General features: G+C 43.2%; 1 protein-coding gene across 1 annotated transcript; it reads right to left on the reverse strand.

The window, feature by feature from the left end:
* Window positions 1–28,562: 28,562 nt before the first annotated feature.
* LOC147465141 (ATP-dependent Clp protease adapter protein CLPS2, chloroplastic-like) lies at window positions 28,563–99,696 on the reverse strand. The gene is made up of 4 exons (XM_086518416.1): window positions 99,395–99,696; window positions 95,470–95,568; window positions 29,055–29,164; window positions 28,563–28,971 (listed from the first exon to the last, which is right to left on the reverse strand). The coding sequence occupies exons 1-4, from the start codon at window positions 99,654–99,656 to the stop codon at window positions 28,891–28,893; spliced, it is 552 nt and encodes a 183-aa protein (XP_086374542.1). The 5' UTR covers window positions 99,657–99,696; the 3' UTR covers window positions 28,563–28,890.
* Between the last annotated feature and the right edge of the window lie 44,483 nt (window positions 99,697–144,179).

A 144,179-nucleotide genomic window follows, 5' to 3' on the forward strand; every position in this document is an offset into this window, starting at 1 on the left:
GAAACACCTATCTCTCAACGAGGGTCTTATGTCCTTGTAATCAATGCAAGCATGCTGTGCGACGGACAAGACGTGTTTCTTTGCAGCACGTTCGCGAATTTGGCGAGTTCGATCCATCTATTATAGATCGAGTTGTTGCCAATTATAACTCGTCGGACTCTGACGCTGGCCAACAAGCAGCAATCTTGCAACCCAATAGACGTGTTCGCAGGCGCTTTGGTCAAGCAGCATATGTGAGGCCACAAGATGTAGCCTCTGACAGCTCGGGGGATGATCATGCAGAGCACATTCCCAACGAGGCAATGTTTGAGCCCGAGATTGATGAAATGATCGAGACGATCATGGATTCAGAAAGGCTTATCTATGATGATATGAAAAGTGAAGCCGATACGCCATTGTATAATGGAGCACGTATGTCTAGATTGAAAGCACTCCTGGTTCTTCTCAACATGCAGGCAAAGTTTGGATGGAGTGACACTAGCGTCACAACGCTTTTCAGGTGATCTATTACAATTAGTTTACTTTAATAAAACTCTAAATGTATAATGATCTGATAGATTTTTACACGATTGTATCATATTTTTATGTTGTGTAGATTGCTGAAAGAGCACATACTACCAGCTGACAATGTGATGCCAGATTCCCGAGATGAAGCAAGAAAGATTTTGCGAAACTTGGGGATGGATTACAATTCTATCCACGCTTGTCCTAATGACTGCATTCTTTTCAGAGGGGAATACATAGACATGGAGAAGTGTCCGAAATGTGATTCCGAAAGATATCGAGTAGATCTCCACGGGACAAAAATTCCACAAAAGGTTTTGCGACATTTCCCTCTGCTTCCTCGCATCAAGCATTTCTTCGAATGTAAGTCCATGGCCGCCCTAGCGTCATGGCATGAGGAGAATAAATCTTCGGATGGTGTGCTACGAATTCCTGCAGATTGCGTAGCGTGGAAACATATAGATGGAACATGGTCGGATTTTGCCAGGGAAGCTCGAAATTTGCGCTTAGGCCTGGCTATGGATGGCGTAAATCCATTTGGTCAAAGATCAACATCTTACAGTGTATGGCCCGTTGTCATCGTCAACTACAACATTCCCCCGTGGTTGACTACGAAGAAGGGGCACCTATGGCTAAGCTTGATTGTGCCAGGGCGATATAAAGTGGGGAATATGGATGTGTATCTTCGTCCACTATTGGAAGAGCTACAACAATTGTGGATTGGCATAGAGGTGGTGGATATGAGCCGACACACAGGACGACGGAATGCTTTGATCAGAGGCATTCTAATGTGGACCATGCATGACTATCCAGGGCTAACAGAATGCTCAGGTGATCTATTGACACTCCTCACTCAGACACTGTAAATCTTGTTTTTTCCCATAGTTGATCTATTATCATGTGTATACATGCAGGGCTTCAAACAAGCGGATACAGAGCATGTGTCACATGTGGACCTAGACTGAATGCACGTAGGGCACCCTCACTGAAGAAGCAAATCTACGAAGGTCATCAAGCGTATCTTCCAGAGAATCATGTGTTACGCGACGGCTTTTTGGGAAGAGAGCCACCAAGGATGTCTGCACAAGCATGGTTAGAGCAGAAGGAGATGTGCGATGACGGATTGCCTCCAGGGATGAAGAGACTATCTCTATGGTACGAGTTACCATACTGGCCCCGACTCATGATCAATCACTTGCTCGATCCAATGCACATATTCAAGAATGTGGGTAATCTACTATGGGACCATTTGACCGGCAAGAAAGATACTTTGGGAGCCAGAGTTGACCTTAGAAATGTGGATCGTATGGAGCAATATTGGCCGCAAACAGCGTCTGATGGATCGATAAAACTCCCTAAAGCACCATGGATTTTTAGAGGAGCCCAAGAACGCAAAGTAAAAGAGACCATTCGATCTTTGCGGACCCCCACTGGCGTAATGCACTCGCTCCGAACGTGTTTTACTAAAGAAGGAAAGCTTACCGGTTTGAAGTCACACGATTGGCATAAAATGTGTCAGGTACGTTCATAGTGGACTTTAATATCATTGCATAAAATGTGGACTTTACTATCATTGCTGCACATACTTTACAGTTTATTTTACTGGTTGCCATTGAGGGATGTTTGTCTCTCGACATCCGTAACACAATCTACAAACTTGCAAAGCTGGTGCAATGGATCTCACAAAAGGAGATCAACGTAGACTCCATACCATTCGCCAAACTAAATGCTGCCGAGCTTGTGTGCATGTTTGAGAAACATTTTCCTACTACAATGCTAACCATTCAGGTGCATCTTCTTGTTCACATAGTTGATGAGGTGGAAATAGCTGGCACAGTTCATTCCAGATGGATGTTCTTCTTAGAACGTTTCATGAAAACGCTTAAGGGATATGTGCGTCAAAAGGCACGTCCGGAGGGTAGCATGGCAGAAGGTTGGTTGGTATCAGAGTCCCTAGTGTACATTGGAGAGTGGCTAGACGGATTTGATAAATCCCGGGACACGCTATGGCGAACCATAGATGATGAGCGCATATCTGGGATTGTCATGTGCAATCTCGGTGTTGAGAAGAATATGACGGAAGATCTAGAGGCTAAAATCAACCGATTTTGCATGCTTCACAATCCAGTGATGCAAAAGTGGATTTCACAATATGAGGATGCAAAGTAAGAGCGACAAAGGGCACGAATCGAGTGGAGACGGGGAAGACGACCACCGATGCACTATCTAGCGGTTCTGGAGAGCCTACCAACCTTCATGAGCTTAAGATGGTTGCACAACCAATTGAAAAGCGCACAACAATGCGGTGACGAAGTGACTGAAGAAGAGTGGGAGTACTCTCGGGGTTGCGCGACCAAGGTAAGTTTGCAATGTACGACTAGCAAGTGACTTTATTTATAAACGTTTGAACGGCCACTCATAATCTTTGTTCGTTGTAGTATAAGTCATACACAGCAGCATGGTGTACAGGTCGACATTTTAGGGTGGAACGAATCGACAAAAAGCGTTTTACTCAAGATTGTGGAATCATGGCAAAATTTGAATAGTCTAGTCGACGACGTTCCTCTGATGCAGATCCTGTGGTGGCGGAACTCACTTACTTCGGCACGCTGCAAGAGATTTTGAGGATCGATTACAGAGGATTTTTTGTCGACTTGTTCGACGTGCAATGGTTCAAGATAATCATGGAGGGTCGCAACGCTACTGTGCGTAGAGGAGAGTCTGGTTTTCTTGAGGTGGATTCTACTAAGAAATGGACTGACCTAAGAGACACTTTCGTACTACCCGAGCATTGTGAACAAGTAAGTATGTAAATAGTTAACATCCCCCTTTTACAAGCTATGTGCTTGAAAGCTCTCATGTAAGTTATGTGGCTCTGGCAGGTAATATTTCATCCTACAAAGTCTACATCAAACTGGTGGTACGTCATAGAGGTAGCCCCTCGTAGTGCAAGGACGTATGAAGGCTACCATGTGCCAATCACAACGGCATAAATGGAGGAGATCAGAGAAGATGCTCAATCAGAAGTCGCTGCGGTGGTGCCAGACGAGCATCAAGATGCTACTACTCTATATGGGGTGCATGCAGAGGAGCTACAAGATGAAACAGAGGATATGTGTTTAAACGGAGAGCTCTATATAGATATAGGAAGTTATGTTGAGTTATGCGAGGATGAGAGAGAGATCTCTTAAAGCCACAAATATTGTATTTGAACAATTTTGCTCCGTGTTGTAAAAGCTCTGGCTCTCTAAGTACCTTCCATGGTGTATAACGCTCTTTTCTACTCGCGCTCACATCTTTTGATTGAAAATTCTGAGTTTTCGACTTGCCTCTTCTATCACTCAATTCATTGCGTCATTGTATTTATATGCGTCATTACGTCATTGTATTTAATTGTCTTTGCGTCATTGTCTACTCTATTCATTCAATATTAAGTTTAAATATTCGTGTGTTTAATGCAGGTATGGATGATGAGGAGTTTCTTTCTTCTTTGTCACCGCAGCAGAGACAGTGGTACGTGGAGCGTCATCGCTCTGGCGCATCATCGCGCGTTCCTACTCCATCCGCATCTCCCTCTCTTTCGGAGCATTCGGCGCGCTCCGAAGCTTCGGCGTCGACGAGACGAGCTTCACACTCGTCTAGACACCGGCGCTCTAGTGGTGGCGGTCGCGGTTGTTGTGGGGATTCCGTCACCGATGCCTCCACACCGCCTCGTGTTCGACGAGGCTCTTTACCCTCCCCTTCTTTGCCCGCCCCCACACCAGCCACAGCATTGCCATCTACGCCAGGTTTTGCACGGCTGACTGTTCCTAGAAGCTACACACCTCTACCTACTCCGCCAGGAGCCACCCCACTCGACACTCCTCGCTTCGGGGCCCAGACGCCGGTGGAGACACCTGACGTCCGTACCCCCATCGACACGCCGCTAGAGACCCCTGCCGGGACACCCAGGTTCACGCGTCACCGGCCAGAGGGCTTGTCTTACTCCATCGACTTCAGCGGCGGCATCATCATGGATGATGACGGCAAGAAGGTGATCTCGCGCATGCGTGGTCTTTGCTCTCAGCTGTTTAGACACTACATACTAAACAAATGGAGTGAAGTACCAAGTGATTTAAAAAACAGAGTCATCAGCATACTTCATGATGAGTTTCCCGTTCCAACACGGGATCAGCGCTTCAATGAAGACCTGATGAAGATTCGAATGCGCGAATACTGCAAACACAAGCGTTCCGAAGTGCAAAAAACAATCAAGAATGGGTGGAACAGGCCAGATTGGCTGGCCAAAGAAGATTGGAAGAATGCGAAGAAAGCAGCGCGCGAGAATCCCGACAAGTGGAAGCAACAAAAGGATGCAGCCAGAGCGCGAGTAGAGGCAAGGAGCTCGCACCACTTGGGGAGCGGTGGATGGGCATCATTTGAGGCCGATTTTGTAAGTGTTTTCACATTGCTCTTTATGTTCGATAGTTTAGGGTTTATGAGTTTTTTAATTCTAACATAATGAAATCTTTGTATGTTTTGACAGTGGTCGATGACAGGACGTGATCCCACACCGTACGAGCGCGAGTACGCAGGCAGGAAGGGCTTAAACGCCCTGATGGACATTCTCAGTTCTCGCGGCGGCATGGTTAGTATTAGGGTTTACTCTTTTTTATTTTTTGTATTGTTTTATAAATGTCGTTATATGTTTATACTTACTGAAAGCTGTCTTATTGTCTTTTTCTGCAGAATTCGACAGATACGCCGCTTGGACGCGATGAGACGTCTGACTAAACGACGTCAGTTTAGCCGTAGCTAGATAGCATTAGTTTAGGGTTTCTCATAGCTTATGTATCATGAGATGGATTTTATACGTCTTTTTGAACCATGTATATTATTACATTTGTCACCGCAGTTCCTTTTGCCAATCAATTCTTTATGCCTATGATGTTGTACAATTGTCATTATTACATTTGCCAATCAATTCATTTTGCCTATGATGTGTACAATTGTCAATTTTGCAAACAATGCGTCTTGTGGGTGACTATTTTGGGTCTATTATCTACCCTTGCACTTTTTTTAAAAAGTGAATCAAGTACAATATGGTTGATGGGTGGCAGGGCATTCAATGCCTTGCCACCAAAAAAAAAATCTCTCGGGCGTCGATATAAGCGTCGCTATTTATGGCTCTGTAGCGTCGCTATGAGCGTCGCTATAGTCTTCTGTGTAAACGTCGCTATAACCGTCGCTATGACCGTCGCTATATAGCGACGCACATAGCGACGCCTATAGCGACGCATATAGCGACGCTCTCGTAGCGACGGTTTTAGCGACGCTGGGGGTTATAAAAACCCAGTGTATTTCCGTCGCTAACAGCGTCACAAGAGCACACAACCTCTTGTAGTGCTCCATGACCTCTTAATCTCCAATCTTAGGGAATGTATATATAAAGCCTTATACTCACAAAAAATAAAAATAATAAAGAGCAAAGCAATTAGCAAACGAGTATGCACAATAAAAGTCAAAACATTGACCCAGACCTACACATTCACATCCGGTACACTGAAACAGAAACCTATGTCATAAAACACCTTTGATCCTCATCACTCGAGTGATGGAGGGTAGGTGAGATTAGTACGATAGGAGTGTTTCTGTTTTAGAGTTGAGTGATTAGAAAAGTTCTTTCTTTCCACTGATGTGCCTCCTAGAGGTATTCTTTTTGTTTCCTTGTGTGTACAGGAACGTGTTGCTGTGGTTAGGATTTGGACCTTCATAGAATCTCTCTCATCCACTTTTCAAATCAAGAGCGACCATCAACACAAACAGGTGTTTCTTGTCCATTAGCATTGCCCCTTATCTTTTTTGCATCCATGTTTGTCTGCTTTGATTGTGATTCGTAGCATAATATTCAATGCATTTTCTTAGTATCAAACATTTAATTCAATGTAATCTTTTGTCATAATCACTTGTCTAGGTTTAAAAATCAAGCAGTCTGACTAAGCTAGTTTGACCAAGTTAGGTGTTACAGATCTTCTCTTAATACCATGGGGAATGCCTTCCTAATAATCAATGGTTACTTAAGTTCTTAATTCGATTTGTGAAATGTACTAGGGCTTTCTAGTGGGCTTAGTCCCTATTGACCTTTAGCTTAAGTATTATAAAGGGAGTTTACTAGTGTGATGAGCCTGGGGAGGGTAACAGTGTTATATGACCCCCCAAAGTTACAAAATTAAAATGTTGAAAACAAACAAACAAAAAATCAAAGTGCCACAATGTAAAATCTTAAGCTGGAAGAGAAATCTCAACTTGATTTGGTACTTCACTCACATGTATCGCCTATGGTACTAGAGCCCTAGAGGTTCCCATTGTGAACGCTTTTCCTTGAAAAGCAAAAAACCCAAGGCATACAAAATAAGCAGACACATTAAACTTGAATCACTGTGAAAAGAGTTTGGGGGGTCAAAGAAAAGAAAATAAATCAGGCGATGATTTCATGAGCAATTCTTTTTATCGTAGCTTAACTACAAGGTCTTCTAGGTATAGCCTCTAGTCAGCCCTCGAACATGAAATATTTGGCTCTCGCGATTAAACAACTTAATTGACCAGAGAAAATTAAAGAAGCTTACCTATGGTATTAATAGTCGATCTCTAGTGCCTTTCCACCGTTAAATTAGCGACCCCAGACTTGTTTAATTTTTACCTTTACATCTGTTTATGCATTTGATTATATTGCAATTTAATCTTTATTGCTGACAAATGGTTAAAATTCTGTTACCATTCACATTGTTTGCCTACAACTGCATATGCTTTTTAATTGCTTATGAGAATGCAATTACTGTGCCAATGTTGTTTGATTTTGCAGTGACTGAAGAAGGCTAAGGACATTCATCTCAAATGCTCTTCCACCTCGACAAACGAGCTTCAACTCACTAGCTTCCGAGGACGGAATCTACATCAGGAATGACTCACGGACACCATATCACCTACGATGGACGTTGTATTATTTACTTGGTAGAGTCAGGTACCGGGCTTGTCGGTCCAATAGGAAAAGGGTAAGAGTGATCGCCGATGAGAGGTGCACTCTAATTGGAACATTCAAGGGATTAGTTGGCTAAGCATGGGCACCCAAGTGTGAATGGGGTGAGCTCATATAAAAGTCAACTAAACCTAAAACTCACTGATTCTCTCATTTGTGCAATTGAAGAGTGCTCTTGCTCCATCTCCTTCTTCTTCTTCTTCATCTCTTTGTGTGTGTGAGAGAGAGAGAGAGAGTGAGAGAGGGAGAGAAAGGGAGTGTGTGGGCGATCGAGCATTACAAAGGCATGACGGCGATGAAGTGGTTGAGCGTGGCATAGTGGCGTCTCCATCTTCTTCGCGGTGACGAATCCTCCACGAAACAAGCGTAGAGCGGTGAGTGACACACCATCATCATATTTGAGCGTACTAGTTTAGGCTTGTTGTGTGCTTGGAGCCATTTGTGGCTCGTACGCGGTGTATCGGCAGGTTCCTTGCATGGACACGTGCGACATACGCACACACCTCTCCTCTCAGTGTAATCTAAAATCTCATCCACATAAATACCAAATAAAGTAGGAGAGAGTGGACAACCCTGTTTCACCCCAATAGTGAAGTGAAAAAGCTTAGACACCCCTTTGACAGTGCAGACCTGACCCATAACTGTCCTGTACAGGGCCATGATCCCCCAAATCAGCTTTGTTGGTACAGCCATGCACCTGTGCATCAGTCAAGCTCTAAGTACTGTGTCAAATGCTTTGCGCAAGTCCACAAAAGTACAGTAAATCCTCCTACCATGTGATTTGACCTCCTCAATAATGGCTCTGAGTGTCAATATGTGATCAAGAGTAGAAAAACCTCTCCTGAAACTTGCATCACCTGATGCTCGTATGCCTGCTCTCTCTGCCCATATACTCAATTGCTGCTCAAGAATAGATGCATATAACATGGCCAGTGTGTGCCTAATCATATCTAGCTGAGAAAGATAATCCCTCTTCTTCCGTCGCACAAGCCGTCGAAAGGAAATCCGTGACTGTCTATGAGTAATGACTCCCAAAAACACCTCTGTTTGAAGTGTGGCTCTCGTCTCTCTACACTCCTCATCATACCAGCTCTTTTGGGGCATGCTTCTAGAACGGTGTCTGTGCTCAAGTTGGTTGTGTGGGTATGCCTGTGCTGCTGCATCATGTAATGTCCTTGTCAGTATCAAGGTAAGCTCCTCTAATGGACATCTCGGCTCCTCAGTAGTTAAGAGTATGTATATGCCATCTATGTAGATAGAATCAGTCTCTGATGTGAAACTGTATCGGGTATGTGTGGATGTTTGTGTCAATCGAGTTCTGCTGAACTAAAAAGAGATAGTAAACATGAGAGGGCATGATCTACTACTACACCGATAGGCCTAGGCCCGACCATAAAATCCTGAATATAGGGTATAAAATTGGGCGGAGCCAAAAAATAATCAATTGTACTAGCCCCATGTCTGTGAGGAAAATAAGTGAACCCACTAGATGTTGGAAATATATGTAGACCATTCAAAATGGTCAGTCCATGTGCAGTCCCCATGTCTATAAAATATCCCCCATAACCTGTGTGCTCCTCATCCTGCAAACACCTGGCCAAACCCATCTCACTGACATCCAATTCTCTCAACATCTCCTCTGAGGTATCATAGAAGACTGTCAGAGAGTGGCCCATCGTGGCATTGAAGTCCCCCAGAAGGATAATATCCCCATCTCTAGAGAACTCCCATATGTCCTCATCCAAAATCATATAAGGTGACTATCCCTTGGGGGATGCATAGCGAGATGTGCTTGGTGGAAGATAGCATATTGCAATGTAGAGTGGCCTCCCAGTCTCCACTCTCACCTTGACCCACATATACCTAGCATGCTCATCTCTATGAAAAATATGAATGAGGGACTGCAAATCCTCCCTGAATAAGACTGCCGCACCTCCTGATCCACGTCCTCTATACTTTGATCTAACCTATCATCCACAAGTAGTCTCCCAATGATACCCCAACACTCTAGGTAATGTGCCACACCGGGAGTCTGGTGCATCTCTGAGTAGAAAATAATGTCTCTTCCTTTGAAGCGATCCTCAAAGGCGCCCACATCTAGCTTTAATGATCCATTACAATTCCATGCTGCTAGTTTTAGGCTTGTTCCATAGGTCTCGCACTGCCATGCGGTGCTTTTCTCCAGAATCACTACTCTCCCTCCTCTGCAAAAAGCAAATTTTCCTTTCTCTTTGGCTGCCTTGATCTTTGGCATCTTCTCTTGCATGTGTGCTATTTGTGGTAGGGTGAGATCATTCCCCAAGAAAATCCCACTCTTCTTGAGTGTTGGTATTTCTTCAAAAATTCCTTCCTAGCCTCCCAATTAGGAAAGGGCATAATGAGCATTCTTTCTTTGGAGCTACCTATCCCATCCTTCCCTTTCTTCCCCACTCTCCAAGCCTCTGTGTGAGTAGGCTCGGGAATGTTCATTCGTTTTAGAAGTTCCTTAACTTCTTCTTTCACATTGTTGGTGTCTTTGAGACCAGTGACACATACATGAAGAGCTCTCATCTTCCTCTTTTTCTCCTCCTCCAAGGTCAAGTTAATGATGGTGGATGGGGGTGTGGTAGTAGAAATTCCACCTTTTCCTTTCTTTGTAGTCTCAATCCACTTCTTCGCTTGTCTGCCTTCTTCTGTGTTTGGAAGAGCTTATCTACCCACGAGGAAGCTTCCCGTGTTTTTTGTTGCTCCTCCTCCTTTGAGTTTTTACTTGCTCTTTGATATTGTTCAATTCCTCGATTATTTTGGGCTGGTCATCTTTATCTTTTTCTGATTTACTTTTTTACTTTGTAAACTCTCTTTTGAGTTCTTCAATCATGGCATCCTTTTCATTCAAACGCTTCTCCATCTCTGATTTCCAAATCTCAAAGGTGGTGATTGTTGCATCCAATTCCTTTCTCCAAAGGACCTATGCTACCTCTATTTTTGCCCTCATCCTTTTTTGCACTTTTGTTGTCAGTTCGTTATAACACTGGACTTTTCATGCCTCCTTGGCTTTGACAAGTGCTTTTTTCATGTCTGCTCACATTGAGTTCAACCTGAATCATCATCTGTCCCCTTTCATACATGGTTTCATCCTTGATCTTGTTGAGCTTTCCTACTCTCATAGAGTTAGGTGACATCACACTGTCTCGTATCTTCCGCCAGAAGGTGGCCGTCTCCTTGGGCGAAATCGGATAGTCATCACCCTCCTTATTCATAAGTAGGTCCATATGAGAGAGAGGTTTTTGTCCCCATGGCACGTGTCGATGCATTTACAAGCCTTTGTTTGCCTTGCGCGCGTCATAGAGCATAGTAGAGGGAGAGAGAGTTGTCTTCCACTTTTTTGTCTCACGGTGCGCAAGGATGCATTTACCACCCTTTGGTTTTCCTACACGCGTTGTAGAGCATACTAGAGAGAGAGGGCTCTATCTTTCCCCCCTCTCTTTTGTCATCTTCCCTCCTGGCTTGGTCCTCCTCTCTTGCACTTGTGAGTGCGCGTGTGCGCGGATGCGTGCATGCATAGTGCGGTGCATGCAGGGAAGGGGAAGAGCACAAGACGGAGTGGGTGGAGCAACCTCTGGAAATAGTGAGTGAGGTGCTCTTTATTCATATATGTATACCTTATTCATATATGTATAGTGAATAAGGACATGTACACATGGTGGGCGGGCAGTCGACGAACACCACACGTCTGGCCCTAGGCAAAGGCGTAGAGCCTTTACTCCAACAATCTCCCACTTAAAAGGTGATGCATCGATAAGTAAGGCCTACTAGCTAAACTACTAGTATGTACAAAAAACTAGGTGAGAGACTCTATCAATCTATGCCCATTGGCTCACTCTATTGATCTACACGCAGTCATATCGGCTCTGGTGGTAGGCGAGTGTGAGTACCCATGCTAGAGCCTGCATGTAAATCTCGCAGACTACTCTGTACGTTCTACAAAACTCCACTATGCATCATGCTAGTGTCAGCCATCACACGACTGACAACCCCTGCTGCAAATGCTCCTACTGCAGCTACTAGATCGAGCCTCGACACTAGTAAGTCGAACATGAGATGCCCGAATGTTGACAAAATCTGTGCAAACTTGGTTGTACTCCCCTCCCCTACACAATCTGCAATCACTACATCATCAGGACTACCCAACGTGTATGGATCTGTCAACACAACCACTGGGATAGCTACGTTCCTCTCAGCCCATAGGCGGAACTGTGTGTCCTGGTACCAACTCATCAGCCTCTAACATAAGCATATCAAAGAGCTCCATGACTGTTCACAGCTCTATCTGTGTCTCTAGAGAGCAAACCTGCTCTACCTCTGCGTGCACGATGTCTGACAACACCTGTTGTGTCTCACTAGAGCACTGTCGCTCTACCTCTATGTCTACAAATTCTACTTGCACCTGCTGCACAACTAAATGCACTGTCTCGTGAGCATGGTGGAGCTCACCCGCAAAGGAGACACGTCTTGTCTCTCGCTCAAAGCATGCCAATAACAAAATTGAGATTACGCCGTCTCGAACCTCAGATACATGCATAGGATATACCAAGCAGCTGCGGGCTTCTCTGGAAATCACTAATAAACCGCAATGCATCTGGAAAGACGGCTCTCTAAGCAGTATCTGACAACCAAAGTCTGCTAACTTTTCACTGAGATCAAGCTCTATCTAAGCTGAGGAACGTAGCAAACATGCTGTAGCGTGTATGATGCACCACTGGGCAAAGACAAACAAACATCTTGTGCACCCTCTATGTCAAACGCCGAACCATTGGCCAAGTGTAGACAATCAAAACTCCTACTAGACAAGGTGCTAAACGAGTCACGATGCGGTGTGACATGGAGATATGCATCCTCATCTAGCAACCAACGTGGAGAAGTGTCATTACTCAAAGACATAATCAAGAGGAATGCTAAAGGCAAATGTGAAATCACCGTCATTGGCATATAAAGCCACTGCTCTAGCATGTGTCTAAACCTCATGTGCACCATGATACATCTCCGTTGTTGTCTCATACGTCTGAAACAATGGTGCCTAATGTGCCCCGTGTGACCAGAATGCCAACAACACAAGTATTGGCAAGAACGAGATTGTCGTCTCTCAATGTCACACATATCTACTGCCATAAGTGAATGCCAAAATGGCAACAAAGTGGGAGGTAACTCGACCACTACACAATCATGAAAACCATGACCAAACTCATCAAAATCGTTGCTCACATATGCATAAAACAACTCCACAATCTGCTATCTGTAAGCATAAACTGGGACAAACTTCTCAACCGAGCGTAAAGCGCATAACCATATACGCAAGTAGAGAGCAAACTAGCTCAAAACGCATCCCACAAGAGAAACTGCGTGCAAAAGTCTGCAAAAAAAACTGTGAAACTTGTGACTAGCAAAGTCTGTAGCCACACTAGCATACGCAGTCCTCACTCCTGCGAGAGTGGGTACAAGAACACCAAATCGTGTCCAAGCTGACAAAACTTGTCAAAGTGAGAGATAACACTTGATCACTGTCAAAGTGGGAATATATCGACCACTCTAGAAGATGGCATAACACTACAAACTTTTATGGCGAGAAGACGAGGAAAAACAAACATAATTTCTTTGCAAAATGAGTCAAAACTCAATGCAAACCGCAGGCCGAAAAACTATAGATAACTGCCAGAGTGGGAGTCAACTCAACCACTAAACCATCAGAGAGTAAACCGCGAATACGCATAAATCATGGCAAGAATCTAGAAAAAATACAGCGGAGTTTCCCCTGAAAATTGAGCAAAAACTCAAAAAACTCACCAAATACGCATGAAAATAGACATTCAGTGTCTCTGTAGCAAAATCGAACAAATGGCATACATAGCACTGTCAAAGCCCTGGCAAAACAGCTCACTCCTGACCGAGTGGCTCTATGCACGTATACATGTCCAAAAACACTCCAACATGAGGATGCTATCCTAGGGGCACCATGGTTCAACCGCATGGCTGCCAACATGAAGTTCCTTGAAAGGAGAATCTACTTTACCTACAGGGAAAAGAGGATGTGGATAGATGCTAATGAGTCTGGTCATACCACTTGTAAATTTACTAGCTTTTGATAAGTCAATGAAAAGTTCGATCTCTGTGTAAATGATTTTTGTCAAAGACACTAATGATGCTAATGATTTATCAAATGAAAATGGTAGGAATCAAGAAGAGTTAGACTTGTCTACTTTCTAAATGGATTCCAAGATGTTTTCATCGATGATATCCCTATGGACTTACCTCCAAAACGAGGGGATGATGATCATCAAATTGAGCTCCTACTAAGAAGCTCACCACCTAACAAGCCTCCTTATCGAGTTTCCCAAGCTCAACAAGATAAGATCATGAGGCAAGTACAAGAATTGGTAGACAAAGCGATGGTGAGGCCTAGCTCCTCTCCCTTTTGTTCTCCAGTCCTTTTAGTGAAAAAGAAAGATGGTACATACTGTATGTGTGTGGACTATCGAGCACTAAATCATATCACTATAAAGAACAGATTTCCCATGCCTCGGGTAGAAGATTTGTTTGATAAACTACAAGGCTCTACCTACTTTAGTAGGATTGACCTTAAAAGTGGCTATCATCAAATAAGGATAGTGGATGAAGATAACCTAAAGATCGTGTTTCGTACAATGTTTGGTCTTTATGAATATCTAGTCATGCCTTTTGGCATGACCAATGCACCAGCCACGTTCAATCGTTTGATGGAGAAAATATTTAGACCCTACCGCAAGTTCATTGGAGTGTTCTTTGATGATATCATCATCTACTCCAAGTCCTTGGAGGAACACAAGTAACATCTCCAAGTGATTTTCCAAGCATTAAGGGAGAACAAGCTTTTTCTCAACCAAAAGAAAAGAGAAATTTTCCTTCAAGAGATTAAATACTTAGGTCATATATTATCTCTTAAGATGGTATCCGTATAGATCCATTGAAGTTAGAGGTAATAAAAGAATGGCCTAATCCAAGGAATCTACATGAGCTAAGAAGCTTAATTGGTATGTGTGCATACTATAGACGCTTCATAGCAAAATAAGGACCATTACATGACTTAACAAAGAAGAACGTTAAGTATTCATGGACTACTAAGGAGCAAAATGCTTTTGACAAGCTCAAAGAGAAGCTTACCTCTCAACCAGTCCTCATGCTTCCGGATCTTCCAAAGCCATTTGAGGTCCAATGTGATGCTTGTGGTTATTGCCTTGCAGCAGTCTTGCTTCAAGAAGGACATGCCATAGCATATGAGAGCCGAAGGCTCAATACGGATGAACATGTCTTGGGCATTTATGAGAAAGAGCTTTTAGCTGTTCTACATGTCCTAGACACATGGAAGCACTATTTATTGGGAACTCCATTCATTTTACAAACAGACCACCAAAGTCTCAAGTGAGGTGGGTAAATTTTCTTTTGCAATTTATTTTCATATTTCTTACATGGCTGGTAAGCACAATCAAGTGGCCAATGCACTTTCACGAAGACCAAAAGTTAATGCGATTTCTATAGCAACTCACAATGATCTATCTTCTATGATAGATGAGTATGCTACTGACCCTGACTTTAAGGATGTAATGTCAACCCTTGCTTTGGGGAAGAAAGAGGAACCATTCACCTTGCAGGATGGTTATCTTGTCCATGGCAATAGGCTATGTGTTACCCACTCCCTTCGTGAGAAAGTCATGTATGAATCCCATGCCCCTCTCTATGCGGGGCATAAAGGCATTCAACCTACTCTTCAAGGAGTAGAGACGAACTTCTATTGGCCTACCATGAAAGTGGACATACAAGAGTATGTTTCAAAATGTGTGGTATGCCAAAAGACTAAGTATGATAGAGGGAAGAAACCTGGATTACTCCAGCAATTGCCAATCCCTAATTCACCATGGCGGAATATATCCATGGATTTTATCTTTGGATTATCCAAGAATACGGGAATACGGGTTTAGTAAGCAAGGACAATTTATTCCTGTCAAAAAGACTATTAAGGCACACCAAATAACAACCCTCTTCGTATCTCAGATTTTCAAACACCATGGATTACCAACATCCATCGTGTCAAATAGAGATCCTAGAATGACCAGTAATTTCTGGAAAGGTCTCTTTGAAAATTTAGGACTAACATTGAAGAGATAGCCAATCTTACGATACTCGATCTACTAAAAACTTATGTTACAGAAGTAGATCAACGCTCACAATGGTAAAAGTATTTACCTCTTGTATAGTATGCCTACAATAATATTGTACATACTTCTACGAAAAAAGCACCTTCCTTTTGAGATCATTGAGGGAAATCCTAAAAATCCCTTGCTACTTAAAGTACATGGGAAGATCTTCATTACTAATGAGTATAGCCATGACCTACAAGAATCTTTGCAAAAAGTTAAGGAAGCTATATCCATCTCTCAACAAAGGCAAAAAGCTGCCGATGAAAAGCACAAAAGGGCCTTAATGTTCAAATAAAATGATTGGGTCTTAGTTAAGTTTCCCAAGGCTCGATTGAGGCAAACGAGGGGCAAAAATCCTACGGGCCATCAAAAGTTTTATGTTAAATTAGCAAAAAGATACTATGGTCCTTTTCAAATCTTGAAGACAATCAATGACATGGCTTATCAACTTAAGTTGCCCAACCATTGGCTCATACACAATGCTTTTCATGTGAGCCTACTTAAGCCCTACAAAGCAGAGCCATCAAGAGAACCAATTATTGGAGACCCTCCAAAAATCGAAGACCAAGAAGAGGTGCTACAACCCAAAGCTATCCTTCGGCATGAAGACAAGGTACTACAGCATGGTAAGATTATCCGATGGTATCTTATTAAGTTTAAAAATTATCCTTTTGAAGATGCTAGATGGATGCAAAGAATACAACTTAAGGATAGCATGAACCTTGTCAATGCTTACGATGTTGCACTAGAGTAAGCAAATATAAATGCTTTCTAAATGAACAATGTTTTTGTATTATAAGACTAATCCTCTTTCGTGCACAAATTTAAATAGTATGCATGCTTAGAATAATGTTTGTGATCACGACAACACTCAAACACCAAGTAGAATTTGTCACTCTACTTTGGGAGTATGATATGGACTAAAGAGCAGACATGCTTGTGGCAGCTATGTCTCCCAAGCATCAAATGGACTAGTCATCCATTCTAGAACGATGTCGTAGGGTGAAAAGGGATCCTCTACCCACTAAGAAACGTAGACTAATAATTAAGACTTTATCTCTTCTAACTCATAGTTGAGGACGACTATGATTTTAAGAGAGAGGTAATGTCATAAAATCTAATATCTAACCAACCCAAATGATTTTCTCATATTAAATTGATCATTTAATGTGGTAGAATAAACAGGAACAAGGGTTAGAATATAGACATGTGCATATGGATCTGTCTCAACATGGGGCCAAGGTTAAAGGGATCCAAACGAGAGATGGTATGTTAAACAACAATGCTATCTAATGGAGCTTAGAGACCTTAGGGTTAGCTTCATTTAAGACCTCCAAAGTTACTGTTAAAAAATCATTTGACCTTAGACAAGCTAGGGCTAACTTTGAGGTGGGAATCCTACCCAAGCATGAGGTGCTTATTGTGCTTGCTAACTAAAGTGCTTAAAGTGTTTGTGGGAACCTTTCCCAAGCTTGAGATGCTTTTCATGCTTAAATGACTAAGGTTTTTGAAGTGTTCAATTCAAACATAAACTCTGAAGAGGCATAAACGATTTCCATGCTTAAATGACTAGGTGCTTGAAGTGTTCAATTCAAACATGATATCTTAAGAAACACAAAAGACACATGTCAAGATCCTCCACATGTGGCCCTCATGATGTGCTTGAATCCTATTGGATATGCTTTAAGGGGGTCAAATGAGAATTTAGATGCATAAAAATAAATAATTAAGTTCTTTCTCGCTCTCAAAGAGAAAAAAGAGGACACATGTCTAAATGATATAATCAAATAATATATGAGAGAGAGAGAGAGAGAGAGAGAGAGAGAGAGAGAGAGAGAGAGGTGGACCAAGCATGAGAGGGGGTATACTTTCCCCCGTACACACACACACACACACACTCTCTCTCATTATGTGGAGTGCAAAGTGCAAGAGCCTCATCTCCTTCTCCAGCTTGTAGAGAAGTGGAGAGTCCACACCAACACTCTTGGCTATAGAATGCAAATCCAACCAAGAGCCATGCTTCAATGCTTAAACTTGCCATCTTCTTCATCTTCATTACTATGCTATTATGCTATGCTAAGCCAGAAGAGTGATGATAAGTGAGGAACTATTTCTTTCTCCTATGGATGATTCTTCTTCCTCTTCCCTACCCTCATTCCCCACTAACTCTCTCCACCTTCAAAGGTGTTTGAAGCCTTAGGACTAAGGCTTGGGATAGTTAATGCTTTTTGCAAAGTTCATGTTATGCTCGTGATGCATGAATATTTCCATCTTCATAGCATCACCTAGGTCACAAGGAACACAAAGATTGTATTGTATCAAGTGACTCTTGATGGGAGAATCTATTATACAAATGACTTTCGGAGGGGGAACTGGCTCCAAGTAAATTCGATCCTCAACTATTGTCATGTTCTCTAATACTCTCTCTCTTGCAAAAGTATTGTTCATGCCAAGTTAATTAAGTACTATGTTTATGTTGCTACCATCAGTTAAGTTCACCCTTTATGTTCTCAAAGTAATCTCACAAAAATACTCACTCTAATTCTCTTTATTATGCTATTCTCAAAGTTCATAGGCCATTTTCATTACAGTGCACCCCTTCTGAACTGATACTAAGCACTGAATAATCTCTATAGTACTTGGGTGCTTCAAGTTCACTTACTATCGGTTGAAAGTTAAGATCACAAAATATGTATGCATCAAGTGGTGAATCTAGCCCGTCATTCATATGCACCTGTATATGATTGTAATTATGCACTTGTATGTGTCCCTCTGTAGATTCACCCAACTCATCTAGCAGTAGATCTAGATTGCCCCATTTATACTCCGCTTGTGGAGCTTCATTTGATACAAATAAGCCATGCAAATCTTCAACTTTATCAGATATCTCCTCTTGCACAACCAAACCATGTACATCTGCAGCTTCGATAGATATCTGCTCTAACACATCCGAGCCATTAGAATCCACATATATGTGTAGATCCTATATATTTTCATTCTTATCCAATGGTATAACTGGATTTGTAGAATATGGAATCCCAAGATTTACATAAATCATCTTTGCACTTCCTTGATCATCTGGAATCTGCAATAACTTGTCATTTTCAAGCAGACACTCGTCTACAACAACTTCAAGCTTAGCTCGGATTTCTTTACAAACATTTACATAGGTAGGCACGTCAACATTATCTCTATCTTCATCTAATTCCGTGTAAGAATCAATGATGGAAGTATCTTCTAGGCGAGTAGGCTTTGAAAAACTTTCACCAATGGTTTTAAGATGGAATTCATTATTTACCCATGTTAGGTTACCTGAAGCATAATCCTCCGGGGCTAAATCTGATACTGGTAAAGTTGCATCTACTTTAGCTTTACTTCTTGCATGAACCTCCTGTCAAACTTCATCATAGCTGATTGTCTGCAATTGATCTCTATCACCTTTACTGAAAGTAACTTGCTTCTGTTGAGTCATCTGCTCTATTTCCAAGGCTATATGTCGATCACCCACTTGTACAACTGCTTCTTCAAATTTTACCTAGTTATCTGCATATATACCAATAAGCTCTTGTATTTGATCACGTAATTCTGGAGCTACTATTCGGTCAAACTTCTCGATCATATGCTTAGTTGGAATACCCATAAGCTCCATCTCCGACCTGTAGCATGCAAGATAACCATCACCATCATAACCATCAAACGTACCTCTTTTAGTATAGACTTTATCCAATGCTTCTTCCACTCCTTCATCCAATTTTTCTTGCTTCATCTCGACTTCATCCGATCGATCAAATCCTCGCAATAAATTTGGTTGTACATGTCCATCAAAATCAAAATGCTCATAAGTAACTTGTTGATCTGTTGTTGCATGAAAGCATCAAATAACTGCAGCATTTGATGCATCATTTCTACTTGAGAGGTCGTCGTCATCCTCTCTACCAAAATTTCCAACCCTGGCTCGCTTCGCGTCGGGTTCATCAAAGATGTCGAAAAATTTGAGTACTAGCGGTGAGCCAGGACAGCATCGGACTGCTGGCTGTGGGAAATTGGAGTGAGAAAGATGCACCACACAAGAGAATATGGTACAAAAGACACCTTGGAAACCTTAAATTGATATACTTAATGAAATCAAAATCTAAATACAAAAGACTTGACCCTGTGTGCTCTTTTAATTTGTCGAGATCCAGATCGGAAGCACCGACACCAAAGCCTTACTCGCTTCTGTTATCTTCCCTTGCTCTTCCCGACCACTTTCACAAGCACTAACTTCGCCTTCACTTGCTTCAGTTTCCTTTAAAATCAAATGAACCTATGAAAATCACTAAAAATCTGCTTCTCCATTGACATAGCTCTCAAATCTGCCTGCCTCTTTACAATCGACTCGTAGCAGCTCATCAAAATTCATTACCCTTAGTCCACTGCTTCTTTAGTCTGTTTGTCAAGCCGTGTCTCAGCATAAGAAGCGACTCTTTTTCATTCAAAGTTCATAGTTTTCCAAAAAAAACTTCAAGAAAAAAAACTATGCTTATATCTTGAGTCTGACTTCAAAAGTCTCTTGTTTCTGTTATAGACCAAGTGCCATCGGTTCCTCCTCTACCGAAGCAACTCAGTGGCTCAACTCCTTTGCTTCAACCACCGTACGTGCTTCAGGTCCCCTGCAAATATTGCCTCTCCCAGCAAAGGGGTGTCATATCGACTCCTTTGCAAGCACCTGTAGCTTGTCTTGGCTGGGTGCTCCTCTCGGCCGCCAACTTCCCTTGCTTCAGCTCCTCTTCTCGTCAAAGAGCTGATGACTCGTCTGCAGAAACCACCATTAGCTCCAAAGTAATCTCGCTCCAATCAAAGTTGGTGCCTCCAATAGCCCAAATTAACTGCCTTTGCAGGCCATAGAACTACGCTCCCTCCCTGGAGTCCAACCAATGCTCCTTGCTTTTACTGCCGACCCTCCAACTCTGCTGCGCTTTGCTTTTCGGCACCCTGGAAACTGCTCGCAGCCTTCCTTTTGGTTAAGCTCGCCAGCCTTTTCAAATCCTCACTGCACAGCTTGGCTGCCTCCTGCACCTGTTACTCGTATCTCTCCACACACTCTGTTGCCTGCTAAGCCTTCAACTCCTACTGCTCCTGCTCGTCCTGCTGCAACTCGACCGTCCCCTCCACCACGAATCTGACGGCCCTTTGACGGCTCTGCTCTACGATCGACGCTGTGCCCTAATCTCCTCTCAGAGCCTCTTTAGCTCGTCTTTGCCTTCTGCCGCCCTTAGTGGCTTCTCGCTATCTGCTTGTCGATGGTGTCCTGCAGCTCGGTCCTTGATGACGACGATCCACCTGCCGCCGTCGACGCTGCCCGTTGCTTTATTCTCCCTACCACTTTATAATTTTAGCTGCTCATCACGAGTCATCAGCTTTGTAATAGTGTTGCTCGTCTTGAAAATATTATGCCACTTGGCTCATATGCCGTCCAAGGCATAACTATGATCAACCTTCAAAGCACAAACTTAATTAATTGCATTGGTAATATAACTGTCATTGTCATCCGAAGAGAATGCCCTTGGAAAATTTTTAATGTTTTTCGTAAGAGCATCACTTTTAGCATAACATCCGTCAAAACTTTGTCGAGAACACATCATTGCCATTGCCATTAAGATAATAATTTGCCAATCCATGTATTTCAAGAGATTGCAATCCAAACGAGAAGCTACGCAAGATCTTACTAAGCTCTCTTAAATTTATCACTTTTAGGGTACGTTGCGACCAAATCTTTCCCAATCACTTACTATGCCTTCTGAATCGCATGGCAGGAAACATACATATCGGCCATGGCTTCACTGAGCACAATCTTGCAATCACTGGTAGTTCAAAACACCGCACAAAACTGATATTCTTTTGCCAAAAAACTAAAAGAAATCCCATTCTTTTTTGTGTTTTTCTCCCAATAAACGCAAAGCATCATGACAACGGATCCACTATATATGAAATTGTTGTACTGGTTTATGATGGCTTTAGGAAAAAGGCTTTTAGAGCCACAGACTCACAAAGAGTCATCTCGCTTATTACTCTAAGTTTGTTCTTCATCTATCTAGAAGCATTATAGCAACATGAAAGGTTTTAATAAACATATGCACTCGGTGCAATCTCCCCTGAGCATTTTTCTTTTGCACATATTTATTTATAGATTCTTCAATGCTAAAAATTAGTAAAAAACTGAGGGCTGACTATATCTTTCATTTGATAGGAAAGAGTGTTTGTGATTGAGTGAATTTAAAGCATTTCAATTGCCAAATTTCTCATTGCTTTCAGAGTGTTGTCCCATTTCACCATTGTTAGTCGTAACTTCAAGTTTTGTTCATTTTATTGCAATCTTTTGTTTCAATTTATAGAAGTAGGTTAAGTAGGCCAAAATACCAACCAACAAAGCTGCAACGGTCTGTGAAAAATTGGATCAAAACCATAATTAGGCAAAAAACCATAAAGTTTAAAATTTTGAAGAAGTGATAAAAAACGAGGCAAACTAAATCCAAATCACAAACGATCAAGGGCATATCTTCCATATACCCTGTAGAGAATATTTGATAAGGTTGACTACAATTTGGTAAAAATGATGGATCATGTTCCATGTATCCCATTAAAAAATTTAAGATTTTGTAGACTTTGGACCCTTAACACTTGCACCAATTGTCACAATTTGGATGCAAAATAGTTTTGAAACCATACAAAAACCAAACTTTTTGGGAAAAATCCTTAAGTCAAGCTCACTAGACCAAAATACAAAGGACTCGATCCGGAGATTTTGAACTCCAAATAAGAAAAGATTTTGGGAAATAGCGATAATTGAACTCATCTACACGCGGGATAAATCTTGATGCCAATGAAGGATCACAATCCATCACCCTTGAAGGGATTTTTGGCCTCATTACACAAGGACAATATAGAGAAATATACTTAGGGAATTTGATCATAAAAAAGGGCTAGAAATCGTGATTTTTTTTTCCAAAGTTGGGCTGGTGTGCAAAAAGCGTCAAACAGACCATAGAGCTGGGGTTTGACCCATCATAAGAAGTTTAAATTGGAAAAGATTATTAACACAATATCTGAACATAGTGTGTAAGCAGTTTCTAAGAGATCAAGTCCATATGATGCTAATAATGGACCGCAATCCATCATTTTTAGCATCTTGAAACAAGAATTATACTTGAAGTGTTTAGATATAGTGTGCAGTCACATGCCAGAACCTCAAGTCCATCTCTTACTAATGATGGATCGCGATATATCATTTTTAGCATTTTGAAACAAGCTTTATATTAGTGATAGTCCTAGTTTTTAGGATCCTATTGGTGCTTTCCAATTTGAATTTGAGCCAATATAAGAGTGTCATCTAGGCTGAGAAGTATCTCACAATCTAGAATACTGGAAATCTTTGAAAAGCAAAAGAGATCCAAATTGAACAAAGAGTTGCCAAGGGATATCACTTATCGTTGTGAAAAATTTTGTGTAATCGGACTTTGCATAACTAAAAAATGATGGATTGTGATCCATGGCTTCCTTCATAGTGGGCGTATGTGATTTAATAAGCCCATGGAGATACTTGAGTACATTCTTTGTTTCAAGTTTGGGCCAATAATACCCTTTGGAGACCAAGTTACAAGCAAAATAAGCTCATGTTGCTTTGTCCTAAAACTGTTTTGCGTGATGCTTCAAGTGCAGTTCACTAATATTGCTCTAAACTTTTCTCTAGCTAGGGAAAAAGATTGTGAGGAATAGAACATACCAACAACTATTTTTGGTTTTAAAGACATTTTCAAACAGGATTCTCAATCCCAAAATTTGGGGGTGTTCAAAATAGGTATCCAAAATTGCAGACTCTAAGGACTAAGGACCACCACAGAAAAAGGGGAGACCACTAAAAGCTAGCTAGATGATAGAGTGGTAGCTAACACTACAAAATAATTCAAAGTCACATTTATGGCATCTATCTGAAAAACAAAGGAGCCATGACCGAATGAGTTATGGGAAGCAATTAGGGATGCTAAAGACGGAAGCACAACATAAAAATCTACTTCCATTACAAAGATAAGCATAGGGCATGAGTACCAAAACCTTCAGCTCCAATATGGAAACATTGGATCGATGGTTTCCATAGAGAGCAAACCGCATGCATTGAAAAACTCTGACATCATATATGGTAGAGTACAAAGCTAAAACAGAATTGGGAGTTGTACCTTCCCATAGTAAAATAATACCACAGATGATCGACACAAGAAGTTTACAAGAGTTATCGTTCACTCACAATCCAATGTACAATAACCTTAGCAGGATTGCTAAAAATAAAGCCATACGTGTGGACTGAAGTGGGCAAAAACTTGAAAAAGTGGGTATTAAATTTTCATTCTAGAACATGGAGTCAGAGACAAAGAAGGCAAAAAACCTTGGCAAAACACATAGCCAATGACAAATTAGGTGATTATTGTGAGCGTGAAGAAGGAAACACAACCTTGTTTATAAAATACAAAAGCTCGAAAAGCTTAGCTATTCTTCACAGTGGAACGGCTGTAGCCGTTGCTACAAAGAAAACTTGAGAAAAATGAAAAAGAATCAACTATGTGTAAAACACGCATGAAACTGCAGTTAGATGATGGTTACATGAGACAACCTATGGGAATGGTAGAACAAATAGTAGTCACATCCTATGGGATTGAGTACAAATACACATTTGCAATAGTAGACTTTGGTAAAGAAAATAATTTTGATGTTATTTTAAAAAGGATCATATCTACTCATGTCATAAGGAAACTCTTACGACAGTAAGTTTGAAGGATAGCTATGGAAATGTTAATCAAACACCTGTCAAGGAGTTTGATTCTGCTATGATGAATGGACAAAAAAATCCTGCATAGCTATAGTCCAAAGCTCATATTTGGATGTGTGGAGCTTCAAACTATGATAGTTTTCTCAAAGAAAACTATGCGATTATTGGAAGATGATGCTTACATGTCAGAACCTTTTTGAAGAATCACTTTAAACCTCTAGAATGGATTCAAATAGTAGCCACCATGGATGTGTGTGTGAATGAGGTCACCCCAATAAAAATTTGTGATAAAGAGGGTTATCATATTATCCCCTTTCAAATGATTGGAATAATTTGCGAGACAGACAATAACAAAGCAACGAAGAGCGAAAAAGATGAGGTATGAGAAACTTTGCAAGAGGATCACTACCGAGATGAGGAAAAATCTTTGAAGAATCACTTTAAACCTCTAGAATGGATTCAAATAGTAGCCACCATGGATGTGTGTGTGAATGAGGTCACCCCAATAAAAATTTGTGATAAAGAGGGTTATCATATTATCCCCTTTCAAATGATTGGAATAATTTGTGAGACAGACAATAACAAAGCAACGAAGAGCGAAAAAGATGAGGTATGAGGAACTTTGCAACAGGATCACTACCGAGATGAGGAAAAATCTGTCTATCAACACGTAAAGAAACAAGATAAAAAACATCATAAGTTTATAAATGGTTGAAAAAATTCTTGAGTTGAAAATCACAATAGAGTGCCCTCTAGGAAGGGGTCCTCTCTTCCAAACTACACTTCCCAAAGTACCCTCTGGGAAGGGGGGTCTCTTCCAAACTACACTTCCCAGAGTACCTCTGGGAAGGGGGACACTTCCAAACTACACTAGAGGAATCACTCAATTATATTGACCTATAGAATCCTCTAAGAAGAGGGAGCTATACCCATAACCAATCAACAACCCCCTTCGAGACATTTTTTCAACTTATAAAGAATGTCAAAAAGTAATGCAATTGCAAACGATGTTGAATTTTTTTAGAGATTTCAGGACTTTGGACAAAAATATCTTATTAATTTAATAGTAATTTGGCCAAGCACAAAAGACTCAAGCAACAAAATGAAACCACAATCACTCTAACCACATCAAGTGCCATAGCTTCTTATAATCAACATAAGGCAAAGACAACTATAATAGGCAGAGATCGATTTAAGAAGATTGTGGTTATACAGATCAATCATTCTCACATGCCAAAAGACATCTATCAAGGACAAGACAACAATAAGATAATTTTTACTTTGCAAGAGCAGCTTGCTAGAGAGGTACAACTCGCTTTTGACACAGATTTGGAAAGTGGAGAGGATGCAATTGTTGATAAACAAAGACACAATAGATCTTTTCACCAAGGAAAGAAGTTGAACTGACACCTTCACTTGTAGTTTCAACACTACAAGAGATCCCTTTGGAGACGAGGACATTGTGTGAAGCTTTTATACACATTTTTACAACCAAAGCTATCACAATGGAAACAAATCGCTCTCTTATGATATCTATCTTCATTCCACAAGTGCCAACAAAAAGCGTGTCTATCAACCAAAGTATCCAGCTATCAAAGGATCGTAAAAGAAGAAGAAGAACCAAGTGTTGGTTCCCTTGGATGATATTAATGTTTAATATTCATTTTGGGTACCAACAAGTCAACCTCATCATGAAGATTGACCAAAAGTATGGATAATGTCAAAATAGTCATTGCAATCACAAGGATACTTCCAAGAAATACAAATAGCAAGCTCTCTTTAAAGCAATGACTAAATGCAACTTATCAGATGATCAAACACCTCAAGGACCTTACATGAAAGCAACAACTACAAAAAGGTATCCAAAAGAAAATGTGAAGTCCACAGAAGGTTAACCAAATTTAGGTTTCAGTCTGAAGCGGTAAAAATAAAGATGAAAGTGGATCTTTCTAGTTAGGGGTGGCATAAGTGGGTGTAGTGTTACTTAAGGACAATCAATGGATAATTCCAATGAAGCTACTTCAAGCACAAAGGAGAAACTACACGACAAGGGAGAGATCATAAGCAAACATGGAAGTAGGGGGAGGCTACTTGTCTCGCAACAATTGCGCAATTCACACATGAGAGAGAGAGAGAGAGAGAGAGAGAGAGAGAGAGAGAGCACCATTTTTTTAAACAAAAGGGATGGGAAAGCTTTTCCTTCAATAGACAAACACATAAGAGGATGAGAAAGACTATAGTTGGCCCACTACTTAATGCTTCCCTTAATAGAAATAGGAAAACAAGGTGAAAATCACATTGTCTTACATATGAGAGGATAAGAAAGAGTGTGGGTGACACATCGTCAATGTCATTCTTTATAGAATCTAGGAAACAAATGCCAACAGTATCTCAAATCAATCACATGGCTTACACATATATAAAACTATGCTTAACCAATGCCTCTCTTACAATCAATAGGAAGAAAAAAGGTTGGCCATTGTCAACTTGCCATGTGGCACTAATCAACAATCTTTATCCAAAGGTCAAAAATTGCTCACAGGAATTCCATGGTTTACTAAGCCTTATATAGGCCAAAAAAGTGATAGAAGAATTAACTAGGGAATTCATACCAAAAAAGGTTTAAAGTGACAATGGCCTTCATAAATGCTTAAGAGGATGAGGAAGAGTGTGTAGAAATAGAAACAAATGTATAACAATGTCCAGGGGCCTACATACACACGAGAGAGAGAGAGAGAGAGAGAGAGAGAGAGAGAGAGAGAGAGAGAGAGAGGTCCATGAGGCCATCTCTCTTACAACACAACCATAATTGGAGAGCGCTCGACCTTTCGACAATAAGCACGAAATTTTCACAAATTACCTTTCATAATTCAAACCTTGAACTCTCAATAGCTCAAGATGTTCTTTGACAAACATAAATAGGGTCACCTACTGTTAATATGATATAATGTGCTATGGGTGTGACAATGACAGATACATTGAGAGCGTATGTCTCATAAGGGACAACAAAGTGTGATCTAGTGTGGTATAAGGATGTGCCTTAGCTTCGTAAGAGACACAATCAGTTCTTGGATATAATGCAGTAGGGTACATCTGATTTAGGGACACTAAATTGTACCGGCAAATTTAAGAACATTCAAATCTTCTCAATTTAATTTCCTATGATATTTTATGATTTGGAATCAAAATCATGTCAAAAGATACCTGATGTGAAACTATTTAAAGTACAAAACCTCATCAAGTATGCAAACAATGAAAAAGATAGAATGGATTTATTCAAACCTTGTCCTAGTTTTGGAACCCATCCTATTATTGGCTCCTCTACCCTATATGCTCAAGCATGCCCGAATGGTTGAAAATCAGAATTTTCCAGCCTTCATATCGCAGGATAAACGAAGTAAACAACCCAAAATTACACAAAAAAAGTAAAATTGTAAACTCTTCCAACAACTTCCCTGAATTCATAAGTTCCCTCATTTTGACCCAGAAAATTGACGCCCAAATGAAATTATTATCAAGATTATTTGTAATCAACCAAGAACTTTAGACAAGAAGCCAATTTATGAGCACCGGCATGCACTCACTAGATAGGGCTCTCTAGTAAGCAAGGTTGTTAAGACCTCTTGAATCATAGGTATTGAGTTCAAGACTCGGTGGATACATCTTTGGGGTCTCTTGGGATAGTTCTTACGACGTTAAGACTTCCCTTCTTCTTCTGCTGCTGCTTCTCCTCATACATCAAGTTCCTAGAGCCCAATGAGAGACTTGTGGAAGTCAGCCTAACCCAATCTTTTCGCGCTAAATCCTTGGTAATTCACTAACTTTAGCAACCTGTGCTTTCCCTAAGCACCACCCCTTCACATTGCACGTTATCACAATTCATGAATATCTGCGTCATATGCACGTGCACACACATGCTCTCATGCTACATGCACATTCACCTATACGCATTGTTTTTCATGGATGCCAAAATTTTCAGTATGCTAAACATCGAGTTATCCAAATCGATTCCTAGCTAACATGCCTGGTCCCTAGGTCGCTATAATTGTTGCTTTGCCCTTTAAAAAGCTTCAAGTTTTGTAAAGAATGGCTTGTACACAAGCAGACAGACTTTTTCTGATACTGTCAGCCTTGTTCTTGCTCGGCACTCGTTAAATATGATTATATACACATAACAATGATTCCTAATGGTAAAGAACTCAGTAATAGGCTAGCTTGTAGTGGCCCAGACTCTATCATTGCTAGGTCGACGTACAGCTCCAAAGCTTTACCTCTTTTACTAACTTGAGGCCAACATCAGAAGGCATCCTGTATCATCGTCAGTACCTGCAAGGCGCTCAAATTTACAAGTGATAAAACTCCATTTACATCGTGTCGCTGTCTGGCTCAATTCCTGATCGCAGACCACTTCGAGCCATCATTTGTGCATAGAACTCTGCGTGTTCCTGTTACCAACATAACAAGAAGGTTTGAGACTTGAAGGCATACACTCCCTAAACTTTGTTACATTCACAATTTCAACACATACCTTCACCGTTACCGTCACGATCCCCACACCCATCTCTCGAGAAGCCCTGAAACACTTCCTAGCTTCTTCGACTGTTATTGTGGGAACCACCTTTGGAAGTACAGAAGTAACTACAAGTTTATCCAAGAGCAAGATTAAAATTAGCTTCAGTAATTAGGCAATAAATAGACTTAAAAACCGGTTACAGTACAACGAAGGCAATTGAGAGAAAAAACGAGAGAGAGAGAGAGAGAGAGAGAGAGAGAGAGAGAGAGAGAGAGAATGAAATGAAATGTTGTATTAACGTCTTCAAAAGGCCAGAGTGACCTATGAGACCAAACTGATACAAAAGTGGTGAATCTGTTACAATGTCTGAAAAGTGTGAAAGTGTGAAAATAAATGCAAAAAACTAAATACATATAAACTTCTTAGGAGCATTCTGGGTGTCTGGCTAGAATGCTTCTAATCCTTTGTTGTAGTCTCCTCCGGTGAAGTGTGCTTCTGCATCTCGGTCGTGGTCGTCTCGATTTCCTAAGCTCGATCGCCCTGTCAATGAGGGTGCCTTTGGTATGAATGTGGGTACTCCTTTGTGCTCGCTGCTGGCCTCTTGCTTCTCCTTCCATTCCTGCTTCTCTCGATCCGAAGAAATCTGTGATCAGCCTCTGAGGCTGTAGTGCTCTTTGTCTTCTCATTAGATTATCCCTTTGCCGATGTAGTTCCAGTAGGTACAGACCTAAGCACCTTTGATCTTGGTATTGCATGACTCTATCTAGAGGTCCAAAGCCTTCTTTAAATAGGCAATGGAAACGCCCACGTATCTCATAGTATACGGTGCAATGACATATGTAGTGTAATTCTGTCTCTGGCTCCATTCCGCATAACTTGCAAATTCTGCTCTCAGGTGGGATTCCCCTAAATTTGCCAAATTCAATTTCCAACTGGTGTGAGGATGTACGAATCTGACCAATAGCACATCTCAAACCATGAGACAGGTGGGTATCCATGTAGCTCGGGCGAATCACAAAACCATCTTCAGATAGCTGTAGGAAGTTTTCTTTGTAGTCGGCCATCTTCGTGCCCAATTCTTGTGTAGGGTCTACCCATGTCCTCTTGGTGTCCAACTGTATAAGATCCTGGCGGATGATTTTATTAATCTCCGTTCGTGTGATTGCCAGTGATGGAGCCTCAAGAGAGTATTGGAAGGGGGGTAATCTTTCCATACCGAACCCGTGTCTCTGAAACCACGAGGACAGTTGCGCATACCAGCATGATGTATCTCCTTTCATTGCTAATTGTCGAGAGGATTCGAGGGCCAATCTAGTATATCAGCAATTATTTGTATCCCACAAACCATGTATAAAGGACACTGATCTGGTAAGAGCTTCAACTTCTATCGGAGGGGCAGTTAGTTCCGCTCGAGTAATCGCGTGTGGTACGGAGGCCTTGGCTCTAATCATTCGGGAAATCATAGATACCAAAGGTCTCTCCATTGACTTCCAATTATCCTGATCCGCAGATGGTCCCCAAATCTGGACCCCATAAAGCATAGCCGAAGCCACCACAGTATCAAAGAGCCAAAGTTTTGTTCATGGTTCCTGAAACTGCACTTGTGAACACATCCTCTCCAACCCTCCCAAGGCCGCAGAGGCTCTGGACAATCTAGCATCCGCTGCTTTCTTAAGAGTAAACTTCGGTCCTGTAAATACCACACCAAGGTATGTGTATGCATCTGTGTACTCTACTGTATCCTGGCCATATGCAAATGTAGGTGCCGATCTCCTAACCCACTGCGGTGTGGTGTTAAACACCATAACTTTGGTTTTACCCAAGTTTACCGACAGTCCGTTGTCTTTCGCGAATTTATGTAATGCATCTAACTGCCTCTGCATTCCATTTGGTGATTCTGCTATCAATACAATATCATCTGCATACAACAACAAAGGGATCCATGACCCTGCAAGTTGAGCACCTCTGTCACCCTCTCTATCGATGTAATCTGATACCTCATCTATATACATACCAAATAAAGTAGGGGACAGTGGGCATCCCTGCTTTACTCCAACAGTGGAATGAACAATGTCGGAATCCCCTTCTGGAGTACGTACATAACCCGTTACTGACCCGTATAAGACCATGATCCCCCAAATAATCTCTTTGGGGACCCCTAACTCTTGCATTCTGCGCATCAATCTGGCCCTTGGTACTGTATCAAAAGCTTTCCGAAAATCCAAAAAAGCAACAATACATCCTTCTCCCGCTTGCTCTTCCTTCCTCAATAATGGCTCTGAGTGTAAGAATATGATCCAAAGTGGAATAACCCCTCCTGAATCCAGCTTGTCCTGTTGCCCTTATGCCCTCATTCTCTGCCCATCTACTCAATTTTTGTTCCAGAATGGATGCGTACAGTCGGGTCAATGTGTGACCCACCATAATGGTACGGTAGTTCCCGGGTATCATAGGATCCCCTGACTTAAAATAGGTACGATAGTAGATAATTTCCAAGATTCAGGTAATCCTTCACACATGACCCGATTAAACAGACGAGCAAGGACTTCGGAAAGTAGATCCCTTGCATGGATAGATGTTCTGCTACTAAACCCTCATGATCATATGCTCTTCTTGTCTTCATCTTATCAATGGCTTTTTCCACCATTTCCGTAGTAAAGAAAGTACTAGTAGCAGGGCATGGCTCTAGTGGATCTGGTAATGGAGGCTGTCCAGATACCGTATATAATGATGTTACATATTGACCCCAAATCTCAGGAGAAGTAATTGTCAGAGAGAGAGAGAGAGAGAGAGAGAGAGAGAGAGAGAGAGATGTCAAAGGTGCAGCAGATGAGTGAGTCAAATGATAAATTGAACAGCAACCGGTGCACGGAGAGCCCTCTCCGGGTGTGGACAGAGTACACTCTTGAACAATTTTGCAATGAAAGCTCCTCTGCATCTGTCCCAATCAGTGAGCAGCCTGGAGAAGAAGATCTCGCTCTACGATCTAGCATAGTTACCCAGAACATGAGATCGGAACGGGGAACACGAAACGGAAACGAGCATAACATGTCATTCCTTGTTATGGATACTCACATCTGAAACACGGAACGGGAAGTTGGAATGCCATTCCCTGTAACTATGCTACCCAGGGATGCATGGGCTGCCCAAGGAGATCACCTGTGTGTAGCAGCAGCCTCTCCTCTCCGCTACCTGTAAAAGGCAAAAACGCTAGAGAGAAAGTGGAGGGCGATGAGAGAGATGAGATCACTGAGGGTGAGAGAGAAAGAGAGAGAGAAATGAAATGACGTCAACAGAAGGCCAAAATGACCTATGAGACCAACAAGTTCCAAACTCGTGAATCTAATACAAAGTCTTTGTGCTGAAAGACTAACATCCTAAACAAAATGTTGTAGTGAAAGTGAAAGTGGGGAAAAGACTAGAGACTCTCTAGTCAATCCAAAGGTACAAAATAATGAGGGATGCAAGAAACTTAAGCTACTAAGAAGGGGATAATCCTCCAGCTCAAAAGAAAATCCGACATCGATCGGTGTCGGATCTCCTCGATGTCCTCCATGGTCAAAAACCTGACTGGGTATTGTGTGTGGCACGCCAAAATAATCCGAATCCTCCTCGTGGACGCATGGATCTCCCTAGGTCCATCGCACGGTCAATGAGTGTGCCTCTAGTGGAGGTGGGACCAAACTCTGCTGCAGAACCTGTCTATCTAGCTGTCTAGTGGTAATGGCTGGCCTGAAATAGCCTGTAACCTGCCGCTAAGTCTCTCTCTCTGGTCGCCTCACAAGCAATCTCTGTCTCCTCAACTCAAGCAAAAACAGACCCAAGCATCTCTGATCCTGGTATCCCATAACTCTGGAAAGTGGTCTAAACCCGTCCCTGAATAAGCAATGAAATCGCCCGCGAATCTCATAGTATGCGGGGCAATGACATATGTAATGCAGCTCTTTTTTCTGGTTCCCTATGACATACCATGGCCTCAGCCGGAACTCCTCTATATCTGCCAGTCTCAATCTCAAGCTGGTGTGAGGATGTGCGTATCTGGCAAATAGCACACTGCACCCCATATAATAAATGTGTATCCACATAGCTGGGCCCGACTACAAAGCCATCTGCCATGAGTTGGAGAAAATGTTCTTTGTAAAAAGCCATCTTCATAAAACAACTCCACAATCTGCTATCTTCGTGCCCCACTCCTGAGTAGGCTCTATCCAAGTCCTCCTGGTGTCCATCTGAAACAAGTCCTGGCGGATAAGTCTAGTAATCTCTGTCCATGTCAGAATGAGAGGGGGGGAGGCAGTCTGTCCATGCTAAACCCATGCATCTAGAACCAAGAAGTCATCTGTCCATACTAGCAGGCCGTGTCTCCCTATAAGGCCAACTGCCGGGAAGACTCAAGAGCAAGCCCGGCATATCCGTTTCCGAGAAGGTCCCACAAGCTAGGTATGAAAGAGACTGACCTAGTAAGTGCCTCAATCACCACTGGAGCGGCAGCTAGCTCTGCACTAATAATCTCATGAGGTACTGAGGCCTTGGCTCTAATCATCCCGGAAATCATGATACCGAGGGCCTCTCCATCCATTAGTGCTGCCAGCTCTGCCGTGACAACCAATTGAGGGGCCCCAAATCTGCACCCCATACATCATAGTTGAGGTCACCGAAGTATCAAAAAGCCAAAGTTTGGTTCGAGGTTCCTGAAATTGAACCTGCGAACACATCCTCTCAAGTTTGCCTAAGGCTGCATAGGCTTTGGTCAATCTAGTCTTTATGCTCTTCTCAACTAGCCTCCGCAAACACATGTAAGGCATTCAAACGGCATTGCATTCCCTCTGGGGAGTCAAAAATCAGCACAATATTATCAGCATATAACAAAAGTGGGATCCATGTCCCTCCTAGCTGTGCTCCTTTGTCCCCTAGTCTCGTAATGTAATCAGAGGCCTCATCTACATACATACCAAACAAAGTAGGAGATAGCGGGCATCCGTGATTCACTCCAATAACGGAGTGAACCAGGGTAGAAATCCCCTCAAGAGTGCGTACCTGCGCCATAATCCCCAAAATAAGCTCTGTGGGTACCCCCATGACCTGCAGTGGCCGCATCAGTCTAGCTCTGGGCACTGTATCAAAAGCTTTGCAGAAGTCCACAAAGCTACAATATATCCATTTCCCATGTGACCTACCCTCCTCAATAATGGCTCGTCGAGTTATAGTCCCAAAACGGCGTCTCTCCTCATGTTGTGTATGGATAAGCCTCCCTAGCCGCATCTCGTAAAGACTCTGTCAGAATATGGGTGAGCTCCTCAAAAGGTCGCCCTGGATCCTCTGTGCAAAGGCCTCTATGAACCCCATCCATGTAAAAAGCCATCTTCGTGCCCCACTCCTGAGTAGGCTCTATCCAAGTCCTCCTGGTGTCCATCTGAAACAAGTCCTGGCGCATAAGTCTAGTAATCTCTGTCCATGTCAGAATGAGAGAGGGGAAGGCAATCTGTCCATGCTAAAACCATGCATCTAGAACCAAGAAGTCATTTGTCCATACTAGAAGGCCATGTCTCCTTGTAAGGCCAACTGCCGGAAAGACTCAAGAGCAAGCCCGGCATATCTGTTTCCGAGAAGGTCCCACAAGCTAGGTATGAAAGAGACTGACCTAGCCTCAATCACCGCCGGAGCGGCAGCTAGCTCTGCTCTAATAATCTCATGAGGTACGGAGGCCTTGGCTCTAATCATCCCGGAAATCATAGATACCAAGGGCCTCTCCATCCATTAGTGCTGCCAGCTCTACTGTGACAACCAATTGAGGGACCCCAAATCTGCACTCCATACATCATAGTTGAGGTCAGCAAAGTATCAAAAAGCCAAAGTTTGGTTCGAGGTTCCTGAAATTGAACCTGCGAACACATCCTCTCAAGTCTGCCTAAGGCTGCATAGCCTCTGGTCAATCTAGCCTTTATGCTCTTCTCAGCAAAAAACCTGGACCACTAAAAGCTACCCCCAGATAAGTATATGCATTCGTATACTCCACAATCTCTTGCCCATAGGTAAATGTGGGAGCTCCTGACCCATTACATTGTGGTGTTCACTACCATAACGTTGGTTTTACCAAGGTTGACAGACAATCCTCTATGCTCCGCAAACACATGTAAGGCATTCAAACGGCATTGCATTCCCTCTGGGGAGTCAGAAATCAGCACAATATTATCAGCATATAACAAAAGTGGGATCCATGTCCCTCCTAGCTGTGCTCCTTTGTCCCCTAGTCTCGTAATGTAATCAGAGGCCTCATCTACATACATACCAAACAAATTAGGAGATAGCGGGCATCCGTGATTCACTCCAATAGTGGAGTGAACCAGGGTAGAAATCCCCTCAAGAGTGCGTACCTGCGCCATAATCCCCAAAATGAGCTCTATGTACCCCCATGACCTGCAATCGCCGCATCAGTCTAGCTTTGGGCACTGCATCTAAAGCTTTGTGGAAGTCCACAAAGCTACAATATATCCGTTTCCCATGTGACCTGCCCTCCTCAATAATGGCTCGTTGAGTTATAGTCCCAAAACGGCGTCTCTCCTCGTGTTGTGTATGGATAAGCCTCCCTAGCCGCATCTTGTAAAGAATCTGTCAGAATATGGGTGAGCTCCTCCAAAGGTCGCCCTGGATCCTCTGTGCAAAGGCCTCTATGAATCCCATCCATGTAAACAGAGTCCGTCTCCGAAGTAAAAGTATATCTTGTAGGACCTCCTGCTCGTGTCCTCTAAGCTATGGTGAACTGGAAGGAGATGTCCAGTGTCAAAAGGGCATGGTCCACTGCTACCCCAATGGGTCGGGGTCCAGCTGTGAAGTCCTCAATATGAGAAAGAAAGCTCGACGTGGCCATAATATAATCCACTGTGCTAGCCCCGTGACGATGTGGGAAGCAAGTAAACGCGGCGGCTGTTGGGAGTCTCTATAAGCTATTAACTATGGCTAACCCATGCGCGATGCCTGTATCTAGCAAGTATCTCCCATACTCTGCACATTCTATATCCTGTGAACGTCTGTCCAGCCCCATGTTTATGGTGACCAGCTCTCTCAACATCTCCTCCGAGGTATCATAGAAGAGTATCTGATGGTTGCCTGTTCGGACATTTAAGTCCCCCAGGAGAATAATGTCCCCATTCCTAGAGAACTCCCATATGTCATCAGCAAGCATAGAGAAAGGAGACTCTCCTCTAGGTGATGCATAGGTTGATGTACTTGGAGCAAAGTAGAATATGGCAATATAGAGAAATCAGCCTGTGTCAGCCTTCAATCTCACCCACATGTACTTGACATAATTGTCTCTCCGAACAATATGTACAAGCGACTACAAATCTTCCCTGAAAAGAACTGCCCCCCCCCCCCGTTCCACAATGCTATGTCACATGTGGCATCATCAGACTCGGGGCCTGGTGAGTCTCTGAATAGAACAAAAATATCTTTGTCTCTAAAGCTATCCTCAAAGGCACCCACATCAAGCATGAGAGACCCATTGCAGTTCCACACTGCTATTTTAAGTTTGGTCCCATAGGTTTCAAACCGTCATGTTGCTTCATAATGACCATCTTCCCTTCTCTATAGAAGGCTATCTTTCCTTTTCCCTTGCTGCCCTAATCTGTGGCATAACTTCCTGCATGTGGGCAAGCTGTGATAGAGTGAGATCATCGCCAAGGAATATGCCGATCTTCTTTAATGTGGGTCTTTTCTTCAAAAACTCTTTTCTTCGCCTCAATAGTGGGTAAGTGCAAAATGAGAGCACGTTCCTTCCAACACCTCCACTTCTTTTACTAACTCTCCATGCCTTAGTGTGCGTTGGTTTATGTATTCCCATCAACTCCATGAGCTCCCTTACTTCTTCCTCGACTTTATCTCGATCTTTTAGACCGGTAACTCTCACATGTACAGCACGCGAGCGTCTCCATTGTTCCTCCTCTAGTGTCATGTTGATGATGGTTGGTGTGGGGGTTGATGCCTCCTTCCCTCTTCCTTTCTTGGCGACCTCTATCCACTTCTCTGCTATATCCATCTTCTTCTGTGTCTTGGTGATCACCTCCACCCATGTAGAAGTCTTTGCTTCGTGTTGCTTCTCATCCTCTTTTATTGCTTGCACTTGCTCCTTGATGACTTTGAGCTCTTCGATCATTGAGGGCTGAATTTCTCCTTCTTCGAGTTCCCTTCTTAACTTCAACTAGCTCTTTTTTAAGGGTCGATACCTCCCCTTTGAGCGCGTCAATTTCAGCACACATGTCCTCTTTCTCCGCTTTCCATTGTTCCTCTTTGCTAGCTTGCTTTTGGAGGAAACTTGCCTTTTCCTCCCTCCAACCTTCCATCTCCGCTTTCCACTCCTCCATCGCTTTTTCCATCTTTGTGAGCCGTTTGTGTGATAGCATGAAAGTCGCCTTCATCGTCCCGGGGGGTGTTTTGTTCTGTGGAGAAGCCATCATCTTTTGCTTCTATCTTTTCACATAGGTGTGTTACCCTGTATAGGCGGGGTTGCCAGGAGCTGGGGGAGACAAGGAGAAGCGACACAATTAGAGAGAGAGAGAGAGAGAGAGAGAGAGAGAGAGAGAGAGAGATTCTTTCTTTTGCAGTTGCTTCTGCAGGCCTCCACGAACCAGCAAGGCCAGCACCAGAACTCTTGCGACCTGTACGGCACCTTCGTGCTGGACCTGGCTTCGAGTGCTGCCTGCAGCAAACCCTAGCACCACTACTGGCCTGGGCCCTGCGCATCCCACCTGCGAACAGCCCGTGAATGTGTTTCCTATGCGTAAATTTGGTTGCTGAAATTTGACACCCACTTGTAAGTGCTTCCGTTGATGTGTGCTATGTCTAGCTGCCTGCCACCCGCTTGCTGAGTGCTGCTGCCTCGTGTGCTGCCCCTTGCTGTCTACTGAGTCCGTGCACCTGCTGTTCCCTGCCGTCTACAACAGACTCCACCAGAGTGCTACCCGCTAGGTACACACACACACACACACACACACACAGAGAGAGAGAGAGAGAGAGAGAGAGAGAGAGAGAGAGAGAGAGAGAGAGAGAGAGAGAGAGAGAGCTTCATCCCCCATGCCCCATCTCTGCCCACTGGCCCCTCCCCCGCAGTGGTGCACACAAGCGCGAGCTGTCTCTGACATGGTCCTCTCCCATGGTGGCTGCCTTTTGTCATTGCTGAGCCATCGGTGTCCATCTCCTCTGCATCCCGCACAGCCGGTTCTGCTGCCCTTCCCGTACACTCCTTTGGAGAGCTCCCACCTTGAGGCAGCCAATTCCGCTCTTTGCGGGCATGTTGCAGGTCCTCTTGGTAGATTCTTCACTCTCATCCAAAGTATTGGTATTATGTTGTCTTGGATATTGATTTCACAGTTGTTTGGGTACATTTTCCAAGCACGAGGAAAAAGACAAATCTTGACAAAGATTCTAAGGAAGCAAGTTACAAAAATAGAAGTATATCTACTCTTCCAAGTTTGTATGGAGTTTGGCATATTGTATTGGATTGTGCCCACAGATTCAGATGTCGAGGAGTGGTGGACATATGGTTTGATCCTATGAAGGTTGCTTGAGTAGCCAGGTCCGATACTTCTCTTTCAGAGAGGGCTTCCAGGTTATTATCTTTAGATGACTTCTGGTATTCTCCATTCATCGAAGTACCATGCTCGAAGTCTTCTTGTCCTTGGTTTCCTTGTGTCATGTGCACATCTAACCCTATGTGCATGTAGACAAGTTGTAACTCCTACTTCTAGGGATAAGGACAACCTAGGAAGTGTTCTCGCACCGTTGTGAGCCTCTGCGCACGATGTGCATGTCCAGGCACTTTAGAGTAGTTACATACCCTCTGATTGCACAGTCCATTAGTACCAAGCATAAGCATTTTACAGCATGTGAACCCAACTTACTGCATGGGAACCACCTCTTATCGAGTCACTTTATATGTGACGTTTAGGCAATTTTCTACAAATCATGTGAAAGGAACTGCTCGCCCCAGCATTTTGGAGCTATATAGGCAGCCCATTGGGGCGCTAGAGAAAGCAAGAAGCAGAAGAAGAAAGTACCTGCAGTACCCGAACCAATACCCGCAGCACCTCACATCATCGTTTTCAGATTCCAGCCCTCAGCCTCATCAGCGTTTTTCAGTTTTCAGCCATTAGCCTCGTAGTACCCCAGCATCTACCGCATCTACCATCAACATCCCGTCATTAGTACCATTGTACCAGTATTTGTGCGATCTAAAGCAAATACCTCTCTAGCAATAGAGAGGGGGACCCTTGGAGGGACCCCATCTAGTGTCAGTCTTCTCTCTCTCTCTCTCTCTCTCTCTCTCTCTCTCACACACACTTACAATTTGCATTCTCTCTGGTTTTGGTCTTTTGCACAACTCTTGTGAAGTAAAGGGGGGCTCTCTCTCCCCTTTAGTAAAAAGGAACCTTGAGTACACACTGAGCACTCATCTTGAGCATACACCATAAATCACTTCTGTTGCACATAACACCTCGCCGGCTTCTTATGGCTTTATGGATGGTGTGCTTTAGCCCACAGTGCAGCTACTATCATGGCGGATGTCTTCTTGAGCCACTTCGGCGGGTGCTTGGTCGTTTGGATTTGTGGTGTGATGGTTGCTCTTTCCCGCGCATCCAAGCAGGAGTTCCTATGTTTTGTCTTCCAAACTGATCACTGGAGGCTGTATCCTGCAAGACACACCTGCTTCCCTTATCCATACTCGCATGGAGTTTTGTACAGGTGGATGGTAGGAACCGATTACACTTAGCCATGGCATTCTTTTCATAGTGAAGAGACAATCTTTTCGATTCTCCCAAATTTTGGTTCTAGATTCCACAAGTATATTTTATCGAAGTCACCTATCTCAACTTGGAAGACAGTTTCCGAGACTACTTCCATATACAGCAAACAGGATTGATAGTCTGTGGTGGCTTTCTCTAGCAGCTTGTCCTTCTCTTACAAAGCATGGGTGCAAGTTCTCTTGATCTTGATGAAACAACAAGAATGTCGGCTGTAACAGACTTGCACACTCCAAGCCAAGAATCTACCGCGACAACACCAAATAACCACTTCAAAACAGTTCACAGTTCACAATTTATTCGACACTGGCCCGACGGAGTTGCGTGCCTAGAGTTATTGGCCCCAAAGACTGGCGCCCCTTTCGGTATTTCTTTTGTATTAATCTGAGTTCAAAGTACAAGAGTGCGGGCAGGCGCTCACACTCAGACTCTGCGTCCAGATGCTCTGAGTTGTGAGAGGCCTGCTCACATATTTAGAGAGTACAAGGGATGCCAAAAGCAGAGCCCCAAAAGATGGTAAATTCAAAAGCTTTGAAAATAAAGCAAAGCCTATTTTCTCTTTCTTAGGCTTTAATAAAAATAAAGCAAAAAGGTTATGTGTCTTTAATAAAGCAAAAAGCTCCTCTCTCTGGCTGCCCTGCGTGGGAAAATAAAGCATCGCCAAACGCTGCCACATCAGCCTCCGTAAATTGCGCCGTAATTCGCGGGCTGCCACGTCAGCAAATGGTTCGGACCTGCCACGTCAGCAAACTGTCCGCCTGCTCTACAGCCACGTCAGCATTTTACAGATGGTCTTTGGGGTAGTGTGTGTGTACACTGTGCAGCCACGTCACCACTTTGTGACATCGGTGACGAGCTCGCTGCTGCTGCCCGCACCCCTCCCTCACCATCGCTGCCCTTCCCCTGCCCTCGCGTAGCCCCTCCGTCCCTCCCCCTGCCCGCTCTGCCACGCCCGCTGCCCGCTACCCGTCGCCTGCCCATCGCCAACCGTCGCCTTGCTCGTTGCCCGCCCGTCCCCCGCCGCTGCCCTGTCCGCCTGCCGGCCCATTGCCCCGCCTACCTGCAGTTTACTGTTAGCCACTCCTGCTTGTCGGGCCTCGCCAGCACCCTCGACGTGCTCGGTCCAGCAGGAGCTTCCCCCTTCGTCGACGCTTCTCTGCCTTTTCTTCACAGCAGCAGACAGAGATGGAGGCTCAAGCTCCGCCACAGAGGAACTCCAATGAAGTCTCTTGGCCTGACCCCGCTGAGCCCACCATTCGACTTGCTCTATCACCGACAGAGCAAGCGAGCCTAGCCGCAGAGGTGGAACGCCTGCAGGCGACCTCCGTCATTTGCAAGATTCTCGGCACCACACCCAACAGAGGAGAGCTGCGTGATCTTCTCTAGGCCTGCCTTCTCGCAGAGGTGGGCAAGATCTTGGACGTTCAATTCCTCGGACGCGGCTACTATCAGATAGAGTTTGAGACCTCCGAGATGGCTTCCAAGGTCATCGCGATGAGCCCCTTGACAATCCGAGTAGTTCGAGCCCACTTTCGACAATGGAGACATGGTTTTGACCCAGCTTCAGATGTTCGGGTAGAGGAGGCAGACCTTCCCATCTCCGTCTGCTTTCCTGGTTTGAGGAGGGAGTACTTACCACTTTTGTCCATGATAGGCTCAGAGATTGGTATTGTTCTGGAGACACCTCGCACGGGCAGCCTCATTAGCTGCCAAGGCGGCCGGCGTTCCCTCGGTACATGTTCTGGTTAGGGACACCCACACTCTCCCCAAGGTCATCCTACTTCCTCGGGTGAGTGGGGGTTGGTTTAGACAGAGCGGGGAGTATTCGGGCCTCCCGAATCAGCGTTTCATTTGTCGACAGATGGGACATCTTGCGAAGGCCTGTCCACAAAGGAGACCTGACCTACACCACAGACCCAGCCCCAGCCCTCGAGGGCTGGCCAGCAACAGCAGGAAGAGTCACAGAGTACGCAGGCAGAGCCACCCTCCGAGCCTGGGGCTCAAGCAGAGGAGGACTGGCAGCAGGTTCGTGGTCGATGTCGGCAAGGGCCACCGCGCCAGCTTGGCACTCAGAGTGGTCCTCACGCTCTTGCCCAGCAACAGTGGGTTCCCATGGGAAACCGATTCGACCCTCTTTAGCAAGACGAGGTCCCTTCTCCAGCCTCACCCTCGACAGCCCCTCCTCCCCCCAAGTTCCCTCCCTCTTTCCCCCCCCCCCCCTCCTCCTCCCTCTGCCTCTCCATCTCGCCCTCCTACCTTTGTCGATCCCCCCCCCCCCCCGCTCCCTCACCTCCTCCCGCTCCAGTCCCGCAGTTGTCCAAGGGGACAGGGCCCTCCTCAGCTGCTAGGAGATCTCTTGGCAACGCCTTTGCCACAGTCGCTTAGCGAGAGAGGGATAGCCTTTCTTGCGACCCCCTCTTTTGGTGTAGACGTCTCCCTTTGCAAGAGTTCCTCGTGGTCTGACGAGCTTCGACATTCGTCGCCGTTGGGATTTCTTTGCCTGCGACTTTACATGGTTTCTCGGCGAACCCTCACCAGACCTTGAGGTTGAAACCGGCCTGTTCAATCCAAAAAGGGCGGTAGACTTTACTTTAAACCTTGATTTAGCTTTCACCCATTATTAGTCGTCTATTTTACCTGTACTTTCAAGACACAACAAAAGGGGAGAGGGATACAGGTTGCTAGATTGCACCTGTATGAGTAGACGGACACCAGATTGGCCCCTAACTTAGGCGCCCCTTTCGGTATTTCTTTATTGTTCAAAAGAGGGAATAAACGTTGTGGTTCCCTACAAGCTGCCCCGCACAAACTCGGCTGAATTTCCACTGTTCCAGCCCGATTTCGGCAGCATAACTGTACTAGAACCCTTCACAGTCAGTATTCCCACGCATTGACTGACTTTCCCGATGCATACGGGCACTTTGCAAAACCTGGCGAGAATCTGCAGCACGCTGAATTCTCTGTTTTCAGCCCTGAAAATGCGCCAGATCACCTGTACAGCGGTCCCCTTACGTCCCCGAACCTCCTGGGGGTATTAGGGTCCGTTTAGGGCCAAAACCCTAAACCTGCAAAAATACACAGCAGGCTGTAATTCACTGTTTCGGGCTCCGTTTCGCGTGCCGGTCGCATCCGTAGCAAGTCCTCGAGCTCCCGCACCTGTAGGGCTACTTGCCCTTTGAATCGGACGAGATTTCTGGCGTGAAACCTCTCCGAATTCACCTGTACCTGCGGGGGGATTAGCCGCTAGCTAATCCAGTACCTGTGCAAGAGGCTCTTGCCTCGGCAATCGCGCATGAACCCACACAACTGTACATTGGTCAAATGAAAAGCCCACTAGAGGGGCATAACATACTGCCAAAGGGGAGAGAGAGAGGGCAGTGCGTAGCGTGCAGGGCATCACTCTTGGCACCGCACTGTGCATAAGAGGGAAAGCAAGCACTCCATAGCTCTTAACCTGTGACAAAAACTGAAAATGAGGCTCTCCCCCTCCTAAATTCAGCGCCACTTCTTGATGCATGAGGCAAGTGCACCAGAAGGTGCCACTTGGCACATTTATAAGCATTTTCCCGTTTCGGGGTTGCCGCCTAAAAATCTCCCAACCGGTTGCCCAGTTGACTTCACGGCAGAGTAAGAAAATGTTCCCCTTGTCATTCCGGAGGTAATGACGTCAACACATTTTCAGGTCCCAAAATAGCAGTTCCCTAAATTTTAGGAGATGCTGCCATTGTATCTTTCTAGGTCATCCGACCCTCTTTGTACACTGCAGCCACATCCAGAACTGAAATGTAGCCTCTGTAGCAAAGGATTCCACTTTGGCTAGTTAATGACCCCACTTGGCTAACCATAGTCCTTGTCCAACCTTAGTGCTCTCTTGCCCTCAGGCCTGGACTCCCTCTGGACAGTTCCACACTAGCTATGCAATGCAGGGCAGTTAGATTTCCCGAGGGGTGTTTCCAAAAAGTGAAAGTAAATAGATAATAAGAAAGAAATCAACAAAAAGGATAGATAGTAGTGTAACAAACTTGGACACTCCAAGTCAAGAATCAACCGCGACAGCACCAAATAACCACTTCAAAACAATTCACAGATCACAATAGATTTGCACTGGCCCGGCGGAGTTCCGTGCCTAGAGATATTGGCCCCAAAGACTGGCGCCCCTTTCGGTATTTCTTTTTGTATTAATCAATCATCAAAGTACAAGAGAGCGGTTAGGGTTTCACTCTCAGACTCTGCGTCCAGATGCTCTGAGAAGTGAGGCCGTCACCACTAATTTTAAAGGTTACAAGGGATGCCCAAAAGCAGAGCCCCAAAAGCTTTTAAAATCAAAAGCATCAGTTCTCTCTCTCTCTTAGAGAGTCTTTTCTCTTTTTTTTTTAATAAAAAAAAGCAAAAGCAAAATTCGCGTCGCTCATCATTTTCCCAAAAAAATAAAAATAAAAAATTTTTATTTTATAATAATAATCCGCCTCCGCGATTTCCGGAATTTAGGGTTTTTGGCAAAAATTAGGGTTTGCAGGAATTTTAGGGTTTCTGGCAGAAATTAGGGTTTTTGCTGTCCGCCACGTCATCACTTTGTGACATACCCCCCTCTTGAAAGCATTGTAATCGACCGCGATTACGCCTGCAAAACCGACAAAAGCCATAAACCGTCTTAGCAGACACTGACTGTTAGTACCTACGTACTAGGAACACATCTAGCACATGTACAAAATCGACAGTCACATCACAGGACATCACCAGACATCACAGGACATCACATGACATTCAACATTCATTCGGATCTTAGACCATGATTTATCGGCAATGTAGCTAGCAATCACATCTAGGTCCAATCGGGACCTCATCGATGTCCGATTGACTAACCCCTATTGCAACCATGTCTATTCGAGATCAATCAGACCAAAATGCTGCAGTCATTTCGTCTATCAGTTCCTGTACTCACAAGAAGTCAAGAACAAATCAGTATCATAATCAGGAATTCCATTTCATAAAGTCATCCAGCAGAATATTGTCAGCTCTCAGTATCCCTGAAGCTCAAAGAGACATCAGTGACTTTAGTATCAAAATCGAGGCATCTGTTGACAAAGGAGTGGAGTAACTCCCCTCTTGTGCATCCCACTGCACCAGATCTTCGGCCAAGCTGAATTCTGGGTTCCATTTGGAGTAGACTATGCTAAACCAAAAGCATCGAGGTAAAGTTTCACAATCTGAGGAGTATCTGCTAGGTCCTCCTCCTCCATCCACTTCGCATCAAGTGCAGGATAATTCTTGAACTTAACCAAGAACCGCCTTCGAACTTTACCCTTATTCTTCGTATCCTTATGTGCCAAAATCTGTTCAGGAACAAGGATCTCCTCGTTTTCTTCCACTTCGGGTTGCTCATCAGGCTCCCCATCATCAGGCACATCACCTTTAAAAGGTTTCAAGAGATTCACATGAAATGCATTGTGAATCCTCCAAGTATCTGGCAGTTTCAATCGGAAGGAGACATCATTTATTTTGTCAGTGATCTGGAAAGGTCCGTAGTATCGCATACTAAGCTTTGGAAAAAGCCTCTCCTTTCCCTTTTCCTTTCTTAGGCGTGCCTTCTCAAAAGTAAGAGCACCCAATCATCCTCCTTCAGTTTCCAGTCGCGACGATGGCGATCCGCTGCCTTTTTCTGTCGTTCTTGAGACTTCTGTAAAGTCTCGTGAACCTTGGCAAAAGCCGTATCCAAATCTCGCGAATATTCATCCGCTTCAAATTTCTAATCTTTCGTGCTCAGGAAGGATGGAACCTTCGCAGCAGTTTCAACAATCTCTCATGGCGTCTTCCCCGTCGAAGAGTGTATCGTGTTATTGTAGGCAAATTCCACCAAAGGTAAGTTCTTTTCCCATTGAGTCTTCTGATGCGAGATACAAGACTTCAATAAATCTAAAATCACTGAATTGGCAATCTCAGATTGCCCGTCAGTCTGCAAGTGGAACGATGATGAGAACTGCAACCGCGTGCCAATGTTCTCCCAAATTGCCTTCCAAAACAAACTCATAAATCTGGGGTCTCTGTCGAAGACAATCGTCTCAGGCGTGCCATGTAATCGGAAAATCATCGTGATCATTCTGTATTCTCGGGAGATTAAAAAAAATGAAATCCATTTCAATATTTTCCCAGGGGCGGGTGGGTGGGTATGGGTAAAGGCTGTAACAATCCCTGTGCCTTATGCCTGTCAAACTTGACCTTCTAGCATACCAAGCAACTGCGCACAAACTCTTCCACATCCTTCTTCAGTCTCCGCCAAAAGAAATCTCTCTCTACCCCTTTCATGGTGGTAGCAATGCTGCGGTGACCCGTAAAAGGTGGACAGTGGCAATCTGTCATAACCTTTTCCCTCAACGGCTGTGTAACGCACAACATAGTCTTTTTCATCAAGTAGCCTTCCCGAAGGGAGTATCCAGCTACTGTCTCCCCATCCCGTATCCGTGTGAAAATATCTGCAAAATCTGTATCTGTGGCACACTGATAGACCATATCCTCGAAGCTCCTATGATGTATCGCGGAAATAGCCAGAACCAACGGTTTCCGAGACAAAGCATCTGCCACCACATTCTTCTGTCCCTGCACATGGACAATCTGGAAGTGAAACTGTGACAAGATGTTCGCCCACCGCATCTGCTTTTCCGAAAGCTGCTTCTGTGACAAGAAGTAGCGCAAACTCTGATGGTCTGTAAAGACAATAAAATCCGCTCCGAGTAGGTAATGCCGCCACTGAGTAAGAGCATGGATAACCGCCAAAAGCTCTTTCTCATAAATCTGTGCTGTCATCTCCGGCCTAGAGAACAAACGGCTCTCGTAAGCTATGACATGGCCTTCTTGCATCAAGACCGCACCCAGACTACGACCACAAGCATCACAATATACTTCGAATGTCTTCTGCAAGTCCGGCAAAGTCAAAATATGGTTTTGTAGTCAATTTCTCTTTCAATGTCTGAAAGGCAGTCACCTCTGTGGGTCCCCACGAAAAAGGTACTCCTTTCTGTGTCAAGGTATGCAAAGGGGAAGCAACCTCTGCAAACTTTCGTATGAACCGCCTGTAGTACGAACACAGTCCCAAGAAGCTTCTAACTTCATGGACATTCCTCAAATCGGGCCAATCACGGATAGTCTCTATCTTGGCCGGGTCCATTCGCACTCCTGCTGCTGACACAATGTGTCCCAAAAAGTGTATCTCTAGTAGGAAAAATTCACTTTTCTTAGCATTAATCACTAACGTGTGATCTCGTAATTGCCTGAAAGACTTGAAGCAGATGATCTCTGTGTTCTGCCTCATTCTTGGAGAAAACAATGATGTCGTCAAAGAAAGTGCCAACAGATAGCCTGTACTCTCGAAAAATCCTATCCATCATCCGGTTAAATGTCGCAGGAGCATTGGTTAAGCCAAAAGGCATCACCAAAAACTCAAATAACCCAAAAGTCGTTCGAAAAGCTGTCTTGTAGACATCTCCTGGTGCTATCCTGATCTGATGATATCCACTCTTCAAGTCAATCCTGCTAAAGCACGAGGATCCCTGTAACCTGTCGAGTATATCATCGATCCTAGGAATCGGAAATCTGTTCTTGATGGTGATTTCGTTGAGAGTGCTATAATCGATGCACATTCTCCAAGATCCGTCTTTCTTCAAAACCAACAACACTGGAGAGCAATACGGTGAAGTACTAGGCTGGACAAGACCCTTTTCCAAGAGGTCTTTCACTGAGTTCATAATCTTTTCATTCTGTACTCGGCTCACACGATAAGGTGGCCGATTCGGTGGCGTGCTTCCAGATATCAGATCAATGGTATGATCTTCAGGCCCTCTCAAAAGCAATCGGCATGAGCGTGGAGAAAAAAAAAATATTGGCGTTCTTTTCTTCAGGTCAAAACATATTCAATCTTTATCCATTGTTCAGTTCTCCCAAAAGAATGAGTAAGAAAACTGAAGTTCATCAAGTACAATCTCTAAGCCCTTCATTTATCAAAGTCGCTTTCTCGGCCCGGTAGTCAACCACGGCGTAGTTCTTGTGGTACCAAGGGATCCTGAGTAGAACGTCACTCGCGTGCCCTGAACACCCCTGTCATTGCAAACAAAGTTTGCCAATGCTCGGTGTAATGGCAACATCCCATCCGGGTGCCAGTCGAACTACCTCCGCCAGTGGCGTCAGTCTGTCGGGCGCAGTTCCAAATCGAGCCGCCAATTCCAAGTGAAAAGAAGTTGGCCTTGGCTCCTTCAAAAGAGCTTCTTGATCCTTCACTTTGCCCCAAAAAAAAACGGCAAAGTTTGTACTTTCATTCATTTGATTCGGTGCAAGTCCCACGCCATGTGGTACCAGTTCTGCTTTTCTATCTGCCTTTTTCTGCCACATTCCTCAGCTGCTCTCGAACTCTCAGACCTGTCGTCGTCTTTATCATTCTGTTCTTTCTGTGCCTTATCATGGCACTTTGCGGAAATATGTCCATGTTTCCCGCAGCCAAAGCACTTCCCCTCTCTGATGAAGCGAGCTGTCTCCTCAGGAGTAAGCTTGGGTCGTGCATCCTTTTTTTTTCTCTGGGTTGCTCTTTTTCATTCTACTTTCATTCCCAGAAGTCTGTTCGGCTCGTTGTGTCATGGCCTCATCTGTGGGGTAGGTCAAACTGCCAGAGTGAATGGCAAAGCCCCGCTTCGCATGACTCATCAACTCCTGAATAGAAGCTGACTTCTGTTTCAAGCAGTGATCTCGGATCTCTGTAGGTAGACCCAAGGTAAACCGCTCAATCTGTTCTCTGAACGAGATCTTCTTGAATGAAGAGGCGGGTAGAAAAGAGCTCCAGAATCTTTCACAATAAGAATTCATTGTATCGCTCTTGGTCATCCGGAGATGGTTCCAAGCAGCTCGTATATCTCGCTCAAACTCTTGAGTCAACCAAGAAGAAATAAAAAGCCTCTTGAATTTCAGCCATGTAACTAGCACAGTCTTGCTTAATAGAAGCGTGGACCACCAAGTACGAGCATTCCCCTCAGAGTAAGAGGCAGCTCTCCGAATCTTGGAGTGCTCTGAATAGCGTCCTCCCGCGAAAGCGATGTCAAACTGCTGTATAAGAGACAAAGCCTTCGAAGCATCTGAGTATCCTGAAAAGTATCAAACTTGATCGAGTGGCCACCTTCCTTAAACTCTCGGACTTTCTTGCTGTTATCTTCGAGAAAGTCATACTGGTTGGCTTTGTAAAAATTCTTCTTGTTCGCATAAAACTTTCCGTCATCGGAATCTGAGCTGTCTGTAGACGAGTCCTCAGTAGAACTGTCAGTCTCTGGGCGAGATGTAGCCTTCTTTGCCTTTTTCTTGCCCGTTCCGAAGCTTTGTGTCTTGCTTCGCTTTTTGCTTTTTTTCTGTCTTCTTCGCTCTAATCCGAGGAGCTAGAAGAACTGTCAGAAGAAGAAGAAGAAGAACTGGGTACTCCTTCAAATCGAACACGCTTCTTCCGTTTCTTTGCTTTGTCGAATGTCGACTGACGACCCAAATATCCCGGGAAGTCAGTACCTTTGTTCTGCTTTTTGCCGTGCTTTTTGCCGTGCTTTTTGCCTTTCTTTTGCACGTCGAAAAGTTGAGCAATCCGTGCATCAACCACGTTCTCCAGTTCCTTCTCCGTATATTTCTTGGAGGTAGAAGGTTTCTTGAGAGCGGGTTTCGGGAGTGGTGTTGTGGTTCTCTGCCACTCCATCTGTACCTCTTTCAAAGAGGTCTGGTTCATATATTTTACCATCTTCGGGTCCTTGGCAAAATTGAGCATCATCTTTGTTGCATCGCCAATCAATTGACGACGCTCCATCTCTGTTTGCTCCGCCTGAGTAGGCCGAGGCGGGCCATACTCTCTGTCTGAATCTTCGTTGTGATCCCAGCCCGCATCTCCAGATGCAGAGGGAGTCGACTGATCATTGCCTGAAGCCATAGGTGCCGCGGAAAAAAAAAAAATTCGGGGATCGGATTTCCCGTAGAAGAGAAATCGGCCGTGCTCTGATACCACTGTAACAAACTTGGACACTCCAAGTCAAGAATCAACCGCGACAGCACCAAATAACCACTTCAAAACAATTCACAGATCACAATAGATTTGCACTGGCCCGGCGGAGTTCCGTGCCTAGAGATATTGGCCCCAAAGACTGGCGCCCCTTTCGGTATTTCTTTTTGTATTAATCAATCATCAAAGTACAAGAGAGCGGTTAGGGTTTCACTCTCAGACTCTGCGTCCAGATGCTCTGAGAAGTGAGGCCCTCACCACTAATTTTAAAGGTTACAAGGGATGCCCAAAAGCAGAGCCCCAAAAGCTTTTAAAATCAAAAGCATCAGTTCTCTCTCTCTCTTAGAGAGTCTTTTCTCTTTTTTTTTTAATAAAAAAAAGCAAAAGCAAAATTCGCGTCGCTCATCATTTTCCAAAAAAAAAATAAAAATAAAAATAAAAAATTAATAATAATCCGCCTCCGCGATTTCCGGAATTTAGGGTTTTTGGCAAAAATTAGGGTTTGCAGGAATTTTAGGGTTTCTGGCAGAAATTAGGGTTTTTGCTGTCCGCCACGTCATCACTTTGTGACATAGTAGTCACACGCTGGTGACATACCCCCCTCTTGAAATCTCAAACGTCCTCGTTTGCATCTATATCGTACAAGCTCCTAGTCAACATTGATGTATTCAACACCTGTCGACACATGTACGACACATACATGCTCATTGTCAACCCTGGTGTATTCAACACCTCGTCAACTCATGTATTGCCTGCGTGTGAACCCTGTCCCAATGACATAGTGGTAGCTTCGCACTCTGCCATTGCTTTGAGTCACTAACTTTCCAATGACAAAATGGTAGCTGCACATTTTGCCACTGTCTTATAGTACACGTTGGATCCCGTAACACTTTCGAGCATACCCAAACCGATAGTTTAAGAATGCAGTTACACATGTACTCTTCAATAGAAGCAATCACTGTATCCTTGACAAACTGACAAGAAATACTCACTTCTATAGCACTAACCAAACTTTTGGACATTCCATAAGAGCAATTGCCAAACTGACAATCTGTACAGCTCTAACATTCATGTAATAGGTATTTGATTTGAGCTCACTTTAAATACCATGTACATCATTTGTTTCAGAAGCCATTGTCACACTGACAATCCATTTAGCTTTGAAACTCAAGGGGTCAAGGTAGGTAGCAAACCGAAGGCTTCCAGGTAAAGTGATAACACAGTTGGTGACTCTGCAAGTTCACCTTCTTCCATCCACTTAGCATCCATTGGTGGATAGTTTATGAACTTTACCAAGTAACGCCTAGCAACCTTGCCTTTCACTTTCCTTTCTTTGTGTGCCAAAATCTGTTCAGGGACCAAGATCTCGTCAAGTTCCTCGACTTCCGGCTGATCTTCAGCTGGCATATCTTCTGGCACATCACCCACATAGGGTCTGAGAAGACTCACATGAAACGCATTGTGAATCTTCCAACTGTCAGGCAATTTCAGCCTATATGCAACATCACTGATTATGTCGCATACTTGAAAAGGTCCATAGTAACGCATGCTGAGCTTTGGAAACAGTCTTTCCTTGCCCTTCATCTTCTTTAACCTTGCCTTTTCAAAGCGTAAAAGCACCCAATCACCAAGTGAATATACCACTTCACGACGGTGACGATCAGCTGCTTTCTTTTGTTTTGCCTCAGTCCTTTCTAAGGCCACTTTGACCTTCTTGTACATTTCATCCATGTCTTGAACATACTTATCTGCTTCAAATATCTTGTCCTTTGTATGCAGTATGGGAGGAACTTTCTTGCCACCTTCAACTATCTCAAAAGGTGCCTTGCCAGTTGATGAATGCACTGTATTATTGTATGCATACTCCACCAATGGCAAATACTGCTCCCACTTTCCTTTATGCTCTGACACATAACACTTCAACAGATCTAGGACAGTAGAATTTGCCTCTTCTGATTGCCCATCTGTTTGAGGATGAAATGACGAAGAGAATTTGGGCGTGGTGCCCATATTCTCAAACAAGCCTCTCCAGAACAAACTTGTCATGCGTGGATCACGGTCGCTAACAATCGACTGTGGCATGCCATGATACTTGAAAATATTGCTCATAAACAAGCGTGCCATCTGATCTGGCTTTATCTTCTTCCTGATAGGAATAAAATGAGCCTGTTTGCTGAATCTGCAAATAATGGTCCAAATAACATCGTTTCCTGTCTGCGTTCTCGGAAGATCAAAGATAAAATCCATAGCAATACTTTCCCATGGTTTATCTGGAATAGGTAGTGGTTGCAATAACCCTGGTGCCTTTTGCCTGTCAAACTTGACCTTTTGGCATATTAGGCATTCTCGCACAAAGGCATCCACATCCCTTCTCAATGTAGGCCAATAGAAGAATGTCTCAACCGCTTTAACTGTAGCATCGATACCACGATGCCCTGCATACGGTGGGACATGACTCTCTTCCATAACTTTGCGTCGCAATGGCTTTGTGACACACAATCTGCCATGCATCATCATGAACCCGTCTTTAAGAAGATAGTGTTCATGACGTTGTCCATCCATTAGTTGCTCGAAGACCCTTGCAAAATCTTCATCATTTGCATACTGTTCTCTCATATCATCAAGTTCATGATGATAAGGAATCGACACAGCTGAAATTTGTGGCTTCCTTGACAAGGCATCAGCCACAACGTTCTTCTTGCCTTCTACATGCACAATCTGAAAATGGAACATGGACAAGATATTTGCCCATCGCATATGCTTCTCAGATAACTTTGTCTGTGTCAAGAAGTATCGCAAGGTCTGATGGTCCGTTTGGACAACAAAGTCTGCACCTAGCAGGTAGTGTTTCCAACTTAAGAGCGCATGAATCACAGCCAGTAACTCTTTCTCATAGACCTGCATGGTCATCTCTGGCCCTTGCAAAATTCTGCTCTCATAGGCTACTACCCTGCCATCTTGCATTAGCACTGCACCAATGCTACTACCGCAGGCATCACACTGGACCACAAATGACTTCCTAAGATCTGGCAACACAATGACTGGATCTGAAGTCATCTTTTCCTTTAAGAGATTAAAAGCTGAAATCTCTTTCTGTGTCCATCTAAAAGTGACTGCCTTCTTTTGAAGAGCATGTAAAGGTGAAGCAATCTCAGCGAAATTTCGGATAAACCTTCTGTAATAGGAGCATAGTCCCAAAAAGCTTCGGACATCATGCACCGTCTTCAAATTTGGCCATGACTTGATCGCTTCAACTTTTGCAGGATCCATTCTGACACCATCCTTTGAGACAATGTGTCCCAGAAAGTGAATCTCTTCCAGAAAAAACTCACTTTTCTTTGCATTGATGAGCAACCTATGACTGCGTAGCTCTCTGAACACAATGGCCAAGTGATGCCTATGCTCCTCTTCATTCTTTGAGTAGACCATCATGTCATCAAAGAATGTACCAACAAACTGCTGGTGTGGACGGAAAATTCTGTCCATCATCCTATTGAACGTAGCAGGAGCATTTGTGAGACCAAAGGGCATCACTAAAAATTCGTAAAGGCCAAACGTCGTTCTAAAAGCAGTCTTGTGCACATCCTCTGATCTAATGCGGATCTGATGGTACCCACTCTTTAGATCTATCCTGCTAAATATAGCCTCCTTCTAATTTGTCCATAATATCATCAATTCTAGGTATAGGGAACCTATTCTTGATGGTATTCTTGTGCAGTGCACGGTAGTCGATGCACATACGCCATGAGCCATCCTTTTTCTGCACCAACAACACTGGAGAACAGAATGGAGATGAACTGGGCGAATCGGCCCCTTTTCTAACAGCTCCTGTACTTGGCCCATTATCTCTTTCTGCTGAGCCGCACTAACCCTGTACGGAGGCTTATTTGGTGGGCTACTGCCTGGCACCAAATCTATCGCATGGTCCTCGGGTCTCTCTGGCGGTAATTGAGACGGTAATGAATCGGAAAAACAGTCACTATACTGTTGTAAAAACATTGACCTTTCTTTATCTAGCACAGATAAATTTGATTCATCACAATCTGACACTTCACGTGCAAAAACCAAGTACGCAGAAAGATGCTTTATCATTACAGAAGTAATAGCAGAAGCTGATACAGTAGGAATAGAGTCCCCTTTAAGCTTTACATCCAGAATGTGAGTATTTCCCCTGCTCTGTACAGTGATCTTTTTGTTGTAGGCATCCAGGATTCCCTGTACACGAAATAACCACGGAATACCTAACAACACATCACATCCGTCCAGTGGCATGATGTAAAATTCTTCAGCATCTACATAGGACTGGATATGTAGACGCAACTTTCCAATGATGGGTGTCATAGCCTCTGTATGGCCAGGACATGCCAAACCTGCCTCTGCTGTATACCCCATCTCTTCAGGTCTGATTCCCAACTTTGAAGCCAATTCTGGGGAAATGAAGTTGGCTTTGGCACCTGGATCAAAGAAGATAAGCACTGTTTGATCCCTGACCTTTCTCCATGCTCTGAAAGCTCACTTGCATCTGAATTTGGCTTGTCGCCCACCATATCTGGCACTAGACCAGCCATGGGCTTCTTTCCTTTCCTGTCCTCCTTGTCTTCAGAATCAGCTGGCCTTTTCTTTGTAGGACAGTTGTAAGCAATGTGGCCAGGTTGCTCACATATAAAGCATTTGTTCTCTATCCTCAGGACCTTCTTTTGCTCTTCTGACTTGCGAGGAAAACGTCTTTTCCATTTCTTTGCTGGTCCTTTTTCTGATTCAGCCGTAGCTTTGTCTTTCCCTGCGTTGGCTGACTCCTGAGTCCCTTTAGGAGCCTCATTGGGAACGTGCTTCTTGGCTGAATTTTTCTTGCCTGATCCTGCCTTGACGCCAGTGTTAAATTCACAATCTTCTCCCTTGAGCAAACCATTGCTAGTGTTTGCTACCTCGATGAGCTGCGTCAAAGTAGTGACTTTTGTCTTCGTACAGTACTTTCTCAATCCTTTGGGTAGGCCACAACAGTATTTTTCAATCTGTTCTGTCAATGGCACAAACCTATAGGAAGTTACTGGAAGTAGAGCTTTCCAAAACTTCCGATTGTAATCATCCAGATTTCTGCAAGTGGCAGCATTTAGCTGGTGCCATTCTGTCATGACATCTGCTTCGAAATCATCAGATAACCATGCTGCTGCAAAAATCTGCTTGAAGTAAATCCATGTGGACGGAGCTTGCCCTTGAAGCAATAAAGTTGTCCACCATTGTCCCGCATTCCCTGTCAAGAAGGTGGCTGCCTTGCGGACCTTTGAAGCCTCTGTAAAGTTTCCCCCTGCATAGGCCTTGTCAAACTGCTGGAGGAATGAGAGAGCCTTCTTCTTGTCATCAAACCCTGTAAAGGTTGTGAATGACACACCTTTGCCACCTTCTTTGTATGGAGTTGGCCTCTCCAGCGGCGTTAAATTGTCATATGGAAGTGACTGAAACATGGGAACACTATTAGGGTTCATCTGTGTTCCTTGGCCGCTATTAACTTGACCTGGAAATGCCATATTTGGCTGCTAATTTGTAATTCCAGCCATACCAAAATTTGCTTGTGGCATCCCAAATTGGCCCTGAGTGCTTTGAAACCCTGGTAGCATGCCTGTGACACCATACATGGGGTTAGGCATCATCGTTTGAGCACCCCCAAACACTGTTCCTGGCGTGTAAAACTGATTTCCAGGTGCATGACCAGCCATGCTCTGGAATACCGATCCACCTCCAAAATAGCCAGGGTGTACTGAAGGTGGTGGGAAGACCTGTTGCATAGCCTGTAGGTTGCTTCCCTGCCCATTAGAACCAGCTATAGGCTGCTGAAAGGTGGCGGGCTGAACTGGTACAGCTTGAAAGACTGGCATCTCAGCCACCTGTTCTTGCACCTTAGGCATAGGTTGTGGAGACTGCATGTTCTCCGTCAAGTGTACAGGTGTTTCCATTGACTGTGCGGTATGAATCACCTGTGCTCGAACCTTAACAGGCTTTTGAATATGATCCAGTGACCCAACTTGCTGAGACGGAACAGGAGGTTGCAGAAAGGCTAAAAACCTCGGATTCTGCATTACTTGTGTGAACATAGCCACAGCAGTAGCCAACTGGGTCCTGAATATATCGTCATCTGTCTGTGGTGGTCTTGAGGACTCACCCACTTCATGTGTCTGTTGACCCTGTGAAGAGGAAACCTCTTCAATCACATCATCTGGTCTGTCAGCCATAATTGCAATTCCCTGTGTCTGGTCTATGATCCCCTGTGTCTTCAAGCCCAAAACTGACCAAGGCTCACTTCTATGGGAAAAAGTGATTTAATCCCGTCGATGGAACCATGAAACCGGCCTGTTCAATCCAAAAAGGGCGGTAGACTTTACTTTAAACCTTGATTTAGCTTTCACCCATTATTAGTCGTCTATTTTACCTGTACTTTCAAGACACAACAAAAGGGGAGAGGGATACAGGTTGCTAGATTGCACCTGTATGAGTAGACGGACACCAGATTGGCCCCTAACTTAGGCGCCCCTTTCGGTATTTCTTTATTGTTCAAAAGAGGGAATAAACGTTGTGGTTCCCTACAAGCTGCCCCGCACAAACTCGGCTGAATTTCCACTGTTCCAGCCCGACTTCGGCAGCATAACTGTACTAGAACCCTTCACAGTCAGTATTCCCACGCATTGACTGACTTTCCCGACGCATACGGGCACTTTGCAAAACCTGGCGAGAATCTGCAGCACGCTGAATTCTCTGTTTTCAGCCCTGAAAATGCGCCAGATCACCTGTACAGCGGTCCCCTTACGTCCCCGAACCTCCTGGGGGTATTAGGGTCCGTTTAGGGCCAAAACCCTAAACCTGCAAAAATACACAGCAGGCTGTAATTCACTGTTTCGGGCTCCGTTTCGCGTGCCGGTCGCATCCGTAGCAAGTCCTCGAGCTCCCGCACCTGTAGGGCTACTTGCCCTTTGAATCGGACGAGATTTCTGGCGTGAAACCTCTCCGAATTCACCTGTACCTGCGGGGGGATTAGCCGCTAGCTAATCCAATACCTGTGCAAGAGGCTCTTGCCTCGGCAATCGCGCATGAACCCACACAACTGTACATTGGTCAAATGAAAAGCCCACTAGAGGGGCATAACATACTGCCAAAGGGGAGAGAGAGGGCAGTGCGTAGCGTGCAGGGCATCACTCTTGGCACCGCACTGTGCATAAGAGGGAAAGCAAGCACTCCATAGCTCTTAACCTCTGACAAAAACTGAAAATGAGGCTCTCCCCCTCCTAAATTCAGCGCCACTTCTTGATGCATGAGGCAAGTGCACCAGAAGGTGCCACTTGGCACATTTATAAGCATTTTCCCGTTTCGGGGTTGCCGCCTAAAAATCTCCCAACCGGTTGCCCAGTTGACTTCACGGCAGAGTAAGAAAATGTTCCCCTTGTCATTCCGGAGGTAATGACGTCAACACATTTTCAGGTCCCAAAATAGCAGTTCCCTAAATTTTAGGAGATGCTGCCATTGTATCTTTCTAGGTCATCCGACCCTCTTTGTACACTGCAGCCACATCCAGAACTGAAATGTAGCCTCTGTAGCAAAGGATTCCACTTTGGCTAGTCAATGACCCCACTTGGCTAACCATAGTCCTTGTCCAACCTTAGTGCTCTCTTGCTCTCAGGCTTGGACTCCCTCTGGACAGTTCCACACTAGCTATGCAATGCAGGGCAGTTAGATTTCCCGAGGGGTGTTTCCAAAAAGTGAAAGTAAATAGATAATAAGAAAGAAATCAACAAAAAGGATAGATAGTAGTCACACGTTGGTGACAGAGGTAGCCTGCTTCAAAGTTCATGTACTGTTCCTTGCAACTAGGGGATAGAGGCATTGGACTCAACGGTTGGCTTCTCTTGTCCCCTATGCGGCAGGGACTAGGCTGAGTGGACTATAGACTCAGTGTTGGGAGTGGCTCCAGACACAGGCCCTAGAGTTCTCTCATCACATGGGAGACCTAGGGGTTTATGACTTGCTTCAGACTCTTTGGCCATTGGCCAAGTTGGTTGTGACACCTCCAGATGCAGCAGGATGTAGACACATTGTGGTTCACTTTTTTGCTGACATGGAAAGCCCGCCATGCTATGTACACATACATGAGGACTCCAGGACAGAGGAGGTTGCTTTACGCACGGCTCGGTCTACTTGGGCTTGGGCTAGACACTCTTTGCAGTCACGCCTATCTCGAGGACGCTTGGATGCGGATTACTCCCCATCCAAGCCAACCTCGAAGATAGCACGGTTAGCTGTTGCGGCAGCATCAGTTCTCTCTCGCTCCCCATGAGGATCGTCTCATGGAACGTACCAGGATTAGGTGGGTCCCAGTTTCAACGTCAGAGGGGCGACTGCGTCAAGAGCTTCAGCGATGCCTTGTGGGAGGAAAGATTGACCTTCTTACGCTACACGAGCATCATCTGTGTGAGAGCCGCATTAGACGTTGTGGTCAGCTTTTGCGTGGACGATATGAGACTTTTTGGTCAGCTGCATTTGGACTTGGAGGCATCGAGGGCGCGGTATGTATGACTATTGCGGATTCTTTGCAGCAAGCCATTGTGGGCAAAGGGATTATTGTGCCAGGCATGGCTCAGTGGATCACTATGCAGGTTCAAGGTTGTCTCGTGGGCTTTCTGAACATCTATGCGCCCAATGTGGCGAGTGCACGTGTAGAGTTTTGGTCTCAGATTGTCGAGTCTCTGCCCGCAGGCAGAGCAATGGTACATAGGAGGTGACTTCAACATGTTGGAGGAACCCTCTGACAAGATTGGTGGTAGCCATACTACTGTGCATGGAGTTGAGTTTGAAGCTTGAAAGAGGTTTTGTATGATTCTGCGGGTTTCAGATGTGTGGCAGCATTCCAGCTTTGTGAGGCTCCTAGACAGCCTGGCCTTCTCTCGTTCGGACTGCAGAGTGGGAGGCGTGAATCTATCTCGGATGGATTGCCTCTACACTAGTGACCACTTCTGTGACTTGGGTGGGAGAGTTGCCATTCTGGCAGGGACTTCCTTTTCAGACCATGCTCTAGTGATCCTTACAGTGACTGATGGGCAGAGGAGGGGGAGCACCATGCTTGGCATCCCAGAGAGGGTCTTGCTGGACTCAGCGCTTAGAGAGCGAGTGGAGGCTCTTTGGACAGAGAGCTTAGACATGCAAGATTCTCCTGCTGACAGAGTGGCCTCAGGACTTGCTCAGCTTAGTCGACTCTTTCTTCAGGAGTCTTCGGCTCGCCTGGCTGCAGCGAGACGCTGCTTCCTTGCAGAGGATGCAGGAGCAGCATCCAGACAGTCCTTAGTTGGAGGAGCAGTTACAGTAGGCTCCCCAGGAGCTCATCAGCACAGAGGAGAGGCGCCATGAGTTTGCTTTTCAGAGCCAGACATGTGTGCAGTTGCTACTGACTTCTATCGTGATTTACTGTCTGCAGAGCCTCAGTGAGCGTCAGGATGCATGCACAGAGCAAGTGTGGGCACAAATGCCTTGTCTTGTGACTGAGGAGATGCGCCAGAGGCTTGAGCTGCCTCTTCAGCTAGAGGAGCTACACACGGCTCTTAGAGCACTCCCCGTGGTAGCTATCCAAGTGAAGATAGTTGGAGTACTGGGACTTGCTTGGCTCAGATCTCTGTAGTGCTTTTTGGTACATCCTGCACACAGGAGAGATGCCTGACAGCATGAGTGAGGGCCTGATTTACCTCATTCCCAAGGAGGGTGGCTCCTTGGATGAGATTTGACACAGATGCCCCATCACCATCCTCAACTCAGCCTACAAAATTCTTGCCAAGGCTCTGAGTTTGAGGATTCAGCCACTTCTGGAGAGCATTATAAATGGGACTCAGACAGGTTTTGTCAAGGAGCATAGTATCCTTGACAACATCTTTATTTTTTGGGAGGCTTCTGCCCTCGCGCGGCTCCGTGGTGAGGATCTGGTGATTCTTCTTCTCGATTTTGAGAAGGCCTACGAAAGAGATGACTTGGACTTTTTGGAGGGCACTCTACGCAGGATGGGCTTTTCAGATGCTTGGATCAGAGGGGTGTCAGCTTTGTACAGATGGGCACACAGTCAAGTACTTTTGTCAGGAGGTAGAGGTGATCGTTTCATGCTCACACGTTTGGTCAGACAGGGCTGCCCTCTTGCCCCCTTCCTCTTTCTGTTCTATGATGAGGCGATGAGCAAGTTTTTGGTTTCACAGCACGTTGGTTTGCATGGCTTAGCGCTCCCTATTCGGGGAGATGAGCTACTAGACGCTGAGTTTGCAGACAACTCAGCCTTGTACTTGGATGGCCAGGAGGCCAACCTTCACAGGTGTGGGCAGGCTCTTGAGACTTACTGTTGTGCATCTGGCACATTGATCAACTGGAGAAAGACAGTGGCTTTCTCGGTTGGTAGTGTTCCTATGCTCGATTGGATGCCAGGTGAGGGTTTCAGGTGGATTCCCCTAGGGACTGCAATTCGGTACTTGGGCTGTCAGGTTGGTTTGGACTTGTCTTCCGAGCAGCAGGTTGCTCCCCTCCTCTTGTCTATTAGGAGAAAGTTGTTACATTGGAGCTCATCACGACTTTCTCTGGCAGACAGAGTTTTAGTGGCCAACCAGGTGTTGTTGGCTACTATGTGGTACATCACTTCTTGTTGGATCTTCTGGAGTTCTTGTATCAGCCAGGTAGAGAGGCTGATCAGGAACTTCCTTTGGTCAAGGCCTGCCACTCAGATAGCCCGGGCCAAAGTGGCATGGCAGGTCATCACTCTTCCTTGTTCTCAAGGAGGGTTGGGGATCATAGACCCAGCACAGCAGAGCAGAGCCCTTCTTGGGAAGTTTATCGTCAGAAGACTTCTTCCAAGTGAGGAGCCCTGGAAGGAGTTCTTGCTTCAACGGCTTAGTGCTAGGGTGCCTCAGGCTGGAGGCCCCTGGCGACCCTCGACTAAGATGAATTCTCATAGAGATGCGTAGAGTTGGCTTGAGCAGGAGACTAGAGGACCGCTTCGTTGTGAGTCTGCTCCGATCTTGGGAGTAGTTGCGGAGAGGCCTGGAGCAACGTCAACCTACTTGCACGGAGGAGCGCCTGAGACAGCCCCTTGTTTGGAACCCCATGGTTAGCACTCAGAGAGGCCACTTGGTTGCTAGTCGCTCATGTTTCTTGGGGTCCCATGGCGGAGGGTCCAGCACGCTCTTTAGGTGACTGGTTACAGTTTTCAGGCTTGTCAGAGGAGCTTTAGGGTATTCAGCTACAGGGCATGAGAGGGGTGCAGAGCATGTGTCAGGACATCTCAGAGGCAGTACCAGCTGAGTGGCTCACACCTCTCAAGTCAGCAACGCCCAGATGGATGGGAGCCTTCACGTGACTAGAGGTTCTCATCCTAGTTCGAGCTTGCTCAGAGACTATACCTTCCCTGTTTTTCGAGCTACAGGGTGAGGGACATTTACACAGAGTTGCAATAGAGGCTCCATAGGTGGCAGAGTGCTGTTTTCAAAGGATCCGAGTGGTGGGCATCTATGGGCAGACCTGTGTCATAGATCCCGACTCAGCAGCTCTTGAGACTGGCCACTAGAGACTATGGGTTTGGGAGAGCTGTCCACTGGCACGAGTACAATGGGATCCTGGAGAGTGGCTTTGGAGGGACCCTTTCTCCTCAACAGACCATCCAGGCGTCCCTTTCTTTCAGTACACTGTTCGACTCGGACGTCACATACTGGTAGCGCAGAGAGGCTCGTCCTGCCGCAACACCTCATTGGCAAGAGGAGGGTCTCACAACTGAGTTCTTGGCAGCTTTTTGGGAGAGGTTGTGAGACTCCAGACAGTCGAGGAGAGTCACTTTGTTCCAGTGGCTGGTTGCACACCGAGCTACAGCAGTTGGGAGCTGGCTTGTACATTACATAGTGGTCTCTCGGCCACATATGCAGCTTGTGACCATCTTGTGGAGAGTCAACGTCATTGTCTTTGGGACCGTCCTTTGGCACAACAGGTGTGGCTTCGTGTTCTTCGTTTGATGCCAGCTCTTTCCACAGCTCGGCAGTACACATGGGGAGCAGCTGCTTGGTCTACTCTCACGGGCCCGGCACTTCAGTTTGAGCTATTCTATAGTGATGCAAGGGGGTCGACCTACACTGCAGCCTGCTATAGAGCTTACTCCACAGGAGTGGTGCAGTGAGAGAGAGGAGTGTTGGGAGCTCATTAGCGGCCTGACACTCGTTCATTTGGCGGGCCCGGTGCTTCCGCATCTTCGAGGCTCGCCCTGTACCACCAGCAGACTATTCGGGATCTTTGGCTAGAGCTGATCCATACTATCAGAGGACAGTTCGAGAGACTCCAGGGCAGCTTTGACCGCATGCGGGAGCGCAGAGAGGCTTTCCTTCGACTCTGGCGTCCTGGGCCTTTCCTCACCATGGTCCAGGGTGTGCTCAGATGGCACTACTTTCCACCTGTGTGGCTCTTCCCTCCTCGCATCTCTTGATTTAGCCTCATTGTACATATGTTGTTTTTTGATTGGGAGAGTCTCCCCAGCATGATTGTTGTAGCCCTCTCTTGTAGAGGTGCTTGTAGCCCTATGCGCAGTTTTCATTAACTAATAGAAGGATCTTTTTCTCGGAAAACAAAAAGGTCTCTTGATCTTGCCATATTAGCTACAGCCTCAATATTGATGTGAACTTTTCTATTGGATGTATGTTCTCAATTCACTCTAAGAGCGAGGTGATAGTTTCTCGAGAGGGGTTCTGGATAGAGGAAGATCAACAACAGTTTTCACACTCAGTTCTTGTCACGTGACACATCCAACCCTATGTGTCTGTGGACAGCTACAGCATGACCAGGGTTCAGTTCAATCAAGTCAGTCTAGAATAGGAAGTGATATGGCACCTTTGTGAGTCTGTTCGCAGACCGTGCATGTCCAGACACTTAGATTAGATGCATATCCTCTGATTGCACACAGCATGATCATCAGATTTTCATCAGAACCCATCAAGAGCATTTTACAGTGCATAGATCTATTTTCCCTATTTTTGACATTATTCACTTATTATTTTTAAGTGACATTTGTTGGAAAGTAGGTAGGGCAAATTTACTAAGTTTGTATAAGTAGAAACCTAGCGCTAGCACTTTCTGGTAGAAGAGGCAGCAGGAGCACCTTGCTCAACAAGAAACTTCTCAGCAAGACCAACCCCCACGACAACTCTAGCGTTTTCAGCATTGCAGAAGGCCTAGCATTTTTGCATTAGATCAGCCAGCGTTTTTGCACTTGCAGATTCACGGCCGACAGTAGACAACAGATCAGCCCTAGTGTTAGCAAATTCCCCTGCAACAGCAGATCGGCCCTAGCATTTTTGGTTTGCAATCCAACCTCAGCGTTTTTGCAAACCTTTGTGACAAGACCACAAGAAGACCGGCATTTTCAGTTTTCAGCAATCAAGCATTGCAGTAGAACCCTCGAACCCTGCAGATCTCACCTTCCCGCAGCAGATCCTAGCCGCTGTCGTGCTGTGACACGTACATAGTAGGAACGCATGCTACAAGATTTATCTTGTAATTTTTTAGATAATAATTATATTTCCTATCCCTTCTATCTCATCCTATTATTTTTCTCAAGGATAACCTATTCTTACTTTACCATCAGAAAATACTATGGGAAAAGCATCCATAGCTCCGCCTCTTTAACTTGGGAAAAAAAGCATTGATTCTTTATTTCTACTATCTCATTATCATCTCACACCCTAGCTAGATCCTATATCTAGAGTAAACTCCAATATATATATATTCTATGTATTTTTTATACTTTTCTTATATTTCTTTTTAAATAGCTACTAGGAGGGAATCAAATCCTAGTGGGACACTAAGTGGCATGATTTCAAAGATACACTTATTTTAATGCATTATTGCAAGCATGGTTACAAAACTTTATCAAGGAGCAATGTCATGCTTTCATATGGCATGAGGTGTCCTTTGGAATTAAATGAAAGTCTAAGCTAAGGGGACCACGGGAAAACTTTTGCAGCCAGAAATAGACCCTATTTTGATGAATTTTTTTACAAAAGGTTTTAATCCGAATTAGAAAATGATTTCAAAATGAAAATCGTAGCTAATGAGCTAAAGTTTCTACCCATATTTTTACATTTTTATTTGGAGCCACGGTTGAGGAGATATGATCAAAATACTGTACCCCAGTCTGCCCACATCATGCAGGGACAGCTCATTTTCAACTTTTCCAATTCCTATTCACACTGGCTCCTCTCTTCTTGTGTAAACCCTTGGGGGTTCCCTTCACCTATAAAAGGAGACCTCTTCTTCCTTGAAAAGAACTCAAGCATTCAAGCCATTGATGAGAGGAATTCTTGAGGGAGTAAGTAGTAATGCCTAATTGTACTTAGCCATTAACATAAGCCTAAGCCTACACTTTCTCCTAGAGGAAGACTAGCCATCCTTGCATGCTATCCTTGGAAGATCAACTCTAATCAAGGAAGGGCGTGGACTTGGCGTATCAATCAAAGTTGAATTCTCCCCTCTTCTTCTCTCTCCATCAATAATGGTGCCGAAGGGTTTGTCAAGTAAGATGTGTTCTACATTGATGTTTTCTTGATTTCTTGTTGTTTTCATTTTCATCTCTAATCCAAAATATATATATATATGTATCTAATCTCATCTCCTTAACCATACCTATCTCTCTCACTCTTAGTAATTCATCATCTCTACAAATTTTAGGTTCTCCTTGCTATAGGTACATCTCTCCCCGCAGTATCCTTATTGCCTACGCGCAATAATAGGGCTTGGAAGAGAAACTTCTCATCTCTTCACTTCTCTCATATCTACATTTCTAAGATACTATCCTAGATGAATAACCCACATGATGATCATTTCTATCGCTTTCACTCTGTACGATCTATTAGAATTAACGTATGGATTAGCCGTAAAATACACTTTCAACAACGTATAGTGTTTCTCTTCGGCCCTGAAAGGCTCAATGAAATACTTCTATCACCGGATCCCATCATACTACCTCTCATAGACTATAATTTTTCTTTTGACGGAAGCGTAGTTATCTTGCTATGAACCAAGAGGATTTGTACACACAATTAATCCCAAAAACTAAACAAAATATATATATTATGGTAAGCACAAAACTACAATTCCAAAGAACAATTCGTAGCCTATTTGGTCAGTCAAGATTGAATGCCATTAACTCATCTATTAACCCTTTCATATTACCCATGATACGATATGACCATAGCCTTGATGTTTTCATTTTCGTATTGTTTTGACATTCTCTTTTGTGTTCTTTCTTTGTGTGTGTGAGTGCAAGAGAAAAAGAGTGAGTCTTCTTTGATTGTACTTCTTTCCAAACCCTAGTCTTCATGGCATCTATGGTTTAACTCCTTCATATAGTTTTTGTTGAGTTCTCTCACAAACTCTCACAGCCATAAGCTCGGTGCTTTCCTGGCAAGACCGCAAATTTCTCGACATATTTTTGGTTGAGGAGATATGATCAAAATACTGGACCCCAGTCTGCCCACGTCATGCAGGGACAGCTCATTTCCAACTTTTCCAATTCCTATTCACATTGGCTCCTCTCTTCTTGTGTAAACCCTTGGGGGTTCCCTTCACCTATAAAAGGGGACCTCTTCTTCTTTGAAAAGAACTCAAGCATTCAAGCCACTGATGAGAGGAATTCTTGAGGGAGTGAGTAGTAATGCCTAATTGTACTTAGCCATTAACATAGGCCTAAGCCTACACTTTCTTCTAGAGGAAGACTAGCCATCCTTGCATGCTATCCTTGGAAGATCAACTCTAATCAAAGAAGGGCGTGGACTTGGCGTATCAATCAAAGTTGAATTCTCCACTCTTCTTCTCTCTCCATCAATAATGGTGCCGAAGGGTTTGTCAAGTAAGATGTGTTCTACATTGATATTTTCTTGATTTCTTGTTGTTTTCATTTTCATCTCTAATCCAAAAAAAAAAAAATATATATATATATATATATATATATGTATGTATCTAATCTCATCTCCTTAACCAAACCCATCTCTCTCACTCTTAGTAATTCATCATCTCTACAAATTTTAGGTTCTCCTTGGTACAGGTACATCTCTCCCCGCAGTATCCTTATTGCCTACGGGCAATAATAGGGCTTGGGAGGGAAACTTCTCATCTCTTCACTTCCCTCATATCTACATTTCTCACATACTATCCTAGATGAATAACCCACATGATGATCATTTCTATTGCTTTCACTCTCTACGATCTATTAGAATTAACGTATGGATTAGCCGTAAAATACACTTTCAACAACGTATAGTGTTTCTCTTCGGCCCTGAAAGGCTCAATGAAATACTTCTATCACCGGATCCCATCATACTACCTCTCATAGACTATAATTTTTCTTTTGACGTAAGCGTAGTTATCTTGCTATGAACCAAAAGGATTTGTACACACAATTAATCCCAAAAACTAGACAAAATATGTATATTATGGTAAGCACAAAACTACAATTCCAAATAACAATTCGTAGCCTATTTGATCAGTCAAGATTGAATGCCATTAACTCATCTATTAACCCTTTCATATTACCTATGATACGATATGACCATAGCCTTGATGTTTTCATTTTCGTATTGTTTTGACATTCTCTTTTGTGTTTTTTCGTTGTGTGTGTCAGTGCAAGAGAGAAAAAGTGAGTCTTCTTTGATTGTACTTCTTTCAAACCCTAGTCTTCATGGCATCTATGGTTTAACTCCTTCATATAGTTTTTGTTGAGTTCTCTCACAAACTCTCACAGCCATAAGCCCGGTGCTTTCTTGGCAAGACCGCAAATTTCTCGACATATTTTTGGTTGAGGAGATATGATCAAAATACTGGACCCAAGTCTGCCCACGTTTCGCAAGGACAGCTCATTTCGAACTTTTCCAATTCCTATTCACATTGACTCCTCTCTTCTTGTGTAAACCCTTGGGGGTTCCCTTCACCTATAAAAGGGGACCTCTTCTTCCTTGAAAAGAACTCAAGCATTCAAGCCATTGATGAGAGGAATTTTTGAGGGAGTGAGTAGTAATGCCTAATTGTACTTAGCCATTAACATAAGCCTAAGCCTACACTTTCTCCTAGAGGAAGACTAGCCATCCTTGCATGCTATCCTTGGAAGATCAACTCTAATCAAGGAAGGGCGTAGACTTGGCGTATCAATCAAAGTTGAAGTCTCCCCTCTTCTTCTCTCTCCATCAATAATGGTGCCGAAGGGTTTGTCAAGTAAGATGTGTTCTACATTGATGTTTTCTTGATTTCTTGTTGTTTTCATTTTCATCTCTAATCCAAAATATATATATATGTATCTAATCTCATTTCCTTAACCAAACCTATCTCTCTCACTCTTAGTAATTCATCATCTCTACAAATTTTAGGTTCTCCTTGCTATAGGTACATCTCTCCCCGCAGTATCCTTATTGCCTACGGGCAAGAATAGGGCTTGGAAGGGAAACTTCTCATCTCTTCACTTTCCTCATCTCTACATTTCTCACATACTATCTTAGATGAATAACCCACATGATGATCATTTCTATCGCTTTCACTCTGTACGATCTATTATAATTAACGTATGGATTAGCCGTAAAATACACTTTCAACAACGTATAGTGTTTCTCTTCGGCCCTGAAAGGCTCCATGAAATACTTCTATCACCGGATCCCATCATACTACCTCTCATAGACTATAATTTTCTTTTTGACGTAAGCGTAGTTATCTTGCTATGAACCAAGAGGATTTGTACACACAATTAATCCCAAAAACTAGACAAAATATATATATTATGGTAAGCACAAAACTACAATTCCAAAGAACAATTCGTAGCCTATTTGGTCAGTCAAGATTGAATGCCATTAACTCATCTATTAACCCTTTCATATTACCCATGATACGATATGACCATAGCATTGATGTTTTCATTTTCGTATTGTTTTGACATTCTCTTTTGTGTTCTTTCTTTGTGTGTGTGAGTGCAAGAGAGAAAGAGTGAGTCTTCTTTGATTGTACTTCTTTCCAAACCCTAGTCTTCATGACATCTATGGTTTAACTCCTTCATATAGTTTTTGTTGAGTTCTCTCACAAACTCTCACAGCCATAAGCCCGGTGCTTTCCTGGCAAGACCGCAAATTTCTCGACATATTTTTGGTTGAGGAGATATGATCAAAATACTGGACCCCAGTCTGTCCACATCATGTAGGGACAGCTCATTTCCAACTTTTCCAATTCCTATTCACACTGGCTCCTCTCTTCTTCTGTAAACCCTTGGGGGTTCCCTTCACCTATAAAAGGGGACCTCTTCTTCCTTGAAAAGAACTCAAGCATTCAAGCCATTGATGAGAGGAATTCTTGAGGGAGTGAGTAGTAATGCCTAATTGTACTTAGCCATTAACATAAGCCTAAGCCTACACTTTCTCCTAGAGGAAGACTAGCTATCCTTGCATGCTATCCTTGGAAGATCAACTCTAATCAAGGAAGGGCGTGGACTTGGCGTATCAATCAAAGTTGAATTCTCCACTCTTCTTCTCTCTCCATCAATAATGGTGCCGAAGGGTTTGTCAAGTAAGATGTGTTCTACATTGATGTTTTCTTGATTTCTTGTTGTTTTCATTTTCATCTCTAATCCAAAATATATATATATATATATCTAATCTCATCTCCTTAACCAAACCTATCTCTCTCACTCTTAGTAATTCATCATCTCTACAAATTTTAGGTTCTCCTTGCTATAGGTACATCTCTCCCCGCAGTATCCTTATTGCCTACGGGCAATAATAGGGCTTGGGAGAGAAACTTCTCATCTCTTCACTTCTCTCATATCTACATTTCTCAGATACTATCCTAGATGAATAACCCACATGATGATCATTTCTATGGCTTTCACTCTGTACGATCTATTAGAATTAACGTATGGATTAGCCGTAAAATACACTTTCAACAACGTATAGTGTTTCTCTTCGGCTCTGAAAGGCTCAATGAAATACTTCTATCACCGGATCCCATCATACTACCTCTCATAGACTATAATTTTTCTTTTGACGTAAGCATAGTTATGTTGCTATGAACCAAGAGGATTTGTACACACAATTAATCCCAAAAACTAGACAAAATATATATATTATGGTAAGCACAAAACTACAATTCCAAAGAACAATTCGTAGCCTATTTGGTCAGTCAAGATTGAATGTCATTAACTCATCTATTAACCCTTTCATATTACCCATGATACGATATGACCATAGCCTTGATGTTTTCATTTTCGTATTGTTTTGACATTCTCTTTTGTGTTCTTTCTTTGTGTGTGTGAGTGCAAGAGAGAAAGAGTGAGTCTTCTTTGATTGTACTTCTTTCCAAACCCTAGTCTTCATGGCATCTATGGTTTAACTCCTTCATATAGTTTTTGTTGAGTTCTCTCACAAACTCTCACAGCCATAAGCCCGGTGCTTTCCTGGCAAGACCGCAAATTTCTCGACATATTTTTGGTTGAGGAGATATGATCAAAATACTGGACTCCAATCTGCCCATGTCATGCAGGGACAGCTCATTTTCAACTTTTCCAATTCCTATTCACATTGGCTCCTCTCTTCTTGTGTAAACCCTTGGGGGTTCCCTCCACCTATAAAAGGGGACCTCTTCTTCCTTGAAAAGAACTCAAGCATTCAAGCCATTGATGAGAGGAATTCTTGAGGGAGTGAGTAGTAATGCCTAATTGTACTTAGCCATTAACATAAGCTTAAGCCTACACTTTCTCCTAGAGGAAGACTAGCCATCCTTACATGCTATCCTTGGAAGATCAACTCTAATCAAGGAAGGGCGTGGACTTGGCGTATCAATCAAAGTTGAATTCTCCCCTCTTCTTCTCTCTCCATCAATAATGGTGCCGAAGGGTTTGTCAAGTAAGATGTGTTCTACATTGATATTTTCTTGATTTCTTGTTGTTTTCATTTTCATCTCTAATCCAAAATATATATATATATGTATCTAGTCTCATCTCCTTAACCAAACCTATCTCTCTCACTCTTAGTAATTCATCATCTCTACAAATTTTAGGTTCTCCTTGCTACAGGTACATCTCTCCCCGCAGTATCCTTATTGCCTACGGGCAAGAATAGGTCTTGGGAGGGAAACTTCTCATCTCTTCACTTCCTTCATATCTACATTTCTCACATACTATCCTAGATAAATAACCCACATGATGATCATTTCTATCGCTTTCACTCTGTACGATCTATTAGAATTAACGTATGGATTAGCCGTAAAATACACTTTCAACAACGTATAGTGTTTCTCTTCGGCCCTGAAAGGCTCAATGAAATACTTCTATCACCGGATCCCATCATACTACCTCTCATAGACTATAATTTTTCTTTTGACGTAAGCGTAGTTATCTTGCTATGAACCAAGAGGATTTGTACAAACAATTAATCCCAAAAACTATACAAAATATATATATTATGGTAAGCACAAAACTACAATTCCAAAGAACAATTCGTAGCCTATTTGGTCAGTCAAGATTGAATGCCATTAACTCATCTATTAACCCTTTCATATTACCCATGATACGATATGACCATAGCCTTGATGTTTTCATTTTTGTATTGTTTTGACATTCTCTTTTGTGTTCTTTCTTTGTGTATGTGAATGCAAGAGAGAAAGAGTCAGTCTTCTTTGATTGTACTTCTTTCCAAACCCTAGTCTTCATGGCATCTATGGTTTAACTCCTTCATATAGTTTTTGTTGAGTTCTCTCACAAACTCTCACAGCCATAAGCCCGGTGCTTTCCTGGCAAGACCGCAAATTTCTCGACACCGCACGGTCAAATCCCGTGCAGTTCACAGTTTCAGCCCGGAAAACGCAGATTTCAGCGTCTGCGTTTTCAGCACGTCGTCGTCGCATCGTCGCCATCGACATCGTCACCGACATAGAGTCAGAATTCAGCAGATAAAGATTTGCAGATTTCAGCCATTAGCATTTACAGATTTCAGCCCATCTCGTCGTCGTCCTCATCGTCGTCAACATCGTCGTCAAGTCCAAAGCATTGTAGAGATTTGTGCAATCATAAGTAGACTGCTCTCGCCATAGAGAGTGGGGCCTTCGGAGGAGGGTTTGACAACATTCTGGTGTCGTATTCTCTTCTCTCTCTATCTCTCAGTTTCATGCACTTTCATTCACAGTGTTCATCACTTTGTTTGTGTCCATTGCACTCTCTCACTAAAGGAACGGAAGGCTCTCCGTTCCGTAAGTAAAAGGAATCTTGAGCACAAATCGGAGCAGTCATCTTGAGCAAAGTTAAACATTCACCTCTGCTGCACCTTACATTGGTATCAGAGCTTTGGTAGTGTTCTGCATCACTCAAGGAAAGAACCACAAGAACCACATAATTTTTTTTGCTTGTTGAGGTCGCACGTAACCCAAGTCCTCTTGGGCGTGCCGATTCCGAATCGTGTTTTTGAAGAGTGACAGGAATCCCAAGAAAGAGGGGCTTGTCCAGTCTGCCCTTGTGCCTCTTTTTACTCATTAAGTGCGGACCGAGCACTTAGCGGCTGGCCAATCGACGTGAGGTGGGAAAAAGAAACCTTGGTGTGAGCGCAAGGCCGCCAAGGGGTGCGTTCGCAGAAAAGAGCCGAACTCGGGTGAAGAGAAGATCCTTCTCTAACACAGATTGCAAGCTAAAGAAGAACCTCAAGACTCAAGGCCCGCAAGAACCCAAGAACCAAGACCCTCAAGAACCGCAAGAACCCAAGAACCCAAGTTTCTCGTGAACTTAAGAACCCACGGCTTCAGTGGATGGTCATCACTCGAAGCGGAATGGATACTTCGCTTGGAGGTGATGAGCATGAGAGAGGCGAAGAAGAATTTTCCCCACCAGGAGGTTTTTCCGACCCTCCCCCTTCCCCATCTACGCCAAGGATTGCACTAACTCCTATGAAGGAGTTGACGTAGTTGTTTATGGACAACAAGTTCGAACGTGAAGCAAGAGAAGCAGAAAGAAAGGCCTACGAAGAAAGAAGGGCAGCCATGGATCGTGAATACGAAGAAGGAATGGCAGCCATAGAGCGTGAGCACGAGCGTGAGAACAAAGAAAGACAAGCGAGATTTGATCGCGACAACAGAGCAAGAATCCAAGAGATGTTGCGACTCTTTTCTCAAGTGCAGGCGCACTTTGCACAGAATCAGGAAAAGGAGACTCTCTTAGTCTCTACTTCTCCAAAGCAAGACACACAGGATTTGCATGATGATTTGAATGATAATGATGAGCATGATGATTTGCATGATCAAGATGTGATTTCTCACAAGCATGATGATTTGCATGAAGATGATGTGATTGTTCACAAGGATGATGTGTTAGTTGATACTTTCTCTAGTGAAGCTAACCTCATTGCAGAGACGATCAATCACGAAGCACCAATCTTGGCTCTCGAGTCGAGGTCCAAAGAACCCTCTCAGGAAGAACCGATCTTGGCTCTCGAGCCTAGGTCCAAAGAACCCCCTCATGAAGAACCGATCTTGGCTCTCGAGCCTAGGTCCAAAGAACCCCCTCATGAAGAACCGATCTTGGCTCTCGAGCCTAGGTCCAAAGAACCCCCCCAGGAAGTACTATGTGTTCGCATGATTAGTCAACACGCATTGTTCGAGTATTTCATTCGTGATCGTTTCCTGTATTTTAGTCAGCGTCCTTATGTGATCCCTTTCCAAAGGTATGCCATATTGCACGTTGAGCACGATTCACTCATGAATGAGCACGGATGTATGCGGATTTCTCATGAAAAGCTGAAAAGTATGCATTCAAGGAAGTCACATTCCATGTCTCTTCCTTGGCACGACACAGTCGTCGAAAGAGCACAAGAAAGGTTGAGCATCAAGCATCGGCATTTCCATTGTGATTTGCCACAGTTGATTGATTTAGATCAAAAACACAAGTTTCGACCCCATTGTTTGCATGTTTTTGATGAACAATTTGGCACTCCATCACTATGTTCATCTACATTGCATGCACAGTCTTTAGAGAAGACGAGAGCTTTTCCAACCCCTTTACATGGAATGGGTTTCATATTTTTGTGTTGGAAGTGGTTTCAGGAATTTTCAGCCTTGGAGATTCTTGAAGAAGATGGGCCTACGTCAATAGACAAAGTTGAAGCATTGAAAGAGACTCAGAAGACTTTGTGTCGCTTTCGGCGCGGCCCAAAGAAGTAAGCGTTGCAGACCTTTATGAAGTTTAAGTATCGCATGATCCACGCATCCGGGTGGGCCGGCGAAGAGTCCTTTCCACGATTCCAGAAGTTTTTGGCGATCTCCCTCGATGCCATACAGTTCGGTACCAGTACCACACTTTGAAAAGGAGGGGATGTCACGTGACACATCCAACCCTATGTGTCCGTGGACAAGCTACAGCATGACCAGGGTTCAGTTCAGTCAAGTCAGTCTAGAATAGGAAGTGATATAGCACCTTTGTGAGTCTGTTCGCAGACCGTGCATGTCCAGACACTTAGATTAGATGCATATCCTCTGGTTGCACACAGCATGATCATCAGATTTCCATCATAACCCATCAGGAGCATTTTTACAGTGCATAGACCTATTTTCCCTATTTTTGACACTTTTCACTTACTATTTTTAAGTGACTTTTGTTGGAAAGTAGGTAGGGCAAATTTACTAAGTTTGTATAAGTAGAAACCTAGCGCTAGCACTTTCTGGCAAAAGAGGCAGCAGGAGCACCTTGCTCAACAGGCAACTTTTCAGCAAGGCCAACCCCTGCGACGACAACTCTAGCGTTTTCAGCATTGTAGAAGGCCTAGCGTTTTTGCATCAGATCAGCCAGCGTTTTTGCACTTGCAGATTCACGACGACAGTAGACAGCAGATCAGCCCTAGCGTTAGCAGATTCCCTCACAACAGCAAATCAGCCCTAGTGTTTTTGGTCTGCACTCCAACCTCGGCGTTTTTGCAAACCTTGCGACAAGACCAACAAGAAGACCAGCGTTTTCAGTTTTCAGCAATCAAGCATCGCAGTAGAACCCCCAAACCTCGCAAATCTCACCATCCCGCAACAAATCCTCGCCGGACGGTCAAATCCCGTGCAGTTCACAGTTTCAGCCCGGAAAACGCAGATTTCAGCATCTGTTTTCAGCACGTCGTCGTCGCATCGTCGCCATTGAAATCGTCACCGACATAGAGTCAGAATTCAGCAGATAAAGATTTGCAGATTTCAGCCATTAGCATTTACAGATTCCAGCCCGTCTCGTCATCGTCCTCATCGTCGGAGGAGGGTTTGACAACATTCTGGTGTCGTATTCTCTTCTCTCTTTATCTCTCAGTCTCATGCACTTTCATTCACAGTGTTCATCACTTTGTTTGTGTCCATTGCACTCTCTCACTAAAGGAACGGAAGGCTCTCCCTGCCGTAAGTAAAAGGAACCTTGAGCACAGCTCGGAGCACTCATCTTGAGCAAAGTTCAACATTCACTTCCGCTGCACCTTACAGTTCTGATGGAGTTCTTTTGGATGTAGTTTGCATTCATTCATGACATGTGGTTGTTGTTGCCGTTCTCTATGGTTCCTCGTCATGATAGTTGATGTCTCAGTAGCCTCGAATGTCCATATTATTTGGACTTCTCGTGGTTGCTAGGTCTTATGGCATGTGGTATGTGACTCTAGGTGCAGATTTCCAACTCTTTCCTCAAGAGTGGAATGTTTGTAAGTTGAGAAATGGTCCAGATACCCACAATTTATGCCTTTACCCTCAGTTTTGTGCTATCACTTGGAGCATTTAGTAACAGTACTTACTACAAATGCCGGTGTAGCGACTATTGAGTCAGTTGCAAGGTTGCATAAATTCTGTGAATTTCACGTTCAAGATGTTACATTCCGTTCAATACGTATTGGTTTTTACTTTAATTGCTCAACTTCTAAATTTTGCAAGAAAATTGTAACTTCCAATTTCAAATTTTGCATACTACGAAAGTGTGACAATTGTAACTTGTTCTTTGATTACAACATATGCATTACACACACATATGAAGTCACTCAAATACACACACACACAAATACTACGAAAGTGTGACAATTGTATCTTGTTCTTTGATTAGAACACATGCATTACACACACATACGGAGTCACACAAATACACACACATCATACATATATAAGGATCAATAATTAGCGTATTTTATCGTTGGCAGATAACGTCGAGTTCCGTACACAAGAGGACCTAGCACATTCTCGATATTAGAGTTGTAGCTTGAGGACTTTGGTTTAGAAACTATCACAGTAAGTGCATGTCGAATCAACAGGTTGAATTTGGTGCGATGCGTGGTGCACAAGGGGGGAGCCACTCGTCTTCTTTGTCACAGATTGCCTAGATGGAATAAAGTCACTAATTTCACGATAAGATTTTAGGGGTACTCACAAGCTGACAGTCTTCTGCAAGATGACACTATGAAAAGGTGTACATTGAATTGGAAATTTCTTAGATTGGACTTGTTTACATGTACTCTTTCATGTGTGCATTGTTTGAGTATATGTTGAAAGATGAAATGTCTGCAACATTTTGTCTGATGAATAATATAATAAATTTATTGCATCTAGACATCTACTAGAGATCGATGAGATCTAGATGTGATGGCTAAATAATTCATGAATGCGATCCTAGTGCATCAAGAGTTCTATCTGGATGAGATGATTAGATATTGATCTTAGTGCATGAAGAGTTCCAAAAGGATGAGATGGCTAGGCGGTGATCTATGTGCATGAATAATTCTGGACTACTAGATTGACAGTAAGCATCTGAGTGTTCAGCGTGAACTAAGTGATTGATCTGTGGAATACATGCTTTGTGATTGTACCGTCTTGTGGGAATGGTCATTGCCAGGACTACATGAAATGTAAGAAAGGATGTGAATTTGATAGTGACGAGATTTAGCAAATCAAGACATTCGTGAACAAATCGGTGCAGTCTGGACTTGATTGCTAAATAAGTTACAACGATCATGATTTGTATCTAGGATCTCAACGGAAATGTTGTAACAGACTTGGGCACCCCAAGTCGGAAATCTGGCACGACACACGAGAGAATCACTTAAAATACTTCACAACTTTATCACACTTTTTAAAATAAAGTCGACACGACCCGGCGTAGTTCCGTGCCCAGAGGTATTGGCCCCAAAATCTGGCACCCCTTTCGGTATTTATTTTTATATAAATGCTTGAGCAAAGTTACAACTCCCGCAGGCCCTCTTTGCTTAGAAGCTCATCAGCTAACTAAGGGGAGAAGTGGGCTTTGGGTTCTTATTTAAAGGCCCTTAGCCATTCAAACTCAAAAGAAATTTACATGAAAAGCTGCAAACTCAAAAGCAACTGGCCCAAAAAGCAGCCAACGGAAATCACGGAAATCTGTATAGCCTACCACGTGGCGCAGCCAACGCAAAATGCGGAGATCCATAATGCTGCCACGTCAGCATGTCAGCCCAATCTACAGAAATCCGTACTTCTGTCCACATCAACCCCTTCTGTCTCAGGTAGTCATGCCATGTCATCACTTTGTGACAAATGTGATGTGATTGTTTAGTGACTAGTGTCTTTGTTCTAGAGTTAGATGTGTGCAGTCTCATGCATGAGAGCATATAGTCAATATCTGAGCTAGTTTTTTGTCCTTTGTCTATTTTGCAAGCATAATCGAGGGCAATTACTCTTCTTTCAAGATGATGGTATGTCACAAAAGCTGACATGGCATGGCGCTAAATGGGGTTAGGCCCCTTCAGTTGACCCTTGCAATGAATAGACCGGCAAAAAAGCAGCAAACCCTAAAACCTGCGCAAATTCTTGTTGATGTGGCATTTCAATCGAAGAGGACTTGTTTTAAGAACCAATAAGTGGCCGGATCAAGTCGGACAAGCTTGTAACCTCAAAATATGATGACGTAGCACTGTACAGACAACTTGAAATTTGAGGCGAATTTTTAGGGAAATCTCGGATTTTTAGGAAACGTGTTTTTGGGCGCTAGCTTTTCATATCTCATGCTTTTCGGCCTTGTGCCTTCAAATATGAGCCTTGGGGGCCCTCTCTGGCACTCTACATCGTACAAACAATAGAGGAGGTGCTCCAAGGCTAATGTACATGTGAATCATCAATAAAGAAAGAAATACCGAAAGGGATGCTAGTCTTGGGGCTAGTGCATCTGGAAGCGCAACTCTGCCGCTTTGTGTCAACTCCTCTCTCTCTCTCTCTCTCTCTCTCTCTCTCTCTCTCTCTCTCTCTCTCTCTCTCTCTCTCTCTCTCTCTCTCCACAAGTCAGGGGACCCTACGAAGCCTAAGAACTACCGCACTATCATGATTGGACACACATTGGCATGGTTGTACGCATCCATCCTTGAGCAACAGTTGAGTAGATGGACAGAGAGAGAGGGTGTACGGGCAGCACGACACGTGGGTTCAGGAGAGGTTTCTCTCCTCTTGATCATATTCTGACATCACGTGGGAGACAGCTCTATTGTTGCTCTCTGGACTTCCGCAAAGCCTTCGAGACAGTGCTGCCTAGAGCTAGATTGATGCGCAGACTGCAAGAGATGGGGGTTCCAAAAGAGTAGCTTTGGGGGATCATGGCTCTATACAAGTCAGTAGTGGGGCATGTATATTGGGGTGAAGCAGGGCTGCCCGCTATCTCCTACACTATTTGGCATGTATGTGGATGAGGTTTCTGACTACATTGAGAGGATGGTGATAGAGGAGCACAGTTGGCAAGGACATGGATCCCACTACTGTTATATGCTGATGATATTGTGCTGATTTCTGACTCCCCGGAGTGGATGCAGCGTCATTTAGATGCTTTGTACACATTTGCCCACAATAGTGGATTGTCTGTTAACCTGGGGAAAACCAAGGTTATGGTGTTTAGCACCACACCACAGTGGGTCAAGAGGTCAGCACCTACTTTTACATATGGCTAGGAGACGGTGGAGTATATAGATGCATACACCTATCTTGGGGTAGTCTTCAATGGATCGGCATTTTCATTGAGGAGAGCAGCAGAGACTAGATTGACGAGAGCTTATGCAGCCTTGGGAGGTTTGGAGAAGATGTGTTCGCAGGTTCAGTTTCAGGAACCTCGAACAAAGCTACGGCTTTTTGACACTCTAGTGGCTTCAACTATGCTCAATGGGGTTCAGATTTGGGGACCCTCAGTGGACCACAAGGGCAGATCTGGTAGCACTGATGGATGGAGATGTATGGAGAGGCCTCTAGTCTCTACGATCTCTCGGATGATTCTGGTTAAGGCCTCAATGCCACATGAGATTCTTCGGGCTGAGCTAGCTGTCTCTCCTCTCGTAGTTGAGGCCCTTACTAAATTAGTTTCCTTCATGCATAATTTATGGGACCTCCCAGAGACAGATATGCTCGGCTAGCACTCTGAGTCATCCCAACAACTAGCGCTACAAGGGGACACAGCATGTTGGTATGGGCACATGACATCATGGTTTCAGTCACACGGCCTCAGCATGGATAGACTGCCTCCATTCCAGTACTCCTTGGATGCACCCTCCCTTTCTCTCACACGGATGGAGACCACTAAATTTATACGTCAGGATATGATTCAACTAGATACTAGAAGCACATGGATACAGCCGGTACAAGAGTTGGGCACGAAGATGGCTTTCTATAGAGAGCATCTCCTCCAACTAACAAAGGATTGATATGTGATTAGACCAGTCTGTATGGACACTCATTTATCCTATGGGATACGATGTGCTATTGGTCAGATGTGCACATCATCGCATCAGTTAAAGATTGAGACTGGCAGAATTAGGAGAGTACCAGCAGAAGCCAGGATATGCCAGTTATTTCATATAGAGCCAGAGACAGATTTACATCACATTTGTCATTGTCCAGTATACTACGAGATACGAGGCCGCTTTCACTGTCTATTCAGAGAGGGCTTTGGACTGTTGGCTAGAGTCATGAGATATCAGGATCGAAGATGCCTCGGGTTGTTTTTGCTAGAGCTGTGCAGACACAGGGAAAGTCTCTTGAGGAGACCAGATAGTGAGAGACATTCACAGACGGAGATCACTGACTTCTTTAGAGCAGGGACTGAACAGCCCGATGAGCATGCTTCGCAGTAGACTTCACAGCCCACTTCTACCAGAGGTATACTAGTGGACAAAGCCATTGAGCTTCAAAGAGCTAGACGCCCATGTCTACGAGGGTGACCACGACATCGACGGAGGCTCCACCAGAGAATCAGGACTATTCTAGCACGACATGGGAGACGCCCAGTACCATTATTTATAGAGGCGAACATTGACGAAGCTCTTCAGCAACCGATGCAATACTTTCTCGGACAATGCCTGATGCCAGGCATCCTCGGGCATGGATGATGATGATGATGTTTTTCAGGCTGACAAATTGAGTCTTTTAGTTTTAGTTTTTTTTCAGACTGACAATTTGAGTCTTTTAGTTTTAGTTTTTCACTTCACTTCATTTTTTTTTTGTACCCAGACATTGGATTAGATCCACAAGGATTGTATCACTTTGGTCGCATAGGTCATTTTGGCCTTTTGAAGACGCTTAATAAAACATTTCATCTCTCTCTCTCTCTCTCTCTCTCTCTCTCTCTCTCTCTCTCTCTCTCTCTAAGCCCTCTCTGCCCTAAGCCGTCCAGGTCCTCTTAGGGGAGGGGCTATTCATGGGGGAGGGAGTTAAGCCTGTAGCCCTTGCCCCTACCCTAGCGAGGCATAGTTGCACGGTTAGCTTGGCAAGCCCAGCAGCTGCGTTAACAAAAGCTCAGGACCCACCTCGCCTGTCCTCTCCGCAGTGACGATTGGCCCTCGACAGCCACGAGCTACGATCTTGCCAGTCCTCTGCAGTGACGGCCAACCTCCAGACTCGCCAGTTCTTTTCACTGTTCAGAGGGTTTGGGTTAGAGGATGTTCCCACCAAACCCACCTCCAACACGGAGCGAGAGAATGACGACCAAGACTACGATGCGGTAGAGTGTATTTTCAACAAGTACAACACCAAGTGGACATGACATTCTAAAGCTCAAAGACAAGGAGGAACGGCTTCGATTACTCAAAAAATCGCGGCTTCTCAAAGACACTGGATTTTGAATTGCCGAAGAACTCACCTCGACACAAGTCAAGCGCAAAGGTGAAGAGCTAAAAAAAGTGCGTGCATCACGAGCCAAAGGCAAGTGGGTAGTATACCGTGGAGGGAAGGCCATCATCTAGGAGTTTCGAACTCCTAAGCCGGATCTCTGCTCACAAGACCCCCCTTCGGTTTTGTTCTTTTCTTTCAATGGACTCTCAGTCCTTAACTGATATGTATCGATTGCCCTCACTAGAAGAAGTGGATGTAATGTTTTCATTTGGTCCCACAGGTCATATCTGACCTGCGTGGACGATAATTCAATCTCTCTCTCTCTCTCTCTCTCTCTCTCTCTCTCTCTCTCTCTCTCTCTCTCTTCAAGTTTAGTTGTTGTCGTTTCCGATCGTGTGTTGCTACTGATTTCTTGCTTGGGTGTCCAAGCCTGTTACACAAGGGGCATCCCTGCCAGACAAAGTGAGACAGATGAAATCTCCACCTTATGTGGCTCTAATCGTGACAACATAGGAGGTCGTACAATGTAATAATACAACTCACTGAAAGGCATCCTCTGCATAGTGCCCTCCAAAAAACCCCAACCAGCTCTATGATAAGCTTCTCAAATGCTGGTGTGTGTGCACTGGACAGCCACGTCACCAGTTTGTGACAGTAGCTGTTGCCTACTTTACCTTCTATTTCGCCACGAGAAAGATGCTCAAGACACGTTTCGGGTAGTACACACACATCTGCTGCAGACTGTCGGAAATCACACTGAAGGCTGACGTGGCAGCAGCGTACAGAAAGCACTGCAGTTTGCGTTAGCGCTGGGAAAAGCTTACGCTGGGGAAAAAACTTACGCAAACTTTGAAAGATGCTTTAATGAACGCAAGAGATAGAGAGAGTTAGAGCTTTAACTTATTAAAAAGCTTGCTGCCAAAGAATGGCTTGAGAGATGAAAAAAAAGATGGAATCTGCTTTATTTTACTAAGCTTTTGAGTTTACCAGCTTTTGGGGCTCTGCTTTTGGCATCCCTTGTACTTTTAAATATGTGAGCAGGCCTCTCACAACTCAGAGCATCTGGACGCAGAGTCTGAGTGTGAGCGCCTGCCCGCACTCTTGTACTTTGAACACAGATTAATACAAAAAGAAATACGGAAAGGGGCGCCAGTCTTTGGGGCCAATATCTCTAGGCACGGAACTCCGCCGGGCTAGTGTCGAATCAATTGAGAACTGTGAACAGTTTGAAGTGATTATTTGTGGTGTCTGATAGATTCTCGACTTGGAATGTCCAAGTCTGTTACACTGGTACCAAAGCACGGCCGATTTCTCTTCTACGGGAAATCCGATCCCAATTTTTTTTTTCCCACGGCACCTATGGCTTCAGGCAAAAGATCAGTCTACTCCCTCTGCATCCGGAGATGTGGGAAGGGATCACAACGAAGATTCAGGCAAGGAGTATGGCCTGCCTCGGCCTACTCAGGTGGAGTGTCGTGAGATGGAGCATCAATGATTGATCGGCGACGCAACAAAGATGATGCTTAATTTTGCCAAGGACCCAAAAATGGCAAAATACATGAGCAAGACCTCTTTGGAGGAGGTGCACGCGCAGTGGTAGAAAACCACAACACCACCCCCAAAACCCGCTCTCAAGAAACCTCCTACTCCCAAGAAGTATACAGAGAAGGAATTAGAAGAGGTGGTTGATGCACGAATTGCTCAACTTTTTGACGTGCAAAACAAAGCTAAAAAGCACGGCAAAAGGTAGAAGAAAGGCACTGACTTCCCGGGCTATTTGGGTTGTCAGTCGACATTTGAAAGGGCAAAGAAACAGAAGAATCGTGTTCGATTTGAAGGAGTACCCAGTTCTTCTTCTTCTTCTGATAGTTCTTCTAGCTCATCTGACTCGAGCGAAGAAGACCGAAAAGGCAAAAAGCGAAGCAAGAAGCAACGCTTCGGAAAGGGCAAGAAAAAGACAAAAATGTCTAAATCTCGCCCAGTGAGTGACAGTTCTACAGAGAACTCGTCTATAGATAGTCCAGACTGTCCCAAAAAGTGTATCTCTCGTTTTTAAAAAATCACTTTTCTTTGCATTAATCACTAACTTGTGATCTCGTAATGCCTGAAAGACCTGAGCAGATGATCTCTATGTTCTGCCTCATTCTTGGAGAAAACAATGGTATCGTCAAAGAAAGTGCCAACAAATAGCTTGTACTCTCGAAAAATCCTGTCCATCATCTGGTTAAATGTCGCAGGAGCATTGGTTAAGCCAAAAGGCATCACCAAAAACTCAAATAACCCAAATTCGTCCGAAAGGCTGTCTTGTAGACGTCTCCCAACGCGATTCGGATCTGATGATATCCACTCTTCAAATCAATCCTGTTAAAACACGAGGATCCCTGTAATCTGTCGAGTATATCATCGATCCTAGGAATCGGAAATCTGTTCTTGATGGTGATTTTGCTGAGAGCTCTATAATCGATGCACATTCTCCAAGATCCGTCTTTCTTCAAAACCAACAACACTGGAGAGCAATACGCTGAAGTACTACGGTGGACAAGACCCTTTTCCAAGAGGTCTTTCACTTGCAACCCAGAAAAGAAGGATACACGACCCAAGCTTACTCCCCAGGAGAAAGCTCGCTTCATCAGGGAAGGGAAGTGCTTTGGATGCGGGGAAACTAAAGATATCGCCGCGAAGTGCCCTACAAAGGCACAGAAAGGACAGAATGACAAGGACGACGAAAGGCCTGAGAGTTCGAGAGCAAGTGAGGAACGTGGAAGAAAAGGCAAGATGAAAATAGGACTGGTTCCATATTGCGTGGGTACCGATCCCAGCACAATGGACGAGAGTACAGAACTTTGCCGAGCTTGGGGCAAAGTGAAAGACCAAGAAGCCCTGATCTTCTTTGATGGAGGAGCCAAGGCCAACTTCATTTCACCAGAATTGGCGGGGCGGCTCGAGATCACTCCCGATCAGATGGGACCACTTGCGGAGGCAGTTCTAGCAAAACCCGACAGGGACATAGCCATTACACCTGTCATTGGCAAACTTCAGTTGCATTGTCAGGGGTATTTGGGGCATGAGGACTTTTACATAATGCCTTTGGAAGGTTGATGTTCTCTTGGGAATTCCCTGGTACCACAAGAACAACGCCGTGGTCGATTATCAAGCGAGGAAAGCGACATTGACTACAGAGAAGGGCAGAACCATTGTACTTGACATTAAACTTAAAGGCGAGTCTGTCCCTATTGTATCGGCTTTGGCCATTTCAAAGTTAATGAAATCCAGTCTGTTTGTTTACTCGATCTTTATGAAAGAGTTGAGTGATGAGGATAGCACAAATATGTCTGAACTTGATAAAGAATGCCAAGATTTTCTCCACTCTCATGCCGATTGCTTCTAAAAGGGCCTGCCAGGAGAGTTACACCCGCTCGTCCCGAAGATCATACTATTGATCTGATTCCTGGAAGCACGCCACCGAACAGGCCACCTTACCATGTGAGCAGAGCACAAAACGAAGAGATTATGAACCAAGTGAAAGACCTCTTGGAAATGGGTCTTGTCCAGCCTAGTACTTCACCGTATTGCTCTCTAGTGTTGTTGGTTTTGAAGAAAGACGGATCTTGGAGAATGTACATCGATTATAGAGCTCTCAACAAAATCACCATCAAGAACAGATTTCTGATTCCTAGGATCGATGATATACTCGACAGATTACAGGGATCCTCATGTTTTAGCAGGATTGATTTGAAGAGTGGATATCATCAGATCCGAATCGCGTCGGGAGACGTCTACAAGACAGCCTTTCGGACGACATTTGGGTTATTTGAGTTTTTGGTGATGCCTTTTGGCTTAACCAATGCTCCTGCGACATTGAACCGGATGATGGACAGGACTGTTCGAGAGTACAGGCTATTTGTTGGCACTTTCTTTGACGATATCATTGTTTTCTTTAAGAATGAGGTAGAACATAGAGATCATCTGCTTCAGATCTTTCAGGCATTACGAGATCACAAGTTAGTGATTAATGCGAAGAAAAGTGAATTTTTCCTACCACAGATACACTTTTTGGGACACATTGTGTCAGCAGAGCAAGAGTGCAAATGGATCCGGCCAAGATAGAGACTATACGTAATTGGCCCGATTTGAAGAATGTCCATGAAGTTCGAAGCTTCTTGGGACTGTGTTCGTACTATAGGCGGTTCATTCAAAAGTTTGCAGCATAGTTACCAGGAATGGGAAACCGGAACGGGGAACGCGGAACGGCAACTGCCACAAAATGCCATTCCCTGTTACAGGTACTCACATTTGAAACACGAAACGGGGATTCGGAACGGGAACTTAGAATGGGAACGGGGAACGAAGATCTGCAAACGGCCATTCCCTGTTACTATGGTTTGCAGAGGTTGCTTCTATAACAAACTTGGACACTCCAAGTCAAGAATCAATCGCGACAACACCAAATAACCACTTCAAAACAATTCACAGATCACAATAGATTTACACTGGCCCGGCGGAGTTCCGTGCCTAGAGATATTGGCCCCAAAGACTGGCGCCCCTTTCGGTATTTCTTTATGTATTAAAATCAATGTCAGAGTACAAAGAGCGGTTAGGGTTTCACTCTCAGACTCTGCGTCCAGATGCTCTGAGAAGTGAGGCCCTCACCGCATATTTAAATGTTACAAGGGATGCCCAAAAGCAGAGCCCCAAAAGCTTGAAAGCAAAAGCAGATTCTCTCTCTCTCTCAATGAGAGTAAAAATAAAGCATATTCTCTCTTTATCTCTCTTCCAATTTCCTTGCAAAGCCAAAAAGCAGGGATTTGCGTCGCTAAAAAAAAAACCAAAAAAAAAATCCACCTCTGCGATTTCCGGAAATTAGCAGAAATTAGGTTTGCATGAATTTTAGGGTTTCTGGCAAATTGCCTTCCAAAACAAACTCATAAATCTGGGGTCTCTGTCGGAGACAATCGTCTCAGACGTGCCATGTAATCGGAAAATCATCGTGATCATTCTGTGTTCTTGGGAGATCAAAAATGAAATCCATTGCAATACTTTCCCAAGGGCGGGTGGATATGGGTAAAGGCTGTAACAATCCCTCTGCCTTATGCCTGTCAAACATGACCTTCTGGCATACTAAGCAACTGTGCACAAACTCTTCCACATCCTTTTTGAGTTTCGGCCAAAAGAAGTATCTCTCTACCCCCTTCATGGTGGTAGCAATGCCGCGGTGACCCGTAAAAGGTGGACAGTGGCATTCAGTCATAACTTTTTCCCTCAACGGCTGTGTAACGCACAACATGGTTTTTCCCATCAAGTAGCCTTCCCGAAGGAAGTATCCGGCTACTGTCTCCCCATCCCGTATCCGTGTGAAAATAAATCTGCAAAATCTGTATCTTTCTTATAAATTTGTGTTGTCATTTCCGGCCTAGAGAACAATCGGCTCTCGTAAGCAATGACATGGCCTTCTTGCATTAAGACTGCACCCAGACTACGACCACAAGCATCACAAAATACTTCAAATGACTTCTGCAAGTCCGACAAAGTCAAATCTGGTCCTATAGTCAACTTCTCTTTCAATGTCTGAAAGGCAGTCACCTCTGTGGATCACCACGAGAAAGGGACTCCTTTCTGTATCAAGAATATGCAAAAGGGAAGCAACCTCTGCAAACTTTCGAATGAACCGTCTATAGTACGAACACAGTCCCAAGAAGCTTTCAACTTCATGGACATTCTTCAAATCGGACCAATCACAGATAGTGTCTATCTTGGCCGGATCCATTTGCACTCGTGTTGTTGAGAAAAAGTGTCCCAAAAAAAATGTAGCTCTGAAGCATATGATCTCTGTGTTCTGCTTCATTCTTGGAGAAAACAATGGTATCATCAAAGAAAGTGCCAACAAATAGCCTGTACTCTTGAAAAATCATGTCCATCATCCGGTTTAAATGTCGCAGGACATTGGTTAAGCCAAAAGGCATCACCAAAAAAACTCAAATAACCCAAAAGTCGTCCGAAAGGCTGTCTTGTAGACGTCTCCCTGCGCGATTCGGATCTGATGATATCCACTCTTCAAGTCAATCCTGCTAAAGCACGAGGATCCCTGTAACCTGTCGAGCATATCATCGATCCTAGGAATCGGAAATCTGTTCTTGATGGTGATTTTGTTGAGAGCGCTATAATCGATGCTCATTCTCCAAGATCCTTCTTTCTTCAAATCCAACAACAGTGGAGAGCAATACGGTGAAGTACTATGCTGACAAGACCTTTTTCCAAGAGGTCTTTCGCTAGGTTCATAATCTTTTTATTCTGTACTTGGCTCACATGGTTCGGTGGCCGGTTCGGTGGCATGCTTCCAAGTATCGGGTCAATGGTCTGATCTTCAGGCCCTCTGAAAAACAATCGGCATGAGTGTGGAGAAAAATCTTGGCGTTCTTTTGATCAGGTCAAAACATATTCAACCTTTATCCATCGTTCAGTTCTCTCCCAAAAGAATGAGTAAAGAAACTGAAGTTCATCAAGTACAATCTCTAAGCCCTTCATTTATCAAAGTCGCTTTCTCGGCCCGGTAGTCAACAATGGCGTAGTTCCCGTGGTACCAAGGGATCCTGAGTAGAACGTCACTCGCGTGCCCTAAACACCCTGTCATTGCAAACAAAGTTTGCCAATGCTCGGTGTAATGGCAGCATCCCATCCGGGTGCCAGTCGAACTACCTCTGCCTGTGGCGTCAGTCTGTCGGGCGTAATTCCAAATCGAGCCGCCAATTCCAAGTGAAAAGAAGTTGGCCTTGGCTCCTTCAAAAGAGCTTCCTGATCCTTCACTTTGCCCCAAAAGCGGCAAAGTTTGTACTTTCATTCATTAGATTCGGTGCAGGTCCCACGCCATGTGGTACCAATTCTACTTTTCTATCTACCTTTTCTGCCACGTTCCTCAGCTGCTCTCGAACTCTCAGGCCTGTCGTCGTCTTTATCATTCTGTTCTTTCTGTGCCTTTTTAGGGCACTTCGCGGAGATATGTCCATTTTCCCCGCATCCAAAGCACTTCCCCTCTCTGATGAAGCGAGCTCTCTCCTCAAGAGTAAGCGTGCATCCTTTTTCTCTGGGTTGCTCTTTTTCTTTCTACTTTCATTTCCAGAAGTCTGTTCGGCTCGTTGTGTCATGGCCTCATATGTGGGGTAGGTCAGACTGCCAGAGTAAATGGCAAAGCCCCGCTTTGCATGACTCATCAACTCCTGAATAGAAGCTGACTTCTGTTCCAAGCAGTGATCTCGAATCTCTGTAGGTAGACCCAAGGTAAACCGCTCAATCTGTTCACTGAACGAGATCTTCTTGAATGAAGAGGCGGGTAGAAAAGAGCTCTAGAATCTTTCGCAGTAAGCATTGATTGTATCTTTCTTGGTCATCCGAAGATGGTTCCAAGCAGCTAGTACATCTCGTTCATATTCTTGCGTCAACCAAGAAGAAATAAAAAGCTTCTTAAATTTCAGCAATTTAACTGGCGCAGTCTTGTTTAAAAGAAGCGCGGACCACCAAGTACGAGCATTCCGCTTAAAGTAAGAGGCAGCTCTCCGAATCTTGGAGTGCTTTGAATAGCGTCCTCCCGCGAAAGCGATGTCAAACTGTTGTATAAAAGACAAAGCCTTCGAAGCATCTAAGTATCCTGAAAAAGTATCAAACTTGATCGAGTGGCCACCTTCCTTCAACTCTCGGACTTTCTTGCTTTTATCTTCGAGAAAGTCATACTGATGGGCTTTGTAAAAATTCTTCTTGTTCGCATAAAAGTTTCCGTCATCCGAATCTGAGCTGTCTGTAGACGAGTCCTCAGTAGAACTGTCAGTCTCTGGGCAAGATTTAGCCTTCTTTGCCTTTTTCTTGCCCTTTCCGAAGCTTTGTTTCTTGCTTCGCTTTTTACCTTTTCTGTCTTCGTCGCTCGAATCTGAACAGCTAGAAGAACTGTCAGAAGAAGAAGAAGAAGAAGAAGAAGAAGAACTGGGTACTCCTTCAAATCGAACACGCTTCTTTCGTTTCTTTGCCTTGTCAAAAGTCGACTGACAACCCAAATATCCAGGAAGTCAGTGCTTTTCTTCTGCTTTTTGCCGTACTTTTTGGCTTTCTTTTGTGCGTCAAAAGCTGAGCAATCCGTGCATCAACCACCTCTTGTAATTCCTTCTCTGAGTACTGTTTGTGATCAGAAGGTTTCTTGAGAGCGGGTTTCAGGGTTGGTGTAGTGGTTTTCAGCCACTACGCATGCACTTCCTGAAAAGGAGTCTCGCTGAAACCGGCCTGTTCAATCCAAAAAGGGCAGTAGACTTTACTTCAAACCTTGATTTAGCTTTCACCCATTATTAGTCGTCTATTCTACCTGTACTTTCAAGACACAACAAAGGGGAGAGGGATACAGGCTACTAGATTGCACCTGTATGAGTAGACCTTGGCCCCTAACTTAGGCGCCCCTTTCGGTATTTCTTTATTGCTTAAAAGAGGGAATAAACGTTGTGGTTCCCTACAAGCTGCCCCGCACAAGCTCGGCTGAATTTCAACTGTTCCAACCCGATTTCGGCAACATAACTGTACTAGGACCCTTCACAGTCAGTATTCCCACGCATTGACTGACTTTCCCGACGAATACGGGCACTTTACAGAACCTGGCGAGAATCTGCAGCACGCTGAATTCTCTGTTTTCTGCCCCGAAAATGCGCCAGATCACCTATACAGCAGTCCCCTCGCGTCCCCGAACCTCCTGGGGGTATTAGGGACCGTTTAGGGCCAAAACCCTAAACCTGCAAAAATACACAGCAGGCTGTAATTTACTGTTTCGGGCTCCGTTTCGCGTGCCATTCGCATCCGTAGCAAGTCCTCGAGCTCCCGCACCTGTAGGGCTACTTGCCCTTTGAATCGGACGAGATTTCTGGCATGAAACCTCTTCGAATTCACCTGTACCTGCGGGGGATTAGCCGCTAGCTAATCTAGTACCTATGCACGAGGCTCTTGCCTCGGCAATCGCGCATGAACCCACACAACTGTACATTGGTCAAATGAAAAGCCCACTAGATGGGCATAACATACTGCCATAGGGGAGAGAGAGGGCAGTGCGTAGCGTGCAGGGCATCACTCCTGGCACCGCACTGTACATAGGAGGGAAAGCAAGCACTCCATAGCTCTTAACCTGTGACAAAATCTGAAAATGAGGCTCTTCTCCCTTCAAATTCAGCCCCACCTTCTCTTGCATGAGGAAAGTGCACCAGAATGTGCCACTTGGCACATTTACAAGCATTTTCCCGTTTCGGGGTTTCCGCCTAAAAATCTCCCAACCGGTTGCCCAGTTGACTTCACGGCAGAGTAAGAAAATGTTCCCCTTGTCATTCCGGAGGTAATGACGCAAACACATTTTCAGGTCCCAAAATAGCAGTTCCCTAAATTTTAGGAAATGCTGCCATTGTATCTTTCTAGGTCATCTGACCCTCTTTGTACACTGCAGCCACACCCAGAACTGAAATGTAGCCTCTGTAACAAAGGATTCCAGTTTGGCTAGTCAATGACCCCACTTGGCTAACCATAGTCCTTGTCCAACTTTAGTGCTCTCTTGCCCTCAGGCCTGGACTCCCTCTGGACAGTTCCACACTAGCTATGCAATGCAGGGCAGTTAGATTTCCCGAGGGGTGTTTCCAAAAAGTGAAAGTAAATAGATAATAAGAAAGAAATCAACAAAAAGGATAGATAGTAGTCACACGCTGGTGACACTCGCTCATATATTTTGCCAATTTCGGATCCTTCGCAAAACTGAGCATCATCTTTGTTGCATCGCCGATCAATTGACGACGCTTCATCTCTCTTTGCTCCGCCTGAGTAGACCGAGGTGGGCCATACTCTCTGCTGGAATCTTCGTTGTGATCACTGCCCGCATCTCCAGATGCAGAGGGAATCGACTCATCCTTACGTGAAGCCATAGGTGCCGCGGAAAAAAAAAATTTGGGGATCGGATTTCTCGTAGAAGAGAAATCGGCCGTGCTCTGATACCACTGTAAAACCATAGTTACATGGGACGGCGGGTCGGGGTCGGGAACGGGGACGGGGCGGCAAAAGTCAAGAAACGGGGACGGGGGTCGGAACGGCATTTTTTGACCTACACACATGCAACACACATAGAGCATCACTTTGACCACAAATTTACACTAATTAGACCAAATAACATGAGTGATATAGACGCAAATGTGCTTATAAAACATCGAGAAATGAGGACCAAAGGTGGCTTTTATAGCCATTGGGGTGCTTCAAAGTTCAAACATATGGCTATTGGAGAGGAACTAGCCACTAGAAATGATCAATTTTTCAAATTTTTAAAAAAGTCCCCTTCCGTCCCGGGGACGTTTTGCTTGCGTTCCGGCCTGGCAGCCCTTTTGCCGTCCATGCCCACCCGTCCCCGCCCGTCCCCGTCCCGGAATCGGGCGTCCCCCGTCCCTAGGGTCCGTCCCCTCCGTCCCCTGTAACTATGTGTAAAACAGACTTGGACACTCCAAGTCAAGAATCAATCGCGACAACACCAAATAACCACTTCAAAACAATTCACAGATCACAATAGATTTAAATTGGCCCGGCGGACTTCCGTGCCTAGAGATATTGGCCCCAGAAACTGAGACTGGCGCCCCTTTCGGTATTTCTTTATGTATTAAAATCAATGTCAGAGTACAAAGAGCGGTTAGGGTTTCACTCTCAGACTCTGCGTCCAGATGCTCTGAGAAGTGAGGCCCTCACCGCATATTTAAATGTTACAAGGGATGCCCAAGAGCAGAGCCCCAAAAGCTTGAAAGCAAAAGCAGATTCTCTCTCTCTCAATGAGAGTAAAAATAAAGCATATTCTCTCTTTATCTCTCTTCCAATTTCCTTGCAAAGCCAAAAAGCAGGGATTTGTGTCGCTCAAAAAAATATCCAAAAAAAAAAAAAAATCCACCTCCGCGATTTCCGGAAATTAGGGTTTTTTGCAAAAATTAGGGTTTGCAGGAATTTTAGGGTTTTTGGCAGAAATTAGGGTTTCTGTTGTCGGTAGCCACGTCATCACTTTGTGACAGCTTCCCCTTTGCATATCTTGACACAGAAAGGAGTCCCTTTCTCGTGGGGACTCACAGAGATGACTGTCTTTCAGACATTGAAAGAGAAATTGACTATGGGACTAGTTTTGACTTTGCCGGACTTGCAGAAGTCCTTTGAAGTATATTGTGATGCTTGTGGTCGTAGTCTGGGTGCGGTCTTAATGCAAGAAGGCCATGTCATTGCTTATGAGAGCCGATTGTTCTCGAGGCCGGAATTGACAGCACAGAATTATGAGAAAGAGCTTTTGGCGTTATCCATGCTCTTACTCAGTGGCGGCACTACCTACTCGGAGCGGATTTTACTGTCCTTACAGACCATAAGAGTTTGCGCTACTTCTTGTCACAAAAGCAGCTATCAAAAAAGCAGATGCGGTGGGCGAACATCTTGTCACAGTTTCACTTCCAAATTGTCCATGTTCAGGGACAGAAGAATTTAGTGGTAGATGCTTTGTCTCAGAAGCCGTTGGTTCTGGCTATTTCCGCGATACATCATATGAGCTTCGAGGATATGGTCGACCAGTATGCCATAGATCCAAATTTTGCAAACATTTTCACACGGATACGGGATGGGGAACAGTAGCGGGATATTCCATTCGGGATGGCTACTTGATGAGGAAAACCATGTTGTGTGTTACATAGCCGTTGAGGGAAAAGGTTATGACTGAATGCCACTCCGCCTTTTACGGGTCACCGCGGCATTGCTACCACCATGAAAGGCGTAGAGAGATACTTCTTTTGGCCGAGACTCAAGAAGCATGTGGACGAGTTTGTGTACAGTTGCTTAGTATGCTAGAAGGTCAAGTTTGACAAGCATAAAGCACAAGGATTGTTACAGCCCCTGGAAAAGTATTGCAATGGATTTGAATTTTGATCTCCCGAGAACACAGAGTGGTCACGATGGTATCTAAATTGCCATTGATAGATTTAGCAAGCAGGCTCATTTCATTCCAGTGAAGAATACAGTCAAGACGGCATTTTTGTGGCCCAGATTTTCAGATTACATGGCATGCCTAAGACGATTGTCATCGACATGGACCCCAGATTCACGAGTTTGTTTTGGAAGGCAATTTGGGAGAACATTGGCACGCGGTTGCAGTTCTCGTCATCTTTCCACCCGCAAACTGACGGGCAATCTGAGATTGCCAATTTAGTGGTTTTAGATTTATTGAAGTCTTATATCTCGGATCAGAAGACTCAATGGGAAAAGTATCTACCTTTGGTGGAATTTGCCTACAATAACACGATACACTCTTCGACGGGGAAGGCGCCATTTGAGATTGTTGAAGGTGTTGCGAAGGTTCCACCCTTCCTAAGCACGAAAGATAAGATTTTTGAAGCGGATGAATACACATGCGACTTAGATACAACTTTTTCCAAAGTCCGCGAGGCTTTGCAAAAATCTCAAGAAAGACAGAAAAAGGCAGCGGATCGCCATCGTCGCGATTTGAAATTGAAGGAGGATGCTTGGGTGCTCTTACGTTTTGAGAAGGCACGCCTGAGAAAGAAAAAGGGAAAGGAGAGGCTTTTTCCAAAGCTTAGTATGAGATACTACGGACCTTTCCAGATCTCCGAAAAGATCAATGATGTCTCCTTCCCACTGAAATTGCCTGACACTTGGAGGATTCACAATGTATTTCATGTGAGTCTCTTGAAACCTTTCAAAGGTGATGTGCCTGATGATGGGGAGCCTGATGAGCAACGCGAAGTGGAGGAAAACGAGGAGATCCTTGTTCCTGGACAGATTTTGGCACATAAGGACACAAAGAATAAGGGTAAAGTAAGAAGGCGGTTCTTGGTTAAATTCAAGAACTATCATGCATTGGATGCGAAGTGGATGGAGGAGGACCTAGCAGATACTCCTCAGATTGTGAACCTTTACATTGAAGCTTTTGGTTTAGCATAGTCTATTCCAAATGGAACCCAGAATTCAGCTTGGCCGCAGATATGGTGCAGTGGGATGCACAAGAGGGGGATTACTCCGCTCCTTTGTCAACAGATGCCTTGATTTTTAGAATACTAGAGTCACTGATGTCTCTTTGAGCTTCAGGCATACTGAGAGCTGACAGTATTCTACTGTATGACTTTATGAAATGGAATTCCTGAATATGAAATTGATTTGTTCTTGACTTGTTTTTAAGTGCAGCAATTGATAGACGAAATGACTGCAGCATTTTGGTCTAAATGATCTCGAATAGACATGCTTGCAATAGGGGTTAGTCAATTGGGCATCTGTGAGATTCTTGAGTGGATCTAGATGTGATTGCTAACTGCATTGCCGATAAATCATGGTCTAAGATCCGAATGAATGTTGAATGTCATGTGATGTCCTGTGATGTGACTGTTGATTGGTACATGTGCTAGATGTGTGTTCCTAGTGCGTAGGTACTAACAGTCAGTGTCTGCTAAGACAGTTTATGGCTTCTGACTGTTTTGCAGGCATAATCGAGGGCGATTACAATGCTTTCAAGAGGGGGTATGTCACAAACTGGTGACATGGCTGCCCAGCGCACACGCACACACCCCTGGTACACACACATTTGCTACAAACTACCGGAAATCACGTTGAAGGCTGACGTGGAAGCAGCGTACGGAAAGCACTGCAGTTTGCGTTAGCGCTGGGAAAAGCTTATGCTGGGAAAAAAACTTATGCAAACTTTGAAAGATGCTTTATTGAACGCAAAAGATAGAGAGAGTTAGAGCTTTAATTTATTGAAAAGCTTGCTGCCAAAGAATGGCTTGAGAGATTTTAAAAAAAAGATGGAATCTGCTTGATTTTACTAAGCTTTTGAGTTTACCAACTTTTGGGGCTCTGCTTTTGGCATCCCTTGTACTTTTAAATATGTGAGCAGGCCTCTCACAACTCAGAGCATCTGGTCGTAGAGTCTGAGTGTGAGCGCCTGCCCACACTCTTGTACTTTGAACACATTTAATACAAAAAGAAATAGCGAAAGGGGCGCCAGTCTTTGGGGCCAATATCTCTAGGCACGGAACTCCACTGGGCCAGTGTCGAATCAATTGAGAACTATGAACTGTTTGAAGTAATTATTTGTGGTGTCGTGGTAGATTCTTGACTTGGAGTATCCAAGTCTGATACAGCTACCCGCCAATCTATAGAAGTCTCTACATTATTGAAATCTCCCCTGCAATCCATGAATCCACAATAAGCAATACATCCCCAATTTGCTCCCAAAACTCAACCCTCTCAAGAGTTGAAGTGGGAGCATAGATACGCATGACTCCTACCAAAGAATCATCAATCGCAATAGAAATCCACATAGCTCTACCTTGTACCAACGTACCATGACCGCAGACACAATGCCTCCAATGTGATTCCACAAAAATGCATACACCACTACTAGGATAATGTTGTCCAAGTGCAGTCTCCGCAAAAATCTGTGATGTCCCAAGTAACAACTTACCACATCTACGGTAGTTATCCAAGCATAGCTTGTGCTCTTGCATAAGAAGAAAATCCACATCACAATCTACATGAGAGTGCAAGTCTCTACGAAGAAAGTTCTGTCTTGGACCATTCACAGCAAACCTCGAATGGTAAACAATAACAGCCCTCTGTGTGTAACCACCGAACAACTCCTATACCAAGAACCATAGTACTCTAAAGAGCAGCGCAATGTACCAACAATTGTGAATTCTGACCATACTCGCATGGTGTGAGAAATGTGTGTTATATGCTCCACAAAAAAATCCAATGGTAAACAATAACAACCCTCTGCGTGTAACCACCAAATAACTCCTATATTTTGTGCCAGCTTCTCCATGGCAAGGCATGGACAAATGCAGCCTACCAAGTATGCATGGCCTACAAAGTACGGTGAGCAACAAAATTCATGGAGGCCTCGATCCAAGTCTCTGTACCAGTAAAAGGTGAAGAGAAAACGCATCAACAAAGGACCTCAGCAATCGCCGCTGTGCTCAACTCGTGAGAACTGCGAAGTTAGCGGAGCACTATCCGTGAAAGAATGCAGAACATCGAGAGGTGGTGGAGCAGACAAAAGAGGTGGCGAGGGTGCAAGGGCGACATGTGTAGGGGGTGGTGAGTGTGGGTGGAGTCAAATGGTGGTGGTGCTGGATCATGAGAGGGAGAAGGTGGAAGAGGGAGAGGTGCTGGTGAAGATGGTAAAGCAGGAAAGTCTGTCTCCATGGCAAAGATGGCACTATAGAATGCCTAGGAACCCTAAGGGTGTACCCTTTTAATCGTTTCACTGAATAAGACCTTTTATTGCTTTATTTGATGTAACGAAAGCCAAAACCAATCGAAGGGAGTGATGATCCAATAGCTAAATGCCTCATTAATATAAAATTGTGCAGCATTTTTTCACGCATGGACGACAAAAACTCTCACAATACACACCACCAACACTTGAAGCATAAAGGACTAAATTTCATTCTAAACAACCAAAAGCTACCAACAAAAGATCACATCCAACCTCGTCCTTCAGTATGCTTCTCATGGTCTAGGAGTAGAACCCGATAACGATCTCCTCCTCCAGAGATGCGTCTTTGTGACAGTTTCCCCATTTCCCCTCCTACGATAAAAAAAAGAAATACACAAAGAAAGTGTCATTTAGTAAGACTTGGCCATTTGCCACTTATTGATAAATCAATTGCCTTATTTACATTGAACTTGATGTTGGCTACCCATCACGAGTTAGCCAAGGATAATTTCCCAAAAGTACATCTTACCAAAGGTCACAGGAAAAATAACAGATTAAGAAAATAGAGAAAAAATATTGCATCACTGATTTCCAAGTTCAAAAGAACAGCTATGGCGATAGAACAAAAACTCAAACAAATGAATTCATAGAACAAACAAATAGACCTATAAAATGCTTATGTGATGGAACAAACGACTATTAAATAGCCACTACAGCAGACCCGTCTGTTCTTCATAAAGGCAGAAAGATCTGAAGTTCTAAATCCTGAGAAAAAATTGCCTCTCTGAACACAATCAAGAGACCCTGCATATACCTAATGAAAGTAACAGCTCATCTCAATGGAATTCCTCATTCATTTGCACAAGCCTTACTTTAAAGTCATTCTTACCAAGGACTTTAGACAAAAGGGCAAATTATGAACAACAAGATTCCCTTTCACAACAATCCGCATGCATAGGTGCAAGTTTACTTAAATTGAATTCTTATCTGATTCCATGGCCAGTAGTGTGTTGATGATCGATAATATTTCATATGATCAATGCGTATTCATCACAAGGGACCACTAACTGACTACATAGAGAAAGTAAAACTCTTCATTCAACAAAAAACAGACAAAGTTTCATTACTTTGATATGTGAACTCCTCTAAAATCCTCTATTACCGAGACTCGAATAACTTCATTGCTGAAATTTATTCATAAGCCTAAGACTGTTACCCTTGCACAAAACTTCAAACCAAGAACAACTCATCATTTCCTCCTCGGATGTGCTATAGGCATGCCTATGTGATTGAGAGTGTGTTCACGCACCCTAGCAAAGTGGCCTTGTTTGTGGGTTTGCCACCCATCTAGGTCAGCACCCCTCTTGCTTAGGACGGTGACCCTCATGCATGCCTTGGATGCGTAATAGACATGCCTATGTGAGGGGTGTGTCTGTGTGCACAATGGCTCTGTGTGTCATGTACCAATGCTCCCACTTCAAGACCAAGGTATTTAGTAGATACTACAGCCTAGGGAATTTCATACTGGTGCCTTCGTGAGCATGTTCACAAGAGCTGCATGTCCTTATAAGTCCATCAAATTAGGTTTGCAAATTGAAAACCCTCTATACATAGATGATTTGTACAAGGAGTTGATGAGTGTCACTACAAATTGGTGGGCATCTAGCAGCATTAACATGTAGCCTAGGATGGGTCCAAGTCATGTCTCTAGTCTCATGCCATGCCACTCCGTTGAGGTACTCGAGAGATATGTATTCATTATGGATTGATAGAAAGGTGCACACATCTCGGAGTTTGACACGTCAAAGAGGACTGATATAGAGGCAATTATATCAAGTACTTGTTAAAAAAGAGACCTTGGAGCAATGTTAGCAATAAGTGGAGACTTGGAGGCACTCTAGCATTTTGGGAGTAGGGGCACTTCATCTGCATTCTCTAACATTGTTCAGCAGCCTCGTCAACCCCAGCTACCTATTGCCTCTACTCTCCACCTGCAACTTGGCTTCCATAGCCTGGACCCCCTACCGTTGGCTGGTCGCCCATCCTAAGGATCATTTCTAGCCCCTCCTATCGTCTATTGAAAGGATACACAGGCCATCCCATTAGCACTACATTGTTGGCTGATTTGGAGCAGCATGTCAGAGAATTGGGACTAAGGTGCAGCGGAAATTATAGATTAACTAGAGTAATCGATCAATGGTGTAACATTGAGCATATTCAAGCATGACAATTGCAGAGCATGCATGAACTAGATTCGATCACGCATAACACACATGTACTGAAACTGTAAGAGAGGGCCGGACTTTTTGGAGCCGAACCCCCCTCCGAAAGGACTTTGTATTAATAAATTCTTTTTCTTCAGAAAAGCTTTTGATCAATACAACTGACTAATCGCACCTTTGTCTGCACAAATTGAAGAGATGAAAGCTCTAAAATTTGGCAGAGTCTGCCATTATAATTTTCACCTAAAACACCTTGTTGAACCAATCCCAAAGCCCTAAAGTTTAAAAACCTCGCAGGTGATAAGATCTGTAGAGATTAAGCAAGAATCAGGTTGGAAAGAAGATATGTAAGCATTAAGAAGTAGTAACCTGCATAGTTAAATAGTATAAACTTGAGCAACCATAGCTATAGAGACCTGTGTGTGTGTGTGTGTGTGTGAGAGAGAGAGAGAGAGAGAGAGGAGATGATGAGCCTTGAGGAGAGCATGGAGAGCTTCTTTTGGCTGAGGATGAGCCTTGAGGAGATGATGAGCCCTGCAAAAAAACACAAAAAACTCTCTCTTGCGATCCTCAAATGAAAAAACTATGAACTACAAAGTTGTTCATCTCGGCGTTTCCAATAAGCAGCACGGGCCCTTTTCATGAAAACGCTTTTTTCTGAGTTATTTCAAAAGTACTCATTCTAAGTTCTGAAAAAGCAGTTTTCTATTTTTAAGAGCCACTCCTCTCACCTTATCTTTTGCATGGGAGGCTTGTGGACCACATCCCTTATCTCCACATAGCTTTAGATTGGTAAATGTGGATGATAACACCTTGGCTCTCATTCCCACCTTTTGATTATCTTTTTTACTTTCGGAGGCTTTCGGGATCTGTTTTGGACTCTTTTGGACTCGTTAATATCCCATCTTCGCCCCATAAGATCCCGATTGAATCCTTATCGAATTCCGTTGGCACTTGTGAAGAATGTATTCAAATTTTGAAACTCTTTAGTTCACAAACACATTCCTTTGCCCTTTGTACATAATTGGCATTTTCTCTCACTAGAATGGCCAATTCTAGCAAGAGAAAATTCATTTAAGTAAATCAAAAACGAAAAGTGGTGACTTTCTCATTCTCAGCCCATCGGCAGATCCTAGATTCCTCCCTGTTCAACACTTGTTTATTTGTTGTGGCCTCAACCAGCAACAAATTGTGTGGCTGCTAAAGACAAAATGCTTGTCCGATTCCAGCTCTCATAATGCTTACACCAACCACGTCCTCATCATTGTAACCATGAAGTTTTGAAACATTTCATATAAAACGAGTTTTGAAATAGTTTCACTAGTTTATGGAACGTCAATTATTAAAAAAATTCTGTGTCAAGCCATAAATATGGCTTTACACTCATCGCACGTGTACACACAAATCAACCAAAAAAGACTAGCAGATTGAAAACTCACTTTGAAGTTGAAAATTTCGATCACAGTAACGCGAACAAGAAAACATTCACCTTTGAGACATTCAAGAGACGTTTCGAAACATTTGAAATGCTTAAGGGAGAGAATACACCTCTTTGATTTAGTCCACCTATTCTTGCGAAGACTAACCATATCAATCCTTGAACATTAAGATTAGATGATAAAAGCATATACAGCCCAAGGTGCTGCCATTGTTCCCTTTATGTAATCGACATCACAAAGTCTCGCCACATTTTGGCAACCCCAATCATGTGATCGCAATGCAAGACAAAATGACTTCCCCTCCATTTACAGCCATCAGGATCGTGCCAATAGGCTCGCTGCAAATTTTGCACACGACACAAGCAAGCCAGGACATGCATCACTGTCACAACTCCATTGCTAACATTGCAGCAATGCACTTATCCAAATAGGTTGGCAAAATGAATCTGAATAAGAATGCAGGAAATTTACAGGTGGACAGAAACACCTCTCTCTCTCTCTCTCTCTCTCTCTCTCTCTCTCTCTCTCTCTCTCTACCTTCTTCCACGCTTGGTTCTTGACCAGTTTGAGATTGATCAAGGCCAGGTCTTTCCAAGACTCCAGCTCCACCTGTTCTCCCCAGGCGGGCCTGCACCAAACTGGTTCTACAAGAGGAGGCTCCATTGCTCTGTTGATGAGAGAAAAGTGGGGAAGCAGGAAGGGAAATCCTGCGCGCGCACCTCTCACTCTGAGGAAGGGGTGGTGAGGTCGTGAAGGGCGCTACGTAGCAAGTGGTGCTACTAATTTTCATCAAAGCCATTGCTGTGAGAGCAAAAGAGGAGCATGCACGTTCACTCTCTCCTTAAATAGGTATCATTACATCCACCAATTATTTGTCACAGCAGCCCTTTCCTCGTGTTCCCGAAAATGGCACATCTCAACTCAATTCAGGATCTACAATATTGCCCCACTGCTTCCCCTGTAAACACATGGCGCTTCGTATTCGCGACATTTTCGATAGTTTATTTGCGATCAGTGTGACCATCTCATCCGATCGCAATCTCTCGTATCAATGCAAGATCTCTCCTAGAGAGGGATTGTAGACCAGTGTTTTGGAAAAGTTTGCCTTAGCTTAGCCTTGAGCCGAATGAAAAATCAAAGCAACCACTTGAAGGGAGGGGAAGAAGGAGAAAATCCGCATGAAAAATCTAAGAAAATAGAGTATAATTGTAAAAAATACCGACAATTTTGAAAAATTTCCTCTTTGAATCTACCCCAAAGGGAGTTTTGTATGTTTGTGAAATTGATTTTTCCCGAACAGTGTTGTAGACCCCCTCCTACTAATGGCACACCCTCCTAGAGAGGGGTGTGGCATTCAGTATCTAGGTTGCCCTTTAGAACAAAAGGGAAAATATGTTGCTCTTGTTTTCACGGTCCATTGGAATTATCATTCTTATTTTGAAATATTTGACATTTGGCCTATCACTTTTTGTTGACCTGTAAGGAACAAATCTATGTTGTGTCTCACTACCCCTTTGAACTCCAATTTGCTCAACACTTTTGTAATGTGTATGTAATCATTGTTTCTAGAGTAAAAACAATTCAGATTGAAAGATTTTCTTGATTGTTCTCTTCTTGGTACTCTTTTCCTTTACGTGTATGTTGTTTGGCCATGCAACATGTAGTTTTTGTCAATTCATCAAGGCCCAAGGTACTTGTGCTTAAGCTTTTTGCGCTCATGGAGTGGCCCAATTATTGTATCATGAAGAAGGATGAGCTTCTTATGTTGCCTGTAACATGCAAGTTACAATGTCTTTGAAAGTCTTTTGCAACCTGCAAGGACCTTCATGGCAACCTTCTTCACCATAGTCGTCAAGGTTTCTTCTTCTCTCTTCAAAGGATTTTCTATAAGAGCAAGACTCTCTCTCTCTCTCTCTCTCTCTCTCTCTCTCTCTCTCTCTCTCTCTCTCTCTCTCTCTCTCTCTCTCTCTCTGTGCGTGCACATGCTCGATAAACAATGCATAAAAATGGCTAATTGAACATTCTTTGATACATGTAACATACATGTTTTCTACAACATATTTATAGGTGCATGTCATATCATTTGGATGGTAATAAAGATGATCTTGTATGGTTTGATGAATGATCACAAATTTGTCTACATAAACTCGGTATTCAGGTTGCTCATGTGTTGACTCTCTTCATGTTTGTTATGCGTTCCATGTACAAACAAGGAATCATGCTTAATGCTACTTGTGTGGATGCACATATACTCTTCTATAATTGTTTCTTGAAGTATACATGCCTATGTTGGAAATAAAAAATGATCGATTTCAAGCAGAAAGCTCAACCAGGCTTATTTATCTTGAGAGCATTCAGAGTGTGAAACCTAGTACTGTTTTCGATTTCAAATAATCCATTTATAACAACCATTGCATGCTCATTTGTACCAAAACACAAATATTGATAAAAACAAAGCATTAAAATATTGACATTGTATAAAGCGTTGGATCGATGAGGTTGTTCTCCCCCCAAAAGGGCTTTATATTTTAACTACAAACAAGGAGATTCATATGGTGAGTGCTTCTATGATGCATGTTAGTTTTTAAAAGTTAAGAACTTTATGGCCTAGTAGCCTTAAAATAATTCGAAAGGGCTGGTCTAAGGCCATACTCTCAAGGACTCCAATCTGTTAGAGCTAAGAATCCCTACAAAGAGAGGCAGAGAGGCTATGAGCAATCATAACAGTATGGCAATAGAAAAATTCTCTTCTTGGATTAAAAAACCAAGGATCTTGTCTACTATAATAGTTACTAGAGCGGAGATGTAGCGAAAAAGTAGCAACCGTTGGGATTCAGGCCAACTGGCCGGACATCCCACTTACTACTAACCCGTCTACTAACATGACCATTATACACTTATTCTTTAACATAACAGTATAAGGAGCTGCAAACAGGATAACGTTGATGTGGGCTCCACCCAAAGCAGGTCTCTCTCTCTCTCTCTCTGCTCTCGCACTTGCACTCGCACTCGCACACGCTTCCCGTGGCACCTTCAACTGGTATCAGACCAGGGTTTGTGCTTGCCATCTTCACGTCCGCACGCACGCACTTTTAAAAGTGCAAACAGGTTTTCGATTTTGGCATCGGCAAATTCAGCATTCCAAGAGCGTTTCCATTAGGTGTCCTGAGGTTTTAGCCCCCTTTCGAAGTTGTTCGAGCAGTCGAAAGCTTCATCCAAGCTACACTTCAGGAGTTGTATTTTTCAACTCACTTTTGGCTACAGCTACAACTACAGGTACAGGACATAGGTGTAGGTTGTTCAGAGACTATTTTGGGATGGTATATAGCCGCTTTATGGCTATTATGTGCTATTGAGATGGTGTTTATGGGCTGATTAGGAGCACTTTTCGGCATCGACATTGTCTCGGGTTTTTCAGGCATCCATCTCCTCACAGGTTATTGCATACATACAGGGCATCCAGGTTTCTTATAGGTTGAAATGTTTAGCATCAGCACAGATTTCAGTGGGAGTATTTGATGCGGATATGCATTGTTTTGGCACTTTTGATAGTGCTTGAGCTCTTTTGAGAGCGGTTTTACTCCCCGCAGGGATTTGTCTACTGCTTACATATTTTGTTTGGCGCCTGTTTGAGCGCATATACTGCACCTTGCAGTATTGTTGACAGTGGATGTAGGTTGAGTTGCAAAAACTGCCATTTGTACCTTTTGTGGAGCCGATTTGGCTTGTTTCTGGCAATCCCGACAGTTTCTGAGACTCGGTTCGGAGGCCCTTTCTGAGACTTGTGGGCTGGTTTCTTGTCTGCATAACCTTTTGTGAGGGTCGATAGCGTGAGATTTTCTTGAGCTGCGGGATTCTTGAATATTGAGATCCTTTCAGTGATACAGGTTGTTGGAGTACCCCTTTTTCGTGGCCTTGCCATAGGACATGTATAGAGAGGGCTAGGTGCATTTGATGCCGTGTTGGTAGTCTTGGGTCAGCTTTTGACTTTTTATGCACAGTTGATGGTTGATGCGCATGTCTTATGCTTTGAGAGCATTACTTTTTATGTGTTATTGATCTCTTGTGACAGTTTTGGATTGAGATTCTATCAGTTTTTCTAGGGAAACTGTGCCGAATTTTTCCAGAATTACCAGTGTTTATCGCCATATTATCTTTAGCTTGCAGCCATGTCATCTAGTGGTGAAAAGGATATTTATAATATCCGGAAATTTGATGGAACGAATTTTGCTATCTGGAAAGAGCAGATTCAAGATGTTCTTATACAAAAAGGCCAGTTGGATCCTATCATGGAGCGCCCAGAGGGCGAGTATACAGATGTTGAGTGGGAGAAACTTGATGCTAAGGCCAAATCTACCCTCCCTTTGCATTTGGCCGAATCTATGTACTTTACTTTAGTTGGAGAAAGGACTGCTAGAGATGTATGGGATAAGTTGTGTTCCAGTTATGAGAACAAAAGTGCCACTAATAAGGTTTTCTTGATGAAGAAGCTGTTTGACCTTTGTATGAAGGAAGAGGGCACTATTTCTACTCACATTAATTAGTTCAATATCATTTTCACTCAGTTGACCACTCAGGGTTTGGTCTTCAATGAGGAAATCAAATGTATCTTCTTGCTATGCAGTTTACCCTCGTCTTGGGATACGTTCTATACTGCGATTAGCAACTCAGCACCTGGTACCGGTCTAGTGTACAATGACATCCTTGGGAGTCTGTTTACCGTGGAGATTCGCAAGAAATTTATCGAAGGCAAGAAGGATGGTGATGTGTATGTTGCTAGTGATAGACAGAGGGGTCGCACTCAAAGTCGTGCCAAAAGCAAGGAACGTGGGGACTCACGCAATAAGTCTCGGGTTCTATGCGTAATGTCGAGTGCTATCACTGCCATAAAAAAGGGCATGTGAAGAAGGATTGCAGGAAATGGCAGCAAAGCAAAAAGGATAAACAATCCGGTGAAACTTCTAAGTCTGATGATTCAAACAAGGGCAAAGCAAAGTTAGAGGAGATCAATGTGCTAGAGTCTTCAAATGCTCCTATTGTAGAGACTCTTCCAGCGGTTGTTATGCCACTTACCTCTAACGTATTGGTCTTCACAGCAGATCTACCTGTCGAGGCTCTTGTTATAGAAGATGCGTAGTATGCACAGAATTGGATAGTAGATTATGGTGCGAGTTTCCATGTGACACCACATAGAGAGTGGTTCTCTACTTATTCTCACTCTTGTGGCAAAGTGAGACTTGATGATGCTTATGAACTAGACATTGAGGGTGTCAGAAACGTCAAATTGCATCTAAGGAATGGCACGCACTTTACTTTATGTAATGTCAGGCATGTGCTCAAGTTGACTAAAAGCTTGATTTCTGTTGGTCATCTTGATGATTTGGGCTACAACACCACATTTGGCAATGGTTCGTGGATAGTACGCAAAGGTAATCTTGTTGTACTCAGACGTCAGAAGCATGGTACCTTGTATTCCAAGCATGTCTCAAATGTTGGTCATGATTAAATATTTATAGCCGAGCTGCCGTCTAGTGAGTTGTGGCATTGCCGGCTAGGTCATATTAGCCAAAAAGGAATGAGAACTCTGACTCGTTTTGGCTACTTACATGTCTTGTCTTATGTTGACTTTCCTATTTGTGAGCATTGTATCTATGGAAAACATACTAGGTCCGTGCACTTACTATTGGGTCAAAAGTGAGTTGAACCTCTAGATTTAGTGCATAGTGATGTTTATGGTCCTATGTCAACCAAATCTCTAGGGGGGGCAGCTATTTTGTGACATTCATAGATGACTCTACTCGAAAGGTGTGGGCATATCCTTTGAAACATAAGGATCAAGTTCTCCTTGTGTTCTATAAATTTTTAGCATTTGTTGAGAATCAGTCTGGCAAGAAACTCAAGAGGTTGCGGACTGACAACGGTGGAGAGTATGTCTCCAAGGAGTTTGACAATTTCTGTGCTAAAAGGGGGATTAAAAGGCAGTTTACTGCACCATACACACCAACTCAGAATGGAGTTGTTGAGCGCATGAATCGTACGATTCAGGAAAGAGTCACAACCATGCTTTCTAGGGCAAATCTCACACAAGGCTTTTGGACAGAAGCCGTCTTGACCGCAGTGCACATTATAAATCGTTCGCCTAGTACACCATTGAATTATGAGATTCCAGAAGAGTTATGGTCTAAACGTAAGCCCCACTATGACCATCTACGTATTTTTGGTTGTGAAGCTTATGCTCGCGTGCCTAAACAACTTCGACAGAAGTTAGAGCCAAAGTCACACAAATGTATTTTCATTGGATATGGTGCAAATGGAGAGATGGGATATCATCTCTAGCACCCAGAATCTCATCGAGTCATCCGTAGTTCAGATGTGATCTTCAATGAGTCAAAGATGCACAAACAACCTATCAAGGAAATAGAGATTCGGAGAGTCACTTTTGAGGATGTTGCCTCGAAGACAGTGAAATCAACTCAACGGGCTAGTGATGTACCTTCCACTAGCAATGCTCCAGAGGGAACGGATAGCAATGGTCAAGGAGTGAGACAGTCTACTAGAGTCTCTCGTCCACCTGCGCGTTTCGAGCCAGGTCTTGATTACATCATGTTGATCGATTGCGGTGAGCCAAGCTGCTACCAAGAAGCCATGATGACGGATGATGTGGTGAAGTGGGAGCAGGCTATGGAATCTGAGTATAACTCGATTCTAGCTAATGACACTTGGGACTTGGTAGAACTGCCAAATGATGCAAAAGCTTTACCTTGCAAATGGGTTTACAAGAAGAAATTTACCTCAGGTGATCCAAATTCAAAGTAGAAGGCTAGACTTGTAGCCAAAGGGTTCAAATAGCAAAAGGGAGTTGATTTTGATGAAATCTTCTCGCCTGTGGTCAAGATGACAACGCTTAGAACCGCACTTGGTCTTGTAGCGATTGAGGACATGGAACTTGTCCAAATGGATGTGAAGACAACATTTCTTCACGGGGATTTCAATGAGGATGTTTACATGCGGCAGCCTGAAGGGTTTGTTCAGGAGAATGCATCTCGTGAGGAGCTAGTATGTAAGCTCAAAAAGGCACTTTATGGCTTAAAGCAGGGTTCAAGGCAGTGGTATCATAAATTTGATGCATGCATGAGGTCTCAAGGATATAAAAGGAGCGAAGAGGATCACTCCTTGTACACAAGAAAGCTAGATGATGGCTCAATGATCATTCTAGTTTTGTATGTTGAGGACATGCTTAAAGCTAGGAAATCCATTGCGGAAATTGCCAACTTGAAGAAAACACTTAGCAATGATTTCGCAATGAAAGATTTGGGGATGCTACACACTTTCTTGGCATGCAAATCAAAAGAGATCGCAAACGTCATATTCTTGAGTTATCTCAGGAAACATACAATGAGAAAGTTTTGCAGCGTTTCAATATGCAAGGGGGAAAACATTGAGTACCCCAATGCAGGCATTCTTGAAACTCAGCAAGGAAGATGCACCCAAATCTGATGCTGAGCGAGCTGAAATGGCTAAGGTACCATATTCTTCGGCAGTGGGCAGTCTCATGTATGCTATGGTGGCCACAAGACCAGACATTGCTTTTGCAATGGGAGTAGTGAGCCGATATATGGCAAATCTTGTCAGCAAGCATTGGGAAGCAGTGAAGCACATTCTTAGGTACCTCAAAGGTACGGTCGGCAGGTGTTTATGCTTCGGGAACAGTGATGCATCCACCGTAGGTTATGCGGATGCAGACTATGCGGGTTGTGTCGACAATAGAAGATCGACATCTGGCTATGTCTTCATATTTGCTGGAGCAGCAGTATCTTGGAGGTCATGTCTTCAAGATTGTACGTCGTCTTCCACTACAAAAGCAGAGTACATTGCATTGTTGGATGCAAGTAACGAGGCTCTATGGTTATCTCGCTTGATCAAAAATCTTGGCATTGATGAGACTCCAATGATATTGTGATAGTCAGAGTGCTCTTGCATTGGCAAGGAATCCCGTGTTTCACTCCAAATCGAAACACATTGAAGTCAGGTATCATCTTGTGAGAGATTGCTTAGCCAAAAAACTCATTGATTTGGTCAAGGTACACACTGATGACAACCCAGCAGATGCTTTAACAAAAGGCTTAGCTTTGGAGCGGTTTACACATTGGAGTGAGTTGATGGGTATAGGTTGAAGCCACTAGATTGCTTCACGGTTGAAGTCACTTGAGCTGCGTTGGCCTTCAAGTGGAGTTTGTTGGGATTCAGGCCAACTAGCCGGACATCCCACTTACTACTAACCCATCTACTAACATAACCATTATACACTTATTCTTTAATATAACGGTATAAGGAGATGCAACATGATAATGTTGATGTGCGCTCCACCCAAAGCAGGTCTCTCTCTCTCTCTTTGCTCTTGCACTTGCACTCGCACACGCTTCCTGTGGCACCTTCAGCAACCCTTGGCGAGAGATCCCAAAGGGGTGAAGATTAGCTATATGCATGCTTATGAGAGTTTAGGGAGGCTTTGTGTGTGAGTGAAAGAGTTTTAGACAAGATGGTATATTTGTCTAGCCCAAAAATACTGCTAGTTATTTTGAAGAAATTTGTGCTTGTAGCTTTATGTTGCACAATCTCTAGGCAATGTTGCCCCACTTTGATTTTGAATATGAATGCTTGTTTTAAGGTTTTCTTAATAAGTTCATCTTGATCCCAAACAAGCATGTTGAAATTTCTACTCAAACCCTTAAAATAATTCAATTATTTCATTCAAAATCTCCTTCTTCTTCTTTTTCACAACAACTTTCTCTTCTCTTCTCTCTCTCTCTCTCTCTCTCTCTCTCACACACACACACACACACACACATAATACTTGTCTGTTTGCATCTTTGTTAAGGTTTAACTATTGTGTGATGGCCCCTCTAGTTTTATAGACCAAGAGGCTCTTTTGCATGGTCCATTATGTCCATAAATTCTCTTTTTGCAAGTGGTTCATCTTTAGTAGTAGGAAGTTCCAATTGCGACAAAAAGGGAACAAACCTAGCTTCATTTTTCCTTCCTAACTAAATAGTGTTCTCTATCACTATCTGCAAATAAGGAAAAGGATTTCAATCTACTCAAGGAGCTGATGCTTTTTCTATATGTATATGAAGCTCACTGTCACCAAAACGAAAGGCGGACAACAAAAAATAAGAGTTTATTGAAGTTTTAAAAAAAAGATTTAATCACAATTTATAATAAACAAGAGAACATATTAGCATCATGGGTAGCATAGGGACTAGAAGATGGGTCAATCCCAACCATGAAGAGTATTAATGTGGAGAAAGATAACAAGAACATAAATAAGAAGGTGGGGCATAATTCCCTCTCTTCCTTCCTCATCTTTGACTAGATTGAATAGAGAAAACATTTTCTTACAGATGATACTTTGATAGAGGTCTCTTGGCTCTAATTGATTAGCCTTTGGTCTAAGAGAGAGCTACAAGCCCCTTGTTTTCTTTCTTGGTTCTTATATAAGAGCTCATTGAGTAGAATCTCACATGTGCAAAACTTCGTTTGGTTCCACTTCCCAAAGAAAGAGCGATAGTATACACACAATCTAAACTTGCATAAAATATCAAGCTATATATATTTTTTCTCTAAATATATGATGTGTGTGTGTGTGTGTACCCCCTAAGTCTCCTCTGTGTATTAGTTTGAGTATTCTACAAGCTTTGGGGTTGCAGTCTATGTGTATAAACATGGTATTAGGGTAAGGTTGCTTGGTGAAAATATCACGTTTGGCGCACTACTTTGAATGGCCCGTGCACAGATCTACAATTCAACAAACACAAACACCTTTCCTTGCAAATTTTGGAGATTAGTGTTTGAAGGATTTTTCTAAAGGCTTTGGTGTGTTAAATGGATTTGTGAGTTCTGTCAAATTTTATAGGTTTTGTGTCAATGATTTTTGAAAAAAAAATTATACGGGTTTTCTCTGTTTCAAGATAAATTGATCAAGTGATAAATTATTTTATTTTTATAAATTTCTTTACATTGAGTCTCTTTATGTTTATATTCAGTTAGTGAAAAGTGTTTTTTTTCATTCATCACATAAATCCTGATTTCCTGCATGGATTAGATCATGACATGTATAAGAGAGAACACCTTATTATAAATCATTTAAAGATTTTCATTATATTTACTAGTATTACTATTTTATTTCCATGCATGACATATTTTTTGATTTATAGTCATGTAATAGATGAAGAACTACTTGAGGGAGAAGATCTCATTATGTATTTTATTCATTATGTATTTTATTGAGTACTTTAATTATGCTTATCTTGTTGTTTCCATTTCATGCATCGCATGAATCTTGGTTTGCATGTATGGATCAGATCCAGATTTGCCATTCCTTGTATCACATGATGTGTTTTGTATGCATGAGTTAGATTGAGAATTGCCTTAGCAAGATAATCTTGTTATGAAACTTTAAAGCCTTTTTCATCATCATATGTATTTTTGTTTGCATGTGTGAATCAAATCAAGATTTGTATAAGAGAGTCTTGTTATAAATATTTCAATTGTTTGGAATCAAATGTAGTTTGATTTTCATGCAAAGTTGCATAGAGATGTATATAGTGGATTTAATATCCTTTTATGTGATTTATGTGTGTCACACATATCTTGATTTCCATGTATGAAGCTCATAAACAGTTATATGTTTTGGTGTATATCAAATATACGACTTGCTACTTATTTTTAAATATGAAGAGCATGCCAACGCCAAAGTTGTGTCTATGCAGTGAGTGTAGAGTGATAGACTGTGGGTGGGTGGAGTACCCACTACCAATGAGTGACACCCCTTATTCTTTTATGTAGAAAGAATAAGGTTGATTGTCAGTGAAATCAATGGGCGATTGACACTGGACGTCCGACCTTGAGGTAAATCACATGCCGCCTTTACCCCAACATACTCCCACTTAAAGGCAATGTGCCGATAATTGGGTCCTACTAGCTAAACTACTTTTATGACTCTCTCACCCTACGTGGCTTGCTCACTTGGTCTACATGTAGCCGTATCGGCTCTAGTGATAGGCAAGCATGAGAATCCATCCTAGAGCCTGGATGAAAATCCTATAGATATCTCTATATGGTCTGCATAGCTCCACACTGCATCATGCTAGTGTTAGTCACATCGTATGAATGACAATCCGTGATGCAAATTCTTCCACTACACTTGCTAGGTTAGATCTCGACACTAGTAGGTCATACATGAGACATTTGAACACTAGAAAAATGTGTGCAACCCTGGTTGTACTAGCCACCTCAACTTTATTTGCATACACTTCATCATCATGACTACTCATCGTGTATGGATGTGTCATCACACTGACACTAGGATGGTTATGTCCCCCTCATCCATAGGTAGAACTATGTGTCATGGCATCAATTCATCTGCCTCTAGCATGAGCATATCAAAGAACTCCACGTTTGTCATCTCTGCATGTGCCTTTAGGGAGCAAACCCACTTTACCTTTGTTTGCACAGACAATGACCACACATGTTGTGTCTCCTGGAGCAATCTTGCTCCATCTCTGCTTTGCAAATTCCACTGGCATGTTCAGCACAAATACATGCTCTGTTTCATGAGCATACTGGAGCTCGCGAATGAGACACGTCTCGTCTCTCGCATACCACATGTCAATGACGCAATCAAGACCAAACCGTCTCAAACCTCAAATACATCTAGTGGAGCAAAGTAGCTATATTTACCTCCTCCTGCAATCACAAGGGTCTGCAACGCATCTAGAATGATTGCTCTCAAAGCAATACATGATAGCAACATCTACTAGATATCTCACCGAGATCAAACTCTAGGTGATCTAAAAAATAGAATGCATATACCGTAGCGTAAAAGATGCATCACTAGGCAATGACAAGCATACATCTCCTACTTTTGGAATGTCACACATCAAACCAACGGCCAAGTGCACACAGCCAAGCCTCCCACTAGAGAAGGTACTAAACCACTCACGACATGGTGTAATGTGGAAGATTGCATCCTCATCTAGCAACTAAGGAGAAGAAATATCACATTTTCTAGACATATAAGCAAGAGGAACACTAGAGGTAAACTTGACATCACTGTCACTTGCATATGAAGCCACCTCTCTACCATGTGTCAAAACTTTACATGAATCACACATAAATCTTCTTTGTTGCCTCATACATCTAAAACAATGGCACCTAATGTGCCCTGTGTAACCACAATGCCAACAACGCAAGTATCGACATGAACCAAATCTCCGTCTCTCATGAGTTATCTCTGTAGACTCCAAAAACATCATGCATATTTGCTAAATGGATGTAAAGAGAGAGAAATTTGCATATGCATCAAAAGGTGTATGGCGAGAAAGCTTGGGAGAAATCTGGCTTAGTCTCCCTTATAAACTAAGCAAAATCTATACCATAAAGTGCATTAAAGATGCCGCGAGAGATCTCCTTGACCACTACACAATCATAATTATGATCAACACGTATGCAACATGTGGCTCAATGTAGCTCTATCAAAGAAACCTATAGACCCTATAACTTGTGTTTACCTATAATGTGTAAGCAATAGACTCACGATCAAAATATTCATCGATTAAAACAGTGCATGACCTGTACATGTAGCCACTACAAGCATACACAACTCACTCCTATGAGAGTTAATGAAAGAACATTGACCGAAAGCAATAAAAACGTGTCCAAGTAAGATTCAAACTCAATCATTGTCAATGTGGGAGTCACACTTGACCACTAAGGGATCAAAGAGTAGACACAAATACATCGAAACTATCGTGAGAATTTGGAAAAAATCCGACAGAGTTTTTGCTGTAATTTGAGAAAGTCTCACCAAAATCGGCATGCACAAAACTTGTGAAGCTAACTAGGCTATGTGCATCAACAGAGATCGAATCTCTCATCCACAATTTGTCATACATCAAGGCAAACTGACTAAAGGATCTCCAAACATGATGGAGAGAAGCAAGACAAATTGCTAGGTCTAACAAAGCGCATTAACCTATCACAAACAACACCATTTCAAATCACAAATCCACATATAGGCATACATAAACCGCCAAAAATATGGCAACAAAGATCACTCTCGCATGAGTAGCTCTCAAGACAACTCCATCTATTAGTAACCTATATACCTATGAATTTGCATCATTTGTGAGATAAATAGCTCAATCTATATCCACATATACATACATAACCGAGGAGCACTAAACCAAATGTTGCAACCTCTCTGAAATACCACACAGTCTCAATGCACACAAAACTACATCTGAATGTGTGTCAATCCAAAAGCCACATCCCAAATCAGCACTTGTATACAAAAATGCAAAGTAAATAATCTCCCAAACAACATCACAGTGTAACATACATATCCAAAGATGCAAACAACATAATGCTCTATAGTATAGTAGTACAATCGTCAAAGCGTCTATGCGTAGACATTGTTGCAGGAGGTTGCTACAAAAATTCTAGCATTTTCAAACCATCCAGAACAGTGGGAAAACCTGAGGTAGACTCCTAGATCATATAGATATGAGTCCGAGTGTGAGAGATATGAGTCCGAGTGTTTTCTTGACCTGAAAGTGCATAACCAAACATGTTACTCCTGCACTTGTTGTAATTTTGAACTAAATTTCAAACAAAAAAAAGCCAAAACCCCAATTTAGACTCTTGGATCGTATCCATTCGCTTCTACATTGAAAAAGAAAACTAAAATGGTGTTTTGGAGCTCCAAATTGGCAAAATTGAGGTGCAAAAAATATTCTTTGTGCTTTTTCTCTATTCTCTGTGATGCATGTCAAGGTTTTCATTGCCACTTTCCCTTGAGATCACTCACGAATGAGACATGTCTCGTCTCTTGCATACCACATGTCAATGATGTATCAAAACCAAACCGTATCAAATCACAAATCCACATATAGACATACATAACCGCCAAAACTATGGCAACAAAGCTCATTCCAGCACAAGTAGCTCTCCAAAAAACTAGACTTATTTGTAGCCTATATACTCATGAATGTATATCACCTATGAGTTGTAGCTAGCTCAATTTGTATCCACATATACATACATAATCGAGAAGCACCAAACAAAGTGTTGTAACTTCTCTGAAATCCCACACAGTCTCAATGCGCACAAAACCGCATCCATATGTGTATCAATTCAAAATTCACATCCCAAATCAACACTTGTATACAAAAATGCAAAGTAAACCATCTTCCAAATAGCACATAGTGTAACATACATATCCAGAGATGCAAACTACATAATACCTTCCAACGTAAGAGTCCAACCAAATGTCAAGCATGTATGCGTATAAATTGTTGTGGGTTGTTGTAAAAAAATTGCATTTAAAAATTCAAAATTTGGTAATGTCAATGCATGCATACTCTACTGAGGGTAAACAATTTTTCTAGTGATCTCGTTGATATACCTCCGTAATATAGGCTTTAAGAAGATCAATAATGGTTAAAATTGCTATGTCACTTTGGCTGTCACTTTGGCCATCCGTTTGGGGGTGATAGGCCAAAGAGAAATTCAAATTTGTGCCCAAATTCTCCAAGAGTTTGTTCCAAAAATGCTAGTCATTCTTGGGTCTCTATCGGATACTATTGATGTTGGTGAGCTATGATACTTAAAGATCAGTGAGATTAAGAGGGTTGCCATATGGTGTGCTTTAATAATCTTCATTTTTGGGTCTTTATCAAATACTATTAATGTTGGTAAGCCATGACATTTAAAGACCTATGAGATAAAGAGGGTTTCCATATGGTGTGCTTTAATAGTCTTCTTGATCGGTATAAAATGTGTCTGTTTGCTAAACCAGTCGATTATTTTCTATATATGTGTGTTCCCATGTATAGACTTGGGTAATCCAAAGGTACTCTTTGGAATCAAGTATAGACAATGGCTGAAGCAAACCAGGTTACTTCCCTCCATCATACTTTGTCTTTTGACATACAATGCATTTGGAAACATAATCTTGTTTGTTTGCCTTCATGTTGGCCGATAGAAGTACATATGTACTCTCTTAAGAGTAGCTTGAATCCCTCTATGTCCTGCATATGGGGGAGTATGAGATTCATACATAAATTTTTCATGCAAGTTATGTATGACGCATAGCCTATTTCCATAGAGAATATAACCATCTTGTACATTGTATGGTTACTCTATCTTTCCTAGTGCAATAGCTGACATCACATATTTGAACTCTAAATCCGTAGCATACTCATTTATCATAGAAGATAGATCATTGTGAGCAGCTATTATTACAATATTCACCCGTGGTCTCTGTGAAAGAGCATCAACCACGTGATTGTACATGTGCTTACTAGGTATGTGAGCAATATGAAATTAAATCTTGAAAGAGAAGTTGCACATCTCATTTGCATGTCACTCAATTTAGTCTGCATCATAAGTACTTAAGACTTTGATGACATGTGTACAAAGTAAAAGGAGATAATGTTCCATGCATCTAAGGCATGCAATACAGCTAATAGCTCTTTTTCATATATGCCTAGATTCTTTTATTGGCCATTCAATCTCCTACTTTCATATGCTATGGCATGTCCTTCTTCAAGCAACATAGCCCCAAGGAAATCACCACAAGCATCACATTGAACTTCAAAAGGCTTTGAGAGGTCTATTAATATTAATACAAGTTGAGAGATAAGTTTTGCTTTAAGATTATCAGACAATTCATTATCTTTTGTAGTCCATACATATTTAACATATGTTTAGTTAAGTCATATACAATGGCCTTGCTATGAATAAGAATTTTTTTATGGAGCGTCTATAGTATGCACACATGCCTATAAAGCTTCTTAACTCACATAGATTCATTGATATAGGCCATCCTTTAATTATCTCCAAAAGTTTGAGGTCCATATGGATTCCTCCTTGGGAGATAATACGACATATGTATTGAATATCTTTCAAGAAAAATTCATTTTTCTTTCGATTAATATAAAGCTTATTTTATCTTAAAACTTGAAATATTACCTTAAGATGTTGCTTATGTTCCCCCAGAGACTTGGAGTAGATGATTATGTCGTCAAAGAATACTCTTGTAAATCTTTGATGAGGCCCGAAAAACTTTTCCATTAATTGATTAAAAGGTAGCGGGTGCATTAGTAAGCCCAAACACTACAACAAAAAAGGTGTTATCGACGTATATAGCGACGTTTAACGTCGTTATATGCGTCCCTATGAAACTGTCGCAAAGAGCGTCGATATAAGCGTGGAAAGGGTTTATTGGCGACGCGGATATCGACGACCATAACAGAAAAAAAAAATATTGGGCAAAGGGCAGGTAGCCTGGCCTATGCCCAGTGAAAAGATGGACATAGCCACCACAGCCAGACTTCCTGCCCTCTGCCCAAGAAAGCGAGCAGCACCAAAATCAACCGTGCTCCCGCAGAAATTTCGGCAGAGTTCCCTTCATTTTTACATAAACTTTTCAAAAAAAATATATCATGTATACGCTTCCTACATGCTAACCATGTAGGATCTCACATGAGATTTAAGGCCAATGACCATAACGAACCATAACCATAACTTAAAAGCATAACCATAACGAACCATAACCATAACTTAAAACCATAACCGACCAATATAACCACTTTGATCATAACCAGAAACAAAATTAACAATAACCATAAGCATAACCAGAAAGTTAAACATAACCATAAACAAAACCTGAACCATAACGATGTCTATACAAGAATAGGAGAAATACCCATGTCTATACAATGACAATAACCATAACCATAAGGAAAACAATAACTGTTTGAACAATAATCATAACCATATATATATGTCTATACAAAAGGAGACACAGAAGCGTGTCTGTGTCTCACAAAGCATATATATGAAATCCGGTCCACTAATGACTAGGCGTCACAACCTGCACATAGGACAACTCACAAAATTAGTATTGATATTACTTCACATATACTTACTTAATTAAATCAACTCACACATATTAACGTCTCACCTCAAGCGATCAGCGAGACTGTAAGGCCGCTCAGTCTACAGACTCTCCTGAAGCATCAAGATCATTCAATACTTCATAGATACCTCTGCGATATCCATCTGACTCCTCCTGACGTTTCGGGGCTCGATGCATCGCAAGATTCTGCGTTTATACAAAAATCAGAGTAATAAGAATACATGATTCATCGCGTTTTAAAAAATGCCATAGTTAAGATTGGATTAGAAACTCACAAACTCATAGCGAAAGGTGTCGAAGCCTCCACTGCCAAGATGAGATGTCCCCCTGGTCATCTGTCGTATCTGCACGGCCTCACGCTGCTGTCTGAACCGCGTCGCCGTTGTCCGCTCATCCTCCTTGATCTGCAGCCACGTCTCTTGTGGGATGCGTGAAGGCTTCGGCGAGCCGGTCCTGAAAGCCTTCCGAGCTGCATCTCGTCGATGTTTCATGGTGTCCCGTGCAACACCCTTGATCCACCTCCTCGGAACAACGTCAGAACCCGGAGCAGGCTGGTACTCTCTCAGGATGGTCTCCACTATGTAAGTGACTTTGTCCTTTTCCTGCTCACCCCAAGACGTCAGAATGCTGATCGAAAATTGTAGCTCCGCGAGCTGGCGAATCCGCTGTCTCATCTCAGTCCCGACTCTATCCATGTCAACAAAACCATCTGCCCGTATAGTATAGAGCTTGAAGGCACTATAATCGTGTGCCCCCCAAGGTGTCCAAGGTGTGCCAAGATGTGTGTCGAGAGGTGTGCCTGGGTAGGACGGGGGTCGTGAGCGAGGAGGGGTCGAAGCATATGTGGACCCTCCTCCACAGCAACCACCACCTCCACCTGACGATCGCCGGGATCGGCGAGTGCGCCTGTGCTGCGGAGATGAAGACATACCCGCCTCTATCCCACCCCAAGGTGTCAAAGCGATCGTGATGGGAGAAGCAGGCATCGTACCCATAAGCGTCCCCCCCCCCCATAGGCGTTTCCCTCCCTAGGCATCGGACCCTCGGGTGTGAAGCTTGGAGGCATAGTACCCGTGCCTCTGGCTACCGAGTACTGAGAAGCCTCTGCCATCTGAGCAGGCGTCATCCGTGTAAAGAAGCCCATGAATGCATCTGCACTCATAGAAGTGGGATCTGGAAACTGGTCTACCATACTAAATTGTTTAAATTAACTTTAAGCTTAATTTTAAATCAATGTCTTCACACAAACACTTACAGACCTAGGTCTCGACGAGTGAGGCATCATCGATAAGATCTTGCACCGTTTCATCGTCTATCTATAATTGCAAACATAACTCTGCCCCAACTCGTTCTGACAGTTTATCTTCATCCATTGCATCTTCATCTACAAGTGTCAATTCTGGCTCATCTGCGTCATCCCTCTTATATCTGTCAACTTCCTCTGCCATACCTTCGTCCATCTCATCTAAAGTCAAAGTAGTATGGACGTCGTCTAACTGACTTTCCTCCAGGAGATCTTGCCCTTCAAATACTTGTTTATTTCTTGGAGCAACCTGAACCACAAACCACCATTGTCGCTCTCGAGGGTCCGGTACAAAGACCACTTGCTTGCAATGTTCGGGGAGAGCAAATGTGTCGCTCGCATCTGTCCAAACCTTTGTAGAATCTATTTGCACAAGTTTGTTTCCATCTCTGCGTACCGTTGCATTGCGACCAGAAGTAATCACCTTGAACCACTTCACATCCAACAAAAACATCTCAAACCGCCTGAAGCTTACTTTCAGGATATCTGACACCAGACCACAGTAATCTAGGTTGCTAGTGCTCTCATTCATGTCTCTGGCACTAGCCCTGCTCTTTTGCATGAAACTAACCATGACCCCACTGTCAAACGTGTTTCTTCTGCTGTCAATTTGTGTGTTCTGAAATGCTTTCCAACTGACCACATTGCCATGTATGTATGATACTTCCATTCACATCCAATAGCCAGCTCTTCCTCTTCTAGAGATATGGGTTCTCCGATCGGTCGAGCTACTCTCACTGTCTTGTCCAACCATGCCATTGTAGGGAATTCAGGTAGAGGAGCGAGATAGTCTGGCAAGGATAAACCTCTAGTCGTTCGACTTCGCCTGAAATCCTGTTGCTCCCTATTGCGTCTCTCTTTCTCTTCTTCGTACCTTTCAAGCCATTTTTGCATCGGCGCTGAATTTAGTATACAGAACTTCATGATCTTTTCTCACATGGCGTCGTTCATTTTCTTCGGCACCCCTTGCCCTTGCGGCTCCTCTCCCACCAGTCTTGCATCCTCCTCATCGCTCCACAGTCGAGGCATTTCTGGGTCAGAAACGGATAGAAATTCGGTCGTCAATACAAGAGACTCTTGCACCAGCCATCCTTCTGCCATGCTCCCCTCTGGACGCGCTTTTTGGTGAACAAAACCCTTAAGTGTTTTCATGAACCGCTCTAGAAAGAACATCCAACGGCTGTGGATTGTACCTTCCACTGCAACCTCATCTACTACATGGACGAGCAAGTGTATTTGGATAGTTAGGCAGCTCGTGGGTAGATACTTCTCAATCATGCAAACTGCCTCAATGGAGTTAGCCCTTGCGACTGCAATAGATTCCTCCTGTATCTCCTTGGAAGAGATCCACCTCACTAGCTCTGAAATCTTGTATATGAAGGTCCGCACTTCCTGCGTTAAACACCCTTTGATCGCAATTGGAAGAATGAATTGCAAGAACTTATGTGAGTCGTGCGATTTCAGTCCTGACAGTTGATCGTCACGGGTGAATGCTGTCTTGAGTCATCGCATATATCCTGTTGGCATCCTGAACACTGAAATCACCCTTTTAACTTGTCGCTCTTCGTTTTTTAGCAATACCCATGGTGCTCTTGGAAGTTTTGTTTGGCCAGCTACATTGGTGAAAGGCCACAACTATGGCATCTTTCCAACTAACTGTAAATCATCTCATGAAGCTCGATTGTCTTTCATTCCCATGATTGTCTTCCAGAGGAGCTCTCCCACATTCTTGAATATATGCGTTGGATCCAGCAAATGGTTAATTAGTAGATCACCCCAGTACGGCAACGTATGGAGAATGGACAAACGTTTCATTCTTGGAACAGGTTGCCCCTCATGTTGCTCCCATCGGTAACGCCACTCTTGTACATGCATAGGACGACATTCGATGCGACCAAGCTGACCTTCGCGCAAGTGATGGCCATCTGGAAGATAACGGTGGTGGCCTTGATAAATTGTCTTTCGAAGAGAGGCAGAATAGCGCACATCCAAAGACTGCCCGCAAATTGGACATGCATTGTATCCCGAAGTTGTTAGCCCTGCATATATTAAAGCATGAATCATGCCAAGGCAAAGTGCTTGCGAATAGCGAGAATTTTGTAAATCAAGAACTATTGCCAGAAGCTTCTCCGTATCCTGCCCAATCATGCATAGTCCACATAAGAAGTCCATGGATCCTTGCATGTTGTTGTCCTACTGGTTCAACCGCATCTGCTATGTCGATCCCATGCCATAACTCCTGGAGCTCGTCAACTAGAGGAGCTAGATAAACATCCATGTTTTTTGCCTTGAACTTACCAGGTACAATCAAGCTTAATATCAAATGACCCTTCTTGATGGCAAGCCACGGCGAGAGGTTGTAATTGATAAGGCACACAGGCCAAGTGCTCCATGACGAGCTTCTCAAGCCAAATGGATTGACTCCATCCATTGCCATGCCCAAACGCAAATTGCGTGGTTCACTCTTAAAATGTGGCTAGGTATCTTCAACAGGCACCCTAAATGTTGCGTCAGTGGATCTATTTGTAGAATGCCACCGCATCAACTTTGCAATGGAACCACAACGAAACATGCTTTTAATCCTAGGAATAATAGGAAAATGCCGCAACACTTTAGCTGGCACTGTGTCGCCTACTGCATCTTGTTTGTAGCGCATTGCTCCGCACTTAGGACACGACAGACAATTTGCGAATTCATTGCAAAAAATAATGCAATCATTTGGACATGCATGAATCTTGTTGTAGTCCAAGCTAACTGAGGTCAATAGTTGCTTTGCGTTTGGCCTGGAGGGGGGCATTTCATTGCCAGCCGGGAGAATTTGCTCCCGCAACAACCTGTTTAAGCCACATTAAATTAAAAAGTTCTCCAAGCACGTCACCGTTGCAATCAGAAAATCTCTTTTGTAAATTACATACCTAAACAAAGCTGTGACGCTTGCATCTGACCACCCGTACACTGACTGAAGATTCAAAAACACCAGACAAGTACGAAGCGTCGATATTTTGGTGCCTTCATAAATTGGTTGACGTGCCAACTTCCTCAATATGTCTTCAGGAGATAGGCGCACGGCTTCTGGTGCTGCTTCGTTAGCGTTCTCCTCGCTTGTCTGGAAGAAGGCATCCAACATCTCCTCCATGCCGTCGTCTTCTGTCTGTAAGTCCTTTTCTGCTTCCATCCTTGGCTCTATATTGGTCGGACCTTCACGCATAATCCTTTTTCTCTCTCTCTCTCTCTCTCAGATGTAAGTGCTATGTCGCGAAAATCAATGCCCGTTTCGTAGGAGTCGTATCGTAGATTCTGTACGGTTTCTTTAGCAAACTCTCCGTACTTGTGCACATGCTCATTACATATCCTACACTTGCGCAGGATTTGATACTTGCAGAGCGTGCACGAGCATGCAATCTTTTCCTCCATGTTAGTTGATGACGTTGCCATCTACAATGATTATGAATATTGTTTTAATATATATACTCCTCACAATGTAAACTACCTCGCATTCTCTAGTCTTGCCCAATCTCCATACACCTCGGTCCAGAGGTGTACGGAGATCAGGACCACTGGGTCAAAATCTCGTCTTTATTATTCAAATCCTATATGGGTAGACACATACGTGCACTCCCAGGTGTACATGGCAATGCGTGTAGCAGGCAAAACCCCTTTGCCTCTTTTAGTTCCATAGTTTCTTCAACATCCAACGGCTATCTCCCTTTCTCTCTCTCTCGATCTCGCTCTCGCTATCTCTCTTTCTCTCTCTATTTTTCTATTTCCCTATCTCTCTCTCTGTCTCACTCTCCACTTCTCTATCTCTCTCTCTTTCTATTTCCCTATTTGACCTACGGCTTGTGTATTTGGCGTTTCTTCTATCCGTTTGACCTACGGCTTGCCATACGCGCTCTTGACATTTATGTAAGACTACCTAATGGACTACAGATGGTTTCAGTAGGCATAGAAGTCATTTTCGAAATCCGTTTGCGTTTTTTCGACGAAAAACGCAACCGGATTTGACCTACGACTTGTGTATTTGGCGTTAATTCAAACCCATTGACCTACGGCTTTCCATACACGCTCTTGACATTGCTTTAAGACTACTTAATGAACTACGGATGGTTTAGGTAGGCATAGAAGCCATTTCCGAAGTCCGTTTGCATTTTTCCGTAGAAAAAAGCAATCGGATTTGACCTACGGCTTGTGTATTTGGCGTTTCTTCTATCCGTTTCACCTACGGCTTGCCATACGCGCTCTTGACATTTCTTTAAGACTACCTAATGGACTACGGATGGTTTCAGTAGACATAGAAGTCATTTCCGAAATCCATTTGCGTTTTTCCATAGAAAAACGCAACCGGATTTGACCTACAGCTTGTGTATTTGGCGTTAATTCAAACCCATTGACCTACGGCTTGCCATACACGCTCTTGACATTGTTTTAAGACTACTTAATAAACTACGGATGGTTTCGGTAGACATAGAAGCCATTTCCGAAGTCCGTTTGCGTTTTTTCGTAGAAAAACGCAATCGGATTTGACCTACGGCTTGTGTATTTGGCGTTTCTTCTATCCGTTTGATCTACGGCTTGCCATACACGCTCTTGACATTGCTTAAAGACTACCTAATTGTCTACGGATAGTTTCAATAGGCATAGAAGCCATTTTCGAAGTCCGTTTGCATTTTTTCGTAGAAAAACGCAACCGGATTTGACCTACGGCTTGTATATTTGACGTTTCTTCTGTCCGTTTAACCTACGGCTTGCCATACATGGTCTTGACATTGTCTTAAGACTACTTAATGAACTACGAATGGTTTCGGTAGGCATAGAATCAGTTTCCGAAGTCCGTCTGTATTTTTCCATAGAAAAACGCAATCGGATTTGACCTACGGCTTGTGTATTTGACGTTTCTTCTATCCGTTTGACCTACGGCTTGCCATACGCACTCTTGACATTACCTAAAGACTACCTAATGGACTACGGATGGTTTCGGTAAGCATAGAATCAGTTTCCGAAGACCGTCTGCGTTTTTCTGTAGAAAAACACAACCGGATTTGACCTACGGCTTGTGTATTTGATGTTTCTTCTGTGCGTTTGACCTACGGCTTGCTATACACGCTCTTGACATTGCCTTAAGACTACCTAATGGACTACAGATGGTTTCTGTAGGCATAGAAGCCATTTTCGAAGTCCGTTTGCGTTTTTTCGTAGAAAAACGCATCCGAATTTGACCTATGGCTTGTGTATTTGACGTTTCTTCTGTCCGTTTAACCTACGGCTTGCCATACACGGTTTTGACATTTCCTTAAGACTACTTAATGAACTACGGATGGTTTAGGTAGGCGTAGAATCAGTTTTCGAAGTCCATCTACGTTTTTCCGTAGAAAAACGCAATCGAATTTGACCTACTGCTTGTGTATTTGGCGTTTCTTCTATCCGTTTGACCTACGGCTTGCCATACATGCTCTTGACATTGCCTAAAGACTACCTAATGGACTACGGATGGTTTCGGTAGGCATAGAATCAGTTTTCGAAGATCGTCTGCGTTTTTCCATAAAAAAACGCAACCGGATTTGACCTACGGCTTGTGTATTTGACGTTTCTTCTGTCCGTTTGACCTACGGCTTGCCATACACGCTCTTGACATTGCCTTAAGATTACCTAATGGACTACGGATGGTTTCGGTAGGCATAGAATCCATTTTCGAAGTCCGTTTGCGTTTTTCCATAGAAAAACGCAACCGATTCGACCTACGGCTTGTGTATTTGGCGTTTCTTCTATCCGTTTGACTAGCGGCTTGCCATACGCGCTCTTGACATTGCCTAAAGACTACCTAATCGTCTGCGGATGGTTTCAGTAGGCATAGAAGCCATTTCCGAAGTCCGTTTGCGTTTTTCCGTAGAAAAACGCAACCGGATTTGACCTACGACTTGTGTATTTGGCGTTAATTTAAACCCATTGACCTACGGCTTTCCATACACGCTCTTGACATTGCTTTAAGACTACTTAATGAACTACGGATGATTTCGGTAGGCATAGAAAGCCATTTCCGAAGTCCGTTTACATTTTTCCGTAGAAAAACGCAACCGGATTTGACATACGGCTTGTGTATTTGGCGTTTCTTCTATCCGTTTGACCTACGGCTTGCCATACGCGCTTTTGACATTGCTTTAAGACTACCTAATAGACTACGGATTGTTTCAGTAAGCATAGAAGTCATTTTTGAAATCCGTTTGCGTTTTTTCGTAGAAAAACGCAACCGGATTTGACCTACGGCTTGTGTATTTGGCGTTAATTCAAACCCATTGACCTACGGCTTTCCATACACGCTCTTGATATTGCTTTAAGACTACTTACTAAACTACGGATGGTTTCGGTAGGCATAGAAGCCATTTCCGAAATCCGTTTGCGTTTTTCCGTAGAAAAGCGCAACCGGATTTGACCTACGGCTTGTGTATTTGGCGTTTCTTCTATCCGTTTGTCCTATGGCTTTCCATATGCGCTCTTGACATTGCCTAGAGACTACCTAATCGCCTACGAATGGTTTCAGTAGGCATAGAAGCCATTTCCGAAGTCCGTTTGCGTTTTTTCGTAGAAAAACGCAACCGGATTTGACCTACGGCTTGTGTATTTGACGTTTCTTCTGTCCGTGTAACCTACGGCTTGCCATACACGGTTTTGACATTGCCTTAAGACTACTTAATGGACTACGGATGGTTTCGGTAGGCGTAGAATTAGTTTCCGAAGTCCGTTTGCGTTTTTCCATAGAAAAACGCAATCGGACTTGACCTACGGCTTGTGTATTTGGCATTTCTTCTATCCGTTGGATTTACGGCTTGCCATACGCGCTCTTGACATTGCCTAAAGACTACCTAATGGACTACGGATGGTTTCGGTAGGCATAGAATCAGTTTCCGAAGACCGTCTGCGTTTTTTTGTAGAAAAACGCAACCGGATTTGACCTACGGCTTGTGTATTTGACGTTTCTTCCATCCGTTTGACCTAAGGCTTGCTATACACGCTCTTGACATTGCCTTAAGACTACCTAATAGACTACGGATGGTTTCGGTAGGCATAGAAGTCATTTCCGAAGTATGTTTGCGTTTTTCCATAGATAACGCAACCGGATTTGACCTACGGCGTAGAAGCCATTTATGAAGTCCGTTTGCGTTTTTTCGTAGAAAAACCCACCCGGACTTCAAAAACGGCTTGTATTTTGGGCGTTTCTTCTATCCGTTTGACCTACGGCTTGTTATATGTCCCCGCCCAACCTTTTTTGAAGAGGAAGTTTGTCTCTGAGAGCAACGACAGCGCTGTTGTTGCTCCCTAGAGGACTTTCATGTGTAAAGGTGAGAGTTGAGGTTCGAATGTATTTTGAGCTGGTCAAATGAAGTCAGAGGCTGCATCAGACGATCTAGGTCACTTTGGCTCGACATACACAACGCCCGGTCAGACTACTGACCATGGAGGAGATTGATGAGGTCCGCGATGCTGGATCTCCTATGATCTACCTATCCCAGCTACCTGTTTTAGCTGCTTAGTCCACGCCCAACAGTTTAGGATTCCATAATATTTTATTTTGTGATTTTGTTATTCTGACTTTGTATCAGTCTACCACATTGTAACTTTCTGGTCTCATAGGTCACTTTGGCCTTTGGAAGAGTTAATATAACATTTCATTTCATTTCTTTCTTTAATTTTAATTTTTTACGCAAACCATAACTCTCTCTCTCTCTCTCTCTCTCTCTCTCTCTCTCTCTCTCTCTCTAGTTTTAATTTCCTACGCACATTTTTCTCTCTCTCTATCTCTCTCTTTAATTTTCTACACGCACACACACTTCTCTCTTTCTCTCTCTCTCTCTCTCTCTCTTTCCTACACACACACACACACTTCTCTCTCTCTCTCTCTTTCCTACACACACACACACCGCTCTCTCTCTCTCTCTCTCTCTCTCTCTCTCTCTCTCTCTCTCTCCTACACACACACACACACCTCTCTCTCTCTGTCTCTCTCTCTCTTTCTCTCTCTCTCTCTCTCTCTCTCTCTTTCCTACACACACACACACACACGATGTGGAGAGAGAGAGAGAGAGAGAGAGAGAGAGAGAGAGGGGGGTTGGGGGGGGGGGGGGGGGGGGGGGGGGGGGGGGAGAGTGCCATAATACCTGTTGCGCAGGTTTCGGCCAAGATCTGAGAACGTGCGTATTGAGGGCGAAAATGGACCCTTCGCGCAGGTTCGGCTTTTTTTCCCCCACATTCTTTGCATAGATATGTCCGTCGATATATGCGTCGATAACTGCGTCGATATACGCGTGGAAAACTTTACTTTTCTATGCTTATATCCATAGGCATATCGACGCAGTTATCGACACATATATCGACGAAAGGTAAGAACGTCGATATGGATGTGGAAAGGCACGGGCGTCGATAACTTTGGGTTATGTTGTAGTGAAAAGGCATTACCAAACATTCATATAAGCCATAGGTTGTACAAAAGGCTGTCTTATGAATATCTTCTGGAATAATCCTTATCTGATGACCACTTTTAAGATCTATTTTACTAAAGTAGATAGATCCTTGTAGCTTGTCAAATAGATCTTCTATCCTAGGAACATGAAATCTATTGTTTATGGTATTCCTATTAAGTGCATGATAGTCCACACACATTCTATAAGTACCATCTTTCTTTTGTACTAATAGAACTGGTGAAAAAAATGGAAATGAGCGGCTGTACCATTCCTTTTTCCACAAGTTCATTCACTTGCCTTATAATATCCTCTTGCTAAGCCTGTGAGACTCAATAAGGAGGCTTATTAGGAGGTGAACTACCAAGTAAAAGTTTACCCTTGGAATATCATCCATAAACACATCTTGAAACTCATTTAGGAAATTAGATAATTATAACTCCTCTTTAGTTTCATTTCCTACCTTTTTAAGGAACACAACCATCTTCTTTAGAATGTTTGGCAAAACCATGTAACAAGAAACAGAACTTTTTGTTACTTTGTCAAATGCATGAGTCTATACAAGTGGTATGGTGCTATCCTCACTATTAACATCAAGTGTAACTTCTTTTCCTCTATAGGAGGAGGACTTGTCTTTCGAGAAACTTCATGGTGGTAGCCATGGAATCAAACCATGGTGCCCCTAGGATAACATCTTCATGTTTGAGTGGGGAGATGAAAAAATCTTCAATATCCATGTAGCTTTGTACATGGAGCCTTAGCTTCCCAATCAGTGGAATGACTCAAACGTCTTGCACCTTAAAGGCTCCATCTTCTTTCACAACATCTCCTATCTTCAAATTACGAATTGCTAGAGAAAATCTTCTCGTCACTCCAAAAGGAAAGAGAGGAAGCAAAGGAAGAAAAAGGCAAGAAAGGGGTCACCCTCTTCTTCTTCTTCTTCACCCTGCTCCTCTTACGACAAAAGCAGCAGTTATTCTCCTAGCGAATACAAGAGGAGAGGAAATTGCAAATCCTACCCTGCTTGGAGAAGGCCCCAAAAGCTTAAGAAGTTCAAAGAGGGAGGAAAGAGTATTTCTTTTCTCACCTATGATGGCACCTTTGGTGCTCTTGACAAGGTATTGGCCTTCTTTCAACAATTCGATGTGGCCTTTGGAGACGAGGGCTTCACAGAGTCCTCCAAGCTACACCATGTATCTATGCACTTTCAAAAATCTGCTCGTCAATGGTGGGCTAGTCTCCACGGGAATGGCGAAGCCCCAAGGGAATGGAAAACTCTATGAATTTCCATAATGAAGCAATTCCTTGCAAGCGATTCCAAGGACAAAGTGCTTACTAAATGGAGAATCTTGAAGCTACTCTCCCACGAGCCTATCCACAAATATGTAGACAAGTTCTGGGATTTACATCTCAAACCTAGAGTCTTTTAAAAGATAGACTTAGCTGAGCAAAAGCAACAATTTTGTGCAAGATTACCTGAAGAAATGGCCTAGTATGTCAAATCCCAACGGCCTGGTTCTATCACCGAAGTTATTCACCACACTATAGTTGCATCTCGTATCAATTTCCAACAAGGGGCTAAAAGGAATGCCAAGCTCACGGAAAACAAAGATCAAAATGATGCAAAGGGGAAGAACAATGCTCAAAGTTCTTCTCAGGTTAATTCCAACAACAACAACATCAACAAGACCAGGGATAAAGGAGTTTACAAAGGTAAAAACAAACTCTCTCCTAAAGAGCTAGAGGATTTTCGCAAAGACTACAGTGTGGGGAGCAAGGCCATGGCTATCGATTTTGCCCCAAAAGAAATGCCCGAGCAATGAGACTCCTAGAGCTTCCACAATTGAAGCTCCAAAAGAGGATGCTCATTTCAAAGGATCATCCCTTTCATATGTTTGGGGGAGGTGAGGGAGCATGATGCCTTCATATTATTTGATCCTGGCTCTACTCACAACTTCGTATCAACAGAGTTGGCCACAAAGCTGGGCATACAAACTTTTGAGATGGAAGATATTGTAACCCTTGATGGGGTTTTCAAGGGATATCAAGACTTTGTTACTCCCTTGATTGGGAAGGCTTCATGTCCAAAGCTGTGTCGACAAAGAAGACTTTATCATCTCTCCTCCAACATGATGATGTTATCCTAGGGGCACCATGGTTCAATCGCATGGCTGCCAACATGAAATTCCCTGTGAGAGGAGAATCTACTTCACCTACAGGCAAAAAGACATGTATATAGATGCTAATGAGTCCGGTTTACTATACCACTTGTAAATTCACCTGCTTTTGATAAGTCAATGAAAAGCTCAGTTTCCTTGTACATGATTTTTTTTAGAAGTCTTTATATGATGCTAATGCTTTAACAAAACAAAGTGGTAGGAATCAAGAAGAATTAGACTTGTCTAATTTTTTAAATAGATTCTAAGATGTATTTATCGATGACATCTCTATGGAGTTACCTCCAAAATGAGGGGATGATGACCATATGTACATGGGAGCTAGCCACCTAATAAACCTCCTTATAAGAGGAGATTATGAGGCAAGTGCATGAGCTCGTAAACAAGGGGATGGTGAGGCCTAGCTCCTCTCCCTTTTGTTCTCAAGTTCTTTTAGTGCAAAAGAAAGATGGTACGTACTGCATGTGTGAGGACTATCGAGCACTAAAATGTATCACTATCAAAAACAGATTTTTCGTACTGTGGGTATAAAATCTGTTTGATAAGCTACAAGATTCTACCTACTTCAGTAGGTTTGACCTTAAAAGTGGATATCATTAAATAAGGATAGTGAAAGAAAATATCGTAAAGACCACATTTTGTACAACGTTTGGTCTTTATTAATACCTAGTCATGCCTTTTGGTTTGACAAATGCTCCAACCATGTTCAATTGTTTGTTGGAGAATTTTTTTAGATCCCACCGCAAGTTTACAGGAGTTTTCTTTGGTGATATTATCATCTACTCCAAATCCTTGGAGGAGCACAAGCAACATCTCCAGGTAATTTTTCAAGCTTTGAGGGAGAACAAGCTTTTTATCAATCAAAAGAAAAGTGAATTTTTCCTTCAAGAGATTCAATACTTAGGTCATATTATCTCTCAAGATGGTATCCATATGGATCCATCAAAGTTGGAGGTAATAAAAGCATGGCCTAATCCAAGGAATCTATATGAGCTACGAAGCTTTATTGGTATGTGTGCATACTATAGACGCTTCATAGCAAAATTCTCTCAAATAGCAGGACCATTACATGACTTAACAAAGAAGAACGTTAGTACTCATGGACTGCTAAAGAGAAAAATTCTTTTGACAAGCTCAAAGAGAAGCTTACCTCCCAACTAGTGCTTATGCTTCTGGATCTCTCAAAGCCATTTGAGGTCCAATGTGATGCTTGTGGGGATTTCCTTGGTGCAGTTTTGCTTCAAGAAGGGCATGCCATAACATATGAGAGCCGAAGGCTCGATGCCGATGAACGGGTCTTGGGCATATATGAAAAAGATATTTTAGCTGCTCTACATGCCCTAAACACATGGAAGCACTATCTATTGGGGACTCCATTTATTTTGCGAACGGACCACCAAAATCTCAAGTACTCATGACACAAATGAAGCTTTCTTGCAAGCAAATGAGGTGGGAAAATTTTCTTTTGCAATTCAATTTTCTTATTGCTTACATTGCTGGTAAGCATAATCAAGTGGCCGATGCACTATCACAACGACCAAGGGTAAATGTGGTGTCTATAGCGACTCACAATGATTTATCTTCCATGATAGATGGGTATGCTACGAACCTTGATTTTAAAGACATAATGTCAGTCCTTGCCTTAGGGAAGAAAGAGGAACCATTCGCCTTGCATGATGGTTATCTTCTCCATGCCAGCATGCTATGTGTTACTCACTCCCTTCATGAGAAAGTCATGTATGAATCCCATGCTCCTTCCTATGCGGGGCATCGAGGGATTCAACCTACTCTTTGAGGAGTAGAAACATATTTCTATTGGCCTAACATAAAAGTGGACATACAAGAGTATGTTTCAAAATGTGTGGTATGCCAAAAGACCCAAGTATGATAGAGGGAAGCAACTTGGATTACTCTAGCCTTTGCCCATCCCTAATTCCCCACGGGAAAGTATATCCATGGATTTTATCTTTGGATTACCCAAGTCTATCCATGGGAATACAGGAATATGGACAATAGTCAACAGGTTTAGCAAGCAAGCACACTTTATCTTATTAAAAATACTATTAAGGCACACCAAATGGCAACCCTCTTCATATCTCAAATTTTCAAACACCATGGATTGCCAACATCCATCGTGTGAGATAGAGATCCTAGAATGACCATTAATTTTTGGAAAGGTCTCTTTGAAAATCTAGATACAAGATTGAATTTCTCTTCAGCCTATCACCCACAAACGGATGGTGAAAGTGAGATAGCCAATCTTATGATTCTTGATCTACTAAAGACTTATGTTATAGAAGTAGATCAATGCTCACAATGGGAGAAGTACTTACCCCTTGTAGAGTATGCGTACAATAATAATGTCCATACTACTACGAGAAAGGCACCGTTTAGATCATTGAGGGAAGACCTAAAAGTCGCTAGCTACTTAAAGTACATGGAAAGATCTTCGCTGCCAATGAGTATAGTCGTGACCTACAAGTCTTTCCAAAATATTAAGGAGGCTATATCCATCTCTCAACAAAGGAAAAAAGTTGTTGTTGATAAGCATAGAAGTGTTAAGTATGGAGCCTGATTTACCTTGTAATCTTCTGTGGTAAAAGCGCACATTTGTAAGGCCCCCATTATGAGGAGAAGCCATCATGCGTGAAGGAAAATCACTCGCCGAAAACCAAAATTTTCACGGCCAAGAATCAGGGGCAACTTTAGGGGCCTCAGGGGCGGAAGCCCCTGAGGATTTTTTTTTTCCCTCACCGGAATATTCCTTTTTGCCGGAATATTATGGCGGGACGGTGGTCGAAAAGTGGTCGGAAAACAACCGATCGGTTGGCCGGTGGCCGGTAGTCAATGGCCGGTGGCCAATGGCCGAATTCAATGGCCGGTGGTCGAATTCAAAAGCGGACTTGTCTTCTCAAGGGCGGCCACACATGGACGGAATGAAGGGTCCGATCTGGACTTATCTACACAAGGGCGGCTACACATGGCCCCTCTCATGAGAGAGGGCAGCCCTTTTGGCCTATAAAAGGAGGCCATTTCTACACACATTTCATAGTGTGAAGTTGATGCAACAAGGTGAGGGTGAGGTGGTGAGAGTGAAGCAAGGCGGAAGCTCCATTAAGGGTATAATCCCTTTGTAAACTACTTCTTGTTTTGAAGTACTAAAGCCATTGAGTGGCTGCTTTCCCGTGGACGTAGCCCACATTGGGTGACCATGTATATCGTGTGTACTCTCTCTCTCTCTCTCTCTCTCTCTCTCTCTCTACAATATAATCTCTTGTGTGTGAAATCTATCTCTCTCCATTAAGTAATCTACTCAAATATCTATTTAGCTACATCTTATTTCCTAACAAGAAGGGCCTTAATTTTCAAAGAAAATGATTGGGTCTTGCTCAAGGCTCGATTGAGGCAAACGATGGGCAAAAATCCTACAAGCCACCAAAAGTATTATGCTGAACTAGCAAAAAGATACTATGGTCCTTTTCAAATCCTAAAACCAATTAATGAGATGGCCTATCAACTCAAGTTGCCCAACCATTGGCTCATTCACAATGCTTTTCATGTGAGCCTACTTAAGCCTTACAAATGAGATCCACCACAAGAACCAATCATTGAGGATCCGCCCGAGATAAAAGATGAAGAAGAGGTGCTTCATCCCGAATCGACTCTTCGACATGAAGACAAGGTACTAAGACATGGCAAGATTATCCGACGATATCTTATTAAGTTTAAAACCTATCCTTTTGAAGATGTTACATGGTTGCAAGGAACACATCTTAAGGATAGTATGAACCTTTGCTTACAATGCTACATTAGAGTAAGAAAATGTAAATGTTTCTTTTAAATGATCAATTTTTATGTCTTATAAGACTAATTATATTTTTATTGTGCACAAATTTAAGTAGTATGCATGCTTAGAATCATGTTTTTGTTGACGGTCTCTCAAACACCAAGTAGAAATTGTCACTCTACTTTGGAACTATAATATGGACTAAAGAGCAGACATGCTTGCGGCAACTAAGCCTCCCAAGCCCCCAATGGATTAGTTATCCATCTTGGAATGATGTCGTAGGGTAAAAAGGGATCTTCTACCCACTGAGAAACTCCGACTAATGACTAAGACTTTATCTTCTCTCTCATAGTCAAGGACGACTATGATTTCAAGAGTGAGATAATCATAAAATCTAATATCTAACTAACCCAAATGATTTTCTCATATTAAATTGATCATTTAATGTGGGAGAATAAATGGGAACAAGAGTTAGGATATAGACATGTGCTTATGGATCTATCTCAGTACGGTACCCAAAGTCAATGGGTCCAAATGAGAGATGGTCTGTCAAAGAGAAATGCTAGCTAATGGAGTAGCTTGAAAGACCTTAGGGTTAGCTTCATTAGAGACCTCCAAAGGTTTAGGGTTTAGGGTTCTTAGACCTAGGACCTTAGGTTAAGCTAGGTTCATGTTTTAGGTGTTAACGAAAAGGTGCTTGACATGCTTGATAGCTAAGGTACTTGGCCAAGTTGGCCATGTGCTTGAGGTGTCCAAGTCCAAGTCAAAGTTGAGCCCTACAAAGAGGGGGGCGAGCCTACAAGCTAGGGATATGAGAGAGAGAGACCCCATGCTCATACTCAGCCTTTGCATGTTGACTAAGGTGCTTGAGAAGCTTCCCCATGCTTGGAAGGTAAGGACTTGAGTAGCTTAAGTCAAAAAGGGTCCCTACAAAGGAGGGGATGAGCACCAAAGCTAGGGACATGCTTGACTTGACCTTCCACTCACCCAAAGGGCACCCCTTCCTTAAGGGGCACAAGGACGATCTGAAAAGACAACCTGCATCTGGCTTGGTGGAAGAAATTGTGTTTTTTCCTCAAGGCAGAATTGCAAGTCTGATGATCCAGTTCTATTTCTATAGTCTAAGGAAGTTGCCCATTGAGTTTGGAGTCAATTGAAGTTGATTTGCTTGTAGATTTTCATGTGGTTGTGTAAAAGGATTAGAGGAAAAAATCCAGGGTTTCAGTAGGTAGAACACGCATTGAAAATCAAACTGGAGTGTATTGTGTTTATACAAGAAATTGACAAGCTCTTGGTGTGCCTCCATGACCTAGTCAAGTCACTTGCTTCTCAGGATTGCCGTTCTAGTCTTGGTTCCATCTCTTTCTGAGATATGATAGGTGTTGACCATTATGGTCCCGAGACAACTACCCATTAACTTCCTCTCACTTTGACATACCCAAAAAAGAAGTCTCAAATTTGCTTGTTCTCCTAACACACTTTGTTCTCTCTTTCATCTCCTTGTTTGGAACTCACTTTAACAACCAAACCTGTTGCTCATCAATCTCTCATCCTACTTGCTCCTTGTTCATTAAAAAAAAAACATTCCTTGCCCTTGTTGAGCATATCGTGCAAGCAATTTACTCCAAGAGGCAATACTTCAAGATGCAAGCTCATCAAGAGCCTATTGTGATTTTTGAAGTGCACCACATTAGTTATACATGTTGACCAAGGCATAGCAAAGCACAACATATCTTTCACCCCACTCTAGATACCCATGTCATATCTACCAAGGAATTATCAGGCACAACATTCATCTCAAATGGCCTCTATCTACTACTGGCAATGATGTAGAAAAAGAAACAACCCAAAGCTTCCTTGCCACTGCCACTTTAGACATACTCTTGCAAAATATATTCCAAGAGACTACATTCCAAACAAGAAGCTCCTCAAGCACTTATTGTGCTCTCTAAAGTGCACCACATTTGGCATACATATCTACCAAAGCATACCCAAGCACAACATTTGGTATACATATCAATCAAGGCTTTGCCAATCAAAACACCTGGCTCACATATCGACGAGGCCATTGCCAACAAGCACCTAATTTGGCTTACATATCAACCAAGGCATTGCCAAAATACACATTATTATAGAGCTCAGGGTGTATCCCACTAACTTGTAACAAATTCTTTTTCTAAGCATAAGCCTTTAATCCCATCTAAAAAGAGAAGCCCATTGCTTTTGACTCCTCATGATGCTTTTCATGTCTATGCTTGTCTTGAGGAAAAGCTTCATTATTCTTTTCTTTTTCTTCTTATGGATGCAAAGCGTCATGACGATAGTTTATGCTAAGGGTAGAGATCCAACATGATTGATTGTATTGGAAAGTCTTGGTCGAATCATATTGATGGTTTCATGATAAGGAATCACATTTATGTTCTATTGGCAGCATCTTTTTGAGGAGAAGGTGACCAACGTGACTAGTATATTGGGGGTCATAGGCCTACACGACTAGTGTGTCATAGGTCTCAGATAGTTCTTGTCTCCATGAATAAGGGACACCTACATGACTAGTGCATCAAAAGTTGAATGACCTATGTGGGGACTGCATCGGGGGGTCTTGCTTGGCTCTACCTTAACACTCGATGTGGTCACCAAAGAGGCATGGCACTTGAACTTATTCGGTTTCTATTGATAGCTTACCACCAATAGGTACTTGGAATCCCTTAAAAGCTTGGTCTCATGGAAGGAGGCAAAGCAACCTCATTTATGGTGTGGCATGCACTACAATGGGCTCTTTACACTTGTGACACCCTTATTAATGTAGATGAACTTGGTTTTTTCTCTTCGGGGCATCGATATTTATGCTAAAAATTTCTCCATGCCCCCTTGACATAGCCCCCCATGTATGAACGTGTATGAGTTGTTAAAAAATGTACAAAAAAAAGGAAGAAACAAAAACAAAGTGCAAGGGCAACAGCTAGCTTGCATCATAAAAAAGTAAACTAAAACTTAAACACCATTTTGATCCAAAATTTGATCCAAAATTTGAAAAACTAAGACAACTTTGAATTGCATCAACATTTTTAGCTTATTATTAAAACATTGAAGGAAATGTTGAAAAAAACATAGGAGAAAATGAAGAAGAAGATGTAGAGATAGCAGTGTCTTTAGGGAGAGGGCTTTTCATCGATATAGGAATTTATGCTGAGCTATATCAAGATAAGACAAAGGATGCTTACCAATACATTGTATTTGAAACACTAACTAGCTAAAGATGTTTATGTTTTAAGTTTAAGTAGAACAAAATGAAGACGAAGATGTAGAGATAGCAATGGATGAGCTAGAGGATGTGTCTTTGGGGAGAGAGCTCTTCATTGATATAGGAATTTATGATGAGTTGTATCAAGATAAGAGAAAGGATACTTAAAGTACCAATACATTATATTTGAAACACTAACTAGCTAAAGATGTTTCCTCTGCATTCTCTTAAGTGTTTTCTCAACATTTTTCTCTTCATTTTTTCCTCTATTTCTGGTGCTAGGGGATTGTAGCCCTCATAGATTGATGCCATTTACGAGGCTACTTCAATGACATACCACCACTTTGGTTGTGAAGCCTTGGGAGAGAAAATCATTTGAAATGGAGGAACCATGTCTCATGAGGAATTGATGCAGTAAGAAGTTGCGAAAAGATATGACCTACTTGTTTGCAATGCTTGAGTAGTACGAATGTGCCTCAAAGATCGATCCATCTTTTTTTTGCGTTCACCTCAAGAAAACTTGACTCCCCTATATTCACTGTAAGTAGCAGCATGTCTCTCCATGTTTTCCTTGAACCATTGCACATCAATTTATTCCACATTGAATTCTTTGTAATCCACCCTCAAAATTCCTTCAGCGTTCTGAAAGACATGAGCTCTACTACAACCTGATCTACATCAATCTGTTGGGTTTTAGGCTCATGGCTAGTTATGTATGGGTGGGAGACGACCCACTTATTCTTTTGCTCATATAGCAAATAAGGAGGAGAGAGATATTACTCTCTCAAGCTCCACCAAAGAACTCTACGTACTTTGCATCCCCTTCCCCCTTCTCCTTCCCTCTCAAGCACTCACCTCTCAGCACCATCAAGTGGTGGGTAGTCCCGACATCTTCGCTCCCCTACCCGCGTGCATAGCGACCTCAGTCGAGCCATGGAAATGGAGCTCTACAGGGAATAAGGGATTTTTTGAAGCTGACAAAAGGAAAAAAGGAGCAATCGGGTACAGATCTTGGAATCAAAGGGGAGAACAAGCAAGGTTGGGCACAGTTGGAACCTTGCAAGGCAATTGCGGGCGAGCGTGGCAGGTAGCTACCGAGAGTAGTAATCAAATCGAAGCATCAGAGCCGAAGCGAGTAGGAAATTTTGAGGGCATAAGAACCGAGCAGCAAGACTAGCCAAGCATCAGGGCAAGAAGTTGGTGTGCACATAACACACACACACATTGTGTGTGTAGCGAGGTGCAAATCCAGCTCCAAGTTGAAGGCAATTGGGCAACGCCATTCAAAGGTGGGGCAGCAGGGCAACAAGGCTGTTAGCAAACCGAGCGAGGAAGCAAGAGTGCAAAGGACCACTCCCATCGGCAAATTTGACCTCCAACCCCTGGCTCTTACCAAGCCCTTGAGCCCCGCTTGACAACACCTCGACCCCGCTTACACCCGGGCAGCTTGAGCTTGTGAAAGCAAGCGAGAGTGAGTGAAAGCAAAAGAGTGAGAGAGAGCGGGCGAGTTTTGTGAGAGAGGTGTTTCTTGAAAGAGAGCGAGTGAGTGAGATAGAGAGAGCAGGGAGGTGCCTCATCACCTCGGCACCGGAGGCTTCCACCCGGCGGCGGCGGAAGGCGACATCGACGTCAACATCGTCATCACTCTCAGGCAGAGAGAGAAAGCTCAAGCTCCTTGATATTAGCGATTTACTGCTCCGCACTGGCACATCAATTTTTTACACCGATTCTCACGATTCGGCATCAGCTCGACATCACCTCTTATGGCAACGGATTTTTGACATCTAACCTTGACACCAAGCGATCCTGTGGTGGTCGAGCGTTTTCTCACGGACAATCATGCCACACACGGGTGACATGCCTCTACCATAGAGGAGTGACACCCGGCATCGGCACCAAGCGCATCGATCACGCTCTACGGCATGGTTTTCGGCTATGACACCTTTGGTGGCTATTCGACTAGCACATTTTTGCCCGGCGATGGAAATCGGCACATAGCGACACCAACACATAGGTTACAGGTTATAGGGAGCTTTTCAACTCGGTTACACACAAATTCTCTAGGTTTGCAAACACATCACTTTTCCATGCGATTTTGACAGTCTTTTGAACATTAGTTTCTCTACAGATAGATGCATTGACAGATGCACTTTTGTGTGAGCACACCTAGTGTTACTGAGCTCTTTTGAGAGCAGATATCCCCGCAGGGATCACTTTTACTGCATGTAGTAGTTCTTGCCGCTTGTTTGAGCGTGGTTCACCCATGTACATTGAGTTGCAGACACTGCCCACTGAACTACGTGTGGAGACATTTTTTTGGCTAGTTTGGCAGTTTTTCCCAGCCAATTCTAAGACTCGGACCAAAAGAGCCCTTTCTGAGACTGTGGCTAGTCCTATTGTGTCTGCATTAGCCTTTGGAGGGTCGATAGCGTGAGGTTTTCTTTGAGTTGGGGTATTCTTGAATGTTGAGATACCTTCGGTGATATAGATAGCTAGAGTTCCCCTTTACGGTACCCTCGTCATAGGACATGTATCTAGATGGTTTTCTGTGCTTTTGACGCCGAGTTTGCGGTCACATAGCAGTGCTTTTGTGCAGTATATACCCAGTGATATTTCTTTTAAGCAAATTACGCATTTTTGAGTTGAGTTCTGACTCCTCATACAAAGAAGACTCTGCCGGAGTTTTCTTGCGAGTTTGTTTTATGCGTTCTTGGCACTTCTAGTGTTCTTACACAATGATTTTACTACACTAGGGAAAACTTTGCTGAAATTTTCCCAGGCAATTTGCCATAAAGTTTTTTGGCTACATTCTCTTAATCATGGCTGCAAGTAGTGCTTCCAAAAGAGAAGAGTACTACATCAAAAAGTTTGATGGCTCAAACTTTGTCATTAAGCGGCATCATATGCAAGATGTTTTGATCAACAAAGGCTTGATCACACCCTTGCGTGAAAGAAGATGAGTGGGATAACTTGAATGAGCGTGCTATGGTGACCATTCGCTTGCACCTTGGTGAATCCATTTACTTTACCATAATGGATAAGATCAACGGAAAATATTTGTGGGATGTTCTATGTCAGGCTTGGGATGGCAACAATACATCGAACAAGGTTTGATGAAAAAATTGATGTGCATGAACATGAAAAAAGGTAGTAATGTTAATTCTCATTTGAACGATTTCAACGATGTGTTTTCAGAGATTACTTCAAAGGTCTCAATTTCGATGATGAAATGAAGGCCATTTTTTTTCTATGTTCGCTACCATCATCATGGGATACTTTCAACACAGCCATAAGTAGTCCTGCACCCAATGGCAAGCTAAATTTCAGTAGTGTTGCTGGTGTGTTGCTCATTGAGGAGATTCGACGTCAATCTCTTGATGCGAGTGGCATGGTGATGTATATGTGGCTAGTGTGAATCGTCACAAAAGGGAATTTCAAAAGCAGCATGGATGTAGACACAGTTGTTCACAGGATCGCAGGCAAGGTTGTAGCAAGAGTTGCGGCAAAGACATGCAAAATGTATAGTGTTACTACTACCATAAAAAGGGACACTTGAAGAAAGATTGCCAAACAATGCAACATGATAAGGGCAAAGAGAAAGCAAAGTCTGACAAACCTAAAAGCATCATGAAAATTGAAGAGCTTAATGTGGTTGAGTATTCAGCCACCATTGAGACAATTTTTGACGTGCCAAATGATGTGTTGATTTTCACATCGTATTTGAGTCCTGATGCATTCTTAGCTCATGACGAATGTTATGCACAAAAGTGGATGGTGGACTCAGGTGCTAGCTTTTATGTGACTCCTCACAAGGAGTGGTTTTCTACATACACTACCACGCATGGCACGATGAAGCTAGGCAATTCTTATGAGCTTGATATATGTGATGTGCACAGCATCAAATTTTCTATGCATAATGGCACAGAGTTTATGCTGCATAATGTCAAACATGTGCCCAAATTGACAAAGAGTTTGATGTCAATTGGACAGCTGGATGATTTGGGTTACACTACCATATTTTCTCATCGTTCTTGGATCACTAAGAAGGGAAATGTGGTCATGCTTAAAGGCCAAAATTCTAGCTCATTGTACTCACTTTATGTCTCTTTTGTGAAAGAGAATTCTATTTGTGTAGGCGAGTTGCCATCTACAGAGTTGTGGCATAGCTAGCTAGGACATATGAGTCAAAAGGGAATGAAAGTCTTGCAGCGTTCTGGTTATATCCCTGTGTTAGATTACTCTAACTTCTCTTTATGTGAGCATTGTATCTATGACAAACAAACTAGGTTGACATCATTGCCTTTGGACAAGGAGTTAGGGAGTCCTCTAAATCTCATTCATAGCGACTTGTGCGGACCTATGCCAGTCAGTCTCTAGCGGGAGCATTATAGTTCCTAACATTCATCAACAACTCTATTAGAAAGGTGTGGGTTTACCTCTTGAAGCAAAAGAACGATGTCTTTAGTGTCTTTCAGAAGTTCTTAGCATTGGTAGAGAACATATTGGGTAGAAAGCTTAAAGCTTTCTGCACTGACAATGGAGGCGAGTACATTTCCTCCGAGTTCAAGGAATTTTGTAGTAAAAGAGGCATTAGAAGATAGTTTACCACTCCTTACACACCCGCACAAAACGGTGTGGCTAAAAGGATGAATAGAACCATTCAAGAACGGGTCACTTCTATGTTGTCTATGACAAACTTACCTCAAGAATTTTGGGGAGAACCACGGTTGCTTACTTCATCAATTGGTCACATAGTACACCACTAAAGTACAAGGCTCCGCAGGAGATGTGGATAGACAAAAAGCCCAATTATGACAGATTACCTGTATTTGGGTGTGAGGCATTCTCACATGTTTCAAAAGCAATTAGACAAAAGCTGGACCCCAAATCACACAAGTGCATCTTCATTAGATATGGTGTAGACGGAGAGATGGGATATCATCTCTGGCCCCCGGAACCTAAGAATGTCATACGCAACTCACAAGTGATATTCAACGAGTCTAAGGTGCATAAAAAGCTAGTGAAATACATTGAGTATTGCAGAGTACATTTTGAGGATGTTTCCTCACTGCCACTTGCACACAATGTTGGACATGCTAGTCATGTACCTTCCACTAGTACACACACACACACACATGTTGCTCCAGAGAGAGTGAAATCCAATAGTTAGGCAATTCAAAGATCTACTCATACATCTCGTGCAGTTGAGCGTTTTGAGCCACAATTAGACTACTTACTAGTCATTGATTGTGGTGAACCCACTTGCTACAAAGAGGCCATTCGAATGGACAATAGTTTTAGGTGGGAAGAGTCTATGCAATCTGAGTATCACTCAATTTTAGCACATGAAACTTGGGAATTGAAAGAGTTACCTACAGGTTAAGAGGCATTGCCATGCAAATGGGTTACAAAAAGAAGTATATCACAGATGATCCTGAGCCTAAGTATAAGGCAAGATTGGTTGCTAAAGGGTTCAAGCAAACAAAAGGTGTGGATTTCAATGAACTTTTTTCTCTGGTGGTCAAGATGACTACATTGCATCTTGTGCTTGGTCTAGTAGCCATCGAGGACTTGGAGTTGGTCCAAATGGATGAAAAGACAACATTTCTTTATGGGGATCTTGAAGAAGATGTTTACATGAAACAGCCAGAGGTTTTGCGATAAATCCTAAGAAGCCAACAAGGGTAGAGCTAGTGCGTAGACTCAAGAAATATTTGTATAATTTAAAGCAAGGTTCAAGGCAATGGAACATCAAATTTTATAAGTACATTTAGTCCCAAGGCTACATATAGAGCCAAGAGGATCATTGCTTGTACACAAAGAGGTTGAATGATGGTTCCCTCATCATTCTAATTTTGTATGTGGATGATATGCTCATAGTCGGGAAGTCAAAAGTTGAGATTGCACTTTTAAGGATGCCTTAAGCAAGAAATTTGCTATGAAAGATTTGGTGATACCCGTCACTTTCTTGGTATGCGTATCAAGAGAGATCACAAACGTGGTATACTTGAACTTTTGCAAGAAAAGTATGTCCACAAGCTGGTCTTGCAACATTTTAATATGCAAAGGGAGAAAGCATTGAGTACCCCAATGGTAACATACAAAAAATTAGCAAGCATGATTGTCCCAAATCAAATGCTGAAAAGGCAGAGATGGAAAACGTGCCGTATTCTTTGGCAATTGGCAATCTCATGTTTGCCATGGTTAGCACACGGCCAGACATTGCATATGTAGTGGGAGTGGTCAGCACGTTCATAGCAAATCCAAGCAGAAAGCATTGGGAAGCAGTGAAGCACATCTTGAGATACACCAAGGGCTCAGCTAGCAAGTGCTTATGCTTTGAGAACAGTGATACATCCATAGTTGGATACACTGATTCAGAATATGCGTGTTGTGTGGACACTAGGAGATCCACATTTGGCTACGTTTTCTTGTTCGTTGGAGTGGTAGTTTCTTGGAGATCATGTATCCAAAATTGCACTTCATCTTCCACCACTGAGGAAGAGTATGTTGCAGTTTCTAGTTCCAATAAGGAAGCTGTGTGGTTTTCTCGTCTAGTGGGAGATTTTGGTATACACCAAATTCCATCGCTACATTGTGATAGTCAGAGTGCAATTGTGTTAGGAAAGAACCCCGTGTTTCACTCCAAGTCAAAACCGATAGAGGTCAGGTATCATGTGGTACGGAATATTTTGGCTAGCAAACGCATTGAGTTAGTCAAAGTTCACACGGATGAAAACCCAGCGGATGCTCTAACAAAGAGCCTAGCCTCAAAGTGGTTTGCACATTGCATAGATCCACCAAAGAACTCTACGTACTCTGCATCCCCTTCCCCCTTCTCCTTCTGTCTCTTACACTCACCTCTCAGCACCATCACAATCCAGAGGATCTTTGTCAGCTAGATTGATCAAATTTTGCCATGATTCCACAATAAAAAATGCATCGCTTTGTGTCAAAATATCTACCGTGAAGAAGTAGTAACCTTTACATCATGTTGCCATGTAGGACTTGTACTATAAAAAAACATAGAAATGAGCATCAACTTGAAAAAGTACTACACCATACATCAAAGAATAGAGATTTGTTGTTGGGATACAACCCCACAAATACTCCTCCTCCTCTTTTTCTTATTGTGTAGCCCTTTCCATGGCATCGTGTAGCCATCTTAGGCTCATGAATGATCACAAGCTCTCAAGATCTTCAAGATAACACATTGGTGGTTGCTTTTCCATTCTAAAGGCTTAGCCATGTTTTTCAATTAAGTCGATCGCATACCAACATTGTCAGCCATCTTAGGCTCATGAATGATGACAAGATCTCAAGATCTTTTGGATAACACATCAATGGTTGCTTTTCCAATTTTAAAGGCTTAGCCATGTTTTTTAGTTGAGCCAATCGCATACAAACATGCCTTGTAGATTGTAGGATTGGTTCCATATCCATTGTTTTAGTCCTAAATTATTGAGAAGTTATGGTTTTTAGTACAAGGTAAGTCCAATAAGTAAGAAAGCGTGTTTTACTAATGTCATTCACACATACCGATGAATTATTATAGCAATAATTTGATCTATGATTGATGGATCGAACTCACCATATTCATGGATGTGTTGCTATGCAACACGCCATGCTCAATACACATCTCATTTGCATTGGTTATAAGGACATGAAACCTTGACCAAGATATAGGCATCTCGATTGGACGGTCCCACAAGTTGTCGCGAGTGATAATGCTTGCGGATACAATAGTAAACATAAAGTTGATTTGAACTTTAGAAATGGCTTATGCACTTACTATTTTTGTGCATTGCTTTTTACACAACGTGCCTTTGTGCCTATTGATGGTTTGAGCAAGCTATGTCTCTTGCCATTTGTGCTAACAAGAATGTATACGGCTTCCCAAACAATCAAAGTGCAAAGTTGTAAACAAAAATGGTGAGTGGACAAGCCATCCTAAATTAAGTCCAATGTAGCAAGTTTTTAGAGTAGATAACCACAAAAGAATTTCAAAAAGCAGCTTGTTCACTTGCCATTTATGCTTACTACTTTGCACATGGCTTGCTCTTATTCTTGTTGCTTCACATATAGCTTGCCAATATGCAAAGCAACAAGGAGAAATATTGACAAGTGAGCAAGTCATTTTTGAAGTATATTTGCATTTTTCTCTTAAAAATGTAAATGGGGTCCAAAAATAGCTTATTGCAACTTCGCATATGGCTTGTTGTAGCCATCAATAGATATATGAGCAAGCTATATGCAAAGTGAAAATCATATATAGCAAGCCATATACAAAGCAGCAAGCAAAACTATAAGAGAGCCGGTTGTTTCTAAAGTTCATTTTCTTTTTTAAGAGAAATGCATACGGCATGCAGAAACCATCAAAGGATAAGTGAGAAAGCCATGACTGATTAGTGATGCATCAGTCTATATCCGGCATTCTCATGGTGATTACCTAATCCAAGCTCTATATGTAGATGACATACTCATACTTGCTCCAAATATGAACTTGATGGCTCAAATCAAGCATGAATTGTCAATGGCCCTTCTACATGCCCAATGGGGGCAAATTGTCCTACATTCTTGGCATGGAAGTCCATCGACGTCGTCCCTCTATGACTCTACGTTGATCTCAAAGAAAACTTGCAGCAGTTGACATTCCTAAAAAATTCAATATTGGTGTCATTCAAGACTATACTACTCTATTACCAAGTAAATGTAAGGCATTACTAGATGGAGGACCAAAAGTTGCTAAATCCTCATGGGTCAAGAGCTCAAAAGCATCAAGATATCGTAGTATGGTAGGTAGCATAAGATATTTAGTTACTTGCACTAGGCAAGACATAGTCTTTGCATTAGGATTGTTATCTCGTTTATGCATAATCCAACACCACGTCATGCCTTTATTGTTGTATGCTTACTTCATTACATTGTGAAAGCATACAACCTAGGAAGTACCTTTTGAAAGGATCACTAAAATCCTCTCCGTGTAGAAGGCAGAAAGGCAAACTTGTTTATCTACTCGCGAATATGCTTTTACTCTAGCAGCAGGTGTCGTCTCCTACACAAGAAGTTTTGGACAAATTCTCACAATAATTCCCACATTGTGACTTACCTCAACATAATGAGCTTCTGTGAGGGAGGCACCGCATACCTAGCTAGGTACGATTGGGGGCATGGGACCACCGGTCCCACCATGCCCCCAATCGTACCTAGCTAGGTATGTGGTGCCTCTCAAGCAGAAGCTCATGATGTTATTCATTGTATGAAAAACACTAGATAAGACTCCGTTTTCCTACATGAGAAATTTTTTAAATCTTCTTGTGGCTAGAAAAGCAAGAGACAACAAACTATATCTCTTTCTAGCTGTGAAGCAAAAGAAGCAA

Source organism: Adiantum capillus-veneris, chromosome 1, assembly GCF_014529385.1.
Source record: "Adiantum capillus-veneris isolate H3 chromosome 1, ASM1452938v2, whole genome shotgun sequence".
Classification (NCBI taxonomy): domain Eukaryota; kingdom Viridiplantae; phylum Streptophyta; class Polypodiopsida; order Polypodiales; family Pteridaceae; genus Adiantum; species Adiantum capillus-veneris.

Bases quoted from the DNA above. Each gene is read 5' to 3' on its own strand.
- LOC147465141 (XM_086518416.1), bottom strand. From the start codon at position 99,656: ATGGCTTTGATGAAAATTAGTAGCACCACTTGCTACGTAGCGCCCTTC. The intron at 29,165-95,469 runs GTTGGATGTGAT...ATAAACTTGTAG, and splicing joins GAAGCATACTGAAGGACGAG to TTACTTCTGTACTTCCAAAG. The intron at 28,972-29,054 runs GTATGTGTTGAA...TGTTGGTAACAG, and splicing joins TCGTGACGGTAACGGTGAAG to GAACACGCAGAGTTCTATGC.